Here is a 144179-nt window from a genome sequence, read left to right on the forward strand (position 1 = left end):
CCTTGGCCAATAAAGCGAGATGAGCGCCGCAACCCCAGAGTCGGCCCCGACTGGACCTAATGGTCAGGGGTCGCTTTACCTTTACTCTTTAAAGTATTGTTGTCTTGTCTTTTTGTAAACCGTTTTGAGGATTTAAAAATAATAATCAAGCGGTGTATAAATTTTGTGAAACAAATAATAAACAATAATTTATTTGTTTCTTAAAATTTATATACACAGCTTGACTGTAAAGCAAAGAAACCCTCCTCCAAGACTGGAGAATCAAGGCGCCTGTCTCGGAATAAAACCATTTATTCCCCCCCCCCACCCCACGCGGGGGGAGAGGCTCGCGGGGTCTTTTTTCGCGAAAGCCACGTCAGCCAAAGCCGAGCTCGCAGCCAAGGAGAAGCTCCGGCTTCTGCAGCGAACCGAAGGCCGCCGAAAGGCCCGCCCTCCTGGCTTGGCCTGCTTCCTGATTGGCGGCGTCGCGCAGGCGGCGCTGCCCTTCAAGGCCTGCGGAGAGGGCGCTTCCGTTCGCGAGGCCGGGGAAGAAGAAGGAGGAGGCCGCGCTGCTGTCTTGCCTCAGCTGCTGTTGGCGCGGCCGCTCCTCGTCCTCCTCCTCCTCCTCCAGCCCCTTTGAGGAGCCCCGGGCTGCCTGGGAAACACGCCGTTGAGATATACAGTATAGATAAATATATTTCCCCCACCACAAGCAGTGCCCCCCCGCCCGCCCCCCTCGGGAAATAGGGGAAACAAACGTGGAAAAGGGGCGGAAAGGAGGTAACGAGACTCTACTGGCTTGGAGAGAGCGGGGTCGGGGGGGGGGTGTCTCCGCCGCCATTGCCCCTCCCTCCGTGGATGGCGCCTCCCCGTCACGCAGTTTCGGGGGAGGAGGCGGCGGCGGGCAGCGTGGGCGTGTGGGACCCGCCATGGCGGGCTTGGGGGCGAAGGTGGCTGGGTCGGGACGCCTCCCTCCGTCCCCCGCCATTTCCCCTCCAATGGTGGCTGCGCGCGTCTGTGGGGAGGCCCGAGAGATCTGTGTGTGGCGCTTGTCCTGCGCGACCCCCGCAACAGCCCCCGCCTTGGCAGAGGCGGCCTTGAAGGTTCTGCCCGGGGGGGGGGGGCTCTTGGCCTGTGCCAAGTAATACTAGCGGGGGGGGGTGTTCCGCAATTATTCCGCTTGCCCGTGGGGAGGAAACTCCTGTCCCCCCCCCCCGAAACGCACAACAAACAGCAACCCCGCCACACACTCGTGCCGCCTTCTGCAGCTTCTCCAAGTACAGATGCTTCAAGTGCCAGGAAGGCATTGCGCCCCGCGTGGGAGGAAGCCGGCGCGTTTGCCTCCGCCTGTGGCAGCTTCGCAGGAGCCTTTCAGTCGACCCTTTCTTAAAATTCAGGACACGTGGCCTCACTGTAAAACAAGGCCAACCTCTGCGTGCATCTCTCTTAATCTGCGGGGCTTGCTCCTGAGTAAATACAAGACCCCCCCCCCAAAAAAATATATGATAAAATGTCCGTCCAACTCCTCTAGGATATACAGGAGAGAGGGGGGAGCTGGACGGACATTTTATCGTGCGTTTTTTGGTCTTGTATTTTACTCAGGCGCAACCCCCCCCCCCGCGCAGATTCCAAAAGCGCAACTCCTATCCAGGGAAGCGGGGCTTCAAGGGCAGCTGCTGAGGTGCCGGAGGAGTAAACGCACCACCTTTGGAAAAAAGCAGGCTTACTATTGGAATCTTTCCCTTGGAACTCGGGGGGCAGGCAGGAGGAGTTGCCGGGCATCCATGCCTAGTGCTGGCACGCGGAGAAGAAGCGCCGAGCCTCGTAAATCCACAGCAGCCCTTCCGAAGAGGAAAGGGGCGCGAGGCCGGCTGGGCGGGAGCCCCTGGCCCCAATCCGGAAGGGGAGCTTCCCCCCGGGGAGGCTGGGGAGGCGCCGGCCCTCCGCGGGGAAAGGGGAGGGCGAGAGGGTGGTGAGACACAGCTTTAGGCCCGCCTCTTTCATTGAGGAAATTTAAATTCTTTGTGGTTTTCCCCTCTTAACCAGCTCGCCCTATTCATTTATTTCCGAGGGCAGATGTAGAGAAGGATCGGGGAAATCGGGCACGACAGGAAACTTGCGTGAAAATTCTTTGAGCGGTTTGTTGCGGGGGAGTTTATTTTGGTTTTTAATATATATATATTTTTAACCTATTCTCGATGCTTTTAAACTGAGATATACACGAAGCAGGGCGGCAAGGACAAACAAACAACCACCACCTTCCTATTTTTCCGAGCGTTTCTTGTAATTTTTGTGGGGACAAGCGTGTCTTAAATATTTTCTATATTTATAAAACAAGAGTATCCCCCCATAAAGCTCTAAAATGTCGTCATTTGCAAAAGGTAGGAACTACTTAGTTTTCCTCTAAAGCTGCATGATGCCCGGGGTTGGGTCTGTTTTTAAATAAAACAGCTCTTTTTCACAAGCAGAGGCTGCCGAAATGCAGTGGTGATGGGTGGTAAACGGAGGGGGCTTGAAGGGGAGTATCATTGGGTTAATTAAGCCTATCTTCTCGTCTTTGCTCGGGTGACAGCGGAGCACGGCCGCTTTCTCTCAGCTGATTCTTTTCGCTTGGGCGAGAGAGTATGTAGGCTTTCTTTTTCTCTTCTTTCAATGCATAACATTGCAAAACCGGACTGAAGTGTCTTGTAGCCGCTGCCTCTGAATCTGGCAAATTGCAGGTGGGGTCCGTCCAGATTTGCTGCCTGGCCTTTCTGTCTTTAAACCTTTATCTACATGTCTTGCGGTTTGGTGTAATAGTTTCTGGCGAATTATAGCGTGAGATTTTTCTGGTAAGGTATGGCTGTCTCATTCCACGGGTTCTGTGTAAGTGGTTTGATTCTCGGAGATTTCTATTGCGAAATTTGGAAAAGTCCATAAGAAGACGTTTCAGGAAGCCTGATGACTGATACATTTCTTTTATTTGAAAAAAAAAAGGATTCTTGCAACAGTGTGAATTATTTTAAATTAAAAGTTTGTGCCCTTTTGTATGCCAGAAAAACTTTATAATTACAGTACCTACTTGGAGAAAACAGATCAGATTTTCAGTCCTTATGTGTAAATTGTGCAGAACACAGTACTTTGAACTGAGAGAATATATAAAAAGTCAAGTATTGATTTTTTTGGGGGGGGGATACTGTAGAATATATAGTATACGAGTGCAGTATGATTATGTCTTGCTTGTAGGCAGACTAATAAGAGAGCTAAGAGCAAGGTTGATTGAACCTGAAAGTCATCTACCTGCAGCCAGTCAACTCTGTGCAACAAGGGACGATGAAATGTTCTCCTTATGTGTGCTATTGCACTTTTAAAGCCCAATACTGGAGGAGGCCATTTTGTGTATAAAAGGGGGAGGTTGCTTATGTTTCTCAAAGTGTCAGTTTTATTAGGTTAAAGGTAAATTTAATTGCCTTATTGGAATCGAAACAGTTGTATTTTTAGCATACATTTAAACACTTCGAAATGCCCCCTTCTATGTTTACAACCTGACATGGTATTTCCCAGCCTGCTGGAGATTTCTATCACTATGAGTAGAAGCTGAGGAGTTTACGCATAACAGCTTCCTGTTTTCTTTTGCTCAAATGGTTTGTAACTGTATGCTTGGGTGAAATTGCTTCATGGTACGTCAGATTTTATTCCCTTAAATCCAGAATGGGTGTAGTAGAATACATAAAATGCTGTGAGCTAATTTTAAGAAGGCTAAAATATAGACTAAATAGACTAAGTGTTGGCAAAAGAAAATGAGCTTTATCTGTAGGGAACAGTGTACACTGTTCTCTCATTATATTTGATATTTTAAAAAGATAATTGCTATTTAACATTAAATTACTACAGCATATTGTTATAGATGAGGTTAACAGGCAATGGCCTACACATGACACTTGTGCCGTGTGCCTTAATTCTTTAGCCAGTAAAGTATTCTTAAAACCTGTGTGTTACTGGCTGCATAAATATATCTTGTATGACATGTATTAAAAATCCCTCCTTGGGGCTACTTTGCTCTATGGTAATACCTGTTAACATTTCTGTAAACTAGTTTTTAAAAAGAAACTGTAACCAAGACTCCTTTCTGTGCTGTGAGTTTGTATAGCGGATTCTATTCAGGCAAGCCAGGTTTGGTCCCTTTGCTGAAACTATACTTAAGGTATTAAATATCCATCTATGATAACATACTATTTTTCTTGTTTTTTGTTTTGTTTTTAGGACTACTGTTTTATTTCAAGTTTCATACTTAGGGATTATTTTAAGCATTTAGGCCAAGTAATTTGATGGACCATTAGCTATTAAAACTCAGCTGCACACTTGGATTTAATATTTATTCAGGCAGATAATTGGTAGATGGGTGGAAAAGAATTTAGGATTTTACCCTTATTCATATGATAAAATACCATCAATTCCAAGGGAGAAAGAATGACAAAAGAATAGCAAAAACTACATGATGCCAGAACTGTTGTCCTAAATCCTAAGAAGTGTGCAGGTATGGGTTTCATTGCAACATATAAAACATTTGGTATGGTGCTTTAAAAGATCAGTCTCCATAAAACACAGAGCGAATATCGAATGCATACCTAGTCCCAAAGAGGTCCCATTGAATTAAGTGGAAATTGTCTTGAAATAAAAATCAATAGGAATGGAATATCCTTTTGATTTCAGTGAAGTAGAGCTAAGTGCATGTTTAACCCTCCCACTGAAATGAATGAGACTTTGGCTGGATCTTGCCTAGTCTTCCTCTAAATTCAATATTCACAGCCAGATGATAACACTTAATTTTTACATGAGCAATTTATTTGGACAGAATATTGGGCCTTAGCTCACATAAGCATGATTTCCAACTGTTTAAGCAAACCCTTCTTACTGAATGTGACCCTAATATAAATTTGGGACATGTGTTAATAAGAGTATTGCTAGAAAAAGAGAGAGACCACCTTTCTTCTTGCACTTAACATTTAAATGGCACTTGCCTAACGATCACACTCATCACATTGTTAGTCAACAACTGTCTCTGAATTGTTTAAGAAGGCATGCAATTGGTGATGTGTTAGCCAGGGCATTTGGGTGTCCCCTAGTTTGTCTTTTATTTCTTGTGTTAATATGGGTTTGTTATTTTTGTAGAAGTCTGTTAGGTGGTATAAGCCTTTGATTTGCCAGGTTTCGAGTAGTAAAATCAGCTGCAACTGGGCCCTTGACAACCTTCGAAAACCTCCTAACAACAAAGGGACACAACAAAGGGACGGTATCTGCAGTATACAAAATACTACTCCAAAATCCCACAAACCCCCTATATGTAATAAAAAACAATGGGGGAACGACATAGGCTATGAGATTAACTCCACCTAATGGACCAGAATGTGGTCTAAACTTTCAAATCCATATCGGCGAAAAGGAAAGAACTCAATCTGAAACGCACAGGTGGTACCTAACACCACAGAAACTAATGCTAATACAGTGGTACCTCAGGTTACATACGCTTCAGGTTACAGACTCCGCTAACCCAGAAATAGTGCTTCAGGTTAAGAACTTTGCTTCAGGATGAGAACAGAAATCGTGTTCCGGCGGCGTAGCAGCAGCAGGAGGCCCCATTAGCTAAAGTGCTTCAGGTTAAGAACAGTTTCAGGTTAAGTATGGACCTCCAGAACGAATTAAGTGCTTAACCTGAGGTACTACTGTAAGCTCAGGAACCTCACCAAAATGCTCGAGAGGATGCACCTCCCCAGGCACGTACCTCCACATGCGGTGGGAATGTCGTAAAATCCAAATCTTCTGGACATCAATCATACAAGAAATATGCAAAATAACTAAGCAAATATTAGACGTCACTCCAGAACTGGCCCTACTAAACATCTTCCAAAACAATAATGCCCACTCAACACAAAAACTACTTTGGAAAATCCTGGTGAATGATTTTCACCAAGAGATGGATGGTGGAGTGCAACTCTGTTACTGCTTCTGGACTCTCAGCAGCTTTTGATACCATCAGCCATGGTATCCATGCTTTGACAAAATGGGACTTTGACTTCCGGTTTCTGCAAATGGCAAAAAGGAGTGCTAGTCTGATCATCTGACGGACTCGAGCCCCGTGGAGATACAGGGGGAAGCACCAAGGCGAGGTGCACCCCCTTAAAAGTCTTGAGAGGGTTCTCAGGGTGTTGAGGGGTCCAGCAATCTGCAAAAGGGCTCTCCTGCGACCCTCAAACCCCTGTTCTGAGAGGAACGGAGGGGGGGGGGTACACCGGTGATTGAGCCTGCGGACATGGCAGTATTGCAACTCTGTGGGAGCGAAGCCTCAAACTCCCCCCTGCAGCAGAGATCTTCCGAAAACTACATTTAAGCTGACAGAAACATAAAGAAGATTAATTGTTGGATCTAACTAGGCTGAATTCGGCACTAGATGGAGGAATAAAAAGAAAGTCAGATTTCCAGCCTGTCATCTACACTTTTTTACATTCCAGTGAAACTGGTAGGAAAGGTCATTTGGGGGCTAGAGCAGAGGACAGCTGCATATTCCTGCATTGTACGGGGTTGGACTAGATCTTCGGGGTCTCTTCCAACTCTGATTCTGTGAAATCACATTTTGTATACAGAAAACACAATATATTTTGTTTTATCTGCTTATCCCAGGGAGGCAGTAGATACCTTAACCAGGTATTTGGAGGCAGTTGTAGGATAAGGGCAAACGACTTGGACTTAGTGGGAAACCTCTGATGTGATGAAGGTTTGCAGTCAGTTTTGGACCAGGCTTCCTTCAACACTGCCCCCCGGTATGAAGTTTGGGGTATTCCTTGGTCTATTGTCACCTATGGAAGCACAGGTGACCTCTATATAGGAGGTCTGCCTTTGACAACAGTTTGGGAACTGGTGCAGAATTAACCCCCCACCCCAAATACTTGTGGGCCCTGGTGGTTTGATCAGATCGCACCAATTTTGCATTAGCTGCATTGTTTTCCCATTTATTTCCAAGTTCAATTTGGTATTGATTCTGACATGTAAACCTCAGAATGGTATATAATCTGATGATATGAAGGACTGTGTGTATGTATGCCCGAGAATGTGACCAAATGCTACGATTGGCCTTTAAAGCCCTGGTCAAGGTCTGTTAAGGTTGATCTGGTTGGTGGGCTTTTGCGATGATGATGCCATGCTTGTTGAATTTCTGCCCCGGGAACTAATGCCTAGTTCTCCCGCTTGCAGCCTTTAAATGAACACTTTCTATGTTCATTTAATTTTTCATGATAATTTTTCAAATATGATTAGTTACACTCCAGACTATGTGCACATAATTGCATTGTACCAAAAAGTTTTGGAATGTCAGTCTCTCTCCTTGTCTTCTGCTATAGTACATTACAGTGGTACCTCAGGTTAAGTACTTAATTCGTTCTGGAGGTCCGTTCTTAACCTGAAACTGTTCTTAACCTGAAGCGCCAGTTTAGCTAATGGGGCCTCCGTGCCGCCAGAGCACGATTTCTGTTCTTATCCTGAAGCAAAGTTCTTAACCTGAAGCACTATTTCTGGGTTAGCGGAGTCTGTAACCTGAAGCGTATGTAACCTGAGGTACCACTGTAATTGCAACACTTTCCTCCCTGAAAAACAAAAGTGGCTATTGCATGCTTAACAGAGGAATTAGAAAGTGCCACATACCTTCTGATATAATGAAAGCCATTAAGCATGTTAGAGCTATTTCTACATAAAACAAAAGTGCTCTGGGCAATTATTGCAACACCTAGAAATGCCTTTCTGTTGAATCAGGAGTGTTGTAAAATGAAAAGCAATGTTTGCATGTTGAAACAGACATTTTCATCCGGATGATTTTGAACTTTGTTCACAATTTCTATTACAAAAGAAGATGTGTATTTCAGAATCTCACTTATATTTGTCACTTCAATTTTTCCCCCTAGAGCTACATTTCCAAATTAATCTTGTGTTTTTTCCTGAGACTACCAATATGTTCAAGGCATTTATGCATTAAAAAGGGGAGTTTGTTTTAAAAATTACCAAAGCAATATAAGGCGAATCAGCACTCTAAGGCTTCATACTAGATGCTGATTTTGTTCTCTGCATGTGTGAAATAAGTGGCTTTAAGAAACAAAGTAAATACAGATGAGAGGGATAGAGCAATTCACTTTTTGTGTTGCTTAGTAATGGCTGAATACCTGGATAAGGAGATGTTTTTAAGGGAGGGAGATACGGTAATAACAGACACATTACGGGAGGCTAACTGTCATGGAGCATGACAGTTCATGAGCAGGTTTCTATTTTTATATGACATATTTTGGATTGCTAGGCAAATCTGCAATGCTTGGCTATTGAACAGCCTGATGCCCTTGCTTGCAAGATTGCTATTAGTTCTTAGATTTTTATTGATGGCCACATTGTCTGTTATTTCAGTACATACACAAATGGAAGTGCATCGTCTTCCTTTGGTCCATTGATTAATAAAATGGAAGCATGGTGTGACTTTTAATTCTGTAGAAAAGAAATCTGAAACAATACAAAACTGCTTTCTAATGCATTCTTAGTTACCTACACTTTACCACACAAGCGTTTTGTTCCCATCTCTCTACCTCTCTCTGTTTTTTATAAAGATTTTAGCAAAGCGATGTCTCAGGCCGGTACTTCCCAATTCCAGGAAGCGATTAGACAAGAACTGGAATATTCCATGAAAGTGGAACTGGACAAGATACTTGGTACTGCACCACAGAATGAACTAGAGGTAGGGACTTCAATTATTTAAATGTGCATGAGGGAAGTGCTTTTGGTATGACTTCTAAAAATTTAGAAGGATATTTGAAATATGGGCAGATGAACATTTTCATGTTAAATTGGTTTAAGTTGCTTTGGGTTGCCTTAGGCAAGATAAAATGACTAACAAATTGAATAAATAATAAATAAATGAAATAAGTTATAGACCGACATCTTTGGACCTGCTAATCATGTAAAACTCAGGCCTGTTGAGAAACTCTCTTGTTCTTTGGTATGTAGGTCCACAGGACTGTAGGAAAGTACAGTTTTATTTAGAATATAGTCTCTAGTATATTGCTTTTCATTTTGTTGAAACTAATGGTGTCTTAAGACCGGATCAGCTGATACATTTGCCCAAACTGTGTGATGACAGAGTGTGCTTTTTCTGCCCAGCCACTTGGGACATTTCCCTCACTCTGACATTGCAGACATCTGTGCTTGGATATTATGAGACATCAGTAGGACATTGTTGGATGTTACATAGTGGAAAATCCCAAGATGACTACAAGCTCTACATGTATAACTTGCATAACTGGGTGGATGGGCAACAAGTAGCAGATGAGAACCAGTGTAAGTGCCTTTGGGGACAAATTTCCCAGCTTCACATGCACAGGATCTAATTAGCTATAACTACCCTGTGAAGCTCACTGAAGTGAAAACAAAGCAAATTCCAGATTTGAAATTAGATAAGGGACTGGAAATTAAAACAGCAAGTATTAGAATATTAAACAAATCAGAGATGCAGTTAATTTAGTATATTATGTGTAGTTCAGGTAGTTGGTTGTATTTTCAAAAACGATGATGTGCAGCTAGTAAAGGCCATCTAAAATAAATATGGAATTAAAGAGCTTTTCTTGCCAGGAAAGGCTAAGGTGGCTGGGACTTCATAGTTTAGAGAAAATACTCCTAAGAGAAGTTACATCTTTGAACTTAGTAAAGAAACACTTTTTAAATTTTTTTTTTCTAAGAAATCTTTGCAACACCTTTGTAACATAACCTAGAAGTGCATTCAAATCATAATACAGTGAACCAATTTGACCTTGCTTTTATTTAAAAATTATAAACTGCTTGACTCTTAAGAAAAAAACACAAAGTGGTTTGATGTCTTGTGAGCTACCTCCCTCCTGCCATGAGGTGGTGAAATTGACTTTTTCTCCCTTGAAAACTACCCAGAGCTAAAGGGTAAAGTTGGAAGAGTGACACTCATTTCCTCTTTTAAATTACATGTGCTTTTCAGGGCTCAGAATTATTCTGCTGGATCCAACTTTTACCCAGTTATATTGGGAAAACAAACTATTTGTGTGCTTTCTGTCTCTCTTGAGGAGGGGAGAGAAGTAACCAGATGTGGTGATGCCCATGGCACTTGCTCAAAAATGCATGTCTGTTCATGGGTGTATAAAGATTGTTGACCACTATCATAACTAAGTAAAATTAAAAAAACATTAACAAAATGTGAAATGGAACAAAAACCCATTGTTGTTGTTGTTGTTGTTGTTGTTTAGTCGTTTAGTCGTGTCCGACTCTTCGTGACCACATGGACCAGAGAACGCCAGGCACCTCTGTCCTCCACTGCCTCCCGCAGTTTGGTCAAACTCATGCTGGTAACCTCGAAAACACTATCCAACCATCTCGTCCTCTGTCGCCCCCTTCTCCTTGTGCCCTCCATCTTTCCCAACATCAGGGTCTTCTCCAGGGAGTCTTCTGTTCTCATGAGGTGGCCAAAGTACTGGAGCCTCAGCTTCACAATCTGTCCTTCCAGTGAGCACTCAGGGTTGATTTCCTTCAGTATGGAGAGGTTTGATCTTCTTGCAGTCCATGGGACTCTCAAGAGTCTCCTCCAGCACCATAATTCAAAAGCATCAATTCTTCGGCGATCAGCCTTCTTTATGGTCCAGCTCTCCCTTCCATACATCACTACTGGGAAAACCATAGCTTGAACTAAACGAACCTTTGTTGGCAAGGTGATGTCTCTACTTCTCAAGATGCTGTCTAGGTTTGTCATCGCTTTTCTCCCAAGAAGCAGGCGTCTTTTAATTTCGTGGCTGCTGTCACCATCTGCAGTGATCATTGAGCCTAAGAAAGTAAAATCTCTCACTACCTCCATTTCTTCCCCTTCTATTTGCCAGGAGGTGATGGGACCAGTGGCCATGATCTTCGTTTTTTTGATGTTGAGCTTCAGACCATATTTTGCGATCTCCTCTTTCACCATCATTAAAAGGTTCTTTAATTCCTCCTCACTTTCTGCCATCAAGGTTGTGTCATCTGCATATCTGAGGTTGTTGATATTTCTTCCGGCAATCTTAATTCCGGCTAGGGATTCATCCAGCCCAGCCTTTCGCATGATGAATTCTGCATATAAGTTAAATAAGCAGGGAGACAAAATAAAGCCTTGTCATACTCCTTTCCCAATTTTGAACCAATCAGTTGTTCCATATCCAGTTCTAACTGTAGCTTCTTGTCCCACATAGAGATTTCTCAGGAGACAGATGAGGTGATCTGGCACTCCCATTTCTTTAAGAACTTGCCATAGTTTGCCGTGGTCGACACAGTCAAAGGCTTTTGCATAGTCAATGAAGCAGAAGTAGATGTCTTTCTGGAACTCTCTAGCTTTCTCCATAATCCAGCGCATGTTTCCAATTTGGTCTCTGGTTCCTCTTCTAAATCCAGCTTGCACTTCTGGTCTCTTCTAAATCCAGCTTGCACTTCTGGGAGTTCTCGGTCCACATACTGCTTGAGCCTTCCTTGTAGAATTTTAAGCATAACCTTGCTAGCGTGTGAAATAAGTGTGATTGTGCGGTAGTTGGAGCATTCTTTGGCACTGCCCTTCTTTGGGATTGGGATGTAGACTGATCTTCTCCAATCTTCTGGCCACTGCTGAGTTTTCCAAACTTGCTGGCATATTGAGTGTAGCACCTTAACAGCATCATCTTTTAAAAATTTAAATAGTTCAGCTGGAATACCATCACTTCCACTGGCCTTGTTATTTGCAGTGCTTTCTAAGGCCCATTTGACTTCACTTTCCAGGATGTCTGGCTCAAGGTCAGCAACCACAATACCTGGGGTATACGGGACATCCATTTCTTTCTGGTATAATTACTCTGTGTATTCTTGCCACCTCTTCTTGATGTCTTCTGCTTCTGTTAGGTCCTTTCCACTTTTGTCCTTTATTATGGAAATCTTTGTACGAAATGTTCCTTTCATATCTCCAATTTTCTTGAACAGATCTCTGGTTCTTCCCATTCTATTGCTTTCCTCTATTTCTTTGCATTGCTCATTTAAGAAGGTCTTCTTGTCTCTCCTTGCTATTCTTTGGAAATCTGCATTCAATTTCCTGTATCTTTCACCATCTCCCTCGCATTTTGCTTGCCTTCTCTCCCCCGCTATTTGTAAGGCCTCATTGGACAGCCACTTTGCTTTCTTGCATTTCCTTTTAACTGGGATGGTTTTCGTTGCTGCCTCCTGTATAATGTTACAAGCCTCCATCCATAGTTCTTTAGGCACTCTGTCCACCAAATCTAAATCCTTAAACCTGTTCCTCACTTCCACTGTGTATTCATAAGGGATTTGACTTAGATTGTATCTTACCGGCCCAGTGGTTTTTCCTACTTTCTTCAGTTTAAGCTTGAATTTTGCTATAAGAAGCTGATCATCTGAGCTACAGTCAGCTCCAGGTCTTGTTTTTGCTGACTGTATAGAGCTTCTCCATCTTTGGCTGCAGAGAATATAATCAATCTCATTTCGATGCTGCCCATCTCGTGATGTCCATGTGTAGAGTCGTCTCTTGTGTTGTTGGAAAAGCGTGTTTGTGATGACCAGCTTGTTCTCTTGACAGAACTCTATTAGCCTTTGCCCTGCTTCGTTTTGATCTCCAAGGCCAAACTTGCCAGTTGTTCCTTTTATCTCTTGACTCCCTACTTTAGCATTCCAATCCCCTATGATGAGAAGAACATCCTTCTTTGGGGTCACTTCTATAAGGTGTTGTAAGTCTTCATAGAATTGGTCAATTTCAGTTTCTACAGCACCAGTAGTTGGTGCATAAACTTGGATTACTGTGATGTTAAAAGGTCTGCCTTGGATTCGTATCAAGATCATTCTATCATTTTTGAGATTGCATCCCAGTACAGCCTTCGCCACTCTTTTGTTGACTATGAGGGCCACTCCATTTCTTTTTCGGGTTTCTTGCCCACAGTAGTAGATATGATGGTCATCCGAACTGAATTCACCCATTCCCGTCCATTTTAGTTCACTGATGCCCAGGATGTCAATATTTATTCTTGCCATCACATTTTTGACCACCTCCAACTTACCCAGGTTCATGGTTCTTACATTCCAGGTTCCTATGCAATATTTTTCTTTACAGCATTGGACTTTCCTTTCGCTTCCAGGCATATCCACAACTGAGCGTCCTTTCGGCTTTGGCCCAGCCGCTTCATCAGCTCTGGATCTACTTGTACTTGCCCTCTGCTCTTCCCCAGTAGCATGTTGGACACCTTCTGACCTGAGGGGCTCATCTTCCAGCGTCATAACTTTTATATGCCTGTTGTCTTTGTCCATGGAGTTTTCTTGGCAGGGATAGTGGAGTGGCTTGCCGGTTCCTCCTCCAGGTGGATCACGTTTGGTCAAAACTCTCCACTATGACCTGTTCATCTTGGGTGCCCTGCTCGGCATAGTTCATAGCTTCTCTGAGTTCTTCAAGCCCCTTCGCCACGGCAAGGCAGTGTTCCATGAAGGGGAAAACCCATTGACCACCAACCTAAAAGGAAAACTGAGTTGGGTCTGCTATAACTGTCATTGGGGGGGGGGAGGATCCCACAATTAAGGCACTCCCATCAAAAAGGAGTGGTGTGACATTTATGAAAGATTAGAAGTGAGAATGAAGCATTTGTTTCTTGACAAAACTAATAATTGACATAGAATTCCCTTAAAGATGTGGTGGGTACTAGGTGAGATAGCTTTAAAGAAGTAATAGACAAGTATATTAATGTTAGGTTTATCAACAACTTTTGGAATTTGGTTATACCTCTGAGTCTCAAAGTTTCTTGAAAGTTTGATGGAAGAGAACCCACCAGTCTATTTTCCATTATAGGGTCTGTTTAATTTAATGGGAATTGTAAAGAAACTCGGTTTCACTGGGGCTTGCATTGGAGTTAATAGACACTTGTGCTCTTGGCTAATACTACTTTAAAAAAACTTGCCCTCTCATGTCTTCTTTCAGCACACCAAGAAAGATCTAGAAGGGTTTAAAAAGCTCTTTCACAGATTCTTACAAGAAAAGGGACCTTCTGTGGACTGGGAAAAGATCCAGAGGCCTCCAGAAGATTCTGTAAGTTGCAACATTATGTGAATAACCCCACTGCAGTGGATTTTGTTTGTTTTGTGACTCCACACCCTTTGCTTGCTGAATGGGCTGTAAAACCTTCCAGTAACCAAGTTTCCAGTGTTCTTCCTCTGCATGCTACATTGAAGTCAATAAATCGCATGACACACCAGCAGCTCACTATCCTAAAGATGTGAGGTGGTCTCCATCACTTAAGAGATCTTAGCCAATATTGGCAACTGACCCCTGGGTGGTGGAGATTGTTTCCAAAGCTTTCCTCCTCCTCCGCTGACAGCGCCTCTCCCAACTGCGGCTCCTGTGCCTGCCGGTGGCGGCGGGACCAGCAGCGAGAAAGGGCTCCTATCGGGCCGCTCGTCCCGCCACCACTGCCCGCCTCACTCAAGTATAAGCCAAGGGGGGCTTTTTCAGCATTAAAAATGTGCTGAAAAAGTTGGCTTATGCTCGAGTATATATGGTAATTATCTTTGCATTGCTTCTTTATGTTCTTAGCATCATTGCAGTCTGTGTTTTTAGTTGCCTTGGTCTTCTTATGAGCATGATGAAAGTATTAATAGATTATTACAATGGTTATGTATGACCTTTCAAATCCATGAAAACACTTTTCACTGTGTAGCATTGCTTCCAAAGATTCCCTTTACTTTCTTCCTCTAATACAGTATAGCAAAAATGAAATTTTATGGGTGTCTCTTTGGGACACAAAATATTTTAAAGTCTTCAGTTTTTGCAGTCATCTGTTTGCAGTGAATTTTCTATCTTTAACTTGGTTGGTGGCGCTGTGGGTTAAACCACAGAGCCTAGGACTTGCTGATCAGAAGGTCGGCAATCCCCGCGATGGGGTGAGCTCCCATTGCTCGGTCCCAGCTCCTGCCAACCTAGCAGTTTGAAAGCACGTCAAAGTGCAAGTAGATAAATAGGTACCGCTTCAGCGGGAAGGTAAACGCCGTTTCTGTGTGCTGCTCTGGTTCGTTAGAAACGGCTTAGTCATGATGGTCACATGACCCGGAAGCTGCACGCCGGCTCCTCCAGAGTAGTCCACGACTGGACCTAACGGTCAGGGGTCTCTTTACCTTTACCTTTATGTTGTACGTCAAAGGTACTGTTATAATGAAATTTTGTGCCTTAGATGTGACTTTAAATAAAAACAAATATGTGCAATTGAATAATGTCTGCATATCTCTAATCTCAATGTTAACTTTTTAAAAAACAACAACTTTGTTTTGAATCTTTATTCTGGCAGTGGGAAAATAGATGGATCTCAACCTCATTTGAATAGTATGGACCATGAAGTCATATGCAACTATGGCTTATTTTCAGCCTGAAACTACTTTATCAGACATGTAATTTTAAAAGCTGTGATCTGCTTCACTGAGCTTTACCAGTTATAATTCATTTTGAGATAGTCACAATCATGTGCATTACAAGCCAAAATGGTCTGTCAGTTGAAACCTGCAGAGTATTTGAAACGTGGTTTGGTTCTTGTGTTGCTCTGAATGCTTCATAGTGACCTTATTTATCTGTTTGGATTCATAGCCTCCCCTTCACCATAATTCAGTAAAATGATTTTAATAAAAATTAAAAGAACAGTTAAAACCAGCAATGCTACTACAAACCCAAAATTTAAAAAAAGAAACATAGGTGTTAAAAGATTAGAAAAGGGAAGGTCACACAAATGGAAAAACATGAAAGTTTGCAGTGAAAAATCAAGCTATACTTAACAATAAATGGTTATTGGTTGCTTTTATTGAAGCCTGGGGCCAGGAAAGGTACCGTATTTTTCGCTCTATAGGGCGCACCTGACCATAGGGCGCACCTAGTTTTCAGAGGGGGAAATCAAGGGAAAAAATATGACACCCCCCCAGCTCTGGGAGCAGCCAAGTTACAGGGAACTCTTCTCAGTGGTGGCGGCTTCTTGGTGGTGATCCACAACTGCTTTAAGGGAGGTATTGGAATAAGTAGATTTGTTGCTGATCCAAAACACCCACCCACCCCACTCACACTTGAAAACAAAGACCACCACATCCAACTACAAATGAATAACCACACCCTAGGCCAACCCCAACCTCTCTCACCACCAAAAGAAAACAAGCGAACAGCAAAGAACCTGCACAAACAACCCTGACACCAAACCCTACATATAGGAAGTAAAATAGAAAAATCGCCACCCGACCCCACCACCGCCCATCTTTCCCTCCCTCCACCTCTTTCCCCTTTGCTTCCTAATGTCTCAACAAATGAAAATGATTTGTAAAAATGTTACATGGGGGGAGAAAACATGAGAGAGAGACATTGCACACTTTTGTAAATCACCAAAATCTTTAATAAATAAAAAAATAAATACTAGTCATAAAAAAGAGGCTTCCTCACCTGAAGGACATCAAAGCCCACCTGAAGTCCCAAAACAAAATTATAAGATTCTGATCCACACAGATCCATGCATGTATGGAGCAATCTGCGTGGATCTGAATCTGATAGTTTATGACTCCCTGTTTTAGGGAATCACATATATAATCGTATGTTTGGGGACATCAGGTGGGCTTTGATGTCATTCAGGTGACCTTTGGGGTGTATGGCTTTCCTCCATCTCAACCGCGCAGGATTCTTCTGGAATGACAAGATCACTTGCACAGCTTTCCTCCATCTCAACCGCGCAGGATTCCTCTGGAATGACAAAATCACTTGCCCAGCTTTCCTCCATCTCAACCACGCAGGATTCCTCTGGAATGACAAGATCACTTGCACAGCTTTCCTCCATCTCAACCACGCAGGATTCCTCCGGAATGACAAGATCACTTGCACAGCTTTCCTCCATCTTAACTGCGCAGGATTCCTCTGGAATGACAAGATCACTTGCCCAGCTTTCCTCCATCTCAACCACGCAGGATTCCTCTGGAATGACAAGATCACTTGCACAGCTTTCCTCCATCTCAACTGCGCAGGATTCCTCTGGAATGACAAGATTTTCCGCATGGGTTTCCTCCATCTCCACTGCGGAGGATTTCTCTTGAATTACCAGGTCTAGCAGAGAACCACACTTCGAACAAATAGTTAGACTCTCGCTTTTCACTGCACTTCCTGGGGTAATCACTACTACAGTTGCTATTTGAGATGTATCTGTTGCGGTGGTCCTGATGCAACATCTCTCCATCCCAACCAATGCTGCACTCAGCAGCTGGAAACCCGCAGCAATATAGCCTAGATAAATAGAAGGTCCAATATGCTGCTCACTGGGAATTTGAGGCAATTCAAAAGCTTCTGGGAAGACAATTTCCTCATTTTGTAAGACAGCAGACATGTTCCATGTCACGGAAATCAGGACGAGTATCCCTGCAACTAAGTTCAGGAGAGCTGCAAGCCTAAAAAAGGTTGACACAAAATCCTTATGTTTTCTGGGCTTGAACACATTGTACAAGGCAAACGAAATTAATCCTAGGGCCGCTGAATTCATAATGGAAGCTAGGGCCATTAAATCCTGTGCAATAAAAATTTCCATTGGGAGGGTTGGATGTTGCTCATTGAGATTTTCACAATGCCAAAAAGACTTGCCGTCGTTAGAATGGTCTTTCCAAAAACAGACCTGCCAGATTCCTATCCAGATGTTTCCAGACCCTATTCCTTTGATGTTGTCCACATGCCACACTCGCCAGTTGACAATGGCTGTTGAGGCAATGCACATCGGCAAGGCCAAAATATCCATTAGGAATGCGGATAATTGGAGGCCGGAAACTAATCTCAGCCACCTGACCACCAGGGAGCCTTCTTTCACCTGCAGGGGGGGTTTGGAGAGAAGGGGAGCAGGGGAGACCTTGGCAGACATCCTGGAAACAAAAGAGAAGACAACATGCAGTGAGAGAGGGACTAACAAGCATGTCTAGTCATTGAAGGACATCCTCCCTCCTGCATTCTTCCTTCCATGCACAGAAAGAAGCAGCAAAAGAAAGAGTTCCTGCTCTCTCCCACCCCCTGGTTAGGTATAGACATCTGATCCAGAGAAGCTGAAACTCATACTTTCTTCCAGCACACTGCTACTGATTTAATATACTCTTGCATTGTTCCTGTGAAAATGGCCAGAACCTCAGCAACCTGTTGTGGATGGGAAGCTGCTCATGATTCGCTGCTCTGCTATCTGCTACTGCAGCTATCCTTTTCCACTGAGCATAAACACACCTGATGGCATAGTGAGGAATGTTTAATCCATAAACTTACGTGAAATGCCTTCCTCAGCTAGAGTCTAGCGTGCCAGGAACAGAGCAGCTATTTGCTAGGTGTTCCTGAGCCTCAAGAAGACTGAGCTGTTGGCCACTGAGCTGACGTTCGCCTGAGCAGCCAGCCAGCCACAGCAGCAACTGCTCTGCAGAATTCTTAGGTCAGTTACAGGCCAGTTAGAATCCTGACAACAACACAAATCATAACTCCAGGGTACTGGTCGTTTGGAACATCAGGAAAGTGGAAAATGGGAGGGAATTCAGTTCCCTTCTTTCCCAATGCAGAGTGTCTATTCCAGGACACTGTGCAGTTAAAACGCGTTCTTCCTGAAGTCAGATTCAGAGCAGTTCCAGCAATAAAAATGGTGATACAGTGTGTGTATCTCAGTACAGATTTGTTTGATGGGCCTGAATGCATTTCATAAAGGATCTCCATGTACAAGAAAGGCTAATAGCATGAGGCCCTGAACAATAAGAATTGCCTTGGCAAAATTATTGAAGACTCTTTACAAACCTCTCATTCTTCTTCCCCATCCCATCTTGTTTGGACATTATAGTAAGGGAGAAGATCTTAGCTCTTTTCCTTTGCACTGGGACCACATGGAATTTGTGCCATGGGACCCCATCACTCACACCAATACAGGCAATACCATTTTCAGAACCTAGGTGTCCATGATTTAAAATCGCTTTCCTAAGACACTTCCATCAAAATATTTGTGTTGCTTTCTTCCTGTTCCTTTCTGTGTTGATGCTCCGAATGTGAGCTGCTCAGCTGCATGCCGTTTCCACTGAAGTGTGAGTGTGTGTGATTAACATTCGGCCAAGCAATGGGCCTAAATCCATCTATTTCACCTGAAATAACTTTGGGAGCCAGCCTCACTGCGCAGCGATCCCTCTTGCTGTTCTGGCTTCTGGGATAGCTGTGCAGCCTGCATTCGCTCCATAAGACGCACACACATTTCCCCTTACTTTTTAGGAGGGAAAAAGTGAGTCTTATAGAGCAAAAAATACGGTACTTTGTGATTGAATTGCTATGGGGTAGGGTGAAAATTTCATCTAGTATCTAACGTTATTGTTAACAAACTCTTTAAAGCTTGTCTTTAAAGTTTTACTATCAAGTTTTCAATAACAGAATTGGCTAATCTGAAGTAGCTACAGTGAGTAAAATTATGAAACCCTAAAAAATGAACATGCTTATGATACAGACAGGCAACACTCTTACACGTCTGTTAGTGTATCTGAATAATAATTAACACACATAGTAGCCAAGAAACTAGTAGAAATTGAAAATGACACACTTGAAAAACAACTTATCTTTGTGGAGTGGAAGTTCAAAATATATTCCTCCCAGCTTAAAATGCAATGAATTGTTAACTTTAACTAGGATGGCATACTGCTAGCAAAGCTAAAATGCGTTTAGAAGTATCTTTAGTTTAGAGCCTCCTCCTGATTTAATACTTCTAAAGAATTTCAGATCTGAACAGTACCTTAAAACTCTGTTGTATTATTTTTTAAACATACAAGACACTTCAACCATGTAAATAACATGAATAATTATTAAAATCCATTGTTTTCATTTCAGATACAACCGTATGAGAAGATAAAAGCAAGGGGGTTGCCTGATAGTGTTGCTTCAGTCTTAAACAAGCTGGTTGTAGTGAAACTGAATGGTGGTTTGGGCACCAGTATGGGGTGTAAAGGCCCCAAAAGTCTTATTGGTGTGCGAAATGAGAATACCTTCTTGGATCTCACAGTTCAGCAGATTGAGGTAACTTGTTTTTGTTTTCTCTTCGTTAATAAATCTTTATAGTAGGGGCCTTTAGATTGCTGCTGAATTATCTCTGACTCCCATCATTCCAGACAGTTGACCATGCTGTCTGGGGCTGATGGGAGCTGGAGCTACCTTTGTTTTATAGAAAATGTGAGTTGTGCAGGCACTATAATTTTGCATTGTTCAGAAATATTTAATTGTTACTACAATCTCATAAGTAACTAAGATTGTCACTCTAAATCTTTATAAGAAAAGCCCGTGGGGAGAGCATGTGGAAGCTTCCGTTAAAGTTTGAAGCAAAACTTACCCTCCTTTTTTAATATTGGTCTACGTATAGTACAGTAAGCATGCCAGTTATATAGGGTTACTTCCCTGGGACAAATGGTTTATGAAATATTGGTACTCTATCTTGAAAATTTCCCTCCAAATGTCCAATCAAAATTGATAAGCCTGCTTTGAAAGTGAAAGGCTAGTTTTTTCTTTGTTTTGATGATACGCCTTTTCCAAAGCAATGGTCATTGTATTTTGTTAACTTTCTCGTTAATTGTTGATCAGGGAAAGCAACAAGAATTTATACTAGTGCTTAAGTTTAATCATCCCCTCTGAAGGAGGGTGGTGAGGAGGGCAGCTGCTGAAAATGATTTTGAAGAATTTTGTGGAAATTTGAAGTTTCATATACTTTTTTTAAAAAATAGTTTTCAGGTTTATACATTTCACTGATTTTACAATCATGTTGACATTTCAAAACTTGACTTCCTTCCCCTTCATTCTGTGGTTCCTTAAATTTATTTTTAATATCTTCTGCATATCCTAATTTACTTAATTTACTCATTTATTCATCTTCTTTAAATATATACTCTTTTGAAACTGCAGATTATTACAATAATCCTGTCAATGTTCTTATCTGTTTACAATTTATCTGTAAATATTCAGTAAACCATTTCCATTCTTTTATAAAAAAAGTTTCTTATCTTGATTTCTTATTTTTCTGGTAAGTTTCGCCATTTCTGCAAATTCCGTAAGTTTTTGTATTCATTCTTCCTTTGCTGGGACTTCTGCTTTTTTCCATTTTAGGGCAAGTAACATTCTTGCCACTGTAGTCACACACATGAATAAGTTTCTATACAGTTTAGATAGTTCTGTCCCTATTATTCCCAAGAGAAAAGCTTCTGGTTTTTTTACAAACGTTATTTTAAACACCCTTTTCATTTCATTATATATAATTTCTCAGAAAGCCTTAACCTTACTACAAAACCACCACAAATGATAAAAAGAACCTTCTTTCTCTTTACATTTCCAACACTTATTTGATTTAGATTTGTACATTTAAATCGGTTTACTTGGTGTTAGATACCATAGATATATCATTTTCATATAGTTTTCTCTTAAACCATAACATGCTGTACATTTTATATCCATATTCTACAATCGTTCCCATGCTTCCATGTCTATATTATGACGAATATCTATTGCCCAATGTATCATTGAAGATTTTACTTTCTCGTCCTTTGTCTCCTATTCCAATAATATTTTATACATTTTAGACAGCACTTTTATATTACATTCCAACAGATCTCTCTCCAGTTGGGATATTTGTTCCCCAAACCCTCGTATCCTGTTTTTCTTAAATACTTCATTCAAATGATATTGTATCCATGTTGTTAATTCCTTAAATTATTTTAATTGATACTCTCTTGTTTTAATAAATTTCTATAAGTTGTCCAGGGACGCGGGTGGCGGTGTGGGTTAAACTACAAGCCTAGGACTTGCTGATCAGAAGGTCAGCGGTTCGAATCCCGACCACGGGGTGAGCTTCCGTTGCTCGATTCCTGCTCCTGCCAACCTAGCAGTTCGAAAGCACGTCCAAATGCAAGTAGATAAATAGGTACTGCTCCAACAGGAAGGTAAATGGCATTTCCGTGCGCTGCTCTGGTTCGCCAGAAGCGGCTTAGTCATGCTGGCCACATGACCCGGAAGCTGTACGCCGGCTCCCTTGGCCAATAAAGCGAGATGAGTGCCGCAACCCCAGAGTCGGCCACGACCGGAACTAATGTTCAGGGGTCCCTTTACCTTTATAAGTTGTCTACCCTTCTATCATATTCTTTTTCTTTACCTCTATAGCTTCAGTGAGAGTCAAAGTGGCGTTTTAACTCTAATAAATTATTATATTTATCCCATATTATATACACATTTTTCCTAATTATATGATTTGTAAATCCTTTATGAACTTTCACCTCTTCATACCATAAATAAGCATGCCAACCAAAAATATTGTCATGACCTAAGTCTAGAATATGTGAATTCTCTAATGTTATCCATTTCTTCAGTCAACAAACACAGGATGCCTCATAGTATAGTCTCATATCCAGCAGGGAAAACCTCTTTCTTTTGCATCTATCAATATTTTATATTTTATTATAGGTTTTTCCCCTTGCCAAATATATTTAGAAATATCTTTTGGCCATGTGTTTCAATCTGTCTTGCCAATCACCAGAATCAACTGAAACAGAAATAGCATTCTAGGTAATACATTCATCTTTATAGTCGACAGTCTACTTAATAGTGAAAGATTAATTCTATTCCAAATTATAAAAAAATTTTTTAATATCTTCCCAGGTTTTTAAATAATTATCTTTATACAAATTTGTATTACAGTGGTGCCCCGCAAGACGAATGCCTTGCAAGACGAAAAACCCGCAAGACGAAAGGGTTTTTCGGTTTTTGCGACGCTTCGCTAGACGATTTTCCCTATGGGCTTGCATCGCAAGACGAAAGCCCATAGGGAAATCTCGGGGACCTTTTTTTAAATGCTGGCGGTGGGGAGCAAAGCCTTTTCCCCCCCTCCGGACTTCAGAAGAGGTCCAGGAAGGCCGGCGGGGGCGAAAGGCTTTGCTCCCCACCGCCAGCATTTTAAAAGCGGTCCGGGATAGCAGGGAAGCGCTTCCCGCTATCCCGGACGGCTTTTGAAGGCAGGCGGGGGAAGCAAAGACTTTTGCCCCCCGCCCGCCTTGGGAAGAGGTCCTGGACCTCTCCCGAAGGCGGGCGGGGGGCAAAAGTCTTTGCTCCCCCCTGCCTGCCTTTCCGGGAGAGCGGAAAAGGCAGCGCTGCCTTCCCGCTCTCCCGGAAAGGCAGGCAGGGGGCAGCAAAGACTTTTGCCCCCCGCCCGCCTTCGGGAGAGGTCCAGGACCTCTTCCCAAGGCGGGCGGGGGGCAAAAGTCTTTGCCCCCCCTGCCTGCCTAACCGGGGGCTTTTAAATCGCCCCGGGACAGCTGAGAATTCCTCCGCTGTTCCGGGGCGATTTTAAAATGCTGGCGGGCGGCAGCGCTGCCGCCCGCCAGCATTTTAAGATCGCCCCGGGACAGCGAAGGACTTTTCCGCTGTCCCTGGGCGATCTTAAAATGCTGGCGGGCGGCAGCTATCCCTGCTATCCCGGACCGCTTTTAAAATGCTGGCGGTGGGGAGCAAAGCCTTTCGCCCCCGCCGGCCTTCCTGGACCTCTTCTGAAGTCCGGAGGGGGGAAAAAGGCTTTGCTCCCCACCGCCAGCATTTAAAAAAAGGTCCCCGAGATTTCCCTATGGGCTTTCGTCTTGCGATGCAAGCCCTTAGGGAAAATCGTCTAGCGAAGCGTCGCAAAAACCGAAAAACCCTTTCGTCTTGCGGGTTTTTCGTCTTGCGAGGCATTCGTCTTGCGGGGCACCACTATACTTTCAAAATAGAAGCAAGCTTGCAGAAACTCATCCTTCTCTACAAATCAGTTCAAAATAGGTTTTGCGTTGGGCTTTCATGTATTATGTTGTAGAATGAGAACTGCTAAGATTTTTTTTGGGGGGGGGACCGCCAGATTAATTGAGAAGGCATAGTAGAATGGCAGAAATGCAGGAGATAGTCTGGGTGCTATCATGTCCTTTTTGTAGTATGTGACCTTCTGGGTGTCTTTTACTTGCTTTGTTTTTAAGAAACCCAGTCATCATAAATTCTCGTGCCTAAAACTACTTACCCAAAAGGTGTAAAATTGAGCAGTTAAGTAAAAACAGCAACATGAATTAAAAGACAATGAAATTGAGATTCCATTCTTCATTGCAATCACAATATGTTTCTGAGTAGTAACAGTGAAACATTTGAAGAGGGTAGCAGGGAGGGTCAGTGAAGTGCCCAATGGGGATCTAATTCAGAGCAAAATAGATAGTAGCTGACTGAGAAGGTCCTCAGAAGAAGATTGAAGTTGTTGGGCTCATTCACATTAGAGGAGGTGATTCTAGGGCTTTTTTTAGTCTAAAGTCATTGAAGATTATAAAGAACCAGCATGATACGGTCTGGTGTGCTGGCCTAAGCAGAAACCTGATCTCATTACAGTCATACCTCAGGATAAATATGTTTCAGGTTGAGCGCTTTTGGGTTGCGCTCCGTGGCAACCTGGAAGTAATGGAGTGCATTACTTCTGGGTTTCGCCACTTGCGCATGTGCAGACAGTCAAAATGACGTCATGCGCATGCGTGGAAGTGGCGAACCGCACACATGCGCTGTCGCGTCTTACGTTCTGTTCAGGATGCAAACGGGCCTCCGGAACAGATCCCGTTCGCATCCCGAGGTACCACTGTATTTCAAATATTTATAACTTGCCCTTTAACAAAGCCCTTAGAGTTGACTAAAATACAAAATGCAAGTCTTAAAAAAAATGAAGCAATCTCAGTCTTTGGGGCAGCAATAAAAAACTAGAAGCATATAAAACTGCTTTTTACCACGTCAGACCATTGGTCCATCTAATTCAATATTGTCTACACTGACTGGGTTTCAGATAAGCGACTCTCCTAGTCCTACCTAGAGATATTGGAACTTGAACCTGGCACCTTTTGCATGCATAGAAGAGGTTCTGTCACTGAGTTGTGGCCCAAACTGAACATAACTTGGGGACTCAAGGCATATAAAAATAAGAACTGCTAAAAACATAGAAAAAGCTCCTTAAAAAAACTGTTAAACATGGATAGAAGTAAAACAATAAACACATATAAAATCTACTAAAACTATACCAATAATTACAATAAAAACATCATGTTTCAACAAAAACAGTTCCCCAAAGCAGTCTTCACCTGCCAGCAGAAGGCCAACCATGAGGGAGCCAATCTAGCTTCTCCAGGGAGGGAGTTCCAGAGTCTGGGAGCAGCCACTGAGAAGGACCTCTCCTGTGTGCCCACCAAGCATGCCTGGGCGGCTGCTGGGACCATCAGAAGGGCCTCCCTCCAAGATCTCAAAACCTGGACAGATTTGTATGAGGGAATACAGTATTTCAGATAGCCTGGCCCTAAGATAGATAATAACCAGCCCTTTGGATTGTGCTCAGAAACAGTCTAACCCCCCCCCCCACCCATAACAATACAATACTGAAATCACACTAAAATAGTTACTAGTTAGACAGATGCCTAGCAAAAATTAATAAGCAGCCCATCAAATACTACCAAATGTCTGGAAGAAGACTCTTAAATTGATGCTGAAAAGATAATACGGTCTGTGCCAGGTGGCCCTTATTAAATGAATTTCTAGTATTTATGGAGGAGGGGACTAGAATATACCCAGGGCTGGAACTCAAGGGAACTCAGTTCCGGGACCTCTCAGTTGGGCGCCATTGCCATTATAAGAGCAGAAGGGAGGCATTTATGGTGAGTTCCAGCATCTCTTTTTCTAGAAAAATAGCAATGGCTATACCTTCCCATGTGCTATAACTATTATATCTACTTTACTGCTTATGTAAATAATGAAACTATGTGACACACAACTGCTTTTTAGATTGATTTCAGCTGTATTGAAATTGTGTGTGGCGGTGGATTGATGTGAAAGCATTTAGCTGGTTAGAGTTACAACATTCTCAATGCTAGCTTAAGCATTTTATAAGCTTCTGCAGAAACTTTGTTTTTATTTCTACCATTTGCATGGAAAGCTGGGGAGACTTTACATTTATTGAAAATAAGATTTAAAAGGTGGATATTTCAATTTCCTTCGAAAGGTATTTATTTCTCTGTCTCAAGCTGGGCAACAAACTGTGGCTGTTATGTGTCACAGTTTTCCCTATAGTTATTCTCTTGGGTGATGATGGCGGCAGTGTGTGTGTGTGTGTGTTTTAAGCAGTTCAGTAGGAATCTATTCTGCTAATTTCTTCTGACTTCTGTCCATTGGACCTAAGAATGTATTCTTTGATCATTGTCCTTGAGTAAAGGATGATACAGAGAGTTATTTTAAGATGGCAAAATTAATATAATAATCCAGTAGTCCTTTCCAAATGTTTTTATTTCTTTACAGCATCTAAATAAAACCTACAATACAGATGTTCCTCTGGTTCTAATGAACTCATTCAACACTGATGAAGACACAAAAAAAATCTTGCAAAAGTACAGCCACAGCCGTGTGAAAATCTACACCTTCAATCAAAGCAGGTATTGACAGCACTTGCTTTTAGGTCATAAAAGCTACATGACTAGATGCAAGAAAGGCATATTCTGTATATCCATTATATCTTAACCCCTCCCAATTTACTTCCATTTGGGCAATTTGAAACAACTGCTTGAGGTCATTCTCTTCTCTTGCCTCTTGCCCTGTATTCTTGCAATGTTGTGGGAACTCGCATCACTTTTCACTATGCAGCTTGAAAAGTGTTAATCCCTCTACAGTGTTAGAGGCATTTTTAAGCAGCCCTTGCCCCCCCCCCCCCATATGTTGATTTTAAATTGTCCTTTGAGATTAAAGGGCATCAAATTCAGAAATACACACTTTTTCTGTGAGCAGAAAGTCATAGCCACATGTAGTATAACTAAGTTGTAGCTGATGTTTGGAGTTAATTTAATTAATTTATTTAAAGAATTTAAAAACCCACTTTTCAGCAAGAAAAAAGAAAGAAAGAAAAAGCTTTCAGAACAGCTTATAAGTCACTACAAACATATCTCAGCCCTTAGGCTTGCAATCTAAAAGTGCAAAAATAAAAGAAAAAAGAATTGGAAGAGAGGAGGAAATAAGCTAACTCAGATACAACTTCTTAACTTCTTGGTTAAAAGTTCTTCTATTGACCAGCTGGGGTGAAAGAATTAGATGAGAGGAGGAGCAAAAAGAGTATTTTGGGGTTTTGTTTTTTAGGGATTTTTGTATGTGGGGGACATTAATTTTGTATATTAATTTTATATGTTCATGTGGAAATTGTTTTAATTTGGTTGTGTGATTTTTGATTTATTGTTTATTCCTACTTTTGTTATGTTTGTAATTATTTTTTCCTGCATATTGTAAGCTGCATTGAGCATGGTTTAAAAAAGGCGGCATACAAATGAAATTATGTATGTATGTCTACAGCTGTGCTGACAGAATTAGGGTTTAGACCCCGTTTTGGCACAGAAACCGCTTTGGTCGCCCTGTATGATGACCTCTGTCGGGAGAGAGACAGAGGAAATGTGTCCCTGTTAATTCTCCTCAACCTCTCAGTGGCTTTTGATACCATCGACTATGGTACCCTTCTGGAGCAACTGTCTGAGTAAGAGGTGGGTGGTTTCTGGTGGTTCCAGTCCTACTTGGATTGTTGTTCCCAGAGGGTGTCACTTGGGGAGTGCTTTTCAGCCATGTGGAGTTCTGCAGGGCTCAATCCTATCCCCTGTGCTGTTCAACATCTACATGAAATCGCTGGGTGGGGCCATCCAGAAGTTGGGAGCATGTTGTCAGCAATATGCTGATGACACTCAGCTCTACTTCTCCTTTACATCTGCAGGTGAGGCAATGGAAGTGCTGGACTGGTGTCTTGCCTTGATAATGGACTGGATGAGAGCCAACAAAGTGAAGCTCAATCCAGATAAGACTGAGACCCTGTTAGTGTGTTGTTCCCTAGACAATCCTCTGAAGGAGCAGGTTCATAGCTTGGGGGTACTCCTGGATTCTTTGCTGTCACTTGGGGCTCAAGTGTTCTCAGTGGCGTGGAGTGCCTTCAATCAGTTTCCACTGGTGGCTCAGCTACGCCCCTGTCTGGACAGGGATAGCCTAACTACTGTTGTTTATGCTCTGGTAACCTCAGGGTAGATTACTGTGATGTGTTATACATAGGGCTACCTCTGAAGACAGTTTGCCAAATGTTTCAGAAGCTGAACGCCAAAAACCCAGAAGTGAATGCTTCTGTTTTTGAATGCGCCTTGGAAGTTGAACAACTCAATTTTCCACATTGGACTTGCTGACAGCCCTTTGATCCTCGGTTTTTGAATGTTTCAGAAGTCGAATGGACTTCTAGAATGCATTACGTTTGAAAACTGAGGTTCCACTGTGTGTGTGTGTGTGTGTGTGTGTGTGTGTGTAATTGCACTACATTCCTTCTTTCTTCTGCTGTAGCCTGATATAGTGGCTGCTGCAAAGTGGCTGAGCTGGCAGTGGCCCCTCTATCCTCTGCTACCCCAAGTTCCCTTGTAGGTCATAAATATTTTGTAAAACTGTCCATTATCTCCCTTCCATACTTCAACTGCTCTCCAGCCCATGTTGGTGTCTTAAAGGGTATTTTCTTTTACAGGTACCCACGGATTAATAAAGAGTCTTTACTACCAGTAGCAAAAGATGTGTCCTATTCAGGAGAGAATACGGAGGCATGGTACCCCCCAGGCCATGGGGACATCTATGCAAGTTTCTACAATTCTGGATTGCTAGATAATTTTATTGGTGAGGGAAAGGAGTATATTTTTGTGTCCAACATAGATAACCTTGGTGCCACTGTTGATCTCTACATCCTTAACCACCTCATGAATTCGCCAAATGGAAAACGGTGTGAATTTGTCATGGAGGTCACCAATAAAACGAGGGCAGATGTTAAGGTAAATACAAATACGTATTTCAGAACTGTGTCTCTGTCATTGTAAGTCACATACCAAGGGCTGAAATGATTGGAGAATGTAATAATTGATAAAACAAACTGGACCCATAGAAGTGTTACTTCCCCACTAGCCTATCCTGAATCTGATCCCAAGATTTGTTGTGATCCCAAGATTTGCTTGCAGAATGAAAGCAAGTAGTATTCTAACGGGGGATAGACCCTAACTTTTTTCTATTTATGACCTGCCTATTTTAATTTCTTTCTAGAATTTGTCTCCTTTGGCTGTGTCAAGACACTTAACAATTTCAAAACAATTAAAATGCAAGCAAAAACAAGATCCATTATTTATACTTTAAGTTATAGGTTACCTTAAACTATAACTTCATTGAACCATCTTTCTGTCAACAAAGTCACAATAGAAAAACCACTATTAAATGGCTATTTTAATAAACAAGTAGAAAACTCTTGGTATGTCCAACTGTGTAATAGGTGGCATGGAACTGGTGAAAACATTCTAGCTGAATGCTGCCACTTGTCTAATTTAAGCTAGAAACCAAAGGCAAGCAGGTCACAGTTAGTTTTAGCAAGGTAAATTAGTTTTTTTATGTTTCCTTGTGCCCACATAAAATTCCATTTCACTTAGATTTGCTCTGTTTTTCCAGGGTGGTACGCTCACACAATATGAGAACAAACTGAGACTAGTGGAAATAGCTCAGGTGCCAAAACCACATGTAGATGAATTCAAGTCTGTTTCAAAATTCAAAATATTCAACACAAACAACCTATGGATTTCACTCTCTGCAATTAAACGGCTACAGGAGCAAAATGCTATTGATATGGAAATTATTGTCAATCCAAAGGTAAGAATCTGAAAAGGTCAGAAACTGAAGGGACAAAATTGAAAAGAGAGGGTAAAAATGCCAATCTTGAAAACTTTGTGCCAAGTTTAGGAAATATTGGAAGCCTGATCCAAAATATATCCTTTTGGATTAAGTAGTGGGAGAAGTATTTCAGAAAGTATTTATACTTCTCTTTATCACTTCTTCAGAAGTTTTGGATATAAAAAGCTTTGGATATTAAATTGGAAAATATAATGTAATTATTATGTATTGATTTTGGTTTTAAGGATCAAGAACTGGCAATTAATGTAAATAAATAAATGGACTAACTTATATTGTTATTGTGACTTATTTGTATTGTATTGTTATAAGATGTGTAAACTTTGTTGTTCCTTCAGCTTGTAAACCGCCGTGTGCCCAGCAGTATAGAAAGGCAGTACACAAATTAAAAGGGATTATGCTTTTTATTACCAGCCAAGTCCTTCATGTCAGGCTATTTAGGGGACCAAATAACCCTTAACAAGAGGTATTAGAATGAAGTGCTAGGGATCTCTTCCTCCCCTTATTTATACTTCTTGTGGTTTGAAAATGTGGTGCACTCGGACAAAACGTACACCTTTGAGCTATAGTTTGGATGGAGCGACTATTAGTTATATATCTTTAGGAGCCAGGTGAAAGCTTCTCCCAGGACTTTGGCTAATTAAACAGCCTGGCCTTTTAAACTGGGGGGGGGGTATTGTTTTTGTTTGTTGCTGTGGTATGCTGTGGTATTGTAAACCACTCTGTGATATTTAAAGAAATAACAAAAACTTTAATCATCATCATCATTGTTACCAATTCAGTTAACGTTCTTGAACAGTTACTTAACTGATGAAGCTTTTTCTTCCAGACATTAGATGGTGGTTTAAATGTTATTCAACTGGAGACTGCTGTTGGTGCTGCCATTAAAAGTTTTGAGAATTCTCTGGGAATAAATGTACCCCGTAGCAGGTTTCTGCCTGTCAAGACCACGTCCGATCTTCTACTTGTGATGTCCAATCTATATAGCCTTAATGCTGGATCTTTAACAATGAGTGAGAAAAGGGAATTCCCTACTGTGCCACTGGTCAAACTGGGAAGCTCTTTCACCAAGGTAAGCACAGCTCTTAAATGAGAGGAACAAGAAAAATGTTAAATGCAGATGATGGGTAAACAGTTTTATCAAGCTCCTTCACATGGCTTCACATAGAAGCCAATCTAGTTGCGTTCCTGAATGCTGCCCTAAGAGTAAATTCAGTGAACTGGAAATTTGGAGTGAGGTGCCTTCACTATGCTAATGACAATCAATTCTACTCTATTTCACTGGAGTCAGGTTAACCAGTAGACTTACTGAATTACTGAATTCAGTAAGACTTGGTGAATTAGTGTTTGGGATCAGTAACTGATTGGATGAGACACAGAAACCTGGAGTTCAATCTAAATAAGACAGATTCCATTGGTAGGTGGGTCCGCAAGATAGGGCTTCAATCCCCAAAAGGGTCAGCAAGATAGGGCTTCAATCCCCAAAAGGACTAATTCTAGAGTCTGGGAGTCCTGATAGATCCATCATCATCACTAGAGGTCCAAGCGGCATCTGTGGCATGCAGTGCCTTTCACCAGCTAAGAATGAAGCACAGCTGAGATTCCTCCCAGAGAGAGCCCGGGACAATTATCCATGCTCTGATCGCTTCTAGAATGGGTTGCTAGTATTTGTTTTATAGAGAACTGCCTTTTGAATATTTCCCAGCGATTCCAATTTATTGCAAAACACAGCTGCTAAGTTAGTAATTGTGACCAGCTGTATAGAGTATATCTTATCAGTATTTAAATAGGCACAGTTTTGCATGTCTGTTTTCAGGTACAGTTGAAAGTGTTAGGTATTACTTATAAAGCACTAAATGGCTTGGTGGATGGCAACCCGAACAACTAGTATCTACCATTGCTTGCTTGAACCCTTCTATCTCCCCCGGTGAGCCCACTGCTACCAATAGGTCCTTTAATCTGATGAAGAGAGGACCTTCTTGATGGTGGTGACTTGCATTTCTGTGTAGCATATCCTCTTCACATACATGCTTATCTGATGCCTAACTGGATGGTTTTTTAGTGCCAGGAGACGACTTATTATTTGCCTAGGGCTAGGCACACTCTAGCTTGTAGAATAGCTCCTTTTAATTGTTTATAGCTTGGCAGTAAAACATTGACCCATCTTTGCATGTAGTGGTGGACCAAGCTATGTGGTTTTATTTTATTTTTAAATTATTTTCATTTTTCAATTTAACAATAATAATAATCAATTACATTTACATACCTACCTGTTTTGACTTCCTTCTTCCCCTCCCTTGGTTTCTTGTAAAAACATTTTCAAAACTGCATCTCCTCCTTAATTCCTTTTGTTTCTCTCTATATTTCTCCCAAAGTCACCTTTTAATTGCTTGATTTTAAATTAATCCTGCTGGTGTGCTTGTTTACAGTATTTTTTAAGATGACCCACATATCTCCCCCATTCTTTCTTCTTGATTTCTTACTCTTCCCATAAATTTTGCCATTCTTTATTTAACTTTGCTTGCCATTCTTCCTTTGTTGGGACAGTGTCCTCTTTTCGTCTCTGTGCAAAGAGCATCCTAGCGGCTGTGGTTGCATACATAAGCCATTTTACTTGGTCTTACAGTATATCCTGCCCTAGTATCCCTTAAAGAAAGGCTTCTGGTTTTTTAATAGAAGTTACCTTCAACATTTTTTTCAATTCATTATAAATAATTTCCCAGAAGTCTTATACTATCTTACAAGAACACCATCTATGATAGAATGTGCCCTTTTCCTATTTACATTTCCAGCATGTGTCTAATTTTGACTTATACATTCTTGCTGATTTACTGGGTGTTAAGTACTATCTGTACATCATTTTCATATAATTTTATTTGAATGTATAACATGCTGTAAATTTCAGATCCATATTTCATAACCTTTCCCATGCTTCCATTTCTGTATTATAACTAAAATCCCTTGCCTAGTGTATCATCACTGGTTTCACCTGTTCGTCTTTTGTTTCCCACCCCAAAAGCTTATATATCTTAGATAATAGGAAACAAAGAAAATGTGTTGAGTCTCTTTCTAATTGAGAGGTTTGATTTAAAAAGCCATTCTTTTTATCTAAGCTGTGTGGTTTGTTTTAGCCAGATCTGCCTTCTCTAGATGGCGTGCCGTAGAGTAGCTCTGTGTTATCTGATGTCTTTACCACTGTTGCTGGCAGAGTAGCTCAAATTGGGAATACTAGGCTCAGTTTACTTCAGCAGAACTAGATGTACTTAAATGAAAGTGGCACAGTTCAATTGGTTTGTGGATTTGTTTGAAAATCTTGAAACTGGAAAATCTCGACCCTTACTAGAAAATCCCTCGGGCAACAGCTGATATTCTTGACTTCCTTCCCATCAGCATTTGACCAGAAAACCTACTATGGTAGGTATTCAAGGGCAAATTGAAGCAGGTTGATGTGCCTTGTTTTCACATTATTTTTAAACTGCTTTTGTCGTCAGAACTCTTATAAATATTCTCCTATGACAATGGCATATTTGATAGTGGATGCTTACACAATCTCATTTGTTCAGTTCAGTTTTCCATTCTTAACCCAGATCCAAGTCAGGTGTGTTGATCCATCAAATTGGCATGAGCAAGCTCCCATTTGCTCTATCCTGGGTGTGAACATTGCAACTCCAGCTTTTTCAAGTAATCATCTCTTAAAGCCTATGAGTAGCCTACCTTTATTTCCAGAGGGATAACAATGATGCCTACCAGAAACCTTTAAACTTAGATGAATTTAGAAAAGGACTGCTGCCCCCATGACTGCAATTCCCTGTCCATTAATCACTTTCATTTTGCATGAAACTATAGGAAAATAATAACTGTCTTTAGTTAAAGGGGTGAGGAAAAAAAGAAAGTTATAAAATTCCATGATAAACAACTAAATGAGCATAGTTCTAGATAGGCCATGTAGTTGTTTATATTTCAAATAATTCCCAGACAAATCTTTCATGATGACACATATATGGGGACCTGGGGCATCACTCTTTAACGTCTGCTTTTTGAAAAGGTTCAAGATTACCTGAAGAGGTTTGAAAGTATACCAGATATGCTAGAACTGGATCATCTGACTGTTTCAGGCGATGTCACATTTGGCAAAAATGTTGCATTAAAGGTAGGTCATACAATTTTCTGTATACAAATTGCCTTTGTGTTTTGATAACATGTAGAAATTGTTGATCTGTCAACCTCCCTTAAGATTAAATATACAAATATTCATCTTTTCATTGGATGTAGAACATGTAATATGTGAAAGAAAGTATATATTTGCCTTCGAGAAATTTATTGAAAACCATTTGTTTCCCAGTGTGTGTACCCAAAATACTACATCACACTACATCTGAAAATATAGTGATAAATCTCTGTAAGAGAAATGACATGTGGCATCTCTAATGGCCAAACTCAACCAGGGACCACTCATTTAATTAGAAATAGTGTGGATGGCTTTTTAAAAGTTGTAAAAGTGGCCTGATCTGGATTGGGACTCTGGCATGGGGGGCTTTGACCATATGCTCCAGCTGTGGTCTCATTTCAGATTGTGTCTCTCATGCCTGCTATTGGCACTGGAAGAAAAGTTCCCATTGGTGGTAACAGAAGCTTTTCTTCCTATGTACAGTGGTACCACGGGTTAAGTACTTAATTTGTTCTGGAGGTCCGTACTTTACCTGAAACTGTTCTTAACCTGAAGCATCACTTTAGCTAATGGGATCTCCTGCTGCCGCCATACTGCCACCGCCGCATGATTTCTGTTCTTATCCTGAAGCAAAGTTCTTAACCTGAAGCACTATTTCTAGGTTAGCGGAGTGTGTAATCTGAAGCGTGTGTAACCCGAGGTACCACTGTAGATGGAGTGCCCTTTGCTTTCTATCTGGACTGGAACCACAGCTAGGGGCAAAAGTATCCCATGCCAGGAACCGAATATTTAGTTTTTAAAAAGTTTTTGATTGCTAATTGCAAGGTGCCACATATACTGCCTTGAAACATGGACATTTCATTAGGTTGCCATTGCTTAATAGTCTTGATACCTTCTCAGTTTGACCTCAGGTGAACTGACCTGAGTTAACACTGTGAGCTTTTAATCAGTTTTGATTTCAAAAATTAATTGTGCATTATTTGAAGCCTTTCCTTGTCAGTCCTGAACTTGCTGCCAACTTCTAAGTTCTAGCATATTTTACATCTCTGTTTATGTGTTTCTGTTTGTGATCTGTAGTCATTCATAATTTTTATCTCCCAAAGTCTTCTTCAAATAAAAAAGCACAAGTACTTTAGGCATTCCTCCAAGCCTTTGATTTTTGTTAACACTACCTATATCCACATAGTGGGAAGTAAAGTCCCATTGACTAATGAGACTTCTCAGTAAAAGGGATAGGTTTGAACTGGAAGTTGCCTTTCTGTACCTTTTTGAGGTGTGCCCAGAGCTGTACACAGGATTCTAAGGATTGATATATCTCAGATTAATATGGTGGAATTTATCCTTATTTGCTGCTTGGAGTGACAAAATAGAAATACCTTCGGTACCGCTTTGCTAGTCTTCAAAAGAAATGGGGCCTGAAATTATTTGTATGCAGAGGTATTAAATATGACTAAGTTGCATAATGTATGTAAACTAAGTTTTACAAATTTCTGTAGCTAAATATTTACGATGTATTTTTTTTATACCAGCCATACAAGTTTGGCATGAATCACTGTATGAAATGTATTAGAATTAATTCAAAACAGTTACCCAAAGCTGAGTTAAGAAAATCTAATTAAAGAGTTCAAGTCCAAGCAGAACACTCTTCCTTAGTAAAAAAAAAAGTATCTGAATTTTTCCCCTTTTTTCTTTTATTATGTAGGGAACCGTCATCATCATTGCAAACCATGGTGACAGGATAGATATCCCACCAGGAGCTGTATTGGAGAACAAGATAGTCTCTGGAAATCTTCGGATCCTTGATCACTGATCCAATAAGTGAACTAATAGAGATGTGGATAATATTTCCTAGTTTCACAAGTGGAAGAACCCATAGGCATTAGATTTGTACACAGAAGGTCTCTATACTTAGCTATCCACTCACTGTACCAACAGTATTATTTCTAAGTAATTTTTCTGTACTTTCTTAACTGAAAGAATATTTAAGATGCAGATCTTTAAATGAATCTATAATTCAGCTAATATAATCTAAAGTGCAATATTGTTTGTCTTAAGAAAAGGCAGACATCTCTTGTGTAAGATGTTTTAAGATGCTGATGTTCAATGAGTTTTGAATGGCTTGTAACTGAAAAAGCTGTGAAATATGCTGTTAACTATTAAGTGCAACCACCTTATAAAGCATAAATGGCACCCATGATAAAACACTTAGATGATTTATTAATATGGCACATAAGCTGTTTAAAATGTCTAGTACTTAACTGTTAACATTGTCTTCCTTCCTACAGTTAATACCTTCAAGCTATAGTACCATCACAGCAACGATAGCATTGCTCAGTTACCTCACTTTTATCCTTCTCTCAAGCTGGAGTTATTGCTCTCTGTTTACCCAAAGAAGAGACACCTTAGAATGTTACTCCTTTACTGTCACCCCTCATCTTCTAGCTTCTCCTACTTTTTAGCTATTACTTCTTAAGAAATCCTAAATGTACTTCTAAATATGGGAAAATATCACCACCTCAGTGTACTTTGTGTTCTTAGAATTAAATCATGTTTTGCTTGTTACAAATGTGGAAACAAATTCCACATCTGGAAGGTACGGAAATAAATAACATCAAGCCCCCTGTCTGAATTTCCTTTTTTTTTGTTGTTAACAAAATCTGGCATTGTGCTTATCCTATTCTTAAAGAAGTTGCTCTCTTAAACAGCTCATTTTTACAACTTTATTTGATTGACAACGACTTCTGCTAATGTTAACAGATAGGCATGCCTGTCTGAAGAAATCACAGGCACACAAACATGGTAGACTATCATTGTACATAATCATCACAAGAGTAGGCACTCACTGGGTTTAGGTAAAAATGCTGTGAGGTGAAATACACAGGCACTTCATTACTTAAGAGAGGCAGGTACCAGCCTGAAAGGTAGCATTAGAAAAAGTATTCATAAATTAGTCATGCCTCATCATCTGCTGCACTTAAGTGTGTAGTCAGAACTACACTTAACATTTTAAATAGAGTGGGCAGGTGGGAAAGGAAGTAAATAAACTACATGAAAGTTGGCAAATTAGAAGTCCATGGAAGGGGTTCTTAAAAGAAGTGTTCAAAAAATTAACACACTCCCCGCCCCCCCGCCCCCATAGTTTGACAAGCTTACTGGCTATGATAAGCTATCTTATTAACATGCCCTTATACTCAGAATAAGTTGCAGGGCTTTACTTTCAAGAGCTGGGAAACATTTAAAAGGTCATCTTCTGGTGGGAGTATGAAGATCATTTATAGAAATACTTTGGAACAGGATGCACCCTAACAAATCCAAATCTATGCAGATAAGACTTTATAGAAACATCTGTAAAAAAATAATTTAACAGTAAAGTTTTATACTGAAAACATTTTCTATAATTCAACAGCAAGAATTTTCAAACTACCATCATTAAATAAAGGTGAGACACCATGTGAATTTCATTGCACTAGAGGAAATGCAAAGCATCTTTTTAATATAAAGATTTACAGAGCACTCTCTAGAAAACTACAGCTGTGTTACAGCTATATATTCTTTTGGATTTGGTCCAAAGAAACCTGAGCCTCGTTCCAGAAAGAATGAAGAAATTGCACAGAGAACTGATCACTTTTCTTGCAAAAGAACTATCAAAGTCATTCCCATAGCTGGTTTTCACCACATCACAAGGGAGCTTCCTCTTTTATGTTCCAATAATTCATCTTCTACAAAGAAGAAACCATCCCATGCCAAGATGCAATTCTGCTCTGCTGGACTATCACCTCTTCTGTTCCCAGATTTCAGCCATGTTCAAGTCTAGGGTTTGAAGCCCTTTCAAAGCTTGGAGATTTCCAGTGTAAAAAGCTACATCTGCTGTAACCAATCTGAAACAGAAATAAACACATTGAGGAGACGGGCTGGATCTATAGGCAAGAATTTTAGATCTTGTTTCAAGCTAAGTGTGCACTTGGTCTTGTGTGCTAAGCCTGATGTATTTTGCTTTGTACTGTATTTGTGTTGCATTTCAACACAAATACACGGTGGCCCAAAAGTAGGTATACTGCTTTAGAATCCATTTTCTTTGTACTTGACTCAAGTTTGCCATCGGCATTCACAATAATCCTTTTATCTGACTCCACTATTATTTCTAACTGCCAGCCTGAAATTTAACTGCAACTTTGTTGTGTGTCATCTATGTGTACCCAAATAATCTGTTGTGATGAATTTCATTGATTCAACTGTATACCTACTTTTGGGCCACCCTGTATAGTTAATACAGTTAGAAAATATCACCATCTACTATTAGTGTAAGGTAGTAGTAAAACTGTTTTTAATTCCTGAAGAGCTGTGATGTTCAAAATCACAAAATACTATGTTTTGTGTTTAATAATATAACTTCTATAAGATAACTACATCAAATATGCATCCATTAAATTCCATATTCTCTTGCTAGAATTCTCTTTCTCAAAACGTTTATTGTATTCTGGATCTCAACACATGTGTTCTTTCCCATAGTGTTAGGCCCTTTTCTGTGCACAGCCATCCAGCAGTATCAAATAAATGCTTAAAGGAGATAAACTGTATTTAGCAGCCTTACCCTTGAACTCCTATATAAAAAACCTTGTGTAACATACCCATTTTGAGGTCCTCCGTCATTGACTACATTTAAGTGGGCCAATTGCCTCTTCAAGTGAAGTTTGTAGCTTGCATTAATTCTTAAAAACAACATCTAGAGAACAATATAGAAGATGTTCCTTTTTAGAATATATAGTAAGAAGGTGAAAGGTTTTGTTCTCTTGAGGAGTGACTATGAAGAATACAGAAGACTCAACTTATGTCGAGGTTATGTTCTGGGGCTAGCGCGTAAAGCCAAAATTGTGTATAGTCAAAACACACTGGGTTCAGTGGTGGGTAGGATTGCCAAACTCTTCTTTTCCCATATGTCTGACCCCTTTCTGCCCCCTTATTTTTATTTTATTGCCAAGCATATGTGTGCAAGTTAAATGCACTTAAGTTGCGAGTTGTACTCAGTTTCACCCAACTTCGCATTTATGAGCCACTGTGCACTTCCGCCAGCACAGAAAATAATGAGCACTTCATATATAACGGTTCCAGCATCTTTGTTTGTTTTTATAAAAAACACAATCCCCTAGTTCTCCATACTTTCCCCTGGAACCATGCTTAAGTATGGCATATTTTTTCATGATGTCATCTCACATAACAACTCTGCATGAATGGACTGCGCCAAAGGTTAATAATATATAGTGGTGGTGTGAAGCTACTTATAGATGCTACAGTCCCACTTGGGGTGTGGCCATGGAGATGTGGTTGTCAGTAGCTTTCACGTAGGGGCCATAATATTTAAACAAGTACCAAGAAATGGTTTACTTATTTTCTGATTCATGGGAATCTCCTTGCCCAAGCACACACAAACTTACAAGTAAAATTGATGAGAATATCTACAATTAAATAGTATATGTTACTTGTTTTAAATAAAAAGAGTCCATTACTTCTCCCATCCTGCCATACTAGACCCGATAGGTTTGGCTCCCTCTAGCACTCGAGAGCAGGAATATACTTGCCTCTCAGGAACTTCTAACTAGCCCATTTCCAGAAGCAACCTCAGTCACTATTCCCACAGATGGCAGCAGACTACCCTGGGTCGCTGGCAAGCCAATACCACTGGGCACTGCTTGCAACTGGAACTCTCTTCCATCTTTGTGTGGATCCTGTAAATTTCTGATGGGTATTGGTAAGAGGACCCATGTGTGGGGGTTACAAACAATAGGGAAATGACTGGTGCCTGTTTTTAAAAACATGGGACTAGCGCATAAAGAGCCCCAGCAGCGGAGTTTAAATCTGGCATCAAGCAGATTAAAGAAGCATAAAGGTAAAGGTACCCCTGCCCATACGGGCCAGTCTTGACAGACTCTGGGGTTGTGCGCCCATCTCACTTAAGAGGCCAGGGGCCAGCGCTGTCCGGAGACACTTCCGGGTCACGTGGCCAGCGTGACATCGCTGCTCTGGCGAGCCAGAGCCGCACACGGAAACACCGTTTACCTTCCCGCCGGAGCATAGTATTGGGCTATTAAACCTTTTAATTCCATTCCTGCTGCTTGAGTCAACTGGTCCCCTTCTACCCCACCCTATTCAATGAAATAGACCACCCTCTGAAGTTAGTTTAAAAATGCTTTACTTAATCAAGTCACAGTCATGTAGCAACATTAAGAAATGAAGATAATTGTTTTTGGGATGATAAATACAGCAAAGGCAGCCTCAGACACACGAGGGAGAGAGCTATGTGGAGGCATGTCTGCCTCCATGGTGTGCAACATGAGAAAGAGGGAGAGAAGAACATCTCTCCCATCACTGATGCTACTCTATACCCACTAGCACTGTTAGGGTTGACTGCAGATCTCCCACAATTTCTTCCTTCTCTAACCTGGCAAAAAGACAAGAATGAGGTCGCTTCTGGGAACGAGTTAGTTACAAGTTCCTAACAGCTGAGTACATTCCTGCCTTTGAATGCTAGGGGGAACTAACCCAGCATGACAACACAGAAATACCTAGTGGACCATTTCCCCAAGGCTATTAAAAGACTCCATAATTAAAGGCTTTACTTGCAGCCATATTTCAAATGAGGTAAAGCTATTCCAATACTGATCTCTATTTTGGATATTTACTATTTATGTGTTACATAAAATAAGGAATAATTTACTTATGCATAGCATTTTAAGACAAGATCTTAAATAACATGAGATGTGATCCTCCTTGTATGAGCAATCAGCAAGTGTAGACTTCATTTGCAGATGCCTCTTCAACTATTGGGAGCATACGTGACACTCCTACAGCAGAAATAAACACACCACTCAACACGGTTCACCTGTGTTTGCTCCTCAGGAAGAAGGTCATATATTGCTTCATGCATCTTTGCCATCTGTTTACAAATATTCCTGAAGCAGGTGGAAGGAACAGGTGCTTTCACCTCATACTGTTAACAAAGACAGGGAATGTGTCACTAAAGTTGTTTTCTGGCTGCTACTTTTAAAAACACTGGAAATTCATGGGTTGCCAGTTCATTTCTGGGCCCAATCTAAGGTGCTTATGTTAGCATTTTAAGCCCAAATGATTCAGGCCCCAAATATCTGAAGGACCACCCCCTTCCCTGCAGACCCTCTCAGGTGTTCAGATCAGCAGGGGATGCCTGCTTGGTAGTTCTGCTGTCCACAGAAACTTGGGGTGGTGGCCCAGGAGAAGGCATTCTCTGTGGCAGGCCCTAGTTTGTAGAACTCTCTCCTCAAAGCTGTGTCTGGCAACTTCAACATATAGTTTTCAGTGAATGCTGAAGGCAGGCGTCTTTACCTTGGCCTTTGACACCTGATAAATATCTTCTTAAGAGTTTCACCCTATTTTTGTGTTTCTGGAGCCAGGTTCACCACAAGTACATTGCTTTAAACTATTTTTAACATTGTATTTTAAATTAATGTATCCAACCCTGAGACCCTAGTCTCATCAGGGGTAATAATCTTTCTGCTGACTGGTTCAGTTTCTCATCCTCAACTATGATTTGCTATACAGATGATTTGTAATGTGCTAAAATTCTGATCAGACAACTACCATAAAATATCTTATTTCCCAGCTGTTAAGAAAGACTGCCCCAAAGAACAGTATGTACGTTTTCTGCAAATGCAAATACGATGCACAATAAAGATATGCACAATATAGTTACTTTATGTACATACAATATAGCTCAGCATGCAATGGGAGGGGCTGGGGAACCTCCCATGTACACCTCTGCACACACAGAGTCTGGGTTTGGGGTGGAGCTGGTTTCTTTTTTTAAGAATGTGATACTTCATGTATAAGGGAAGCACACCTGACCTTGCCTTATGAGTTTGGGGTCCATATCTGGACATTTATTCTTTTATTTGCCATTGAACTACTAATGTAACAAGTTAGCAAAATACTGCGCAAGGGACATCTTGGAGAAATTATCTGATAAAACTTAGAGGTATCCTCTATAATTCTCTGCTACGAATAACAATACTAAAAATAAGACATTTCAAACCGGAAAATTATTAGAAAAATACCTTGCTAACGTAGTCAAAATACCTAAGCATACTGAACTGCTAAGAAACAATAAGCACCTGAACAAGGAAAGTATTGTCCATGTACCCACTGAGTATTCTATATGAGCTGAAGAACTTAAACCTTTGTTAAGAAGCATGATTCTATCCACAAATATTTACCTTAGAGAGCAGCTTGTCAAATAAGCTATCCATTATGGCTACGAGCTTTGCTGAAATTTCAGCTATGTGGTCATGATAATCCTGAAAAGAATATAATATTTATTATTTATATTTATGCAAGAGTCTGTCCTAAAGAGCCTATCCAGAAGGCATGAAGAAAAACAAAGATGACTACAATGTATTTGCCGCTGCTGCTACATTTTTAATCAGTAATACTTATACTTGTAAGGCGCCCACAAATGCCGGCTGACCAATTAGTCTAGTCTACATTTGTCCTCACTACCAACACCTGTGGCAGTTGGGAGTTTTGGGAAAAGTCAAGAGATTTCCCTGACTTGTGCAACAGTATGAAAGTGAGGAAAAGCAATTTTTTCCCTTCTGCATGGAAGAAATTACATCTCTCTCTAGCCCATTACAGTTTCTTATCTTATCCAAATCTCCATGCAAATGAAACAAGACTTTGCCTTCCCCAATCCTTCTAGATCAGTGCTTCACAATTAGCTAATTACTGAGGACCCCCTATTTTTCTAAAGCCAAGCCACAGACTCCTACTTAGGAAAATTTTGATAACTCTGTAGTAGTTACCTGTGCAAAGCAATTATTTGAGGGAAATGTGAGGTAACCTAGGGGATTTTAGCTTTACTAAAGGATTTTAGGTAAAATTTGTGATATCACCAAAAACTGCCTATCACTAGACAGCAGGAAAAACGTGTCCCCACTACAACTGAATTTTAAAAAAGGAATTGTGTCCCTAACTTGTAAGTGTTCTTTATGCAGAAGGCTTTTTGTATGAGAGAGTATTCAAACATGCTATTCCTTACTTCTAATCTGAAATGGTACATCTTAGCAAAATTTTGCAGCATATGGTTCTGCTAACTAAGGGATCTTGCACCTTAAAGACATAGGTGAAGGCTTGGCCAGGACTTGATAAGGTATTGGGGAAAACTGAGTGGAAAACAGCTGGAATGTTGGTAGTAGTAGTAGTAGTAGTAGTAGTATTTATTACTGTCATTTATTACTGTTATTTAGTCCTCCTGTGCTCAACTTTCATCCCTGGCTCAAAGAGTTAAGTACAGTACTTACTTGGAGTAAGGTTTGTATTCTTGCTGATTACCCAATAGGAACAATCAACTTTTTAATTTATTAGGATTCTGCCATACATCTGTTTCCTCCCCCCACCCACATAGCTTCCCAGAGAAAACAAGAAAACAACATCCACACAGGCTGCCTTTTGCACTAAATGGGCCTGGGTGATGTACTGCCATTGCCCAGGACTGGCATGAGGCACAGACTGTGATGGCCGCTTCACTCAGTGGTATATCACAAGGGAAACCACCACTGCTCTTGGCTCCCTCCAGCTGGCGCTGGTAGCAGAGGGACTCAGGAGCTGCAGCAGTTTCACCAGCGATCTACCACTGAGTGAAGCCATCATCCCACTCTGCCCTCACACCGACAGAGGGAGAAACAAGTTGCATTGGCGAGGCACAAGACAGCCTGTTCCTCCCTCCACTTCTTTAAACTGCTCGGCGGAGGAGCACGCAGCTGCCTTGCCTCAGCCAAGGAGTTTTACGGAGCCTCTGATTTGCCCCGGGCTCACATGAGCTGGAGGCAGGCTGGGGGCTCAATGAAACTGCTCCACTGAAGGGTGCACGGTTGCCGCTCCCCTTAGCCGTACAGTTAACGGAGCTTCCAGCCCCCCTCTGGCTCATTCAGTTGGGGGATGAGAGGCCTCTTCCAACCCCAGCTGAGCATTTCAGCAAAGCCCCAATGCTCCTCGGATCAAACATAAGCCCGAGAGGCATCGGAACTTGCTCACTGTGTAGGGGTGGGCCATGTTTCTCAGCTGCTTCTTACTTCCCTAAGGTGGGAAGAAGCAGCCAAGATAAATTCCAGTCATAGTAATATATCAGCATCTACCGGTATTTAAGGTAAAGGTAAAGGGACCCTGACCATTAGGTCCAGTCGTGGCCGACTCTGGGGTTGCGGCGCTCATCTCGCTTTATTGGCCAAGGGAGCCGGTGTACAGCTTCCGGGTCATGTGGCCAGCATAACTAAGCAGCTTCTGGTGAACCAGAACAGCGCACAGAGTATTTATCTACTTGCACTTTGACGTGCTTTCAAACTGTTAGGTTGGCAGGAACAGGGACCAAGCAACGGGAGCTCACCCCGTCGCGGGGATTCGAACCGCCAACCTTCTGATCGGCAAGTCCTAGGCTCTGTTAGCTACTGATATATCACAATGTTGAAAAGAAAGGATTGCCCAGCCCTAGCACTAAACTAAATCATCAGAGGTTGAGCTGCTGTGATAATCACAGTGGCAATTAGCTTTTCCCCCTGTTGGACTTCCAAGATGAGACATGAATCCCAAACTCATAAGGCAAGATTAACTGAAAACCGTACTACAAGCAGTGGGAGAGTCCTCTAAACTTGATAGCTGTTGAAAGCAATTAGAAGTTCTTTTCAGTGAAAAAGTAGAGAGCAAGGGGGGAGGGATCCCTTACATTTTAAAAAAAACGATAAGCATGTGAGTTGTTTGCACTCTCTTCTCCCCTCCCCTCCAGTCACAAGAGCCCTATGAAACTGTGTCAGAGGTTTTTGCCCAATCCCAGTTTACTTGCCACCCCCAACTCTTTCACAAGTTTTTCCCCTGCCAGCAAGGAGGATGACCCCTGGAAGGCCTTCACTGAGCAGTTAACAAGATAAGCAAGTCCCTGGCAGGGGTCGGTGCCATGGACCCCTGAGTGTGTTCTGCAGACCCCCAGGGGTCCCCAGGTCCCTAATTGGGAACCACTGTTCTAGATGCTTAAAAGACAGTTTTTTCTCTCATGTACAATGGAGTATGGAAGATGGGAGTTTAGAGAAAGGAAGCAAGAGCAGGTGGGACTGCAGCACAAAGGGAATCTGTTGGCAGCTGCCGGAATTGGTATTATGGATGTGAACTTATTCAGAAGAAAAGGAAAAGGTTTATGAGATCCTATAGCATCTATTCCCAGCACTGTCAACGAACAAAGGCAGATGAGCAAATGGACATTCACACTGCACTGAGGTTATTACTATGCAACCATAGTAATGCACACCTCTAGGTTGGAACCACCAAAACGACTGCCCATGCAGGGAATGTAAAATGCATGCAGGTTTTTCTTACCTAATAACAACAACAATAGTAACAAGGTATTTCAATCCAGAAAATTATTAGAAAAATACCTTGGTAATGTGGTCAAAATGCCTAAGCATGCTGAACTGTTTGGGTTGCAGGCGAGCTTCAAAGTGAGCTCTGATAACAGGAATGTAGTGCACTATGAGCTGTAGGCAGCGTGATGAGAGGGCTGTGAAGACAGAGAAGAAAACAGAACAAAACAACACAGAAGAGCTATTACTATACTATGAGATCTTTTCCTATGCAAACTGCAATAAAGAAAATATGCACAGCATTCTGCATGAGGAAATACTACTTTTATTTTAGAAATTCACCAACAGCATGTTCCTAAGGATTACTGTGCCACTACACAAAAGTTAATCAGAAGGCAGCTCTTTTTCATGAACTGAATTTTAAAATATCTATTACATGCTAGCTCCTTCACATACTGCCCATAAAAGAATTTGCAATACAACCACAAAAATATGTTCTGGAAAAGCTGCTTACTCGAAGTTTCTTTAGAAAATTGAAAAGGGAATTTACATGACTATAGAAAGTTTAAGCCAAATCCATACCTAAATTTTTTGTAGTTATTGTTTTCAAGCCCACCACTTGCAGGGCGCCTGCTCCAAGCACTAGCTGACAACTTCTTGAGTTGAAATACTGAGAAAGAGAGGAAGGTAAACAGAGAAAGAGAGAAAGGCTGATGGGAACTGGGAGTCATGTTGTAGTTATCTCATGATCTTATAGACAAATTCATGGAAGATAAGGCTACAAGTTATGATAGCTGTACACCATCTCAGCATCTGAGGTAGCATGTCTCCAAACACCAGTTGCTGGGGGGGGGGAAGAGTGGGAGAGGAGAGGGCACGGTGAAAAACAGGTTGCTGCTTGACTGGAAAGTGCTTTAGTCTGACCCAGCTGGACTACGTCCCCCAGAGCCTCTGGAGAGGGTTCTATGAGTGTGGAGGAGAGACGTGAGCTTGAAAAGCCTCTTTGCATGAACTGCCTCCTGCTGTTCTAACATTCTTAGTGCAGATTCTGTATCGTACAGGGTGGGGGGTGGGGTGGGGACTAGATGAACTCTGGGATCCCTTCCAACATTTATGATTCTCGCTTTCTTTAAGACAACAATTACCAAGCTCTTAGTTTTTCTGAGACATGCAATGCCACAGTACTTATTTTATTCCAACTAGATACTTGCAGAAATCAGCACCTTAGTGCTAAAAAAGAAACAAACAACTCTTCCAAGAAACTGAAAATACTGGTCTTTAATCAGCAGCATTAAGTCAAATGGTCTTTCAAAGGACAAGGCAAGGCCTTTGAATTTGTTCAGTTATAGATTAAGTTATTCTTTGCTTTACTAATTTGTGATTTAATCTTAGTGTCTGAAGCTGATCCAGCTGGCTGTGAGCTAGGAGCAGCACAAAAATTAATAATGACATTCAACAGGACGGAGGGAAGGGATATGGCTTAAATATCAAAGTCAACACTGGGAGTTGCTTGGCATCCCACAAGGTGAAAAAATGAACAGAAAGCTCTCTTACAAACTTCTGTGTGCATCAAAAAGAGTTCAAAGTCCCACACAAGTTTTCTGATGTTAACAGTTAAGCTATTTCCCCCCACATTTTCATTGACCATACCTATTTATTTTCATAAAGCCATTTCATAAAAATATATTTTAAAAAGCAAGGTACATTCCCTGCATTTTAGGAAAGATCTGAGGGAGCTGTACCTTTAGTAAATCAGACAGACGAGTAAGCATGTCAGTAGCTATTGAGGGGATGCTATCCACACACTGGCAGTATTCAAGGATGATTCTAATTAACAACAACACTGTCCTGCAAGACAAAGAATCAAACAGACACACTCAGACCATATGACAGACTGCAAGTCATCAAAACATCTTTAAAAACACACTTCAACCTTTTCCTTCTCATCTTTTGCTATTAGCCAACACCATTGCCTGCCAATTTCTATTGTGGCTCCTGAATTTTACTTTCCAGGTGAGTTCAGCTCATATGCCATTGAATTAAATGGGGAAATCCTCACTGGCTTCAGTAGAGCTAGCTTATGGTCAGTGAAAGAGATGGTGCATTTTAGGGAAAGTCACAAATGCCAACTACCAATGACAGAGTAGGAGGGTGCAATTTTCTGCAGCAAAATGGTAAAAGATCCGAAGTTATTTCAGCGAAGTATACTGCTGTGACCACACACACACACACACACACACACACACACACACACACGAAGGGAGTGCTCAGCAGTTCTAAGAAGCCAACAGCAACCTATCCAAAATAGACCAAAGCACCCCTCTATGACCTCTAGAACCATCCTGCCAAATTTGGTTAAGATATCTTAAGTGATGACTGAATGCATAAGTGTTTAGATAGACAAACAAAATTTCAAAATATACAGTAGACTGGTGGAGTGGTTAGAGTGTTGGACTAGGAACTGGGAGAGCAGGGTTCAAGTCCTCACTCAGACATTAATTCCATTGATTGACCATATACACTGGGGTCAGAGCAGCAACATCAATTAGATGAAAAACTTTTTTTAAAAAATCTTATTTTTGAATCTTTCTTTTTACTAGCATTTCCTAAACATTAAGTTCAGAGCACACAGCAGAGACTTAAAACAGAAATACTGGTGTGGTATGTACCATATAATATCTCTGGCTAGTGATTTTAGAGAAACCCAAATTATCACATGATGACATCAAAAGAAAGAAAACAAACATTTGACTGAAATTTGCCGAGGATCTTAAAAAGGGAATTATATGCACGAGGCTTACTCAGGAGTTTTCCTCAACTTTCACAAAAACTAATAAATATTTTAATATTCAAAAGTGAACACACATGTCTTACCCAACTACAGCATATTTTTGTCCATCAACAACAAGGAAGTCAGTTGGCTTTCTTTCTTCAGGTGCTAAAACAATTGAATAAAAAAGGAGGGGGGATCTAAAATTAAAAACAACACAAATAACATTGCAACTGTCTCTTTAAAAAAAGGTCCAGGGATGAAAATTACCCTGTACTTTACTCCTCCATTTCCACTTTGTAACACTGGCATGCACTCCGTGAACCGGAGGGACTAGCTTACTCCCCTGGCGCATGCTCAGGTGCAGAGGGAAGAAGGTTCTTCAACAGAGTCCCTCTATGCACTTTACAATGCACAGGCGCAAGGAATGCTCTTAGTCAGAAAGTGTGGACAGGGGCTCGGCTGAAGAACCTGCTTCCCTCCATGTCTGAGCATGCACCACCCATGCAACTTGTAGCACACAGGATTCTCTCACAAACATTGGGGGGTCCATGTTCTCTTCAGGCGCCTGCTGCTCTCAACTATCCACACCAGCAAAAACTGGGAATTTGGGGGGGGGGGGTCCTTAACTTCCAGCCACTTCTGTTGGGCTGAATTCCCAGCGACCCCTTTCTTCCTACACAGGAGGGTGAAACAGCCAAGTTTGAGGGGATATGTAGCTAAGAAGAGTCAGGGAGGGAGGACACAGCAGCCTTGGATGGCGAAGAAGGTTGCAGGGAAGCCAAAAAAGTGGGTGGGAGAGTGTGCACAGGGAAAACCAAATCCTGCTTCAGATAGCTTATTTTGGTACAGAACTTTGGACTGGCACTTTGCTTCCATTTGGATCGAAGTGGAACCTTGCTTTGGTTTATTTTCTGAAGCTTTCAATGTCTTCTCCACTGACAAAGCACGGAAAAAGAAAGAAATAGAAGGAAGTGGTAGTGTTGGTAAAGGGAATTCCTGTCCCGTGGACGGGCAGGCAGTGCTTTTCTGACCAATGAGCATGCTGCAAGTGGGCTGACATGTGAGCTCTTTGCTGTATGAAGGTTTATTTTGTTTTGGGCCGCTCCAGCTGCTGCCATTAAGTGAGCCAGGATAGATTCTAGGGTGGAAGAATTCCCTTCCTTGTCCTGAACCTTGCCCTGAGATGGGAGGGAAGGAGCAAGAGGCTGCAGTCAGCGGTCCAGTGCAGGAGTGGGTGGCTGGGACATGGGTGGCAGCCCTGCAAGGTATGAAAAACCTTCCCAACTCCCACCCTCTGGCCTTTGCCTTTTCTCTTCTTTTAATTTGGTTGAACATCCTCAGTTTCCTACTGTGCTTCAAAGTAAATTAACCCTTTAAAAATGGTCTACTGCTCCAGAAACATAAAATATGCCTGTCAACATTTTGCAGCATCATGTCCACATGGAAATTACTAAAGTAACAAGGAGCCAAGAAACTCACCTCCTGTTTTCTTTTCTGGTAAAGCAATTCTGCCATCTGATATAGAATCCACAAGATCCTGAAACTCTGCCGGAACATCAGCTTGCTTCCAGCGCTCGTTATCTAGCAGGAGGCTATTTATACACATAAAGGAAGGGGAAGTCCAAAAATTAGAACACATTGCCTTGAAGAGCTATGTGTCCGTACTGATTTCAAATTTCTTACCAGGATGAAATCATGAAATAGTCAATTGATTCAAATACTAATCAGTGGCAGGCAGACTAAAGAAATCTGTGCTGGCAAAAGCCTTATGGAAATAACTGAGAATGAAAATTTATGAGGCAGTCTGACCATCAAGAGATTTCATTCCAACTCATACATCCAGTGAGCCACATGTGTGGCCATCAGTAAGATGTGGAAAGGCATTTGTGTGAAGTGAGTTCCCATACAACTTCAACTAAACCACCTCTGTTAACCCTAAGACCAAAACTGGGTAACCTTATGGGAAGCAGCTCCTCACTTTTCACATGATGCAATGTGCAGAAAGTTGTTACTGCTTATGCGTACATTGGGCCTCAGATTACACTACTGGGTTGTTTTTTTTCTTTGACTGTTTCTTATTGCATTTATATCCCACCTCTAAGGAGCTCAAGGTGGTGCCCATGACTCTTTCCCCCATCCTCAGTTATCCTCACAATAACCCTGTGGGGCAGGTTAGGCTGAGTGTTGGCGACTGGTCCAAGGTCACCCTGTGAGCTTCATGAAAGGGGATTTGAACCCTAGTTCCTCAAATCAGACGACACACTTTAACCAAACCATTTAGCCACCTGACTTTGCTCTGAGCTAAGTGAACAATGCCATATAACTCAGGGAAAAACCTGATACCAAATATAGGCTGGAATGGAAAGGAGTTATAAGCAACAGAAATGGCACTGTCTCAGAAACTGAGGTCAGGGTGGGCAGATAGTTCTTATGGAGCACCTTTCTCCCACCTTTTGCCCTTTCATTACGAAAGGTGGTGGTAGTGGGAAGCTTCAGGAGCTGTTGCATTAAGGAGCCTTGAAGCAGACATGCACATAATCACGGAAAGATACCTGAGTTTGGTCTTTCTTTCCTCATGGAATCTGTTTACAAATCTGTTAGCTTGACTCTGAAGTGCACCACGCAATGACATACTCTTCCTACCACAGATTTGTTCTGTATCCAAGATGAAAGTTTCCATCAGTCGCGAAAGAGCAACAAACTCTGTAGAGTTCAATTTCTCCAGGAACCCATCCTAAATGAAAAAGGTGATGTAACAGCATCATAACTATTTTCACTGTTATCCTACCCCATTATAAAGGCTGAAAAAGCTATGCAGTAAGGAAAGCGCCATCAGCATGGACTATCTGATATCATTATGTCATCAGGTGATTGACAGGTGAGTGACCTGAACCGCCAACAGTTCCTCACCCTGGGCTATTGTATGAATATCATCTCAAATATAAAGCAAAGCCCTTTCCAACTTTCAGGCTATTTTTAGACATCAGTCCTGTTGACTGTGTTGGGTCCAGGTGTAAGGACGTGATTACATTAATGACCCTAGCTGGATCTCTTCTGGGACACAGGTCTATGCATGGAACTTACTTTTGCTCTAGCCATTAGGAACTTGACAGAACGATCATGACAAATATCAGAGGCACTGTAAAGTAGGTCCTGGATGTTGTTTGCTAATCTACCTAGTTCCAGTTCTGAGAGCTTTATGTCCTCACCAATCCTGAAAGAAATAGAAGGAAGACTTTGTTGACACATAATTTTCAGCTGAAACAATCCAGTGCCCCACCAGTCTGCTCAAAAAGGGAAACGATTCGCATGCAACTATATAGACAATGAGAACTTTGCATTTTGATGTCAATAACAATCTCTGAACTGGAGCAGAATTGACTTTTCAACTATCCAATAGATAGCAGCAGCAAGTGAAGTGACAAATAACATATACCAAAAGACCAAAACTAAAAAACAAAAAACCAAGTAATTGATGGCCAATTACTGATCATTTAAGTCTTTTACACCGTGTTTACATTATTTACACACCATTCCACTAGAACACATTTTTGTTTAACGTAGTATACATTAACCTGAGTCTTTCCAACATGCTATTTCCAGAGAGGGAAGTATATTGGCAGCTTCTAGCTGTCACCCGCCATGAACCACCATTGGCAGGACTGGCAGCAATAGCTGCAGCTATGTTCTATGCTTATGATAATATTTTATTCTCTTGTTATTTATGCCATTTTAAATGTGCATTTTATATTTTATTTCCTTTAGCAATGTTTTCTTTTTAAATGTGTAAGATGTCTGTTTTGCTTTATTTGCTGTGTTAAATGGGCATCCCGTAGTTTATCTCCTTTGTAATGTTTTCTTCTGACATCTTTAAGATAATATTTTAGTTTCCTGTTAATCATGTTGCTTTGTATACTTTATATTTGACTTTCTTCAGTAATGTTTTATTCTGGATTGTTTTCTTTAATACTTTAATGTGCTGTAAACTGCGTTGAGGTTTTTCCCTAAAAATATGAGGCTGTATAGAAATGAAATGGGGAAAAATATTTGCCTTTTGACTTGTCGAGTGGCCACAAGTGTTCTCCAACTAAGGCTGGTCCAAGATTTTACCAAATATCATGACAGGGAAAGGCTGTGGGTGGCTGGTAACCTCACTGTTGTGGCGTCTATGCCTTGCTCTCTGTATAATAGCTACTCTCAGACACAGGAAATTCTATGTCCATATGGTGCATCAGTGAAGCCAAAAAGGAGGACTGAAACCCATTCCTAACTCATATGGGTGTAGGGTCAGGGAACACAGCTAGGGCTCTTAAACAGGGCAAACAGAGACTAGAGAAAAGTAAAGATAAGAAAAGAAGAAAGAATCTACAAAGCTCTTCAGGTGTAATTAACTGCAACTAAAAACAAAGGGCTTCAAAATTTGGAATGCTTATATCATATTAGATCTGAAATGAAAATGGGAGGGACAATTTATTATCATATCATAGAGTGCAGTCATAAATTTATATCATCAAATTCAAAAGAGAAACCAAGTTAATGGCTGAGGCTGAAAGAGCAGACTTCCATTCACACACCATGACTTCCCCTTCTTCTCTTCTCCCCTACAGCCTTCCTGCTTCTAAAATCTTCTCTGCAGTGTCCCCATAACACCCTGTTGGGTACAACCTACAGAATGCTATGAAACTGTAGGTGTTAGACTCAAGGGTTGAGAAGCCAACATGGGCAGAATATGCATTAAACGTGAAACTGAGTTTTAGGCTCACATTTTTTAGAGCTTCTGGGAAAGTTTACTTTCAATATCAAATTTAAAAGCAGTGAATTTGTGCTAATTTCGTTAATTTGTTTAGCTGCAGCGGGGACTGAATCCTGCTTTTTCTTTTTTTACTACCTACATGATGTCAATTCCACCTGGTGTAATACTGGACGAAGTCTGTTCCTTGCTAGATGAGGAGTCAGTGGTACATTCTGGCTCAGATACAGAGTCACTGCTGCTGGGTTCACTGTCTGGGGAAAGGTTTCTCTGAGAGGCAGAATAAGCTGCTGCAGACGGGAGGTCTCCTTCACCGAAGGCATCACTTATGAACATGCCCTCATGCGCCAGATACACCAGTTCTGCGTCTATGGTACTGTCCTTTGCAGAGTTCTTCTGAGCAGAAGTATCACCCAGTTCCTTGCTCCTCTGGTTCTTGTCTAGAACCAAGAGAACCACTCTTCTGATAACATTTAGTGTTGCCTAAGATAAAATAAGTGCTGGTTAAAAAAATTGAGACAGTGGTGAATTCCTCGAAGAGTACATCTTTTAGCAAGAATGTTTCTATTTTAAATACTGCAAAATCTGAACACAACAGAAAGATTCATATCCACTATGTTTACATCATTTATGCTGCCCCATAACATCTTCTGTCACTTGCTAAATGCAATAATCATGATGGTTCATATGAATTCTGCAAAAAGTGACTGGCAGAATTTTAAAACTAAGGCCAATAAATTTATGCCATTTGGCTATTTCCCCAAATATTTTTTTAAAAAGGATAAAACATGAAACATTAATAATGATAGTGTTATCTTTCAGGGCTTGATCTAAGGTACGGTATCAATTTCAGAGGCAGAAGTTCTAGAATTATCAGCACATACAGAGATTTAATTGATGAAGAAATTCACAATATTTTCCCACACCACAATGTTGAATCTAGTTTTGTTACACTGTAGAGCTAGGGATAGAAGGAAACAGTGATTTCCGCACCACCCTGTGTTCCTCACAGTCAGCACCGTTTCTTGTTCCACTGCATTTTAGCTTCTCCTAAAATCTACATTATTCATCCCGCTATCTGCTATGTCTGAAACTAGTGTAGTTAACTGCGTAATTAACACCAATAAATTTCAATGGAAGGGAGACATTAAAAAAATGTAGAAAATAATGCAATCATGTAATATTCGCACAGTAAAAAGATTGTGAATACTGCTTATACATTCATACCTCGGGTTACAGCCGCTTCAGGTTGAGTTTTTTCGGGTTGCGGACTGCCGAAACCCGGAAGTACCGGAACTGGTTACTTCTGGGTTTCGGCGGTAGCGCATATGCAGAAGCGCTAAATCGTGCTTTGCGCATGCGAGGAAGCGCCAAATTGCAACCTGCGTGTGTGCAGATGTGGGTTGTGAACGTGCATCCCGCACGGATCATGTTCGCAACCCGAGCATCCACTGTATTTGCTTGTATGATTTCCATTCCTGACCTCAGAGGAACATGTGAATTGTGGTAATTTCCACTTCCACTTCCAGCTGTACAAATAGATTATAATGCCATACAAGGCTAAAATTCATTCAGAAGTGTATTGTGAATCTAAGAAAGGAGGGTAAAAATTAACATTCAGCTGAAGCAATACCTCTGGGTAACTTATAGGCAGGAGCCTTAAGGCTTGATCTCTCAATTTAAAATGTGATTCTCATAAGAGGCCCCAGGATGTCAGCAGTTCAGCTTTGAAGAACAATTAACCTGCCAAAGGGATTATGATCTGAGCAAGGGGCAGTGAAGTATTGCCTGAGGTGCAGCCTGCCTGCTTTTGGATAATGGCAGAGGACTCTCCAATGCCTTTCATGAAAACTCACTCAGCCGATGCAAGAGACCCAAGTCCAAATGTTATCAAAATTCAATTGGCTTAATAACAATATAAAGTCTATAAAGTACACTTCTTACCTTAATTCTCTTGAGAAATAAAATAAAATTAGAAAATATATCTTTCAGTAGATCAAACCACTGCGGAAAATTCATCATCCTCATTTGATCTGCAAGTCTATGAAGAATACCATAAAACAATAATTACAATTTCATTTAAACTCAGTTTAACTCTCATCCTGTAAGGTGGCCTTGGGTACATCCTTGCCAGTTCTGTCTTCAGCTTCTCAGGCTCAGCTTCCTATCTCTAAAAAGGTATATTAAGGTCTACCTCACAGTGCTATTATTATGGTGAATGATACAAAGACTAACAGTACACCTTGGGGGGGGGGAATGCATAATAAAAATGATGAAGAAGATCAACATTAAATTATGTTTACATAATTTCTGTAGCAAAATTTGTATTGTGAGGTTTCAGAAACTGAAGACTTTCAGGAACTTTGCAGATAATTCTGTAGTACATGTAAAGGTAAAGGGACCCCTGACCATTAGGTCCAGTCGTGGCCGACTCTGGGGTTGCGGTGCTCATCTCGCTTTATTGGCCGAGGGAGCCAGCGTACAGCTTCCGGGTCATGTGGCCGGCATGACTAAGCCATTTCTGGCAAACCAGAGCAGCACACGGAAATGCCGTTTACCTTCCCGCCAGAATGGTACCTATTTATCTACTTGCACTTGGACGTGCTTTCGAACTGCTAGGTTGGCAGGAGCTGGGACCCCGCAACGGGAGCTCACCCTGTTGCGGGGATTAAATCATGGTTTATCCTGATGAGAATAAGCAGCAGGTGGTCTCAGCTCCCACATTTCATCCTCCCCTCTCCTCCAGGAGGAGATTTAAAGCTTTCACTTCTCTTTTTGATTAACTGGAGTTTATCATTACATCTGAACCCTAAACAGCAGCTAATCTTAACTATGGTTTGTTGAAGCAAGCCAGTTTCATAGCTTGTTGCTTGAGTTCACTTCTTTCAACAAACCATTCTTAAGATTGACCAGTTAGTTGGACTTTGAAGAAATGGCATACTGTGGTTAATCAAACACAAAAATGAAAGTTGCCAATTTTTCCTAGGGCCTCACAGCTGTGCCAGAAGAGGAGCAGGTAGGAGGCAGCATGTAATCCAAGCCTTATTGCAAATCATTTCCACCATGATAAAATTTGATTTATCATTATGTCCAGCACAGCTAATAGAGTCAGAACAGAGAATGGGTTGTTTAAGATTTAAAACTTGTTCCTTTAAAAATGGAACATGTCAATTTGTTTTAATTCCTATGAAAGCAATAATTATAGCTCTCAAGGAGAAAAAGTAACTAAGGTTAGGCTGCAACACAACACACAAACCTGGCAGTAAGACCATTAACTCAAAGGATCTTACTTCTGAGCTGACATTCACAGGATTGTGCATTTATTGTTTTTTTTTCCTGCCAAGGGAAAATGCTAAAATTTAATCAGTTTTTCTAGTATTGCCAAAACACTCTTCTAGAATGATAAACAATTACATGACACAATGTTTTTAAATCTGTAATTGAAAAAAGAAGGAAATCCTGAGAAGTAAATGGACAGTTAAACAATTAGTCTTTCAACAGAATTATAGCCGAAATCCTCTGAGTTTTTGAGATTAACCAAGTGGAATACATTTTCAAAACTGAATTGCCCTCTAGCTACAAATTAGAAACTGGAGCAGCTTATTCTTTTCCCAGCAAAAAAGGATCAATGAGAGTGGATTGCAAATATGTGTTTAAAATATTAGCACTGGCCTTTTCAGTGTCATACAACATTCTTTGCTTTGGAAGAATTTGCCTGCCTGATCTCCTAGTTATGCCTGAGGTTTTGATGCTTAAACTGCAATTCTATACCCACTTATTTTGAAGTATGGAGGGGGGAAGCTAGGCAAAAGCTCACAGAGAGGTGAGCCCAAGCACCTCTCTCAGCCAGGCTGGTAGCGAAACAATCATGCCGCTTCCGTCGCCCAGTTTGCGCAGAGGCATCAAACGTAAGGAGGGGAGGAAGATTTGGAGGGGTGTCTATGTCAGGGAAGAGTTAGAAGTTTTCAGTTTCTCAGAGGGAGAAAGCATTCCTCAAGGGGGGAAGGGGAGCAGTGAATCTAACAGAAGAGAGCAAGAGGAACAACAGGGAGGGACCGGCTGTTCCCAGGAAAGGCAAGGGTTCAGTTCTAGCTCAGATTGGGAGGAGGGGAGATACAGGCCAGCTCTAGCCAGGAGGTTAGGAAAAAGAGTGGGAAAGCGAAGGGAAGGGCGCGCTCGCCATTTTGAGGGTGGCTGGTCATGGAGAAGCAGAGCTCAGAAGGTATCTGAAAGAAGTGACTCTGAGGAATAATAGTTAAGAACCGTTTATAAGATTGTTTTGTTAATAATCAATAAAAAGTTATAAAAGAACAAGAAGTGTTCGTGTGGTGATCTGAAGAGGACAACGACCAGGCCTGACATCTAAGTTCTTATGCTGGGGACCAGAAAAAGCTACTCTCGGAACCTGCAAGACATGAACTTTGGACTTCTGAACTGTACATAGTTTGAACTCAATAAAACCTGTAAAAGACAAGTTGGAGTCCTGGCTGTTTACTTGCGAGCAACCACCTACAGACCTGACAGTGTGTTTTTAACATTTTGTTGGGAACTGCCCAGAGTGGCTGGGGCAACCTAGTCAAATGGGTTGCAAGTAAGTAAGTAAGTTCATTATTATTATTTATGTTTAGTAGCTGCTAGACATGTCATAATTTATTCACTTGTACTATATGTTTATAAAATTAAATTGGTCTTCCCTCCAACTAAATCTTTGTCATTTTTGAAAGGTAATATCACAAATTTTATAGACTCTTATTTCGTATACCTAAAATCCTTTCCTTATTAGGCGCTACCCCACATTTTCTTTTTAAAAAATCATCTGTACAGGAAACTACCATGGAGTTATCAACATTTTCAAAAGTAGGGGGTCCATGGCTTGGCTTTTGAAAAATAGGGGTCCTCAGTAACTAGCTAATTGGGAACCACTGATTGTATAGGATTGCAGCCTTAACGTAAGTTTTTCAAAATTCATTCTCTCTCTCTCTATGATGACCAGAGGAAAAGGAGATAAAGCTTTGCACCTTTAATGCCATGTAGGAAAAAGAATTTCAGAAAGTGTATCTTGCATGACCTGCCATTTTCACCTCTGCTTTTGCGCATGATCAACACATGCACTCTTTCAAAGTTATAGGAATTATGATAAAAGCACAGATGCCAAAAAGAAGTAAAAAGCATGTGGACAAAATTGCTAGGCAATTCACAGATAGAGAAGCAAATGGTAAATCTAGTTCATAGCAACTCAAAGCTTTATCCTTTATACTTACTTAACAACCACGTCTGTGTCTATTTCTTCTATTTGTGACACTGTATTAACCACACACTGCAAAGATATAAGAAAAACATGTCTTAGAATTAAATTTGGAGAGAAAGCTTTCTACCCCTGAATCAGACATTTCCTGATTATCCTAATATTCAGAGCTGAAATAATAAAAACTTCACAATGGAAAATGAAATTGGACCACACATGCATTAGGCAAGTCTGCTCACAGATCACCTTATTCAGCTTTATTTTCCTCCTGCTGATTATTGTGATGTGTGAAGAATGATGCAGGAAACTGCAATCCAGGTTTAAGGACTGAAGCCCAGGCCACTGAAAATGTTCACTCAGTCCTGCCTATGGTTTCCAAATACCTTTTTAAAACATTTGATAAGTTGTCCTGAATGCCATTTTTGTACCCTTCAAACATTATTCTGAGTGCCTATTCATACATTACTATGAGACAACTGTATGTTACACATTCACATTTTAAGTGTAATTCATGTGGGTCACATTCATTTTAAGTGTATGTGTAAAAATCTTATGTGTGCAGTAAAAAAGGAAAGATAATGACACCCTGAAATGCACCAAGTATTGCCTACAGCAGGGGTAGGCAGCCTAAGGCCCGTGGGCCGGATGCAGCCCAATCGCCTTCTCAATCTGGCCCGCAGATGGTCCGGAAACCAGCGTGTTTTTACATGAGTAGAATGTGTGCTTTTATTTAAAATGCATCTCTGGGTTATTTGTGGGGCATAGGAATTCGTTCATTCCCCGCTCCCCCCAAACAGTCCAGCCCACCACATGGTCTGAGGGACGGTGGACCAGTCCCCTGCTGAAAAAGGTTGCTGACCCCTTGCCTATGGCCTTTCAAAGCTTCTCCTTCTTTGCTTCATTTCTAGTTTATGCTAAGCCTGAAAAGACTGTCCAAAATAAGCCAGTGTGTTTAGAACCCAAAGAATATAAAATCTTTTCAATACTAGGATTAAGATGATGTCTCTTTTCCCAAAACAGCACAGAAAATTCAAGGAGGATTGGGCAGAGCTAAACTAAAGAGGAGAGCAATAAATGGCAGGTGTGGGAAGCCCAATCCAGATTGGTATAGTTGCAACGGTGGTATTTTAGAGCAGCCTTCCTCACCTTGGGTCCCCCAAAGCTGTTGGACGACAGCTCCCATCATCCCCAGTCAGAAGGCCAATGGTCAGCGATTATGGTACTCCATTATTTACAGCTTATAAAAAATACATCTATTTTTAAAATCTAGATTATTGTTTCAAACAACAATCAATAAGCAAAACATATGATAAATCTACAACGTATATCCATTCTTTGGGCTTTGTATAACTAATGATAGAGAAAGAAAACCGGTTTAGATACCTGGAAATATCAGAAGACCTGAAAAGTACATACATAAAACCAGTGCTTTTTTCCTGGGGGGACGAATACCCCTAAACATTTTGTGAAACTATGTACTTTTTTCCATTTCCTGTATTTACTTTTCCCAATTTGAACTATAAAATGGTGATTTTCATGAGTCAAAATGAGAGTATCCCTAAATATCTTTTTAGAAAAAAAGCACTGCACAAAACATTTAACTAAAATATATGTGAAAGGTAAAAATCCCTCAAAAATAAATTACCTGTTTAATTATATTTTTTGCCGTTGCAATAATTTCATCTCCATATATTTCAAAAAAATTCAATTTCCTTTGTTTTAGAAGTCCAAACACTAAAGATACAAGCCTTTCCTATTTAGAAAAAAAAAACAAGAATAAAGATAACATGTAAAAGAAAGATAATCAAAACTCAAATGGCAAATTAGAACCTAACTAGTGCAGATAAATTAACATGCTAAATAGCAAATCTGAAAAGTACAATAGGAGTTAGTCTCTGTACTATTAAGGTCAAGGTTTAATTCTGGCCCACCAGAAATTATTGGCTGCTGTAGAAGCCATGTGCTACAGACGTATACTTTGCGTTCATCCCCACATACTATACATAGAAGCTAGTTCTGCTAAGGACAATACAGGGTGCGTATTTGTGGAGGAGTGGACAAGTGGTATGCATTATGACACAGCTGAGAAATAAAAAAGAATTGAATGGAAAATGCCAGAATTAATGCTTTCAAATTACTGAGAGGATTCAAGATGTGTTGGTGAAAACTCATTTTGTAGAAGAAAAGTGAATGGAATAGGCATTGACAGCAGTGTATTCTGTTCTATGTCCTGAGAGGCAATTAGACCGCAAAAAGCCTTCTAAATGGGGAGTACTGTACCTCTTCCAGAATCTGACATTCTTCTTCCAGAGGTCTATTTAAGTCACTGTGAGCATAGGTAGAAAACTCTGCAATCATCATTTTATCTATGAGTTTTTCTAATTCACATAGCTGTGATCCAAGATGCCTGTTCAAGAAAAAAATGGGTGAAAAAGTTAAAATAATCATGACAGGGAGCATGAAAGTGCCATTATCTCAATATCAGGGAAATATGGGGATGTATAACTATCATCTGGGTAATTTCTACACAATAAATAACACTATAAAGGACACTGAATACAGTTTATTTACGTTATGTCTTCCTTTGCAGCAAAAGAAAAAAACACTTTTAAATTCCACTGTGACATTAATGTCAGACATCTCCATGAAAGGAGAACAATTTGCTATAAAATATGCATTCTAATTACACACTTCATGAGTAGCCAAAGACTCTTGAGAACTCGGCAGTCATGGGAGATGTTGACAGGTCCTCGTAGGGATCAGTAACTGGCTAAAAAACAGGAAATAGAGGGCAAGAGTAAACTGACTTCTAACAGTGGAGGTATGCATGCAGTAATGCTTCCCCAAAGATATTTATTGAGGTGAGAGCTATCTATTTTTTTCAATAAAGAGATGGAGTCAGAAGGGGCAGTGAGAAGACCAAGTTTGTAGAATGCAAGGAGATCTAAAAGGATTTCTAAAATCTGGGCAAACAGAAAACAAAAAGGTAAATAAGAACCAATGCATGGAGAACAAATCTAAAGGAGCACAATGGTTAGTCCAGCAAGAGAGCATCACTGGAATAAAAAAGCTGGGCTCCATTCAATGACTATTAGAAAAGCATTTCACACCCTGACACAAATCTAAGGGAAAGAAACATCTGGAGCACTAGATTGATTTCTGTTCGACGTAACTCAAAAAGGATGACTATCTTCACCCTAAGAAAGGCTTAGAAACAGGGTTTCTCCACACCTGAACCCTGGATGAGCTTATGAAGTTGTCATTGACCCAATGTAAATGAATAAAGTGAGGAAAAGCACCTATAGACAATTTTTTTAGCAGCAAAGCAGTACGGTCTGAGAATATGGTTGTATTGTGGAATCATCTTGTTAAATACAGAGGTTCCTTACTGGCAAGGGACGTTCACTCTGCGCATGACATGCCCTTTTCTGCAAGCTTCTTTTCCACCCCTAATTCATTTTGAGCCACAGGTCTTTATTCACTCCTTGCACAGCCCCATCAAGCCCAGGAGTCATTATCGACCACTTTGGGAAACCCTGGACTAAAATATAAAGGGCCTTTTAGTCTAGAAAACAAGATTTTTTGGGGGGAGGAGTGTGACAGTGCTTTATTAAATTATGGATGGTGTGGAGGAAAATAGACAAAGACAACTTTCCACCTACTCTCATAATACTAGGTGACCTGTATTCACCCATTGATCTTGACTGGCCTATATTTAGGACAGAGAGGAAGGGCAGTCTGAAGACCCTTTACCTTTGCATTTATGTGGTGTACAACTATTAATGTAAATAAGAATTCACACTATATCAAGGATGCTTTTAGGGCCTTTTTTAAAAAACCTGACTAATTACATTCTCACTGGACACTAATATACTGTAATAAAATTAACAATATAGTAAATTAGTACAACTCAATAACATATATAAAGATACGCGTTATAGGTGGTATGCAGCCAAGTTTTACTCACTTAGTCATATCCATTAATTTCAACAGCTCTACTCTGAGTTAAATTAAGTTGAATACCAACTTAGATCTGCATGAACTAGATATCCCTTGAAACTGATCATAATAATTTTATATGTGATTATGAATTTCTATTGGAATGTCAAATGTCACCTACCGGAAACTGTGAATGCCCTGGAGCTCCTGCTGTAGCACCTCTTGTGTTGTTGCTATCAAGTCTAACGCTCCAACAAATTCAGAAGTAGACAGTAATAGCTGTACAGTAGGTTGTGTTTGGTGCACTGTTGCCATTAACTTCAGTTTATTATATGCTTTTATACAGTTATTTCTAGTCAATGATAATCTTAAAACTTTAAGAGATCCTTCACACATTACTTTATCAATTTGGCCTATTTTATCTCGAAGCATTTTTACAGCCTGGGAGGTTTTCCTGAGGTAGTCTTGCAGCTCATGCTGGGAGGTCATGGCATGAAAAAATGCTTCTGAGCGGAGAGAGATTTGATGAGCGATATTTACTTCCACAATATCCAGATAGTGGCTCAGCTTAAGGGAAGAAAGAGAAATCAATATTGTAACATTTGTGCTCTTAATCTACCACAATCAGTGTCACAATACCAGACATTTAACTCAAGTAAAATGGGCACGCTGCCTTTACAAATCACACATGCACATACCCAGGAACACAGCCCATATTTAATGAACACTGGATTTAAAACTAAACAAAGAAAAACAAGAAAAAAAGTATACAGCATGACACTGGAGGTGTATTTCAATCTCCCTGAACATTTAAGAACAGGCTTGAAAGCTGCATTCTTCAAGGAGGAAAGTTTCAAAATGAGACTTCAGCATGAACTGGCTAAGTTGGAATTAATTTGCAGATTTGATACTTTCAGATCAATAACGACTGGAAGTGTCTTGTGCACCACAATATTATCTTCCATTAAAAGTTCACATACCCTATTTAACTTGCTTTTGCTGAATCATTACAAGTTTGAGTAATGAATACCCACTTTCCTGTTAATATATTGCAGAATCATAGAATTGTAGAGTTGGAAGGGACCCCAAGGATCATCTAGTCTAACGCCCTGCAATGCAGGAATCCTAACTAAAGCACCCAGGACAGACTTAAAAACCTTGAAGGAAGGAGAATCTACCACCTTCCCAGGGAGTCCATTCCACAGTTGAACAGCTCAGTTCACTTACATATCATGCTCACTCACACTCTAAATTGTAATGTGGCATTCTTAATTTTTTGCACTGCCTTCTGGTCTCACTATGTAATAAGAACTTCTCACTGTCACCCACCATTCTTTGGGCTGCACTCAATTATATCTCTGATGTGCATCAGACTATTTCCCACGGCAAAACTGGTGTGGGTTTTCTACTGCTGAACAAAGACTGCTTCCCCATTTTTGCTCCTTTATTGACACAAAGTTGTTCCCATTCAGTTGTTCATTTTTGCCTCCTACCTATGCTTCATGTAGGCTTTCAAATTTAAATGTATTTTTAGGTGTCTGACATGTTAATCCACCTCAATGTGTGTTCAGTGCCTTTTTAGAAAGCAACAATCTTTTTTTCGAACACCTCCTTTTTTTACTGGAGGCAGGAAGAGTCTTCGGAATCTACGACTATCCAATCAGCATTCTGCCCAGCTGGCTTCTCTTTGAAACAGAATGAATCTGGGCTCAATTAGCGCTGATAGTCAACTGATATAGTGGTTAGGGTGTCAGACAAGGATTATGGAGACTTTGTTCAAATTTTCACTGACATCAGACTCGCTGACTAACCTACTTCATAAGGTTGTTGTGAAGATAAATGGGAGGAAGGCAGAATCACAAACCCCACCTTGAGCCATTTTGAGGAAAGACAGGATAGAGATGGAATAAACATAAATAAGTAATAAATTGTGCATCCATCCTAAATGGGGTAACAGCAGATTAAGAGCCTTTGATATCAGAAATGATATCAGTATCAAGCAAGGATAACCCACACTTCAAATGTTGATAAAGTGGCTTGCCTTAAATGCTTATGCCACAATCCATTTTTAGGGTTTAATGTTCTTAACCTTCCAACAGAAGCAATCAACAGTCCTTTATAATATCTATATATTATAGAGTGGCTGGGGCAACCCAGTCAGATGGGCAGGCTACAAACAAACAAACATTTTATTCTGAAAGAGCTCAACCAGAATTACACAAGCCAAGAAAATATGCACAGTTAGCATCTTAATAAAGAAACTTCCATTGCACTGATCAAATACCTGCTATGGAAACAGTTTATTCAGTGCTTTTTTCCCTAGAAAAATAGGTGCTGGTACTCACCATGAAGTTGCTACAGTAAATGTCAGTGTTTTTTAACAAGAACAAAAAGAGGTGCTGGTTCTATGTCCCCTTGAGTACCCCCTGGGGGAGAAAAGCACGGAGTTTATTTACCTTTTCTTGAAGCAACTTTGAGGAAGCTGCATCACGATTTCCTTTGCCTCCAGTAGTATTAAAATGAGACCAAGGTAATACTGCATTAAATGTTAGGGGATCTTCCAAGGCAAAATCTGGTTTTAAAAAAATCTGAAAAAAGAAGTCAATCACATCTCATTACCACACATCACTAATGTTCCCACCTTTACCTGTATAGTGCAGACTTGATGAATCCATTTATATGCAGGCCTGGTGGAGAATATCACTTAGACTTCATATCAATTTCTATATTTGGGGTGTACATCAACTTGTAAATGTGATTCAGAGCAGTACTTTTACAGTATATGCATATAGGTAATCTAAAATACTGCTTAACAGTGGAACTCTACATCCATCTCTCAGAAATAAGTCCCACTGAGTTCAGTTGGCCTTATTCTCAAATAAGTAAGCCTAAGTTTTTATACCACCATTTAATGCTTTAGACTTGAGGTTATATTTGTCCAGCTGACTGGTCAAATAATAGTTTAGGTTTTTTTAATAGATTAATTTTACCAGAACAAGCATATTGTAATCATCAACATGCTTCATCCTTATACTAATTATGAAAACAAATATAACTGTCACCATGAAATAATGCTTTTAAAAATGTTTCATCATAATGTTTAATGATGTTAGGTAAGGTTTCTATAAATCTGAGCAATTCACTGAACTTTTCTGGGGTTTTTCACAGAATACTAGGGCCGGACAAAACTGGCAAAATGAAGAAAATAGAAATAGAAATAAAATAGAGTAACAGAGCATGGAGGAGGCACTCTGTGACGCCTACAGTCTAGCAATATGAAACCTTTGCCACTGATGACGACTACTTGTGTTCCTGGCTTCAGTAATTGCAGATGGTCAATAGTAAATCTACTATGTTGCTAGGTTTAACTTCTGGTTGCCCTTTTCTACACTGAACAATTTTGAGCTGAAAAAATTATAACTGCATAAGCATGTGTCAAGCATGGCACAGTGTGAACCACAGATTTGTATGAGGGCATAACATTACAATTTTATTTTCAATCCCTTCCCTAATAATCTCTAGCAGGCCATTACAAAAGGCCAACTCACTGGAAGAGGCATAGGAGGCATCAAACTCAATACCTCTTTCACATTTCTTCTGTGCAGCAGTAACAGACAGAAAACACCTGGAGAACTGTGTTAATAAGCATGCAAAGTTAACTCTGGCCAACCTGGTCAGATTCAATCACAAGGGTTACATTACCCAAAGGCCCTTGAGTAACTGTGCTATGTCCAACAATAATGCAATGGTTGCAGTGCAAAGAAAGGGCCAACAGCTATTCCTTCCCATCTTCTGTTCTCCTTTAGCTAGCAGCTAGCAACACAACTTGAAATTCCTATACAGTGGTACCTCAGGTTACATACGCTTCAGGCTACATACACTTCAGGTTACTGACTCTGCTAACCCAAAATAGTACCTTGGGTTATCTATTGGTTTATTGGTTTATTTATAGTCTGTATAAGATATTCTGGATTTTAATGTTTGTTGTTTTATTATATTTTTATATAACATAATATTTCCATCTTTGGAAACTCAGCCAGATGGGTGGGAGATAAATAAAAATTGTTGTTGTTGTTGTTGTTGTTGTTGTTGTTGTTGTTATAACTATATTTTGTTCTAAACCACAAATAAAAGCTTTAAAGAACGCTATTCCTCAACCTTGTGGACTAAGGAGGAAAGAAGGAGAGATCACACAAATCTGAAGCTTGCTGTAGTACATTGGGCCTACGAATGTGTGAAATATGTACGGATTATTGCAGCAAAGGACAAAAATAAAATAAAATGTGACTATAGTGTTAGTGTGAATAGTTAATCTTCAGAATCTAGCAAAAGAAACAACTTCAAAAAGAGGAAGATTGGTGAAAACAACTGGAAATGATGCATTTTGATAAGTTGCCTAAATTCTGCATACATTGTCACATATAAGAGTAGGATAAGCTATGCTAAAATTTGTATCTCTATTCTGTACACCGCCCTGAGACCTGCGAGTATAGAGCGGTATATAAATTCAATAAATAATACATACAGCCCAAATAAATTAATAAGCAAAAGACACGAGCAAAGCATTTCTTCTTACAGCTATGAAAATCTCCATCATACCTTAGGTACTTGCTCCAGATCTGTCCTGGATTTATCTAAAAATAAAATGCCGCAACAAATAGAAGATTCAAATTACATATTTTCACAGTAAACTCCAGTTGCTCATTCATTTTCAATTTTATGAAACATACAGGCCCTTATTAAACTTTGGAATGTTTCCGGATTTGGTTTCAGATTGAATATACACAAGTAAGAAAAATCTGAACTCAGTCATTTTAGATAAATAGAAGAAAATATTATTAAAGCAAATATTCTCCTTTGTAGATTGAAGAACCATTTCAGCAGGCAGTGGGGAGGCAGTTATTCACCTCTTTCACTCTCGAGCCATTGGAGAGATGAAAAGACAGGGAATATGAGAGAGGTGTATAAAATTATGCATGGCATAAAGTGAATACAGAAATGTTTCTCTCTCTCTCATAAATACTAGAATTTGGGGACATTAAATGAAGCTGAATTTTCAAAGATTCAGGGCAGACAATTTGAAATATTTCAGTCAGCTAGATGTCGTATTTTCTTTACCCAGGTATTGGGTGAAATTAGAAATTCTAATTGCTGTCTTCACTGTAATTTATCTTTGCTTGCTTTATGGTGAAGCTGTTGTTTTGTTCATTTATTGGCCCTACATACTCTGTCATTTCTGTATATTGTTATCTTTTTCCTGCATATTTTATGACTACCTTACTTCATTGTTCCCCACTCAGGGACTCAATTTATCCAATGAAGAGTGACATTCCAGACGTATGGCAGCCCTAGTAAATTAAAGAGAATGACGAAGCAGCTACAAGAAAACCTGTAACCTACCATGAGTATGTAAGAGTGTCCTATCAAAAGTATCTTTAGGAGGACAAATGGTCTTGCATCTCTCATGAATCTTTTCTCTCTACAAAAGGTGAAGAAAATTCCGGGTTTGAAACATTTTTTTCCCACAGCACATTATTTAGGTTTCCTATGCAAAATGAAAATTAACTGACAAATTAAATCTATTATAATGCAATGGTGTAATTGAGGACTGCATTCCTATTAATAAAATATATTAAAGATTAAATATATATATATATCAAGGCCAATTATTCTTATACCTTTAACTAAAGCTGACATCCTATGCGCACATACCTGGGAATAACGCCTACAATAGCTCTTATTTCTGAGTAGGCATGCATAGGACTGGGCTATCCTCTGAAGTAGACTTCCCCAACCTTAGGTCCACATATGCTGTTGGACTACAACCCCCATTATCTCCATGGTTGGTGGGACATATCGTCCCAAAGCACCTGAGGGCCTAAGGCTTCTTTGTAAGGTTTAGCACTCAAGTACTCTTCAGGCCTTCATCCTGAACATGCAAGGGAAGGGGGGGGGGAGTGCAGGGGACTAAGTGTCCGTGTGTCCCACAACTTTTGTGTGTACAGCAGCACCAACCCTCCACTCTCCATCTTAGGGTGCTTAGCATGAAGGGGTCTTCTATGCAAATTCAACTGGACAGACTTAGAAGCCTCCCCATGACCAGCAACTCTGGATTACTGGTTTCCTACTGCAAGGAAGCTTCCAAGTTCATTTAGTCAAATGCATCTTGAAGTCCTCTTCAAACCTTGCTGCTCAAACTGAGAAGGGCTAGGTAGAGTGTGTGCAGACACATTCAGAGTAGAGTAGAGTAACTGTTCCAAACTTCCAGCCTTTGTGCACAGAGAGCTTGTACTTCTTTCATCACGCTGCTTAAAAATAGGAAAAACTGTTTAAATGAGCAAGTCGTGTTTCTTCTCCCAGCATATGAAATCTTTTAAAAAATGTTCATATACAACTGTGTGTGTGCAACAAATGTAAAAATTTCCATTAAGTGTGGGCCACTTCAGATGTAACAGGAAACCACAGTTTTGTGTAGCTAAACTATGGTTTGCTTGTACATCCTCATGGTTTTCTATGAGGCTAACAAAACAGGACCTGAAACACTAGCTCAAAGCTGGCTTTGGTTGACAAGTTAGCATTAACTTTAAAAAATAAATTGTTTAGCATGAACTGTGCTCATCCTCTGCCTGCCTGGTCTGGCAGCAGATTCCTTTTCCCGCTCACCTCCTCACTATCAGTCCCTCACCAAGCAGGCAATTTAGGTCCTAAGCCAGCTTGCAAGAAGAAAAATAAACAGTGAAAGAACTTAAAGAGACAAATACATTTTTATCATCTTCTGTGAGGTAGCAAATTAAACTGCACAGAATACGCAAAAAAAGTCAGTCAGCATTCCATGGCCACTGAGCAGACTCAATCCTCATTAGGCTGTTTTGAGGAACTATGGGGTTTCTTTCTTTCTTTCTAGCTTTGGGTTCCCCCAACTCTCCTTTTTCTGCCCTTATTTGCTACAAAAGCAACAGCACTCACAGCCTGAACATCAGAAAGAGACAGGTCTATCATAGGATTTCTCTTTTACCTGAACAATTTCCTGTTGGTATGTTACAAAAATTTCCTTGCTGATCTGTGGGAGGTAGAGCGAAGGCACAACTTCAATGTCCACAAAATCCTGTCCCCATGTTTTTGTAAAGAAATCAGATTCCCTTTTTGTTAACCGAGGATCATTTAGTGCTGCTGGGAGATTTACTTTGGAATGATAAATAGTCCATCTATGTTGATCAGCAACTAACGCTGGACTGTCACATAAACTATTAGGATCACCTGAAAGGCAAAACAGTAGCTTGAAAGAGGCATGCATTTTTTCCAGCAATGACAAGATAAAATCTGTAGCATAATTTAAGAATTAACCATACAAATAAATATCTTAAGGAGGTATTGCACTCTAATTATGTACTGCAGGACTGCTCTGCACCTTTGTGTTTAGACTGAAATATATCCATCTTATCTTAATATTCATTTTAGCATTCAGGGTAGAACAGAAAACTCTGAACTCTCCAATGTTGGCAGTGAGGTAGCAGATACAAATCTCCACGCAGCAGGTAATTTCAGATATCAGAGAAATGAAGCGTATTAACAATTGTTATCTTTGTACATTTTGCAAAGCCTCACAATGACAGACATACAAATATTCCACACATTGAAACAGTCATCATGTAATTTACTATTGTTTGCTCCTTTCAAAGGTACAAAAAAATAAAAAAGCAGAACCTAAAAGTATAATTAAGAGAAGAATTAGAAGACAATGCAGCATTTCAAGAGTTACATAACCCTGAAATTGATTTTAATTGTTTTTGCTATAAAAACAATCTTATTGAAATTGATTTTTTACTCATCCAGCATGTTCTTTTCATTCAAGCTCACATAGGCTATCAAGTTTAATGCAGTTACAGATAGGTAGCCGTGTTGGTCTGCCATAGTCAAAACAATTTTTTTTTTCCTTCCAGTAGCACCTTAAAGACCAACTAAGTTAGTTCTTGGTATGAGCTTTCGTGTGCATGCACACTTCTTCAGATACACTGAAACGGAAGTTTCCAGACCCTTCTATATAGTGAGAAGGTGGGGAGGGGTATTAATTTTAATGCAAATATCCAAAATTTAAACATTTACTTTTTTATGTCTGTAGTAATATGCAACTGTGCAATAAACAAACTAATATCAATTCACTATTTAAGGATTGTATCTGTCTAAGTCACACTCAGAAGAGATCCCCTGAAATCACTAGAATGTAGTTTGTCACGTCCACAGACTTCAACAGGTACACAATGTGTATGTTTAACAGCATAAACTTTACCATGCCTACCCTGCTAATGACACGCGTCTCTCCACTTACGCGTGTTCAACTCATGTATACACGCAGAGCTGGGAAATAATTAAATAAATCTATTTAAACTGCAAAAAATGTGTGAAAGGGGAGGCATGTGGAGAGTTGGAGTTTGAGAAAAGAGGTTTGGAGGGAGCAATTGTACTGGTGTTTGGCTTTTTAGCTGGTGTTCCCCACTATACATGATTTCATGTGTTCTTGTGGTACCTGGGAACATAACCCTCATTTAAGTGGGGACACGCGTGTATCAAACATAGATCTGAGTTTCCATGAGATATGGTGTATGTATGGGGAGAGGGGGAGAGGGAGAGAGGGAGAGAGAGGGAGAGAGGGAGAGAGTTAAGGGTAAGGGTCTAGACCTAGTGCCTTTGAGATCCCACCTGGCTCTTCATTATGCATCTTTAGGTGCCAGGAAAAAATGTTCCTCTTCAACCACCCCTGTGGTTGATTAACATTCTATGTCCTTTTAAATGTGTTTGTGAAAGAGGGTTTATTGGTGTGTTTTGATTTTGTTCTTGTTTCTTTATTTTGTTTTTATGCTGTATGTATGAATGTCTGTATTAAATTTGCATACAAATTTAATACATACATACATACTGTAATGTGGCACTCAACAGCTTTTCAATGGGGTAACGTGGCACTTAGTCTGGAAAAAAGTTAAGCCAATTTTGTTAAAGACACTCACCTGTTGGTTCCTTGGGACATACATCTGGCAGCGACTGCACTGGTCGAAAGCGTTTGGCAGAATCCACTTCCCTTTTAATGAAAGTATCACTGCTCTTTGATGGAGGCACTGGTGAAGACCGGTGGCTTGAGGCCATTGCATATAGTCACCACTGGTTAAGTACTGAATTAAAAAGAGATAACATGTATTCATAAACATCTTTTTAGATATTATGGCAGGCTGATGGCAATTATATTATGACAACCCAGTTATAGAAACTGAAAGTTAAGGTAAGAAAGGAGATAAAATGGTTTAGAAAAATGTAATGAGACAACACCATACAGTCTTCTTTATGTTTAAGGAATACAATGGTACCTCGGTTTTTGAACATAATCCATTCCAGAAGACCGTTCAAGTTCTGAAACATTCAAAAAAAAGTTCTGAAAACTCAATAGCCAACAGCTAGGCCTCAGGATCTTGCACTCAGCAGAAGCCGCGTTTCTGTTCGACTTCTAAGGCATGTTCAAAAACCGAAGCATTTACTTCCAGGTTTATGGCATTCGAAAACTGAAATGTTCATCAACAAAGACATTCAAAAACCGACATACCACTGTATTTGGAAGAATAGTGTGGTATTTTCAAGTGATTTAATTGCAGTATTTATCCACTGGGTGTCACTGGTGACCTTAAGTAGACTCTCTTTTAGAAATATACATAATTGTTATGCATTATGTGTGGTATATTAATAACTATTATCAAATATGGGACTATCGGTCCATTAAGATACATACAAATAAGGCTAGAGCAGTTTTTAGATAAGTTATGGAAAACAAATGGCCAAGATCAAATCAAATATACCAGATACCTATTACTTCCATTTAACAATTGTCATAACAGCCCACTGGCTAACAAATGATACCCATGGGGCTTTTTTCTTTCTAGGAAAAGTTTTGAGTATATGCTAACAATAAACTCCTGGCTTAATGCCACTGAAGTCAATGGACTATTTGTTTTCTTATACTGATGATTTCACATTCTTGTGCAACTATATCTACCAGTACAGTAAGAAAAGAGAGCAAGGATATAAACCTTCATAAACCCTTTTTCTTTAGCTAGTCTTCATCTAGTTCCCTGAATGCAACCAGGTTCTACCTTCCTGTAGAATTTTCTCAGATGCAAATGCTGATTAATTGAACATAAATCATCAATTTGTGATTACTGTACACAGATACCAACTTGTAAGATATTCTGGGAAAAGTATAATGCTTTTGTTTTCAACTTCCTCGTCGTCATCTTCCTCCTCTCCCTTCTACCATGCACAATCACCTTATTCGCAGCCAAAGGTGAAAAGCTTAATTTCAGTAACAAAACAGAAACATAACAGGAAGAGTAAATGTTTCTAGTTGAAGTCATCTCACTAGACCAATAAACCAGTCCTAAATCAGCAGCAACATGATGCCACACTAAATTATTCACAGCTAACAGCTATTTGAGTATAGTCATAAATTTAGCATCAGTTGGTTAGAGCCTGGTGCTGAGAACACCAAGGTTGCAGGTCTGATCCCTATAAAGGACAGCTGAATATTCCTGCATTGCAGGGAACTCAACTAGATGATCCTCTGGGTCCCTTCCAACTCTACAATTCTAGGATTCTATGATTTTATAAATAACTAACCTCGGCAAGCCACTGTACACACCAGTCTATTCACACAACAACAAAAAGAACAAAATGTCACAATTCCTAATTGTTCTAGTAAAATATTATCAAAAGGGAAAATATCAAAGTGTGCTCCATAATTAGCAATTACGTGGTGAAAATAATTTCCGTGCAATGCACAAGTCTTCCAATTCAAATCTCATCACAAAGTAAAAGTGAAATGAACACAAAACAAAACCTCACAAGAAAATCTGAAGTATCACCAACAGAAAATACTTTAATTGCACTCCTACATTAGACTGCAATTGTATCCTGCAGTCATACCTCATGTTGCGTCCGCTTCAGGTTACGTGTTTTCATGTTGTGCCCCGCAGCAACCCGGAAGTACCGAAACGGGTTACTTCTGGGTTTCGCCACTTGCGCCTGCACAGAAGCGCTAAATCACGCCATGCGCCTGCACAGAGACAGCACTTCAACTTGCGTCAGTTCCGTGTTACGGACAGGCCTCCGGAATGGATCCAGTCCATAAGACGAGGTTCCACTGTACTTCTACTTAGATGCAGAAACTATAGCTTACATTCATTGGCATAGCCTGGGGTGGCAGGCTTTGTTGAGGGGAAAGGCTTTTGTTAGGGGGCAGATTTGTATTGGTTTTTATTGATTTGGAGAGGGAACTGCCCCCCTGCCCCCCTTTGGCTATGTCCATGCTTAAGGTAGAAATGTAAAGTATTGCACTTGGGCAAAAAAAATGAGAGGCACAAATACAAGATGGGTGACACCTGGCTTGAGAGCAGTACATGTGAAAAGGATCTAGGAGTCTTGGTTGACCACAAACTTGACATGAGCCAACAGTGTGACGCGGCAGCTAAAAAAGCCAATGCAATTCTGGGCTGCATCAATAGGAGTATAGCATCTAGATCAAGGGAAGTAATAGTGCCACTGTATTCTGCTCTGGTCAGACCTCACCTGGAGTACTGTGTCCAGTTCTGGGCACCACAGTTCAAGAAGGACACTGACAAACTGGAACGTGTCCAGAGGAGGGCAACCAAAATGGTCAAAGGCCTGGAAACGATGCCTTATGAGGAACGGCTAAGGGAGCTGGGCATGTTTAGCCTGGAGAAGAGGAGGTTAAGGGGTGATATGATAGCCATGTTCAAATATATAAAAGGATGTCACATAGAGGAGGGAGAAAGGTTGTTTTCTGCTGCTCCAGAGAAGCAGACACGGAGCAATGGATCCAAACTACAAGAAAGAAGATTCCACCTAAACATTAGGAAGAACTTCCTGACAGTAAGAGCTGTTCCGACAGTGGAATTTGCTGCCAAGGAGTGTGGTGGAGTCTCCTTCTTTGGAGGTCTTTAAGCAGAGGCTTGACAACCATATGTCAGGAGTGCTCTGATGGTGTTTCCTGCTTGGCAGGGGGTTGGACTCGATGGCCCTTGTGGTCTCTTCCAACTCTATGATTCTATGATTCTATGGTAGGCATTGATATGGCTCCAGAAACTAAAATATGAACCTGGATTAATCACAGCTCATATAATAAACTTTGTTGAACATTTATTTTTATTATATCTCCACCTGTCATTACATTTTCATTGGCAAGGTTAACATACAAATGTTCCAGTTTTAACATTTGGAAGATCTTTTTAAAAACTCACATTTCAGTGCCTGAAAATGATTCATGTTGATATTACTTCTCTCACTGATGTAATAAAAGTAGTCTGTCAAATTTTAGATCAATTAAATTAACCTAATACTGATCTAAGCTATGTCTTAATGAAACACATTGCAGTTATTGCAAGCAAAGCATCTGGAATCCATAGGCAAATATACATAAATAATCCCAAATAAATTCCCTGAAATTCAGGAACTCCTTGCTTATTCCAAAGCACACAGTTTCAGTAAATGCAATGATTGCCCTTGTCCAAGTCAAGAAAGCAAGTAAGAGCTGTCTGCACATCCAAACTTCCAAAGAGCTCTGAGCTGAAGCCAAAGTGTTTTACCCTGATAGTTCTCCATACTGCTTAATTTAAACTCTTTATAAAGTATATATGAACAGTATACAAGTTAAGACAGAAGTTCCTAAATTTAACCTGCAGGATTACTCATTTGTTTGTTTGTTTGTTTGTTTGTTTGTTTGAATTCATTGCAGGGTCTGGTATGCTTACATGTCAAATAGGTAGAACAGAAGCTAAATCAAACTAAATAATAATAATTGCTTTTGGCTGGTCAGAAGGTCTTCTTGACTCAGATCTCTCAATCCATCAATGATCATAGTCAATGAATGTTGATAAATTGGAAAGTTGTGGAAGGCTGGAATATGTATTTCACTGAGATGGGGGGGGGTAGCAAATGTGAAATAGTAACCTCTGGATAAATAAGCCCTTCATTGGTCTGCAACATTCAACTTTTCCAACTTGGCAAAATGGAATGATTAAAGCTGCAATCCTATATACGCTTAGCTGGCAGCAGTGAGCTCACTGGGATTGTGCTGAGAGGAAACCTAACCCCCAAAGTTAAGGTGCAGGGAGCCCCACACCCAAATAGGGAAATAGTAGGCTGAAACTCGGCATAGTATATTAGTTTTGCAAAAACATGTCCCTTATTCACTTCCAAATAAGCTAGGAACCTTTTCTGACCTTCAGTACTTAGCAGTTAAGACCCTAGCTACACGTATTATTTAGGATTACAGCTCATAACAGGTCAATAAAAGTATTACTAGCACAATCATACGCACGCTTACTTGGAAGTAAGTGCAGAAACTGAGAAAAGTCAGGGAGAGGGACAATCCTGTCTCATCAAAATGCCATCCAGCATGGCACACTGAAGGTTTTGATTGCTTTCTCAATAAATTGTATTTTGTGCAGGTGAAAGCCCCCACAAGGGAAAGAAAGTACACAAGTCTTTGCTACATTTCTGACCCAGATACTGTAATAGCAAACTCAGGAGGTGAGTTCCAAGAGGACTGTAACCAAAGAGGGTGACTAGGAAACAAGACAAAGGTGTCCTCATGCTGGATAGAACCCCAAATATTGGAGAAATATATATATATTGCCCTCTCCAAAACTGGCAGGGTGTTGGGAAACAGAAAAAAAAATGCTTGAGAGACTAGATCAGGCCCCTGAACTGGTGGTTAGCCACCCCTGTTAAAACTTTAAACATATAGGCTTGGACTCTAGTTGATTTCCAAAATGGATTATTTATTTCATTCAGATTTTTAATTTAATTTCATTTTATTTTCTGGGAGGAGATATCTGGGTTTGGCAGATAGAACAGAGCAGGGGTCAGCAAACTTTTTCAGCAGGGCTCCGGTCCACTGTCCCTCAGAAGACCTTGTGGGGGGCCAGGCTATATTTTTTTAAGGGGAAATGGACGAATTCCTATGCCTCACAAATAACCCAGAGATGCATTTTAAATAAAAGCACACATTCTACTCATGTAAAAACACGCAGATTCCTGGACCGTCTACGGGCCGGATTGAGAAGGCGATTGGGCCACATCCGGCCCCTGGGTCTTAGTTTGCCTATCCATGGAATAGACAGAGGGTTCTAGTAACCCCCATTTCACTCCAGTGAAAATAATGGATCACAGAAAATAATGTAAACTCAATCCAAGGTTAAATTTATATGTAACCACTTATATAACTTTGATCGTCCAAACACAAGAGGTGCTCATCTTGGTGCATATATATATATATATATATATATATATATATATATATATATCCTCCCCAAGCTTCCAGGACAGGCGCCCCTTGAAGCGAAGCTGGAGAAGGAACAGAAGGAGACCCTTCTGTTCCTCCTCCAGCTTCGCAGGACAAGCGCGTTGCTGAAGGGGTGCTGCTGGAGAAGGGTCTCCTTCTGTTCCTCCTCCCGCTTCGCTGAACAGGCGTTGCACAGCTCTCCCTCTCTGCGCAGCACCATTCGCTCCATAAGACGCACCAACATTTCCCCTTACCTTTTAGGAGGAACAAAGTGCGTCTTATGGAGCGAAAAATACGGTAATTCACATGCCTGTCTGAGCAGGCTGTGGGAACGGAAAACAGCCTTATCTCTCTTTCACTATATGTATTTTGTAATGTATTTCTGCTTTTACTTCGTTATAAATAGTAGATTAGACTATGATGTTTCACGCTTCTTGCTGTATTATACTAGATGATTAGTGTGCATCAATCAAGCTGGTTTATGTTGCTAAGCACACTGGATGAGCAGGGAGATGCCTCTTCCAGCGTTGCGCATACTGGAGGATGCTCGGAGTTCTGGGGGTTAGCAGGCACCCCTGGGCATTTTCCAACACACTGCACTCTGCAACTATTCTACAAATGATTTAGTATAACAATATTAAGTTTGCATGCCTTAATGAGGAAAATCCAAGAAAGCCCCAGTAAGGAGATTGCCTATCTCTTCCAGTTCCATCAGTTTAAAAACAACCTTTGAGATTGTAACACACACGGCTATTTTCAAGTCCTAAACAAAAGATTAAATACATTTAAGAAAAACAGAATAAACATTATAAATGTGTGATAAACCCACTGATTTCAAATGTTGATAAAAAGAGGTGAATGGACAGAAGACACCATGTACAATAACACCAGGTGACTTTTTTTGGTACAGAGTAAGGGAACTCATTTATAAACATGAATGTGTCCCAACTCAGAACTTTTTAGTTTGAGGATAGGATGGTTACTCCGGTGTATGTATATGCATGAAATGCACTATACACACATATGTCTGACATTAAGACATGATGCTTCCTCGGGTATCATTTGAAGTTATGTTGTAAACCCATGAATACATGACACATTCTTATTCTAATTATATATGCCAGAATGGAAGCATATAATGTTGGGAAAACAATGTAGGAAGGCATTTCAATATAGACTGTCAAAGGAAAAGCTCAATGGTGGCACTTTCCAAGTACCAGCTATCAGGTGCATTTAATATGCTTAGCACATATTAGTATGGAAGGACAAATGGAGGCAGCTGTGAAGGCAAAGTGTATATATAACCCTTCAAAATAAATCACATATACACCCTTCATCCGAGGATCACAGGGCAGTTTTCAATATAAAAAACACAAAAAGTAGTAGTAGTACATAGTAGTAATGCCTTGCCAATCTGGCTGGGTAACATAGTACAAAACAAAACCCTTCCACTAGTCTGTCCCCGCTGGATCTTCTTATATGTTTCTTTTCCTATTTGTCTTTTTCAGAGTTTAGAAGCAATGGACCAAAATAATTTAATATTGAAACAACGCTAGCGGTGAATCACTTTTACTTCCGAATAGTATTCTCCCTGATTTTGCCATCAGCATTTTGTCTCATTTCTCATTCTGCAGCTGAAATATACCTTAAGATCAAAAGAATCATAATACATGAATAGTACTTTATCTCGGATCTAACCTAGGACACGGGTAGGCAAACTAAGTCCTGGGGGTCAGATCTGGCCCAATCGCCTTCTAAATGCGGCCCGTAGACGGTCCAGGAATCAGCATGTTTTTACATGAGTAGAATTTGTCCTTTTATTTAAATGCATTTCTGGGTTATCTGTGAGGCATAGGAATTCGTTCATATACAGTGGTACCTCGGGTTAAGTACTTAATTCGTTCCGGAGGTCCGTCCTTAACCTGAAACCATTCTTAACCTGAAGCACCACTTTAGCTAATGGGGCCTCCCGCTGCCGCCATGCCACCGGAGCGCGATTTCTGTTCTCATCCTGAAGCAAAGTTCTTAACCCAAGGTACTATTTCTGGGTTAGCAGAGTCTGTAACCTGAAGCATATGTAACCTGAGGTACCACTGTATTTTTTTTCAAAATATAGTTTGACCCCCCACAAGGTCTGAGGGACAGCGGACCGGCCTCCTGCTGAAAAAGTTTGCTGACCCCTGAGGTAGAGAATGCAGCAACTTTGGAAGGATCTCTCCAAGCCTTGTCTTTTTATCAGATATTTTCCTGTTCAAAATACAAGATGCCACTCTCTAAATGGATTCATGTCACAAATTTGAAACCACTTGGTGTGTTTTTTAAAAAAGCTTTGATGGGGTGAATTGGTGCCTAAGGTTGGGTAGGACTTCACTGGCCATTCCTTGCCTATTAATTTTACTGGTGGAAAGCTAAAAGGTAAAGGTAAAGGTACCCCTGCCCGTATGGGCCAGTCTTGACAGACTCTGGGGTTGTGCGCCCATCTCACTTAAGAGGCCAGGGGCCAGCGCTGTCCGGAGACACTTCCGGGTCACGTGGCCAGCGTGACATCGCTGCTCTGGCGAGCCAGAGCTGCACACGGAAACGCCGTTTACCTTCCCGCTAGTAAGCGGTCCCTATTTATCTACTTGCACCCGGAGGTGCTTTCGAACTGCTAGGTTGGCAGGCGCTGGGACCGAGCAACGGGAGCGCACCCCGCCGCGGGGATTCGAACCGCCGACCTTTCGATCGGCAAGCCCTAGGCGCTGAGGCTTTTACCCACAGCGCCACCCGCGTCCCTTTTGGTGGAAAGCTAGCCTTTTAATATTATTTTAATAGCTTACAAGTCCTCAAGAGGGTCAGTAACTTGTACACTGAATTGGGACAAAAGTTGGTTTTTTAAAACCACACTAAATAAGTCTATGGTATTAACGACTTTTTCATATGAATGGCTGCTGTTAACATATCAGTGTGTCTGTCTGTTCTCAATTTCATTCCTTCCGACCTCAATGTTTATAACTCCACTCCACCCTGCCACCTTCCATATATCTGTCTATAAAATTATTCATGATAACACTTTGTGCATCTGATAAAATGGACTGATGATGCTGGTCAGTCTAGAGAAGAACCAGCAGTTCGTGGAACCTACTTGCCCTCTGTGGGGTTCGCAGGATACAACCTTCCATGGAAAGAAAGGGCAAGGGAGATAAATTGTGGGCGGAAAGGATTGCCTGCAAACAGCGCCCTAAGGCTCAAAAGGGGTGGAAGGTATTTGTGTAAGAAGAATTAAAGCAGTGGGTGATATCCTCTGGAAAGGGAACTATGGGGTCACAGCTCATGCCAATTTGGGGAGGGTGAGGAAAAGGGAGAGGAAAGGGGTTATGACAAAGGATGGCAGACCCTCCAAGTGTCCCTATTTTCCAGGGATGTCCCTGATTTAGAGAAGCCGTCCCAGTTTCTGATTTGATCCTGGAAAGTCCCACTTTTCCTTCGGACGTCCCTATTTTCATTGGAGAAATGTTGGAGGCTATGGAGTTATTGACCTCCAAGCCGTCTGAAGGCAATTCTGTATAGGGAAGTTTTTTTAATGTTTAATTTTTTAATGATGTTTTTATATATGTTGGAAGCTGCCCAGAGTGGCTGGGGCAGCCCAGTAAGATGTGTGGAGTATAAAGAGTAAAATTATCATTATGGAATGGGATGTCCCTATTTTCATCGGAGAACTGTTGGAGGGTCTGGCACAGGCACCGGCTCCCTGGGCGCCCGAGCACCCACCCAATGCCCCCCCAAGGGCCGGGAATCCAAGCCGGCGCTCCTGAGAGGAAGGCAGCCCGAGCCCACAGATAAGGTGCAGGAGGAGGAGGAAGGAAGAGGAGAGTATCTCCTGCAAAGCGCGCTAGGGAAGAAATGTGCGGGGCTACTGAGGGCCAGAGGGTGGCCCCCGCTTTCTCTCTCTCACCCCCGCCTTTCCTGAGGGGTCGCATCCGGCGGCGGCTGCAGGAGCGCCCTTCCGGGATCCAGCCCGCTCGGGGCCTGGAATTCATGGCGGGGCCGACGAGGAGGCCTCCTCCGCCCGCCGCCCCGGCCCCTCCGTACCTGCGGGAAGAAGCTGGCAAGGCGGCGCCGCGGCCTAGCGCCTCCCAAGCGACACGTCGCCACCATGGAGCGGCTCTCCGGGCTGCCGGCTGGGCCCAGGGCGGGCGGCGATGCGGCAGCGAGCAGAGCGGCCCCGGCAAGCGCCGCCTCTCCCGCAGCCCCGGCCAGGAGGAGGAGGAGGAGCCGCCGCCTCTTCCGCCCCTGCTCGGCCCAGCTGCAGCCCGCGGAGCGGCGGGCAAAGGGCCTGCTGCGCCGGGCGGCCCCGGAGAGAGAGATTTCGCGGCCAGCGCATCGCCCCCCACTTCCCTCCCTGTCAGCAAAATGCAGCCGCCGTCTATGAAAGAATAAGCAACGTTTTACCTCAGAAATCAGCTGCCTTCGGGGTCAGCGCCGCTTCCTTTCCAAATGTTGACCCGTCTCGCCCGTGGCGTATAAAAGGGCGCCCAGGCTGCTCATAGCAAAACATTCAAATCGGAAGCAAAGAGAGAAAACGGCGAAGAGGGGGAAAACCGCCTCAGCAAAACAGACCGGCGGCTGCAGGAGCGCCGCAAAACCGCAGCCTATAAGTTCCTCTCGCGAATACTACTCCGGGTAGAGCCACGTTTCTGCAGCCAAGGAGCCGAGAGAGAGCCTTGCGGGGACCCAGGCGGAGAAGGCGCAGACCTGAAGACGCCCGGATCCCAGCTTGCAAGAGACTGAAATGTCCAAATAAGAATAAGACCTTAACTGGGATCAATGGGCCTTGCTCTCCATAAACACGCTCTGGATGGGACTCCCCAGCTCCCTTCCTCTCCGCATTTCATCCTCCCTTCTCCGCCTCCCTGTCACACCTGCAAACATTTTCATAAAGTGTAGCATCTCCCTTTCCCATTTTCTGTCTTGGAGAAAGGCAAAGCTTTCGTGCATTTACTTTAAGGAATTTTTAAAGTATTTTGAAATAAAATGGTAAATTATAGGTAACTGCTCTCTTGTCATAAATATTACATGGTTTTATTCCAGTTTGCGTACCTTTAAAAAACTACTCCATGTTTCAAGATGCAATGTCATTTTATTGTCTTATTTACTTATGCAATAAACAGAAATTATCAGGGTAGTTTACAATAAAAGGACCCCAAAAGTTGTCTGTGGACAAACACCGGCTCTCCCGGCCTGAAGCGAGATGAGCACCCCAGAGTCACCTTGGACTGGAATTAACAGTCATGGGGTCCTCTACAGTGGGAGGCAGTGGGGCTTCTGAAAAGTTACTGGAAAACACAGGAAGGGAGAGCATTCTTGTATTTGGGTCCATAGGTATCTGGTTGGCCACTGGTAGAACAGAATGCTTGATCCAGCAGGTTCATCTTAAATGATTAAAAGCCTGGTTCTTGCCGCACCAAGCACTAAAAGTAGAATGAAGTAGGTGCCAGGCCAGTCTCTCAGGGAATAAAGTTCCACAGATGCAACACTACTACAGAGAAGACCCCTGTGGAATAAATAAGGAAGAAATAGTAAAAATGACCGTGCCTGCCTTAAGACACTAAGGTTCTGCGAACAAAGGTTCTCAAGCAGCCCAAAGGAGGGGCCCCTTCGGAGAACTTTATCTACAACCTGAGTTGTTTATGTCTTACAACTTGAGTTGCTGGAGAAACTGCAAACGAGATAAAGTAGATGTTGGACTCGACAAGCTAGAATACTCCCTAAGAGGCTCCTTTCCTTGCTAGTGTTACAATTAAGTATAGAATGTGTTAAAAGTAGATTGTTAGCCTTGAAAGAGGGATAGATTAATAGTTTAGAGGTGATTCGAGAGAACAAGGAGAAATAGCAGGTGATAGTTTAAGAACTATTACACGTGCTTCATGAATATTATAGAACACACCCCTGTTGGAGAAACGGCTAATTTGAATGGACATGGGATGTATGTTATTGGTGGGGGTACTTATTAGAGGGACATATGATGTAGGCAGATCAGGAAGCCTGTAAACTGCAATTTCTTAACCAATAGGAATTGTAGGAGGGATATTTGAATGGTTTTAGGTTATAAATTATGTGTGATGTAAGCTGAAAGATGCACTGCTCCTTTATAGCATGAGCCGATGGGTTGCCCATGCAGTGCTATTACAACAATAAATCTGGCTATGCCTGATTGTGGTGTAGACTCCTTTTTTACACAGAGTAAATTGACACCGTCTGGGTAAAGATCCCTTGGGACAGAATTTGTCCAACAACCCTCTTCTATGTTGCCCTACTGGCTCCCGGGAATGGCCAGGGCCCAGAATGGGCAAAGACTCATCCTGCTACACCATCCTTAGTTTTCATAGAGAACATTAAAAGAGCAGGAGAGGTAGATTAGAGTTTCTTCCAGATTAAGGGAACTATTGTTGAGAGATCCTTGCTTGAAGGTCCCCCAAATTGTGGACCACCAATGTAGAACAGGCAGCCCTTTTTAACTTGGAAGAGGGTTGGTAAATCTCATTACTGTGGTACCTCGGGTTACATACGCTTCAGGTTACAGACTGCTAACCCAGAAATAGTACCTCAGGTTAAGAACTTTGCTTCAGGATGAGAACAGAAATCGTGCTCTGGCAGCGCAGCGGCAGCAGGAGGCCCCATTAGCTAAAGTGGTGCTTCAGGTTAAGAACAGTTTCAGGTTAAGAATAGACCTCCAGAACAAATTAAGTTCTTAACCCGAGGTACCACTGTACAGGGTAGCACACTGTACAAGTGACCTTAAGTATAAGCAGGTCATAGCTTATAGCCATTTCAATCTGGCTCAAGACCCTGTTCTGGCAGTGTTGAAAAGACTGGTTGTTTAGGTTGATGACTGGTATTGGGAGATGGATAGGAAGAGCGTGACCCTGTTTTGCTATTATCAACCTCCTGAAGAAGCTATTTAAATAAAACTCAGTTGCACATTATATTTTACTAAAATTGGCAGTTTCTCCATTAATTGGGGACATGGTCTGTCAGCTCTTGAAAATGAAAGGATGTGTTTTGGCCTGTATGAAGTGAACTAAAACCAGCTCAGTAACAATGGAAAGGGTGGGGGTCATACAGGACTATAGTCACTCATTGTCACAGATCACTCTGTTCAAATCACACCATCTTTGTGAATTTTCTCAAAGATTTTGTGCATTGGCAACGGAACAATTATCAGCTAAAATAATACTAAACTGTGATCTGGCATCTTCCACACCATTAATCATTTGGTTGGTCTGGAGTTGCTCCCAACCCTCACTAGTAGAGCAGTATTTTTAAAGACTTTGGAAGGTGGAGAAATTATACCTTTTTACCAATACGTAACCATTAATAAAATCAGTTCAGTAACAGCACTGTCATAATGATGTCTACAGTGGTACCTTAGTTTGTTCCCTTATTAAGGACTCTTTAAGGAAAAGCTATAAATAGAGTGTTTTTTTGTTAACAATAAATAAACAAACAAATAAATAAATGGCTGCATATTAAAGAGTATATTTAGATATGCAAATAAACACTCTTCTAAATTCAGGTCCAGGCCATTGTATATGCTGAGTAGTCTTGTAAACTTGGCTCCACCTCCCACTAATTGTGAAATAGTGGCTAATGTTATGAATTGCTTCTGAATGTGCTTAGGCTGCCTACATTGCTGTTCTGTTCTCACTTACCATCTGGCATGCCACAAACAATTTTCTTGATGAAACAGATGGCAGCAAATAAATCCATCAAAGGCCAATCAGTAAGAACGTGACTCAAGTGTGAAACAGTTGTCAGATTATTACCTTGCAAAACTGGGCTCTTGGTATCTACATATCTCTCACCCAGGTGAACTCTGAGTCAAAATTCCTTATTTCAAAGATATGTCAGTGACATAAATAACATGCACTGAATTATCAGTTAAGAAAGGCTACTGCCCTATGTGCACATATGTGAGGAAGTAACCTGCAGTGAAATATAATAAAATAAGCTTTTTTCCAAATAAGTAAATAGATGACTACAGAAGTCAGGATGAATGGCCCTAGTGTAACAGTGGCCTTTTAAAGTAGTTTTTATTGTCAATCATTTCCCCAAGTGATACTGTAGTTCTCTTTATAATTTGAATCCAAGGTCCTGTATTCAGTTCTACATGTTATTCAAAAAGTTCTAGGAAGAGTAGTTTACTGTCCGTAGACCTTGCTTTAATTTTCAGGTTTAATTTTTTAGAATTTAAATCTTTAGCTTTTATACTTACAGAAAGATAAAATATACAGGCTGTATTTTACTGATTTTTGTAAGAATGAAAGTGCTAGCACTTTCCAGTCTTGGAGTCAATTTCTGCAGTGAAAATACATTGGGAAAGGATGTTATCCGGCAAAATCTCCCTCTGATTTCATGCATTAATCAAGAAAGGAAAGCAGGAGCATGATATTAGTATGTCCCTCACCTCTGAGTTATAGCAGTCATTTTGTTCTAAATGACAATGCATGTATTATTTACCTAATTAGTGGCATAGATACTGATATTTTGTCTTGAGGACAAATTGGTGGACCCATAGCATTCATTGTAGTGGAACCTTGACATACGTACGATTCCAGTTACGACCTTCAGCAGGTGCTTCGACTTATGAACTTTCCTCCAGATATGAACAGAGGCCTTGCCAGCAGCCCAGAGCTCGCCCGGCCGGCTGCGGAGCAGCGCTGAGGCCTCTGCTGCCGGGGAGAAGGACCCCATCCCACCCCCAAAGCTGTGGAAGAGGCACTGCCTGCAAGAGGCACTGCAGGGCGCACTGCAGCCCCAAACCCCACCGGGGAACTAACCTGAGGAAGTCCAGAGAAGAACCTGGCCTGGCAAGAAAAAAAAGTGACCCTGGCCAAAGTGAATCAGCTCTTTACTGACCCTTGCCCCACCCCCAGCTTGTAGCCAGGTAAGCCCACCCACCCTCGGTGCACGTAAGGGGGGGGGAAATGTTGATTTTTTTGAAATATCTTAAACACAATACAGCTTAACAATATTATTCTCCTTAAAATCTATATCTTATCCGAGTTCACTTTCCTCCACCCCTCCTCTGGCTTCTCTGCATTGCTCTTACTTGAGCGTGTTTACTATATATACATTCTATAAATGTCTATAATTCCTTAATAAGTTTTTGTGTTATACTTTAAACATACAATCCTTATTATATTACAGCATTAAATCTTATGGTCTAACCAAATGTTTACAATAAACGCTATGAGTTTTATTTAAGTGTCTTTATTTATGTACAGTTTTCTCTAAGTATACTATAAATTTGGACCATTCTTTTTGGAATTTCTCATCGTCCTGCTGTCAGATTCTTCCAGTTAGGTTTGCTATTTCCACATACTGTACTCCAATACTTTCTGTCACCATTCTTCAATTGTCAGAATATCCTGTTGTTTCTATCTCTGTGCGAGGAGCAGTCTTCCTGCTGTTGTGGCATGCAAATGTTTTATTGTGTTTTTACTATTCTGTTGGGAGCTGCACAGAATGGCTGGGGAAGCCCAGCCAGATGGGCAGATGACCAAACCCAAAGAGTGCTAAAAAATGGTTTCTTGAAAATGAGTGATAGGTGGGGTGCCTCAAGATTCTGTCCTGGACCCATTGTTGCTCAATGTCTTTATAAATGACTTGCATTAAGAAATTGAGGGGGTGCTAATCAAATATGCAGGTGACACCAAACTAGGAGTTGTAGCTAATGTCACAGAGAACAGATTCAGAATTCAAAATGACTTTAACAGATTGGAGAACTAGGTCTAAGCTAACAAAATTAATTTCAATAAGGACAAATGTAAGGTTCTGTACTTAGGCAGGAAGAGCCAGATTGGCAGTTGAATGGGGGACAATGGCTTACTAACAGAACATGTGAAAAGGATCTTGGGGTCTTGGTGGACCAGAAGCTTAACATGAGTCAACAGTGTGATGCAGCAGCAAAAGAAGCTAATGTGATTCTAGGCTGCATCAACAGTAGTGTAATTGTACACTATAGTATACTATCAAGGGAAGTCATAGTACCACTGTGTTATGCCTTGGTCAGACCACACCTGGTATACTCTGTCCAGTTCTGGGCACTACAATTTAAGAAGGGTGTTGACAAGCTGGAATGTGTGCAGGGGAGGGCAAGCAAGATGATGATGATGATGATAATAATAATAATAATAATAATAATAATAATAATAATACCTTTATTGTCAATGTACAACATGTGTACAATGAAATTAACCAAGCCTAACCAAGCCTCCCGCCCCAAACACTCAATTTCATTGTACTCTGTGTGTTTAGCGCACAACACACCACCTCGCAAGTCAGTTGTGCTATGTTATTTTCCATTCAACAGCCTAATAACCCACAGACAGAAGCTGTTTTTTAGCCTGTTGGTACAACTGATTATACTTCTATATCTCCTGCCTGAGGGTAAAAGATTAAAGAGGTGCTGGCTGGGGGGGGGGGTGAGTCATCCCTGATAATTTTTCTCGCTCTCCTAAGGCAATGATCCCTTGAGATGTCATCTAGCAGACTCAAGGACAGCCCATGATATCCTGTGCTGTGTTCATCACTCTGTGTAGAGACTTTCTGTCTGTGGTTGTCAAGCCAGCATACCACACTGTGATACAATATGAAAGGACACTTCCTGTTGTGGACCGGTAAAAGGAGTTCATCAGTTGTTGTTTAACATTATTCTTTCGCAAGACCCTGAGGAAATGGAGTCTCTGTTGGGCCTTTCTGACCACCTGAGTTGTGTTGATTTTCCAAGTGAGGTCCTCACTAAAGTAAATTCTCAGGAATTTAAAGGAGGAGACTCTCTCCATACAGCCCCCCCCCTCCCGATATACAATGGGGCAGGTTCCCCTCTCTTCCTCCAGAAGTCCAACACCATCTCCTTTGTCTGGAAATCAGACCTTATGAGGAACAGTTGAAGGAGCTAGGTATGTTTAGCCTGGAAAAGAGACTGAGAAGAGATATGATAGTCATCTTCAAATATCTCAAGGACTGTCACATGGAGGAGGGAGCAGGCTTGTTTTCTTTGCTCTGGATGGTAGGACTCAAACCAATGGATCCAAGTTACAAGAAAGGAGATTCTGACTAAACATCAGGAAAAATAACTGTTTGGCAGTGGAACAGTCTGCCTTGGGTGGTTGTGGACTCTCCTTCCTTGTAGGTTTTTAAGCAGAGGTTGAATGGCTATCTGTCATGGATGTTTTAGTTGAGATTTTTGCATTGCAAGGGGTTGGACTAGATGACCCTTGGTGTCCCTTCCAACTCTAAAATTCTATGATTCGATTACTTAGCACTTTTTTCCTTGCTTGAAAACAAATTGGTAGGCAATATTTTTTAAAAAGAAGGAAAGAAAAAAACTTCAGTTGAAACATATCAGATTACTATTATTTAAATTTCTGCAGTTTCACGCTGATTTTTTTATATCTCCCTCAGAATATCCTCAGGTCACACAATATTGGACTATGGACCATTGATTATCAGGTTTCTCTTGGGAGATCACAATGGAACAAAATACATTTTTGTTGTCTTAGGGACCTGATATGAAGCACTCTAAAGCATGGATTTTAGATTCTGCTAGCATCTAGAGTTGCAGCAGCAGCAGCAATTGACTAGTACACAAGGGTCCAAAAAGAGCTTTTCTCTATAAGAAGAGCCTTTGTCTATAATCCTTGATAATTCTTGGAGAACTGGTGAGGTCCCTGCAGACTGGAGGTGGACATACGTTGTCCCCATCTTCAAAAGGGGGGGGAGGGAAAAAAATAAAACCCAAGTAACTACCAACCGGTGAGCTTGAAATCGATTCCAGGAAAGGTCCTAGAAAGGACAATTCAACAGTCGTCTGTGAGCACTTAGTAAAGGATGCGATTACCAAGACACAGCCTGGGTTTCTCAAAAACAAGTCATGCCAGAGGACGGACGGACTCTCTCTCTCTCTCTCTCTCTCTCTCTCTCTCTCTCTCTCTCTCTCTCTCATCATTCTGGGAAAAAGTCTGTCCTGGGCCCCAGGGGCATAGCCAGAATTTTTGTTACAGGGGGCAGGCCAATTGTTGGGGAGGGGAGCGCAACCTCAGTTTATGTATTTTATTGATTTTTATCGATGGGGTGCAGCTGCCCCTCTCTGCTCCCCCTTGGCTATGCCCATGCTGGGCCTGTTGTTGTTCAACATCTTTATAAATTATTTAAATGAAGGAATTGAGGGGATGCTCATCAAATTTGCAGATGACACCAAACTGGGAGGGCTGGCTAATGCTGCAGAAGGCAGAATCATGACTCAAAATGACCTTAGCAGATTGAAGACCTGGGTGCAAGCTTAACAAAATGAATTTCAGTAGACACAAATGTAAGGTTCTGCACTTAAGCAGGAAAAACCAGATTGGCAGCTGAATCATGCTCCAAGAATGTTGACTGGACCTTTCCTTGTGCAAACACAAGGGCACAGCGGCATAGCGTGGGTAGTCAGCACCCGGGGCAAGGCAAGTAATTTGCGCCCCCTAACCTGGGGCAAGGCAAGAAATTTGCGCCCCCTAACCCCTAACCATGGTCATTAATACTGACGGCTCTACTCTGGGGCAAACTTCGTGGTGACTACTGCCCTCCGTGGTGTTGTTTTTGCAATTAAAGGACCCCTGCCTCAAATAAAGCATCTTGGGGATTGGGGACTGGGATTTGCCAAGGGAGCTGGGAATTGCAGTTCAGTGGCGGGTCAGGGGGAGAGGGTCCCTTCCGTTTCTGGGTGCCGCGGGCCCCTTTGCGCCAAGACGCGCGTCTTTGGGCGTCACGGCGCAGCCTTCTCGGTCTCCCTCCCCGGCCCGGCTAGCCCCGACGCGGCTTCTTTCTGGCGCGGGGAGGGGGCGCCTCTGGGGCCAGTGCACCGGCCGGCCTCCGGCGCGGGTGGGCGGGCCCCGTCGGGGCGGGTGGGCGGCGTGGCGCTTGGTGCCGGAGCCTCCGCCCGCAGCGCCCCATCGGGAGACCCGGCCGGAAGGAGCCTCGAGCCGGCTGTCGGACGCGGCTGAAGCAGCCAGGGCGGCATGGCAGGCGGCGGCGGCTCCCCGGCGACTCCACGCGGCCAGCCCTGCGCGCTGGCCGAGCCCCGCAGGCGAACGCTGCCCGTCGGTGAGGAGGGGCTGCCTGGCGCGCCCTCCGCGGCGAGCGCTGAGAGCCGCTGCCATGGGGCTCTGGGCGACTCCGGAGGCAGTGAGCGCGCCCCCCCAGAAGTTGCGCCCGGTGCGGCCGGCCCCCCTTGCACCCCCCACGCTACGCCACTGCAAGGGCATCAGGCTGGCTTAGGGAGTTGCAGAGCAAGCCATAAGATACACACAAGTCTTTTCTCCAGAACAGGGGCACCAAGTGCCCCCACATTAAGGGGGGTGCAACACGTGATGTGTCATGCCCAGTGGGACATGCTGCGGGGAGGAAGTTGAGCAAAGCAGCGCTATTCTCCTCCTCCTCCTCCTCCTCCTCTCCACCCGATGCCATGTGGGGAGGAGGAGGCAGAGCGTGGTGCTGCTTTGCGCTCCCCCCTCATCCTCCCCACAGCATGCGCCGGGGGGGGGGGACACGGGATGTGCAGAGGGTGATCTTTGCCCTCGCTGGTCCCAGCCCCCTCCTGGCTCCTGGGTGGGAGCTGGAGCACAAGGAGGGCACCTTGCGGTGGCAGGGAATGCCAGCCCCGTCAATATTGATTCAAATATTGAGGGGGTGGAGCCCCAAGCACCCCCAATAGCCAGCAACAGTGCTTCAAAACCTTATCACTTCCCAGCACCTGCCACCTGAGCAGGTAGGTATGGGCCGCCCCGAGTGTCTCCACTGAGGGGGGGGGTGACAAAATGTCAGATGGCACTCACCGTGGGGCCTGAGATGCATGACTTGAGCGTGTGCAGGCTCCGCTCTGCCCAAACAGTCCCCCCACTGCCTCCGCCCACCTGTGGGGTGGCTGAGTGGGAGGAGGAAGGCAGACCCCCAAGGCCCCACGCTGCACCCCCCCATGGGCCCCCCAGTGGCTTCCTCTGCCATTGCAAGGCCAGCCCTGCTAATAAATTAAAACTAATGTTGTTTCCTTTACAACATTTTAACTGTGAATTATTTTATATCTACAAAAAGAAGAAAAGCTTCTGGCCATTGAAACATGTGATTAATTACTGTAACACACCCACATACCCATTTATTACAGGTGACCACAAGGTAAGGTGCAGGGCTTTTTTATGCCACCAGTTTTATGGAAGGCCCCATCCATGAATCATTCTCACTTCAGGGCATTTTAATCAGTTTGCCGGATGAGATTTCCTTCTCCTGAGTTTCTTCAGCAAACAGCCTTTTCTAATACTGTACAGTATTTGGTTTTATTTATTTATTCCTTTCTATTTTAACTCTGTGCTTTTTTGACTTTTTGCGTTATTTTAATAGTACCTTATCCACTGTTAGCTGCTTTCTTGTTGTTGTTGTGTAACAATAAAAGTATGATTTATTTAATTTTTAATCACGGTATGTTGTCTGAAATCTGACAGCTGAATTTAGACTCAGCATAGGTGCAGATAACTCTACTGATTTATTTGCATGTCTAGCTGATCCACAGGTGGATTTCTCCTAGTGCAAGAGGTGGAGGGTGGAATCTGGACTGTTCTCAATGGGGCAGTGCTCTGAAAACAATGGACACTGGACATGCTCAGAGATTATTCCCTCTTCAAGTTCTCTAATACCAGGACTGAAACCTGAAACTGAGAACAGATTTGAGCACTGGTTTAACTGCATTTTCACTATCTGCCTCTTTACAGTGCTGTAAAACATGTCTGTGTGGGGATTGTATATATTCCTTCAGGTCCCCCCCCCCCCATTTCCCTAGCTAATAAAGCATATTCATCCCTTAAGTGTTCCTTGTTTATAGTGCACTATTAAGAAACCGTCGTAGGACAAAAGCAGTTGTCTGCAGTAACTTTCCATTATTGCAGCAGATGGCAGCCCAGCACCATATTTGAAAATGAAGGTAGAAGGCCTCTTTTCTGCAACATTGCTGCTTGTTTTCTACAGCTCAGCAACATTCAGTGATGAGTGAGAAGTGAGATGGGTGGGTAGAGCAATACTTGATTAACGGTTCAGCAACAGAAGAGTCTAAAAAGCCTGTGATTCAGCGTACAAGCATAATAATATTTTCTTGTACCAACCAATTATCTAAACAAGCAAATAATCATGAAAAATTACCCCTAGATGGGACCTCTCTGTATACTCCCTCACCCACAAATCCCTGGTGGTATTCTACCTATTTTTGTGTTTGTTGGTTTCTTCAGCTGCAAAGTTGGGATTTGTAAAAAGCCCCTGCCTCCTTATTCTTAGCTTAACTCATTACATGTGCCTAATTTTTATTCTCTGGCTAGTTTTCCCCTCAACGTCTGTTGCAAACAGCTAAGCAGACTGTTAATAATAATAATAATGATAATGATAATAAAAAAAAATTATTTATATCCCGCCCTCCCCAGCCGAAGCTGGGCTCAGGGCGGCTAACAACAATAAAACAGTACAAAAGTACAGCACAAACAACACTCTAAAATCATTCATTAAATAATTAATAAAATTAATTAAATTCAAGCCACTGGGCACCATTGGGCCAGAGCTCCGCGAAGATTGCCAAGGGAGGGGGTCAGGCTGTGCCCTGGCCAAAGGCCTGGTGGAACAGCTCTGTCTTGCAGACCCTGCGGAAAGATGTCAAGTCCCTCAGGGCCCTAGTCTCTTGTGACAGAGTGTTCCACCAGGTCGGTGCACCAGGCTCCTTTGAGTGGAAAATTAAATTTGAAACATTGTTAGAATATTCCACACTTTTTTGTGCATAGGTAGCCTTCAAATTAGGTTCGACTGTAGCCCATGCTGGTGTAGAACTATTGATTACGGTACTTGTCACCCCAGTCTAGGTTTCTGTGACTGAGGTTTAATATAATCGTTCAGTTAGGGTGGCCAGATACAAGAGGACAGAGATTTTGTCTGTGATAGACAGTTAGTTCTTTGCTTGTCCTAAATCAAGCTGCCAATCAATTTCATTGATGAACAAGAGTTCCAGTACTGTGAGAACACCGCCCCCCACAGATGTTAAAAGTGTGGGTTAACTAGTCTAGGATAACCCACAAACTTAAGTTGAAGGGGTTAACACCATAGAGTAAGCTGTCCTGCCATACTTAGCCTAGGTCTCTCCCCCTCACCTTGGGATGAAGGTAATCAAGCCTATTGGTACACCTCAGTCTGTGTACCGAGAGGTTTTGAGCTGGTTGCTGCAGCTCAGACCGCATGGCTCTTACAAGCCATTCTCGTGTTCCCATACCAAGAATTTAGGAAATTTCATCACTGTAACCTAGCCAAGTTTATTGCCTATGCAGCATTTTCTGAATGCTATATGGAAAAGCATGTGAACCTGACCTTTGGAGAGTTTGTAAGTAAACCATAGTAAACTTACCAAATGTGTGGTCTTTTTCTATGCTAGGGGAAGTAGGAAAATTTGGAAGGGCACATTTTAAAGATCTAACAGTCATGATCACTGCAGATGGTAACAGCAGTCACAAAATTAAAAGACACCTGCTTCTTGGGAGAAAAGCAATGACAAACGTAAAAAGCATCTGAAAAAGCAGAGACATCACCTTGCCAACAAAGGTCTGTAAGTTAAAGCTATGGTTTCCCAGTAGTGATATATGGAAGTGAGAGCTGGACCATAAAGAAGGCTGATCACCGAAGAAGTGATGCTTTTGAATTATGGTGCTGGAGGAGACTCTTGAGAATCCCATGGACTGCAAGAAGAGCAAACCTCTCCATTCTGAAGGAAATCAGCCCTGAGTTCTCACTGGAAGGACAGATCCTGAAGCTGAGGTTCCAATACTTTGGCCACCTCATGAGAAGAGAATACTCCCTGGAAAAGATGGAGGGCACAAGGAGAAGGGGACGACAGAGGACGAGATGGTTGGACAGGGTTCTCGAAGCTACTAACATGAGTTTGACCAAACTGCGAGAGGCAGTGGAAGACAAGAGTGGCTGGCGTGCTCTCTGGTCCATGAGTTCACGAAGAGTTGGACACGACTAAACAACAACAAAGAGCCTATATTTTCATGCTTTATTTTGCTGCATATTTTGTGAATTTAAATCTCTGCTGGGTTTCTCTCACCAAATCTGCCCCAAACTTGGATCTTGGCAAAAAGGGAATTCTCCTATATTTATACATATTTGTCCTTCATTGTAATTTGCATTGCTAATATCCTGTTTAAGAGAAACTCCAGCCATGGGTATTTGCATAGTAACATCTTGGTGATGCAGTATTTGACAACATTCTTAGTATGAATGGCAATATTACACCTTTAAGATATGTCGCAGGTGCAACCCATTAACTTTGTGTGCCACCATAACTGATACACAGTAGGATTTGGCATTAAAATCAGGGCACCAGGAACTATTTTTTTCAGTGAGGTTTGTATGATCATAAGACTGATAAGAATTATTTATGTGTTTTATTATTTCAAGTGATTAAATTATGGCTATAGTAGCTTTTGGAGTATTTTGATATAAATAATTCCATGAGTACAATAAAAGTTATATCAGCATATTCTTATGGTTTAAAAATATTTATAGATGGTATATTGAACTGATATTATTGTTTTGTGCGTTTGTGTGTTTTGTGTATACAGCAAATGGTATATACACTGATGAAGGGTGCATTTGGAAACCTACTCAGTCTGGTTTTTGCTCACTGAATTTTGCTACTAATTGAATTTTCAAACTGGCCTTTTCAGGTATGTTTTTGCTTAGCTTTAATAGCATAAATGGGACGCGGGTGGCGCTGTGGGTGCCGATCAGAAGGTCGGCGGTTCGAATTGCTTGGTGCCAGTTCCTGCCAACCTAGCAGTTGGAAAGCACGTAAAAGTGTAAGTAGATAAATAGGTACCACTATGGCGGGAAGATAAACCACTTTTCCGTGCGCTGCTCTGGTTCGCCATAAGCGGCTTAGTCATGCTGGCCACATGACCCGGAAGCTGTACGCCGGCTCCCTCGGCCAATAAAGCAAGATGAGCGCTGTAACCCCAGAGTCGGCCCCGACTGGACCTAATGGTCAGGGGTAGCTTTACCTTTTAATAGCATAAATGGATCATCTGCCTTCTGCTCATTTTTTATTAGGCCTTTCCATATGAGCCCTTTACAAATGCTTAGACTTTCAACTGACCCCCATCTCTAAATCAGTGTTTTCTAAACTTGGGTTTCCAGCTGTTTTTGGACTACAATCCCCATAATCTCTGACCACTGGTCCTACTAACTAGGGATAATTGGAGTTGTGGTCCAAAAACAGCTGGAGATCCAAGTTTAGGAAACACTAATTTGGATAATATTTAATCACAAATGAAGATGTACCAGTGTGGAACATGACTCTGCTTGGTTGTGTAGACTTCTCTGAAGAGGATTCTGCCTGCTTTTCACAAAGTAAGTTAACACCTCTTTTTAAAGGCTGTTTTTCTTCTAAAAACATTTCAATATGCATGTTTCATTGTTTTGATGGCAAATTGCATTTTTTTTTTTTGGAGAAACAGGGTGTATGATTTCACACTTTGTGGTGCAAGATATATTCATTTCATTAATAGCTCAACCGCTGAATTGCTATATCATCTGTAACCCAGGTACCACTGTATTTATTGATACTGTAATTGTGTATGATGTATACTACCTTGCTATATTTTTGTGAATGCATGTTTTATAAATATTTAAATACATGCATGCATACATACATACAAATGCACAGATGAATTTGTATTACAACATGGGAATAATCATCCTGGGTTATATTTTTCTTCCCATAAAATGCTGTAATACAGGCACCTCAAGTAATTTCCATTTTAGGGAGGGAAAATGAATTGACTATGGCCTTTTGCAATGGTACAGTATGTATGAACATGTACAAAAATACGTCTCCATGGTATCCTAATGTGCTTCAGTATCAGTTCCTAATCTAATCACTTAACTCACTGCCTAACTCACTTCCTGGCTCTCTTTTGTTTCTCCCAGTAGAGGAAGAAAACTGAACACCTTGTATACCTTGGTGTTTTCTTTTTTATTTAAATAAGCATAAACCCTTCAGTGCTGCAAATGCAAAAACAAGGCAACAAAAAACAAACCAATACATAATATATAACATGGAGGGAGAAAAGAACTTCATTGAGGGCAAATTGCATATTCCAAGTATCAGGTAAATGTTATGTGACCAGTTCATTTTGTTACAGTTCTACCAGACAGAGAAAGAGAAAGAAAAAACAAGGATTTTATCAAGTAATCCAACATGTAGTTAAGCACTTCAAAAAGCACATCAATTTAATTTGCTTTAGTTATGTTTTAAAACCTGCTGCTTTTCTACCAACTCAATATTGATTTAGTCTTTTACAAAATAAAGAAAGCTCATCTATCATATTCCCATCTCCTACCCTTTCCTGATCCAGAACTAATCTACACATCCAGTCAATGGATGCAACACACAACTACCATGCTACTCTATCCAAGTCACCTAGGATAATTTTTCATAGCAAAGATAAATAGAAAAAGGAGTTACTATACATGTTGCTCTATCTTACATGTTTGTATCCAAGCTGTAAACTCATATCCTTTTGAACTGATCACTTTCACCCCTCAATTATATACTTTTTAAAAAGACAAATTTTAGATATTAAAGGCGTTATTCAAATCATTTACATTGAAGGCAAAGAATGTTATCTTTTCCATCTCAAAAATGATGGGCTAGGAACTACCTTCAGTCTGCTCCAGCTATCCACCACCAATCTTTCCTACATAACCAGCTTCATCCATTATCTACAGAGGAATTCACCACTTAAATAATAAGTATTCTTCATCTCAAAGTAAACTGTCAAAGCCCAGAGAATGAAATATAGTTGAATTTAAGACGGCAGTTCATTTGAAATTAGAATCTTTTAGCTTATGTATTTAAATGCAGTTCTCAGATAACACGAGTTAGTCAAGCGGTCCTTGGAAAATAAGTCTGATGTAGCCTTGTTCACCAGAAAGCTGATGTGCGCAGAACGGACAGGCTGCATGAAAAGTGTGGGTACCATGAGGAAGAGGTATTTGGGACCAATAGGCAGTTGTCTTTTCTGAGCACACATGTCCACATGGGCTGAATGCGTGAGTTGGAGGGCCAGCATCCACATAAAATCCAGCTTCACATCCAAGCCAGAGCGGCACATAAGGGCCAACAGATCGGCACATGGGGCATTCCCGGTCCTTCCCATCTCTCTCTTCTTTGTTCCCCCAGTTGTGGTAGCCATGGACGTGGCCACAGTTCAGGTAAACCCAGGGTTGCTTTTCATCTACAACGTCTTTCCTCTTCATACTAGGAAAGGCTAGTGTGTTAAAGCCCACAGGGCACTGAGGTCTAGCGGCATTTATTTCCTGTCTTAGAGCTTCCAAGTGCTTCACGGTGGGAGTGCGCGAAAGGCCTTCTGCAGTGCGCCACAGTAATGTTGCTCCACAGAGGTCAATCAACGAACCATCCTGAAGTTGGTTTGTTTCATTTTCAACCTGGAAGAGAACACAAATACAAATTTCACAAACGATGACTTAATACTTAATGACTTACTTAATATTTAAGGCTGAGGCATTTAATTTAAAACAGGCACAGGCAAACTCGGCCCTCCAGATGTTTTGGACTACCAGTGGTACCTCAGGTTACAGACGCTTCAGGTTACAGACACTTCAGGTTACAGACTCTGCTAATCCAGAAATAGTACCTCAGGTTAAGAACTTTAGGATGAGAACAGAAATCGTGCGGTGATGGTGCAGCAGCAGCAGAGGGAAGCCCCATTAGCTAAAGTGGTACTTCGGTTTAAGAACAGTTTCAGGTTAAGAACGGACCTCCAGAAGGAATTAAGTTCTTAACCCAAGGTACCAGGTGCTCATACTAACATAGATCCTCATCCTGCAAATATCTAGTAGCGGATTAGATGCTCGTGGAAATAGGGCAATGTACTCCAAATGTAGCATGACATCTTCACGGACGCTGTTTACAGCTGTCTGGCAAACTTGCTATTTTCTCAGACTTACCATTTTCCCCCTCTGCTGAGCAGATCTTGTTTCACGAAGACTGAACACATTCCCACATACAGATATCTCCCTCCATACTCCGGGCTTGGAGTCTTCAGTGAATCCATTGCGCGGATGCATAACAAGAACCCCATTTGTGGTTAACCCATCCATTTGCCCATCCAAAGTCTTCCACTTGGCAGCTTTCTCCTATGGGGAAAACATCAACAAGACAGCTTTCATTCATTGGTTCTTTGCAGATCAGTTGTAAAGGTAAAGGTAAAGGTACCCCTGCCCGTACGGGCCAGTCTTGCCAGACTCTGGGGTTGTGCGCCCATCTCACTTAAGAGGCCAGGGGCCAGCGCTGTCCGGAGACACTTCCGGGTCACATGGCCAGTGTGACATCGCTGCTCTGGCGAGCCAGAGCTGCACACGGAAAACGCCGTTTACCTTCCCGCTGGTAAGTGGTCCCTATTTATCTACTTGCACCCGGAGGTGCTTTCGAACTGCTAGGTTGGCAGGCGCTTGGGACCGAGCAGCGGGAGCGCACCCCGCCACAGGGATTCGAACCGCCGACCTTTCGATCGGCAAGTCCTAGGCGCTGAGGCTTTAACCCACAGCGCCACCTGTGTCCCGCAGATCAGTTGAAAAGCATGCTAATATGTTAAAACCTGCATTGAGAAGCAGAAGGAAGCAACCCCTTACCCCTAGAAAGATGTTTTTGGAGGAGTCAAAGCCAGCGGCATATATTCTTGCTGTGAAAGGAGGATTTCGTTCACATATGATTCTGCAAGCAAACCTTGAGATAGTGCTCTGAACAGACTGAGTCTCTGAATTGCTCTGGCTTCCGGGAACAGTATCTGTCACTACGAAGTCTATAGGACTCTCTGTTGATCGTCCAATCTGACAAAAACAAAATGGATAATAGATTTAGATACAAAGCACTCTAGCGAAATTCAACAATTAATATTTCATCCCTGCCCTAACTAAGTCTCAAGCATGCTACCCTATCTCAATCATTTAACTTTTAGTGCTTTAGTACTGTAATGCAGACTCAAAGAACAGCCCCTTGGGATCTTTGGAGCAATGGGAAATAATACTATCCATCTATTCATTGAAGAAAGCATGCAGAAATTCCCAATGCAGGCATTCTAATATGGCTGAGAACTACTGCCAAAAACTGTAGGGGAGGGGAGGGGATGTGCCCCCCGAAAAGAGTTCCACTTCAGCAGAAGAACTGACCTAAGACTGATATCTTGCATCAAAGTTATAGAACAGTAGTATGTATTCTCAAGTTCAAGATTTATTTATTTATTTTGTACTGGGTTGTGAATCCAAAGCTACATTCCAGCAGCAGTTCAATTAATGCCCTTGCTGTGGTGAATCAGAGAGCACATGTATTGTTCAGTCTGAGACCCTGGACATATCCCCGCCACGTGGTTGGGGAAATGGTAGCCTGAAATTAGGAATGTTCTTTCAACACGCATATGGTCAGAACACAGATAAGCTACTCAGTTCAACATGAACACAGATACCTCACACCTTTTTTAATGGCTGAAAACAATGGGTTGCCAGCTGCTCTTGGCTGCAATCCAAGAATCCCCTATTAGGTAAAGCAAGCAACACTTTTCAGGTTTTATCAAAAGCTTCTCCAAAACCAAAACATTATTTTCCCTTAATGGGGGGGTATTGCAAGGAAGTAGCACAGAAGATTCTCCCCCAGCATAGCTGTTGAGTAGTTACTGAAATGGGTCCAAATGGGTTTTAATGTGGGCTTTATTGTTTTGTTTTGTTGGTTGGTTTGCTTGTTTGTAAGTCACTTTGGGTTGCCTTGGGCAATGAATAGGTTTAATAAATAAATAAAAATAAATTGTTTGAGCAGCTATTGGAACCAGCACATCTTAAATGTTGTGTTTTTTAACCACCCTCGGTCAAAGTGATAGCCTCATTTCTGTCAAACCCACCCCCATTTCGAAAGCACCAAAGATGGCACTTTTATTTGCCCTGTTTTGAAGTGATCAAGAACCAACAGGTTCTGCATGTTGGTCCACACCCAAAGGATCACAGGCAAAGTGTTTTGACACCCTCAGCCCATCATGTCAAACAGCAACTGCAGACCTCTCCTGCTACTGTGATAACCTTTGGCCACTCACCTGGGCTGTGTTCCTGGGCCAATTTATGCTATCAAAAGTATCAACATAGGGACAAAAGGAGCTCCTTTAGACTGAGTAAAAGCATTGGTCCACTTAGCTCAGTACTGTCTACACTGGGTGGCAGCGACTCTCCAGTTTCAGACAAATTTGAGACCTTCTGCAAGCCACTGAGATGAAGCGCTTCAAGCAGCAATGCTTTTTACAAGGCTGCTGCTTTGTTTCAGGCTATGATATGTTGGAAGGCTTTCCAAAAGATTAAAGTTCCTACAGATAAAAATGGATTATGATGGGGTGAAGGCTGGACTAGAATTCCTTGGTGTGCTCATTTTCTATCTGATTTTCTTGTAGGGGGTGATTTGAGGCATGCAACTGCCACTTGCAGGCTGAACTGGTAAATTTCATGGGGGAAGCTTTACCACTTTGATTCTTCAGACTGTTTATAGTGTGTTTCTTTTGTGTTCCCTGCTTGACAAAAAAATTCTCAGCAGGATCAGGTATGTGGCTTGCCAGTGTATTTCATGAGAATGCATTGACAGCAGCTACTTAATTTTGTGGCAGGCCAGGTGAGTGGCCAAAGCTTATTATGTGACAGGCCAGGGCCTTCTCCGGACACCTCACAGCTCAGCTTTCCTCAACATGGTGTCTTTCAGATGTTTTGGACTATGGCGTCCATCATCCCAGATTATTGGCTGGGGCCAGTGGGGCAACACAACATCTGGAGGGCACCAGCTTGGGGAAATCTGGCACATTGGATAGAGGCTGTTACCTATGAAGATTCATGCCACAATAGGACAGTTTGAACCGACACAGTACTTTTTGCCCTCTCCCTGCCGCAGCTATTTTTCCTGGATCTGAATTTAAAAGTGCCTGTAGTCCACATTATAACTTACAAAATCTGCAATGTCCTAGGAAGGTAAGACAGAAGAGTAGTATATTTTGGGTGCCATTAGAGTAATAGAATATTAATAGAACTTTGAGCAAAAATCATTAAGTTTAATCCAGATGAGAAATCAGAAAAAAAAATCAAATCTGAAGAGCATTCTCTCTTTAGAAATAGTTCACTGTACCCAGCAAGACAGCTTTTCATTAACGTGTAGTGACTGTTTTCAGCTGAGACAAACTTCAAAATTTGTTTGTGAAGGAAGTTCCTTTATAGAAGGGGATGGAGGGTGATACACAAGAAAGGAAGAGAAAGATCAAATTACATGGCCCTAAAAAATGTTTACTCTGGCTGTCTGCGGAAAAGAAGAGAACAAAGCCCTGATCCCCAGGCTCCTTACAGGGACTTCCTTCCCATCTCCATTAGCCAATAAACCCCCAAAGGTCTTTTCTAGTTTTACTTTTCTCAGGGTTGTTGAGTTGCTGATGTTATTAGCGTTAATGGCCTGAGCAAGCAAAATAAAAAAACCTTATTTTTTCATGTTACTGCAACTGTAGCTGCTTCTTTCAACACAAGAACAAGTTCTGATGGCAACAGCAGTGTTAATCCCAGGGTGATCTGTAACTCAAGCATACTTTATATACCTGAAACATGTCTGTGTTGCTGTCATGTGTATATTCAACCACCACTGTTTGAACTCGAGATAAGGTGTAGGATATACTGTGCTGGTCCTTGTTGCTTATTGCCTGTGGAAAAGAAAAAGTGTATTTTTGATTATGATAAACCAGACAGATAAAATAGATTAGCAAGAGCAATTCTTCATCCTAACAAAGCACACTCCTGCTAGAATAAGGCTGGTTTTAAGGCAGAATTTTGAATGGTTAATAGTTAACATTTTAAATGTCTATTGTTTTAATACTGTGTGAACTACATAGAGGACTTTGTTGATAGAGCAATCAAAAAAACACACACAGTTATGATTTTCCAAGTCTCACTATTTCAGATAACTGTTTTACAGGTCATGTAATGAAACTGCAGTACTCCACCTCAACTTCCTAATGACCTAGGTTAGGAGAGAAGTACTTCAGTATATGATTTCAGCCTAACCAATACGACCATTTAACTTCCACTATTACTGCTAAAAGGTACACAGGTGGCGCTGTGGTCTAAACCACTGAGCCTCTTGGGCTTGCTGATCAGAAAGTCGCGGTTCGAATCCCCATGACGGGGTGAGCTCCCATTGCTCTGTCCCAGCTCCTGCCAACCTAGCAGTTCGAAAGCACGTCAAAGTGCAAATAGATAATAGATACTGCTCCGGCGGGAAGGTAAACGTCATTTCCGTGTGCTGCTCTGGCTCTCCAGAAGCGGCTTAGTCATGCTGGCCACATGACCCGGAAGCTGTCTGCGGACAAACGCCGGCTCCCTCGGCCTACAGAGCGAGATGAGCGCACAACCCCAGAGTAGTCTGCGACTGGACCTAATGGTCAGAGGTACCTTTACCTTTTTATTACTGCTAAAACCTTCTGATATCTCAAGTTCTCAAGATTTGGCCAAGAGCTCTGACATTAAATAAATAGTAATGTCACGACTTTCTTAATACATGCTAACTGCATACTTCTCTTTTAATTTCATGCTTATTACCAGCATTTTATCTCACTTACTCACACACATGCAGCCTGCCATGGCAGTGATTCTGCAATATTACCCGACCAATGATATGTCTCAGCATGACCATGACTCTTCTTCCTTTTGTCTGTAATGGAGGCAGCTGATATTTTGGAGCAACCATGGGAAGATGGCCCATACTGTATTCATTTGAACCAGGGCTGGAGAAGCAGAGGCCCCACAGATGTTGTGGGATTCCAATTCCTATCAGCTCCAGCCAGCACAGCCAAAGGTCAGGGTCTACAGGAGTTGTAGTCCATCAAGAGCAGGAGCCAAAATTTCCCACCTCTAAGGCAAGCCTTACTTTCATCGCTACCCACACCTTTTGTCATTGCTGCTGCCATCCACGAAGACTAGGACACAGCCCTCTCCTGTATTTTTTAAAATACTTTGATGCAATTTACCTGTTAATATCGCATGTGTTTTTGTGAGCTGCTTTGCATTTTCTCTTTTTAGTGAAAAAGCCAACATGTTAATAAATATTTTAAATAAATGAATGAAGGCAAGGGCTATTGGTGGAGAAAGTCCGCATGTACACTCCTCTGCACTATGCTTAACCTTTACTTTGGTTTTCTTGTAATCTTTGAAAACCAACCATTCAAAGAAAGGGTGCAAACAGACAGTTGAAACAATGCAGTGCTTTAAAGTCACCTTAGCTCCACCATTCTGAGCATGTTAAGCACATTTCTTGGTTACTTTCTTAAAACAGAAATGAGCACAACCCTAAGTTAACTGAAGATGACACACAGATGAGAGTTCAGACGTACTCAACATCACATACTATACCTCAACGCAGGTTTCAAGGAAGGAAACTAAGGCGCAAAATGAACACTCGAGCCCTTCAAGATCACATTAAGCAGGATTGCTTCCTGTCAGGGGTTCAGGAGCAGAGGCACAGGGGAAAGAGGAAGCGGAGAGCGAAGGGGAACAATCCGAGGGCAGCGTAGGTGAGGATGACAGTGGGGCAAGAGATTCCATGAGCCTGTCCAGTGATTCGGAAGATTCCCAGAAGGGACCATCGATAGCCAGAGCAAGGGGGGTCCTGGGAGGGACGCACCAGAAGCAAGGGACCAGCGGTGACTCCCAAAGCAGCAGCTGGAGATCGGGACCAGTTTCCCCACCAAAGCGTAGCGGGGGGGAAGAGTCCCATGTGTCAGGACCGGCTTCCCCTCCAGGGGAAAGAGGAGATGAGTCAGGGCTGACCACGCCCCCATCGCTGAGTGAGGGAACAGAGGGGAAGTCAGATCCAGTTAGCCCCCCCCGAAGGGGGAAGCAGTGGTAGGAGCAGTGTAACGGTCAGGAGGAAGGTTGCCGGCTGGGCGCGCGCGCCAAGTTCAAATGCACAGGAGCGCGGGACAGCCGGGAGTGCGGATTGGGAGCCAGGTCCTAAAGCACGCCGGAGGCAGGGGGAAGAATCCAGGGACTCTTCAGCATCAGAAGAGTCCAGAAAGGGCAACACCCCGGCGGGCAGGCGGACCCAGAGGAGAAAGGAGCAAAGGAGGAGGTGGAGCAAGGCTAGGGTCTTGAACTGGTGTCTGGGGGGAGGAGATTCAGACGGAACTTCAGCGGTCTAGGGTTGAGACGTAGAGCTGCGCGCCGCGGCTTTGGAATCGAAACTGAACCTTAATAAAGACTTTTGTATATAACAAGAACTGGCGTTGGTCCTCTGTGAGCTGGGACCTTGGGCAGCTCTGACACTTCCCAACAATTCTTAAGGACCATCTGCTTTCAGAGTTCCCTATAACATTGAGGAACACTGGACCAAGCTAAAAACATCCTTTACTTCAGCCTGTGAACAAACCACTGGATACCAAACCAAGAAACACCAGGACTGGTTTGATGAGAAGGCCAGTGAGATTGAACACAGTATTCACAAGAAAAGGAAGAGCTTTCAGATCTGGCAAAGAGATAGAAACTGTGCCACTAAGAAAAAAACCCTATGCCAATGCTGAGGCTGAGGTTCAAAGAAGAACCAGAGAACTAAAGAACACCTGGTGAATAAAAAAAGCTCAAGAAATCCAGCACTTAGCCAACACTCATGGTGCACAGAGTTTCTTTAAAGCCACAAAGACCATCTATGGGCCGATAAATCATGGCACATGTCCCCTATGCTCAGCAGTTGATACCACACTTCTAAAAGATAAAAAAGCTATTGCACTGCTCTGGAAAGAACATTACCAGCATCTCCTTAACCACAACTCCCCCGTAGCTGCTGAGGTCTTCCCATAAATTCCGCAAAAACATATTAGAGATGAGCTTGCAGTATCTCCAAATCTGGGAGAGTTGTGTACAGCTATTAAGCAAATGAGAAACAATGACGCCAGCGGACCTGATGGGATACCTGCCAAAGTCTTCAAATTTTACATATTACTTGGGAAGAAAGGCAAACTAATGCCAGTGTACTGAAAAAAGCAAAGATCACCAGTGCTGAAGCAATGATTCTTCAACATCAACTTCATTGAACTGGTCATATTGTTCGGATGCCTGATTATTGTCTCCCAAAGCAACTACTCTACTCCAAACCTAAAAATGGAAAGCGAAATACAGTACCGGTGGACAACAAAAGTGGCTTAAAGACTCTCTCAAGACAAATCTAAAAAAAATGTAGTATAAACACAGACAACTGGGAAACACTGGCCTGCGAGTGCTCCAGTTGGAGAACAGCCTTTACCAAAGGTGTCATGGACTTTGAAGACGCTCAAACTCAGGACAAAAGGAAGAAACATGCTAAGAGGAAGGCAAATCCTCACTGTGATCAACTCCCACCCAGAAACCTACATCTCCACTGTGGAAAGGCGTGTGGATCCAGAATTGGCCTCTACAGTGACTTACGGAGTCACTGTTAAGACCATGTTCATGACAGACAATCTCACTCAGTTACCAGTGATAGAAGAAGAAAAAGAAGAAGAAGAAGAAGAAGAAGAAGAAGAAGAAGAAGAAGAAGAAGAAGAAGAAGAAAGAGAGAATCTAAGACCGTGAAATCTAACCATCCTGAAGGCCTTGTTCTTGATAGTTTCATAACCTGCTACCCCCTGATGTTGGAGAAAAAAAAGGAGAGCGGCAGGTTCTGCATTCCCTGTTTTAATGAGTGCTGGTGAAGTACTGCAAGGTAAGTCCATTTTGAGCAACTATGGAATGAAATGCTGCTATACTCCTGCACAAAACCCACCCACCTCCCCTAGCATAGTTTTGGAACACAAAGAACAGAGAAAACAGATTCATAAGAGTGCTCTACACATATTGCCTTTATTTTATTTCTAGACATTCCAGCTCTTTCTGGAGATGCTGTGGAGATACTTCCATCACTACCAGCACAGAGATATAAAGCATACATTCAGAAGCCAGCATTAGCAGCCTCCTGTTGAGTTCACTGAAAGCCTGAACTCGAGATGCTAATTAGGTGCAGGTGTGTCACTTCACAACTATGAATTACAAACCTTTTTTTTAACTGCATGACTGATCTATCCAACAAAACAGACCCAACTGGTCCCACTTACTGCTTCACAACAGATCACATGTTGCTATGGAACAAGCATATTAGTCATGCCTACTGTTAGCCATATGCTGGCCTAGACACCCTGAGTGATTAAGATCCTAAGGATGATTAAGTGTCACAAAGGATGAGACACAAATGGTGATGGCTGACTGAGCTTCCTCCCCCATCCTTCCAGCTATTACCACTGGGGACATGGGGAAGAAAAGTGGGGTTTATCAAAACAGGCCTTTTTACTTAAATACCCTGTGGTGATTAGTAAGTCACTTGGACAAAAATGGGAGACGCTAGAAAACAAAAGGAAATAGAAATTTATTCAGGGCAGGTTGGAATAAATTAGCAAAGCACATTAAGCATGCTATTTGACAGCCTGGAATTGGTGAATATGATGGTAACTTGTTTTGCAAGATAATGCCTGGTTGTCTATAACTGATCAGACACAGACCACTGTGAGATCTTCAAACTAGGGAGCATGAAAGACCCTTCCTCCTTCAAGGACTACATGTACAAAGCAATTCTGGCTCTTCCCAGTTCATCTTTCACTCTGTATCTTAGTGAGCTCCTGCCATTTCAGCAGTCAGATCACAGTCAGCTTTCTAAGGAGAATAGCAGCATTGTCTGTATCAGGGGTGGGTGGCCCTTTAGGTATTGCAGAACTCTGACTCCCATCAGACTTAACCAAGATTGGGGAGGATGGGAGTGGGAAGTCCCACAGTTCCCTCACTCCTGGTCTATATGTAAAGGAGCCGCACTTGCTAAAAGGACCATCAAAGCTCCCTCATTCATGGAGGTTAGTAGGAGTGTCTGAGCAGTAGGGCTGGGTGATATATCATCCCTAACCAGTTTGAAGTTCACATTGTGATAATTGTTTCATAATATTTGAGCTGGCAATATATCGCAAATCACAATGTGTGTAAGGGCTAGGTGATATCTGGTTTTCAACATTGCGATAACTAACCAGCTAAACACCGCAACGTTATCAGCAGCTAAACCTCACAATATCACCTACTAAATATTGCAATCCAACACAATGTCTGAATTAAGGATGGAACCATACAGGGGCGAATAGGACAATGTCCTGGCAACTGCTACTACTTAAGCGTCCAAAATGGATAAGCAACAATATTATCAATCATCACTCAGTTTCATCAGCAGGCAAGCAAAAATGCATCCCAATAGGACTTTTGGTTTTGGGCTTGGCTACCAAATGGTGGTATTAAGGATGTACGGCAATGAATCATAGTGAATACAAATAATCTGGGACTGCCAGACTGCCAGCAGGCCTGCTAGGAGGCAGAAGCAGTAGTGGTAGAAACCTGCAAGGCCTCGCGGTGGTGGCACAATCAGTGGTGGCCTGCGAGTCCTCGTGGAGGCGACGGGAGGGGGCAGCAGTAGCAGCGGCATCCTGGAAGGCCTTGCAGCGGAGGAACAAACAGTGAAGACTTGCGAGGCCTCACAGCGGCGCCGAGAGCTGGCGGCAATAGCGGTGGCAGCCTGCTAGGTCTTGCGGCGGTGATAGAGACGGCAATGGTAATGGCAGCCTGCAAGGCCTCGTGCAACACAAGCAGTGGGGCTTGCAAGGCCTCACCATGATGGCAAGAAGTGGCAGCGGTCTGCAAGTCCTCCTGGGGCAGTGGGAGGTGGTGGCAGAAGCTGTGGCAGCCTCCCTTAGCAAGGCCTTGCAGGCCACCCCTGCTTCTGCTACTGTCTCCTGCCGTCTTTGGAGGCCTTGCAGGCCGCTACTACTACCACCGCCATGGCAAGGCCTTGCAGGCCATTGCCCCTTTTGCCACAAGGCCTTGCAGGCCACCACTACTGCCGACACCACGGCGAGGCCTCCCAGGCCGCAGCTTCTGCTGCCGACACCCACTGCCACAGCAAAGCTTCGCAGGCTGCTGATTATTGTACCACTGCTGCCAGGCTGCCACTGCTTCTCCCCCTCCCCCGTCATTGTGGATTCTGCCACCACCAGGCTGCGGCCGCAAAGCAGACCTGCTGGCAGTCGGACAGTCGCAGATGATTTGTATTCACTATGAGCACCGTACTTTGGATTGTCCTGAATGCCCCATTTGGTAGCCAAGCCCCAAACCAAAAGTCTCATTTAGATGCGTTTGTTGGCTTGCCCTCTGATGAAAGTGACTATGAGGTGATTGATAATATCATCATTTATCAATTTTAGACTCTTTAGTAGCAGCAGTTGCCAGGACATTTGTCCTGTTTGCCTCTGCGTAGTTCCTTCTTATTTCAGATATTGTGATATATCGATATATTTCTATGTTTAGCTAGTGATACATTGCAATATTGAAAACCAGTTATCATCCAGCCCTACTGAGAAGGGTATTTTCTTTAGTGGTCCTCCTCTGGGTGCTCCCCTCCATTTAACTGTACCGCTTGTTTCAGCACCCCATTTCTGGAATGCTCTCCTGGCACCATTAGAGTGGTAGTCTGCTAGACAAAGATGACGGTGGCAACTACTGCTACTACTTATTATTAGTACCCCTCCTATCTGACTGGGTTGCCCCAGCCACTCTGGGCGGCTTCCAGCATACTGTATATTAAAACATAGTAAAACATTAAACCTAAAAAGCTTCCCTATACAGGGCTGCCTTCAGATGTCTCCTAAAAGATATATAATTACTCATCTCCTTGACATCTAATGGGAGGGCATTCCACAGGGAGGGCGCCACTACCAAGAAGGTCCTCCATCTCGTTCCCTGTAGCTTTACTTCTCGCAGTGTGGGAACTGCCAGAAGGCCCTACATGCTGGGTCTCAGTGTCCAGGCTGAACGATGGGGGTGGAGATGCTCCTTCAGGTCTACTGGGCCGAGGCGATTTAGGGCTTTAAACGTCAGCACCAACAATCTGAATTGTACTCGGAAACGTACTGGGAGCCAGTGAAGATCCTTTAGGGCTGCTCCCAGTCACCAGTCTAGCTGTTGCATTCTGGATTAGTTTAAGTTTCCAAGTCACCTTCAAAGCCCCACATAGAGTGCATTGTCACTCTGGTGAGGCAGTGCACAGGCAGGTAGGATCTCAGCCGATGTACCAGATGGAGCTGGTAAACAGCTGCCCTGGATACAGAATTAACCTGTGACTCCACGGACAGCTATGAGTCCAAAATGACTCCCAGAAACAATATTTCTGTCTTGTCGGTATTCAACCTCAATCTGTTGGTGGCCATCACTACCCTTTGTGGAAGTGAATTCCAGAGGTTAATTAATGGGCTGTGTGAAGGGCATTCCTTTCTCTGACTCTTCCAGCTTCACTGGATGGCCCCAAGTTGCAGCATCTAAAGAGGGAAAGAGTCTCCCTATCCATTCTCTCCAAACCATGCATAATTTTATACACCTCTATCATATTTTCCCATCTTATTCACCTTTTTTTCTAAACTAAAAAGCTTTCTTCACATGTGAATTGCTCCACTTGTGAGATCTTTTTTCAGGTTTGCTGACCAGAAATGAACACAGTAGTCCGAGTGCAGTCACAACAAATATTGATATAATGACATTTTGGTACTGGTATTTTTATTTCCTAGCCCTTTTCTTATTATCCCTAACACAGAATTTGCTTTTTCCACAGGTGCTGCTGTATAAGCTATAGTCTGATTAAATAAATAAATCATATTTTCCACTGGCTGATTATAAAAAGTCATATGCATTACAACATTTATTTTGTGGTGGTTAGCTGAGCTGCTTTCGCACCACAAACCAACGGGGGGTGGGGGCTGCCCAGATAGAAGGACTTAGGAAAACATGAGCAGCCAGGGAAGGGGAACTACAAGTGGCCCAGAAGAGGGAGGGGAAGAGTTCCAGGGGTGGTTACAAGAATTCAAAATTCAGAAATTAAAAACGGTTAAAACAACCACAGGCACAGAAACAGAATGGGTCCTGAAAAAAACACATCTCAAGTGCCAAAGGCTGACCAAGCAAATAAACTACCTGCTAATATTGCCTTGGGACACAGGTGGCGCTGTGGGTTAAAGCCTCAGCGCCTAGGACTTGCTGATCGAAAGGTCGGCAGTTCGAATCCCTGCGGCGGGGTGCGCTCCCGCTGCTCGGTCCCAGCGCCTGCCAACCTAGCAGTTCGAAAGCACCTCCAGGTGCAAGTAGATAAATAGGGACCGCTTACCAGCGGGAAGGTAAACGGCGTTTCCGTGTGCGGCTCTGGCTCGCCAGATGCAGCTTTGTCACGCTGGCCACGTGACCCGGAAGTATCTCCGGACAGCGCTGGCCCCTGGCCTCTTAAGTGAGATGGCCGCACAACCCCAGAGTCTGTCAAGACCTTTTAATATTGCCTTATCCTAACCTCAGTACCAGTTTAAACACTGACAGAACCCCTTCAAAATAGGAGGTGCATTGTTGCTTTTCCCATACAGTGCCCACCACAAGTGTTACATGAATGTGGGAAATAGTGAGCAGTGCTGCTTGAGAAAATGTTTACTCTTTAGAGTGAACGTTTTCAAGAGGCAGAGGTTAAAGCTTTGGATTTTGGCCAGCTTCAGATTCAAATCTCTCCAGGAGTTTCAGACAGGAGCATTTTCCCAGCACTGCCTGGCGATGCCAAGCATTGAGCCCGGGACCTCTACATGCAAAGCGGATGCTCAACCTCTGAAGCTCACGAGGTGGATCTTAGGACACTCCTGCTCTCAGCCCAACCAGCTTTGGCAGGGTGGTTGCAAGGACCAAGTCCAGGATTCACATACATGGACACTTCCATGACTTCAGTGGAGAAGGACAGGATGCAAGTGTAAATAATATTATTGAAAATGTCTTCATTTCCATGAGCAAGATTAGCTTTTTCAGAAGAACTGGCTTTGCATTGGAATACTTCAGTGAACTTAATTATCAGAATTTGCTGCAAGTGCCGCTGCTATATAACGAAACAAATGCTGGCCTTTGGAGACGAAAGCTCATTAGTCAAGCTTACCTTTGCTGCCTGAGGCGTACAGGCAATGTGCACAGTGCTAGGTTTCACCCCATTTGCTTTGGCTCTTTTAAATAAAGCAAATCTGCTTTTTCTTCTTCCTCGATCTCCATTTGGCAGAGAGCCATTGTACCTGTGGGAAAAGGGTGAATGAAGACATTACAGAGGGTATTTGTGGATGGGTTGCCTCTGAATTAATTTGGGCACATTACCACAAACCTGTGGAATTAAAGATCTTTTTAAAAAAAAGTGTAGTTTTTTTATTATAAAATAGTTGTGCATCACTCAAGTAGATACACTGAGTGTGGTGGTGATCTATGCCTTAATGGCTGAAATGAACTGATGTGGGCAAACAAACTGAAGCTTAATCCTGACACGGTGGTCACAGTCAGTAGAACTGACTCAGTTCTTGGGGTTTAACCTGTGTTGGATGTAGCTACACTCCCCTTGAAAATGCAGGTGTGTAGTATGGAGATTTTTCTGTATGTGGCCTTGACCCTGGTTGCCCAGGTGTCTGCCGAGACTTGGGCACCAACCGTGCGCATTCCTGGAGACGCACAGCTGGCCATGGCACTAGCTGCATTACATCTGGATTACTGCAACGTTCTATACATGGAGCTGCCTTTGAAGAGTCCATGGCCAAGTTGTTAAAATTGAGCATGTGCTTTTCAAACCTAAACAGCTGCAGTAGCTTCCAATTTGGTTCCAGGAACAATTCAAAGTGCCGGTGATTCCCTTTAAAATCCTTAATGGTTTAAGACTGGGATATCTGAAGGACCTCCTTCTGTCCTGTATAACATGATCACCATCAAAGGCCCTTCTGTGAGACCCAGAATCCCTTGCAGTATACTTGGTTAGGACTAAAAAGAGGGGCTCTCCCCTCTCTGTGGCTGAAAGTCCCTCCCAAGAAAGGAACACCTTATCGTCTCTTTAATGGCATTCTGAAAGCTGGTAAAAACCTTCCTTTTTAAGAAGGCATTCGGTTTGTAACTGATTGTTTGCCAAATGAATGGCCAGTGGAAGCAGGGCAGGTGGAGATATCCTGGCTACTTAGAATCTTGTAGAGTTGGAAGGAACCCCGAGGGTCATCTAGTCCAGCCCCCTGCAATGCAGGAATCCTTTGCCCAACATGGGGCTGGAACTCACCAGCCTGAGATGAAGAGTCTCATGCTCAACCCAAAATAAAAGTCTTTGTATATTTGGAATAATTTTTACTGCTGATATTGGGCTGTTTAGTGCTATTTACCTACTGTTGCTTTAGTGTTTTAATTATTTTGTAACTGATTTTTAAATTGTTAATTTATAGTATGATTTTTTTTGTTACGTCTACTTGTGCATTTGAATAAGGGGTGCAAATGATTTAAATATATACATATAACACACCCCTAGAGATAGTATTACAAGTCCACTGAAGTCCTTCTAAAAATCATTGCAGAAATGTAAAATTTATGTGAAACTGTCAACTCAGATACACTGAAGGGCAGCCTATAAGAAGAGATGCTCTCTCTTGCTAACAGGTCTGTTACTTATAGCCTAATGTACCATAAACCAAATACCTTCAAAATAAATGACACAATACAGCCAACATTAAGCCCTATTGATTTCAGTGAGAAGCTTACATATATATTAAATCTCTCCTGCTGGAACTGATGGAGCTTAGAAATGTTTAGTGGTGGCTGGATCATGTCCAAAGTCATGAACAACAGTAAGATCATGAGGGCATATCCTAACTAACCATGTCGTCCAACATTAGTATGATGGCTTTAGCTTGAAGTCAGGGTACAAGAAGAAAATGGCAGTGGAAATAATCTTCACAGGTCCAGATTGCATTGCATATAGTGACAAGCAAAACTGCTTTTCTTCACAGAGTTAAATGCATTTTCACTGGGTCGCATTTTAATAAGAAATACTTACCCCAACACAATCAGTTCACCATATTTCACTGGTGCTTTTGACGGATGGTTTTCTTGATCAGGCGAAAACATGAGCCTAGTTAGTTCCTTTATCTCAAAGTCCACTTCTCTGATCAAGAACCTTGGCAAACTTTTTTCATTATTTCCTGAGGAGAGTGGAGAAGTTAAGACATAAATTGGAGTGGCTTAGGAGAAATTAGTTTCACCTATCAGTTTTGCCAAGCACTGCAGACTGACCAACAGTATATTGTTCACCTTCCTGGCCTACTTCATTCATTACAGGAGCTATAGGGTGCCCTTTTTTCTTTGCTCAGCTTTTCTCTGGGGGTTGAAAACTAACTAGAGTCATGTACGGTGGTACCTCTGGTTGCCAACAGAATCTGTTCCTGAGGCCCGTTTGCAATGTGAAAAGCCCGCAACCTGAAGCACTGTATTTGCGCAGGTATGCAGCGCAATTTGGTGCTTGTGCACATGTACAAAGCGCGATTTAGCACTACTGCGCATGTGTGAGCATCAAAACCCGGAAGTAACTTTCTGGTACTTCTGGGTCGCTGCGGGACGCAACCTGAAGAAACGTAACATGAAGCAAATGTAACATGAGGTACGACTGTATTACAAAAAGAAATGACAACAACTAGCTTTCTTCCATCTGCTGTTGAGCCACTTGTGCAAAAAGGATCCTGTATATTGCCCAAGCCTCCCCTTTCACAGGTTGCCTTGGATATCATTAATAATGATGACATTTGTCACACTTAAAGAGAGACAATGTGCTGTAGTGGTTACTGTGCTTTGCTAAGAAATGAGAGACTGGAGTTCAAATTCCGATTCAGATATTAAACTTATTGGGTGACCTTAGTCCTGCCACCATCTCTTAGCCTATCATACCCTAACCACATGGGGTTGTTGTGAGAATCAAATGGGGAGGTGGAAAACCATGAATGACACTTTGAGCTCACGGCAGGAAAAGTGGGACAGAAATGTAATTAATAATAAATGATGTTAAGATACATGCTGGAGTAATCTTAACAACCATGTCAGTAACATGATAGATAGGTAGGTAGATGAAGGGGCATTCCCCCTCAGTCTTTTACGGCTACAGATCTCATCAGCCCCAGCCAGTATGGCTAGGTAGTCCACAAAGTAAAACCTACACCCACAATGTTTTAATCATAAGCATATTTATTCAGAAGTGGGTACCAGATTTATAACCAAATATGGATATTGTATACACAATCACACTCTGCTATTCTATATTCAGCCTGGAATCATGGGCCTATGAGCCACATTACTCTTTCAGTTCCTCCCTATTCAAACCTGGGTGGAATCTGAATTGCCTTGGAGAGTTGGGGGCTCTAGAACTTTCCAGTCCAAAAGGAAGAAATGCCAAAAAGGAGAAAAGACAGTGTGCCAAAATGAGAGAATGGATCTTGAAACAGCAGCTGCAGTCAGAGGAAGGGGAGTGAAGAGTTCCTTGAGACTCATTTTAAGCCTATTGTACTGGCAGCTGCTGAGGCTTTCCCCTCCCTGTGACCATTGATTCCTGATTCTTTTTCTTCACCCCACCCCAAGTCAGGACAAGCAGCAATGGCCGAGAATACACTTGCCAAAACGCTCTGGCAGCTTTGGTGAATGGGTGTGTGGAATGTGGGCAAGGCAGTATGTGGACGTCTGCGCCCCCTTAGCCCCTTGTGGCAATGCCTACAGACTGCAAATATCAGGGTGAAAACAAGTTTTAAGTGGAAACCACAATATTCTGCTGACAATATTAGGCAGCCACATCTGAAACACAAGTTGGGTATGATAAAGGAAACTAGCTTGGAAGTTGAAATGATATTTATATTATTATGTAGTCTAAGGGGCTTAAAGAAAATAACTACTTGAGGACCACTTTCACAATCAATGTTTAGAGATGCATTTTTAGCTATAGTACCCTGCTTCTGAATGGTGCTAAAGGAACAGAAAGTAGAAGATTCAGTTTTGAATTGAGTGTACATGTTACATTTGAAGTACAAAGGTGAAAAATACAGAAACCTATTTAAGAGCCACTTGTCAGAATAATCTCCAGCTTACATAAAGTGATACAGGAACTGCACTTAACATATAGAACTGGTACAGATCTAATGCTCCCTGATCACTAATAATCAATCAGTAAATGGGAACAAGGCATTCCTGTGGAATGATAATGTTGAGTTTCATGTCTGCACTGCATAACACTTGGGGAGTGTTATTTCTGTGCTGGAGAGAGAACAAGGCTTCTTTCAAAGGCTGCATTCAGATGTGGGATTTATTGCATTAGTATTACGGGATATAATGCTAGTGCTTCTGTTCTGATTTCTAATGCTCCTTTTACACTGTGGTGCATGTTGTGTTATGGGATGGCGGCTTTTTGGTCCATATACCACCATCTCACACCAAATTCTGAACAGAAGGAAAGAACTGCATGCTGGGATACTACCCCAAATTTTATCATGTGAAATTACAATGATTTGAAATCCAGTGATTTGACAGGGTTGGACTGGATTTTTTTCTGGAAGCAATTGACACAGAAATAAGTGCTAAACTTCTGCTAGATTCTACAAGTGGCTTGTAGGTTATTTGATAGGTCACATAAAGCATGAAAAAATAACAAGTATTAATCAATCAATCTCCTTTACTGGCATAGAAAGAGTGTGTCATATATATGGATCAGAACACAACACGGGTAATAAAACATAGTAAGAGGTACGTTGGGATAAAACCGTCCGGACGTCGTGAGATACAAAAGTGGCTCTTAGGACCTATGGTGACATAATTTCATGGCATCACTCAAAAATCTTGCCACATTCCCCACAGCATCAATTCTACAATTATTCAGCAGACAGGACACCCTAGAAGAGTCATTGTGATAGATCCCCTCCTTCAATAAGGGGACCAAATATTTATTTATTTATTTGCATAAAATGGGCAATGAAATAAAACATGTGTGATGGGTTCGACCTGTTTTGTGCCACAAGGGGAGTGCTTTTCAAGATATGGGATTTTAGAGAATCTACCTTGCAAAACTGTAGATGGCAAAACATTAAATCTTGGGAGGAAAAGAGCTCTGTGTAGTGGGGATTGTAAAGATGATGTAAATATGGAGTGCCCTGACCATACGAGGAGGGAATTCCTAACCCCAATGGAGAACAGGTTTTATTAGCAGTGCGGCTAAGAGTTAGGAATTCAATCTCTAGAATTCTACGCCTGATTGTCTAGAAGGCTTCCAATTGTGGGAGCATAAGCAGTGACTTGAGTGACAGGCTACAGGTTTTGATTTTGTTCTCAATGCAAGCTAACCATTGAGTGGTGGAATTCTACTAGCACATGGAAAGTTAAGGAAACGTCAGACTTGAAATGTGGGCGGGGCCAGAATTTTATAGTGGTGAGCCACGCTTTGGTTTCCAGAAGCCCGTTTCCAGACACATGGCTGCATACAGCACACTTTGGCAGCCCCAGGATTTTGCACAGAAATTTTGATTGGATGTGTTTGAACAACTGGTTAACTGCACCAATCCATAATGGGATGCCATGCATAAGTTTTGGGCCTACTTTTGCATTAAAGACCTTTAGTGCAGCTGGGATGTATTGATTCCCTCTGTTGAAGAAGAAACAGGTACCGTAATAGTCAGAGCAAAAGTATCCACCCCATTCAGTGCGAGATTACAATGGTATTTTCAGGAGGCGTTATATTGGAAGTGGGGTGCCTAGGTATTTCAAATTTTTAACCTGTTCCAACAGGTTACCACTGATCTCCCACCTGTGAGGCTTCCAGATTTTGAAAAAACAAGCACTTTGAACAGTGTGAAGTTCAGTTCCAGGGTGTTAGCTGTACAGTATTCCTGGCAGCAGCACAGAAGCTGCTTCAAGTCAACCCTTGTGCAAGACAGAATGACTGCATTGTTGACTTACAGTAAGATGGGAACGTGGATGGAGCTCAGCTTTGGGCAGTAAATAGGTCTTTTAGGAAAAGAATGAATTAATATGGGGCTAAGATGCAACCCTGTTTTATCCCTTTGTAGACGATGATTTTTGGGGTTAGCCTGCCTAATTGAGAGCATTTCACCTGGCAGCTCATGGAAGTGTGTAGTTTTCTAATGAGAAAAAGTAACCTTTAAGTGGATGTTCATTTTGGACAGTTTATTCCAGAGCAACTCCCTCGGGATTGAGCCAAAGGCTTTTTAAGATTCAAAAAGACGGTATAAAGTTTTTGATTAGGAACCCTAGAGTATTGGTCCACTAGGTGAGAAAGTGTGACGCAATGATCCAAGGTAGTTTTTCCTTGACATAAACTCAACTGCTCAGAGCCTGGTAAGGCACATTGAGACATCCACTGGGTAAGCTTTCCCAAGAGATGTTTAGCGTATAGCTTCCCCACTATAGAGAGGAGGCTTAATGGTCTATAGGTAGGTGGTAATGTGCACTCTCCCTTATTGTACATTGAAATGATAATTGTGCTTGTCCATGCCTCTGGCATAAGTCCAGTCATATCTACCCATGTGAACAGGTTGGCCAGCAAGGGGCCCCACCAGTCAGGGTGTAGTTTAAGAACATTGGGGCCTATCCCATCTGGGCCAGTGGCCTTCCCTTGCTTTAACTGGCCTATTAACATTTTTATTTCATCTGATGAAACTTGGGGCCACTCAGGGGCATCCATTTGCATAGAATGATAACAAGTCACTCCACAGGAATGTTCCTCGTGCAGGACACCTGGAAAGTAGTGGTATGAACCACTAGGCAAAATGGGTGGAGAGGAGAGGTAAGTAGTATTGAATGCCCCCTTTACTTGTTTGAGGTTATGGTATAAAGGAGCTGTTCCTATTGTTTGTTGGCATGTTCAAATCTCTTTTTTAAATAAGATGCTGCAACAAATTTTAAGACCTGAAATATTAAGGGGATAGGGCAGTTGCCTCTTCCTTATGAAGGTGTCAATAGATATTCCGGATGTGTGCTCTGAGTGCTCTGCATTCTTTATCAAACCAGACAGCAGCAAAGGGCTCCCTGGATTGTTTCTGCGTCTTGAATTGTTGTTTTGAAAACTCATTTAGAGATCTTAATAGGATTTCAAATGTTTCAATAGCTTCTTGGGGGTTTACTGAGTTAATTATAGAAGCTCTGTATTCCAACATGGTCTCACTTTGGAACTGTTGGAGAAGTTTGTAAGGTGAGTCTGTGGTCTAAGGGATCCTAAGCAGAAAATCTTTGCTTGCATCAGGGATCAGAGGCAGAGGCGCAAGCGTGGGACTGTCAAATTTGGTGGCCAAGGTCAAAGATGAAAAACGCTAGTGGTGTGGTCGCTCATGGCAAAGTTCATGGCTCAAGCTGAGTCACTTCCATTGACAGGGGGTTCCTGAAGGGAGCGCATGGGAAAGGGGGAGTTGATAGTTAAGATCACAGAGAGGCAACCACTCTTGATGTGGTCTACCACCTGAACTGTTTCAAACTGACTTATCAGTGCTGAGGACCCTAAGATGTAGTCGAACACACTATTTCCTCGCCAGGAAACAAACGTGAACTCCCCTGGCAGGTCACCTGGTAATGAACCATTAAGGATCACCCTGTCAAAACACACACACAACTTGGCAAGGCAAACTTCAGCATCATTTATAGTGGTGTCTTTGGAATGTTGCAGGCCAGAGAGAAGCTCGGGCAGGGGATCCAGGGTGTCAAAGCCCAGCTCTCTCGCAAGCTCGAAATTGTCTTTAACCACCTTTGCATGGTAATTAGCAGATCAATGGTGGGGAATTTGGTTTCCAGTTTTTCCAAAATTAACACGTAAGGAAGTATCAGGAAGATGGAATAAAGAACTGTCTGAATACAGCCAAATACATTTCAAGCCACTGGCCAAGCAACTTCTTTTCTGAGGAAAAAGCTATACCTTGCCAACACACAGTCTCCCCACCACACCCTTCAACAGGGTGCCTCCCATGCCCCAAAACTTGTGGATAAGTCTTTCCATATTGAGTTATCCTGATAGTGGTTATTCTTGAAGCATGATTTACAGAAGCACTTCAATGGCCACCTTAGTTCTAACAACTATAGTTGTCCTGGGAGAGTTCAAAGTCACATTTTCAATTTTACAACTTTCCTAACAGGTTGTTTGGGCTAAGTGACTTGCCCAAGGTAAGCCCAGGGAGCTTCACAAGTAAGCAAGGATTTGAATCTCGGCTTCCCAAATCCAAAACTCTAACACTCTTAACCATTGCTTTATGTTGTTTTAAAACTAGTAAAGTCAGCCATTTTTACTAGATGCAACAAAAGGAGGGAGGTAGGAGGAAGATACAGCGTGGAAAAACCCAGTTTCTAGGAAGCTGCATTCCGTCCCCCTTTGCTGATACAAAGCTATAGCTCTTCAAAACGGAATGTAAGGAGGTAAACATTTGTAAAATAGTTAAAAGTATATGCATGCAGTTTTCTTGCACTAATCCTGAACTACACAACATGGAACTACACAACACTGGACACTTGTACCAAGCATTTCTACTTCTTTGATTATCTGGTTCACATAACACTGCCCTGGAAAGTCCTTCTCTTTTAAACTCTCTCTCCTCTTGTCCCTTCTCTCCTCCCTCTCCCTCCCTCCCTCCCTCCCTCCCTCCCTCTCTCTCTCTCTCCCTCCCTCTCTCTCTCTCTCTCTCTCTCTCTCTCTCTCTCTCTCTCACACACACACACACACACTTTTGTTTAGAAGCACCCTGCATGTTCTCACCTCAGAAGCCTTTGTATGGCATAGCTTTAAAGTTACATTCATCTTGTACAGTTCAGGTTGAAACATCCTCAATTCACCCAGTGTAGGCAAGGTTTAAAAAGACAGCAGCAGTAGGTGGAAGTATAACTTTGACACCAGTAGCACAAATTCACCCTCTCTTCCCTTTGGAAGCATACTAATTTGAAATCCTTAGAACCTAAAAAGTCTCCCATGGCCCACTTTTGTCAGCCAAAAACAATATGCCAAGGGGATATTCAATCACATATCTATTTAAAGGAATTACTAATTCCTAACGGACAACACTGAGTTTCCACGCTGTTGTTTTTTAAAAGTTGATAATTCAGTACAATTCTGCTGCTTAATTCAGAATCTGGCAGACTCTGAGCACACACATATGAGGGGGCAAGAAAAGAATGCAAAGCCCTAGCATAGCAACAAGACAGCCTGTAAGACTTGGCAGCTCCTTTGCAAGTGTGTTTGTTCTTCATTACAATTGTCAGCCTACACCACTTGGCCAAGCTCCCAAAGCAACAAGCAATGCACTGGGACTGAGGTGCTCCTTTTGCTGGGGAACAAAACCTATGCAAAGGTTACATTAAGGGTTGTTCCTGCTAAATCTGTTCAACCTGTTTTGGGAAATTCATGGACCTGAGAGAAATCTGTAACATCCAGGCTAACTGATCCAAGTGGTTACTCTATCACACAATGGCCTACTTGATCTGTTTATTAGCACATGGCCACCACTGCAGAGCATACAGGAATGCTGAGGTAGCTGGAGCAAGAGGTTAACTCAAACAGAACTGCTGCACTTGTATTTAAAAATCACAGTAATGACTCTGGTGAAGCAGGTTTCCTTTCTCTCTCATAGTGTCTGCAAAGTGCCATCTCATAAAACAGTTTCAAAAGTAGGGAATGGCCTGACAAATTGAGGGAATCTCTCTCTCAATGGAGCCTACATTAGGTCCATGCACTGAATCTCCCGACATTAAAAGATGCCCCATGACTGACAGGTGGGCAGTCCCCCTCTCCTGTCAAAGTGACCTATGGAGGGTTGGCCAGATCCTATTATTCACCCCTGCTTTAGAGGTTGAGGCCAAACACAAAACCTATATAAAGTCTATTAACCCGGGAACATTTTGCTGTTATGCAAAAGCAACAGATGATCCTACTCTGAGGAAATCACAACACCATCCTACGTATTATCTGTGATGTTCTCAGCTTCCCACACACAATGTCACAGAATTACATGTATCTTTTTGCACAAGGTGGCTATTTTAAAGTCAGCAGTGTGCTATTACCATATACCTTTAACTGAGAGTGTGCCTCTTGCCGGGGGGAGGGGCAGGTGCAGTTGGGCACAAGTTTGCAGTTGGGTGGGAAGGGAGTGCAGATGGATCAACTGGGGGGGGGGGGAGAATGAGACACATTAGGTGTATGTGTTAAATGACAGGCAATGTCAGGGACAGTATGGACACAAATTACACAAAGGCTGAATGTGCTCCGTTTACATACTTAAACTGCCCAAACTATATTAACACACCTTATTTGGGGCTAGGGCCACCTCTACTTCACCTTCAGGCAGGTAATGCTTTGTCACCCATGCTAACACATTGCAATGGATGCAAAATTTCTGTTCCCACGGGCAATTGGGCCCTGCTTTTACTCTTGAGCACAACCCTTGCAGATTGTGCTGCAGCTGCTATAAATTGAGAGAAGGGAAGACCTTGCAGGCAATGAAGATTGGGCCTGTCTTGTGGTATTTTCCTAAATAGAGAGAACAAACACTGAATCTCTGTGTAAGAATTTAGCAACACCAGGGATGCAGATAGAGCAAGAGGCCACTTAAGGACAGAGAACTGTAGCTTTTGGAGATTCCTTGCTGGCTAGGACAAGCACAAACCAGAGTCTGCGTTTGGCACAGCAGAGGGACGTTTTCAATCAGGAGGGGGGGGGGGTAGTTATCCTGCTTTCTATTCCTTTTTTTAAAGCCATGTGTATGCCCTGAAACCACAAACAACCAAACAATAATAATACCACATGGCACCAGGAGATGTTCTCCTTCCTCTGTGAGCTAACAGTAGTCAGTACTAAAAGTCTGTACTACAAGCGCTACTGACTGCAGTGTAAACGAAGCATCTTAAGCAACCAGCCAAGTTGAGATCAACAGGTAAACTTGGTGAAAACTGGAGAAGTCCAGTGCTTGAGAGGTACCAATTTTGGCCACACAATTTTCATCAGGCAGCAGGAATAGATATCAGGATGGGATGATCCAATGGACCTTCCACCATTGTGTCGTTGAGTTAAGATTTACACCATTGCAAAGCCGTTGGATTGTCCTGTTAGTTACAGTATTGTAGATAAGAACTACTGGTTCCTATGGAGAAACCACCACTGACACAGACTGTAAGCAGGGAGCAAAACATGCCTTGTGTTCATTTGACTTTGGGGGAGGGCGTGTCTCACAGGGAATTTTGCAGCTGGAAAACCTGATTTCAAAACACCCTGGCTCCTTGGCGGCCAGCCTGCCATCAGGGCATGAAGGCAGCAACCGTCCTCTGCTTCATGGCCCCAGAGTCTGAACATCTGATTTAGCAAATCCCTGGCAAACTGGCATGGAAAAACATTCCTTTCGATCCCTTCCCTCAAAATTTTGACATTACTTTCCAACTTACTCACTGAAGATACATACAGAATTGTCTGTAATCTAGAGACCAAAAGTGCAACTGAGATAGTCATAAGTTATTAGAAGTATGTTTTGTTCCAATTAGTTTTATACATGAAATGTCTACTTTTCAGAACTGTTGTACTTTCATTTTAATTCTTCTTCTAACCTCTCTTATTTCCACTATTATTGTTATTAAAATCCCAATAAAGTACTTTTCAAGCGGCAGTTTGCTTTTAGCTCCATAAAGGTAAAGGAGCCCTGGCAGTTGAGTCCAGTCGCAAACGACTCTGGGGTTGCAGCGCTCATCTTGCTTTACTGGCCGAGGGAGCCGACATTTGTCCGCAGACAGTTTTTCCGGGTCATGTGGCCAGCATGACTAAGCCGCTTCTGGAGAAACCAGAGCAGCACACGGAAACGCTGTTTACCTTCCCGCCAGAGCGGTACCTATTTATCTACTTGCACTTTGACGTGCTTTCGAACTGCTAGGTTGGCAGGAGCAGGGACTGAGCAACGGGAGCTCAACCTGTCATGGCGGGGATTCGAACCGCCGACCTTCTGATCGGTAAGCCCAAGGGGCTCAGTGGGTTAGACCACAGCGCCACCCGCGTCCCTGGCTTACAAACAGTAAATAACAATAACAGAACAGACCATCACAAATACAGCACAGATCATATAGAACAATTAACAAATCGTCAGTAAAGCAATTACAATCCATAAAGCACCATCAGCAAAACAACTAAAAAAAAAGCTAAACAGCACAATTACAAATGATAAATTATAGGATTCACAAAGGTACTGTAACATTTATAATCTACAGAAACCAACAACATGAACAAAATAGCAACCAAAAAATAAACCGAGCACTGCTGAGTTCATGCACACACTCTCCCCACCCCCAAGACTCATAACCTTTCACTCTGTTCAGTGATTTGAGCGCAAAGCTTCACTCCAGTCGGAGGAAGTCTGCTTCTGAATACCAGCTGCTGGGTATCAAAAGTGAGAAGAATGCTGTTGCCCTCAGGTCCTGCTCGTGTGGCCCTCCTGTTTTGACCTGATCCAACAGAGGCTCTCCTTATATTCTTAATTCCCCCTTGTGTGCTCTGTGCGAATATTTGCCAAGTTAGTGTAAGGGGCATGTGTGCTACTTTGGTTCTTCATGTAGATGTAGGGATACTGTTGTGTGGTGATGCCACTTTACTTTGCAAATAGGCCAAATATGGTCTTGAAGCAAATTCCTGTTGTTCAAGATCTGTGGAAAGCATTATTCTGAAACTCTTTATGCACGGACATTATACCCACCAACTTGGGGAGCTCTTTAGCATGCTTCCCCTGCGTGTGTCATGGGATGTCATGGGTGTTCAAACATGGGTAGGATTCAGTAGCAAAAACACTGCTTCTTCTATCCCTCCGCCCCCACGGCTGCCAAGTTTTGCGTGGTCGAGTGTCTTGTTTTTAAGATAGTATCTTTTGGTAAAATATAAGGGGGGGGGGATGAAAGTAGAAGTGACAAGGACAACACCAATATGACTGCAACAACAAAAAACTGTGCTGAAGTTAAGAAAATTGAGGAGGGAGGATTGAGTCAGGGATCTCCATTCCGTTTCAGTACTCAAAATAAATTCCTGGGTTCAGACTTCTTATAATTTTACACATGTGCTTTTTGCAACTGGCTCCAATTAGTGGATCTGTGGATTCTCATAACCAAAGTATTGTGATAATGGATGCCTTTTTAAAAGTGTTTATTATCACACTCATTGATCAGGTCACAGTGGGGAGACATTTCTCATGTAATAAATGACTACTTGGTCTTAGAGCCAGCAAAAGGAAAGGTAGTACTGTACTTAATACTGAGTGGTATCCAGGCCCATGTTATAGTGATGTAATTGTTGTTTACCCACTTTGAAATAACAAAAACAAATGAATGTAAAGAGTGGGAAGCTGTCTGGAAAACACATCAACACATTTAGTTTTGGGAGGGAATATATGAGAGTTTTAATTTAAAGCAAGTTGAAGGACAAAGTTAGGAAGATAATATATTCTTAAGATGTTCAGAAATTATTGTTACGAAACCCTGGTGCCTGCCCCTCTCTTTGCCAAGTGGTGGCAAGAGCGCATGGAGTCACAGGCGCACACACAGGATCTGTGGAAGACACGGCGGAGACTGTCGTGCCTTAATAAATATGGTTTATTCACCTATTTACACCTTCAGTCTGCATGGAGGTAGTCCAGAGCTCACAGCATGACCCATGGCATTGCAGGCAACCTCTCATCTCCTCCTCCAAGATGGATCTCAGCCTTACTTCCTCCTCCTTCTGCCCAGAAGCCCCTGTTTCAACACTCCCCTTTTCCTGTCCCTCTCAAACACACAGTTACCCTGGGCAACCTTTGTGACATCTCACTCCCCAGGCCAAATGACCCTTCTGTGGCCCATCAGCACCGTTTTGTAGTGCTAGCAGGTCTGCTCCTCCCTCAGCCAGCCAAGCTGGATTGCATAACTCAGCCCAGGAATTCATTTGCAGCTTGAATTCTCCCTTCAAACCACAAATAACAAAAATCATAGCATTTATTAATTTCTATGTTTGTCCTGTCTATAACACTATTTAAAACCACTACAACAGAGGCTCAGATTAGGAAAGTTTCACACAAGTCCAAATGGATGCCAGTGTGGCTAAATAGCCGTGTGAATGAAGCAATAAAAGAAGTCGTCCTGTGAAACAGGGGGAAATAGAAAAAGGAAGTTGGATAATAATATGACCAAGTCAGGAATTTTAGGAGCATATCATTGAAGGTGCAGAATCAGTGAATATTCCTTTAAATATATGAAAAGCAGGAAATCAGTCAAGGAGGCAGGATTTTTAGAATGTAAAAGTCTGAATGAAGTATTGAAGGAGAACAGGGAGATGGCAGAGAAGCTAAATGAATCCTTTCCCTCAGCCTTCACTGTGGAAGTGTTTGGAATAGTTTGTGAACTATTTTTGGAAGCCGAATGTCTGACGGGGCTTCCACGGCTTCGAATTGGCTGCAGAAACTTCCTGCCGCCAATCAGAAGCTGTGCTTCAGTTTCTGAACATTTTGGAAGTCGAACGGACTTCCAGAACGGTTTCTGTTCGACTTCCAAGGTACAACTGTACATGCATAGGTTATACTAAACATCAATAGGGATGACACTTGTTACACTGAAACTCCTGCGTCCCCAGTTTGAAGTTGGCACATGCTGGTCACTAGCCACATGCACTGCTACCATACTTCAATGAACTTCCACTTAGAAAATGTCAGAAAAAGCTCTGCGTGTCCGGATATAGGCATGGAAAGCAAAAGGAACCCTTGCTGGCATGTATATCTCTATATGTACAATGAGTTTTTAATAGTGTTGTGTAGCGGTTAGAGTGCTGGACTAGGACCAGAGATACCACAGTTCAAATCCCCCTTCAGCCATTAAACTCATTGGGTGACCAACCACAATCTCTCAGCTTAACCTACCTCACAGGGCTGTTGTGAGGATAAATTGAGGAGTGCAAGAACCACGTCTGCTACCTTGAGCTCGTTGGAGAAAAAAGTAGGATATAAATGCAAAACATTTTATTTCTGGGATCGTGGTGCTAGTGTGTATATATGGGGATGTATGCATACCCTTTTAAAGAAGGGTTAAAATATTCATGGAGGATGGGTTTATCAGTAGCTATGGACACGGGTGGCGCTATGGTCTAAACCACTGAGCCTAGGGCTTGACAATCGGAAGGTCGGCAGTTCGAATCCCCGCAATGGGGTGAGCTCCCGTTGCTCGGTCCCTGCTCCTGCCCACCTAGCAGTTTGAAAGCACATCAAAGTGCAAGTACATAAATAGGTACCACTCTGGCGGGAAGGTAAACAGTGTTTAGGTGCACTGCTTAGGTTTCTCCAGAAGCGGCTTAGTCATGCTGGCCACATGACCCGGAAAAACTGTCTGCGGACAAATGTCAGCTCCCTCGGCCAGTAAAGCAAGATGAGCGCTGCAATGCCAGAGTCATTTGTGACTGGACTCAACTGTCAGAGCTCCTTTACCTTTATGGAGCTAAATGGCATTTCCGTGTGCTGCTCTGGTTTGCCAGAAGCGGCCACATGACCGGGAAGCTGTACGCCAGCTCCCTCGGCCAATAAAGCAAGATGAGCGCCGCAACCCCAGAGTCATCCACAAGTGGACCTAACGGTCAGGGGTCCCTTGACCTTTACCTTTTGAATGAAATTCATTTGAAATTCATTTGAATGAAAAGTGCCATAGAAATATAATAAACCCAATCAATCAGATCACTTCCCTAACTGTACCACAGGAATAAGTCATATTTCAACAGAATATGATATGACTACATAGTGCTAAAACAACTTTTAAAAACCAACAGTTTACATCCTGCCTAATTTTCAAAAGAAAGTCATGGCAGCTAACAAACCCAAACATTGTGCACTATTAACATATATTACAACCCCCACAGCCAAAAGCTAGATTTTTAAATCTGCCAGATTTTTATTCTGCCTTCTCTCTATACATGTGCAAATATGATTGTGGTTCTTGTGCTCCTGTCACCTAATTACCTGAAATGGGTGCCTTACAAATGAGGTATAACATTTATGGCAGTGACACAAGGGTTTCTGAGATGATTGTTAGCAGGGTTGATGACTGAAAATGACTCAATTGTTATTGCAACCCCCTCTAAGTAACATCACTCAAAGCTCCAGCTCCAAAGAGTGTAACCATCCTTGGTTAACATCTTAGACACACACACACACACACACACACACACACACACACACTGCTATCCTGCCTCTGCTGTTAAAACAAAGCAAGCAATTTTATACTCCTCTTCCATTCTTCCTCACTTTTTCCTATCCACTTATCTTGGCACCTCCCCTTCTCTCAAACTCCACCCCCACAAAATACTGCCTATTTCAAAGGTAGGAATTCACTATCCTAGATTTTTGAAATGCTATAAGGATTCAGTGGCAAAGTCATCAATTCTGTCGAGAAAGGGAAGTTACCAGAAACTGGGATAGAATATGAGACTCTCGATCTCGGGTTTGTGAGTCTGAGCCCCACGTTGGGCAAAAGATTCCTGCATTGCATTGCAAGGGGTTGGACTAGATGATCCTTGTGGTTCCCCCCCCCCCCCACTCTACAATTCTATGATTCTATTTAGACAGACATTCATTCTGGGGTAAAAAAGAGACAGATGCTTCAAATGCTGAGTACAAGGCTTGATCTGGAATGTAAACTTCAAAGAGAGAAAAGAACCTGGTGTAATATCTGAATTACATCTCACGGGTTCTGTAACATGATGGTTCTCAATTTGCTTTGTTTCCCTGTGATCAATGTTTATTCATTTTTAAATTCCTTTGAAATAACCAGCCTAGACAAAGAACGGCTATATACTTCCCAATTCACCAGTAACAGCAGATTCTCTTACAAACATATTAAGAGCACCCTTTTCTAAAGTAATCAATTTTTAAAACAGGCTTTCCCCCCAAAAGCTACTGAATACTAACAAGCTTACAGTATGCAATCATTTCATTAGAAAATTGCTTCCCCCTGCTAGAAATCTCACTCATACATGAGAAATGAGATAGAAATCACGAAACCTAAATCCACTTAGAATCCATGGCCCAATTTTATTGATTTTGATGGGATTTACTTTTCAGAACATGCCAGGATTGTGTAGCCAACCACATACAAAACATTTTATTCTGGTAAAGACAAGAAGGGGGGGGAGACGCACACATTAAACAGGTATCTGTTGTCAGGTCACCTTTGAGCTAATCTTACAATATATGTTTAAGCTATCCTTTGTGCATTCAAAAAATATATATCTTCCAGAGACAGAAACAAGATATGACAACCAAGAGACTTACCAGCGAGCCTGGCTGTTCTTTGTGCTGTTTGCCCAGCCTCCTCCACACAGAGAGACATTCACAATATGCCAGCAGAAACAAGAGAGAGAAAGCCAACCTCTTCAAATTAAGAAGGGGAAAGGAAGAGAAGTGTGAATTCCACACAATCCACAGGTACCTGGCCGCTGGCTCCCAAGCTAGAGTGCGCCTGCCTCCCTGTTCTTTTACTTTGGTCACTGGAGTTATACACGCCACTTGCAAAGGAGGCTGGGCCCCAGCTACGCAAAAGAGGCAAGCTCTTGGCAGAAGCCCAATCCTATTGGCTGGAGTCAGAGCTAGCATCTTGCTTACCTTCCCAAAATGAATCTAGAAACTCCAAAAGGAAGAAAAGGAAGTGGAGGGAGGGTGTGGAATACATACTGAATTCCCAAGAAGCTTGTCAGGTTTGGAGGGAGGGAGACAGAGAGACTGTTCTATTTCCTTGTCAGCCTGTGTTACATAACTGTACCAATATATGGTACACTATGGGGCTTTTTTAAAATTAGAATTTACTAGACCAACTAGCTTTCTTCACCTCCCACATCATCGGTGACTTTCTCATGCAGGCGGTATTAGAACAGCAGCAGTTAGAAACGCCTCGAGCACAGGCAGTTTTGAAACGGAGCTACAACACGACTTCCAGCAAACAGGCACACACTGTGGCCACCCACTTTTAGAGAGAAACACCTGACTTGAGGGTGCCACCCCTAAAGGTAGTGTTTCTGAATACCCGTTGCAAGTGCTATGCAGGTTTTCCCATGGGCATCTGGGTGGCCAATGTGAGAAGAAGACACTGAACTAGATGGGCCATTGGCGGATCCAGCTGCCTCTCCTTATGCTTTATGTTCTTAGGGCAGGGATGGTCAGGACTGTATATGCAGACAGACCACTCTCCAGTCTGAAGGTGAGTCCAGATTGGGGGGGGGAGGAAGTGTGCCTTTTCCCAGGGCCCTTCTGTGTTTCTCAGTTGTGCCCCATGGTATCAAACCAGGAACACATTGAGCCAATCACTTTCAGAAGCAGTCTCCAAGGATACTTGAAGTTGAAACTGCTTTCAGAGATTGGTAGTATGACATTTGGGCTACATCTTGCCCTATATCCAGATGTCCAGTTCTCAAAAATATGCAAGGCCTACATTTTAAGTCTTGAGAATTTAAGACAAAATCATCACAAGTTAGGAATCAGTGCTGACCTTGAAGCAAGTGCTCTATTTTGACCTAAGCAGCTTCTGTTTCACACAAGATTCACAAGACACTAGAGAAAAAGCACTGGTGAGTTAGGCACACTGTAACCAAGGTAACAGCAAAATGTGGACTTGCTATAATCTGATTTGTCAAGGTCTGCCCCCCCCCCACAAAAAGTGGAGAAAAAAGCTACTAGAATCACAGAATTGTGGAGTTGGAAGGGATCCCAAGGGTCATCTAGTCCAATCCTTGCAATGCAGGAATCTCAACATATGATAAACCAATACTGACCAGGAACCTTTCAGAGACTTCTGATGAAAACTCTGATGAAAACCAGGTACGAAGAAGACAAAAAAAAACAACCTGATAAAAACTTCCATAGATCTGCTCTCAACTGCTGTCACCACCACAAACCCCTATATTTATAAAACAAATTCCATTTTACAACCATGTTCACAAAAGGAAAGTTACCTGCAACTTCAAATAGGCATACAACCCTACTCTCCATAGGACCTCACCACATCATTCTTGGCTTGTTCCATCTTATCCGCATTTAATTTTCATGTGTTTGATAGAACAAAGAAATGCAGCCAAATCTGACACCACCTTGAATGGTCTTGCACCAAGGCACTAGACATGCTTGGAGCAGAGTAAACTTTCAAAGGTGTTCCTGTAAGTAAAATTACTCTAACACTCACACCAGTTATTTTTGCTTGAACTTCCAAATCAAATACATTCCAAAAGACTACAGGCAATGACTGATTAATGCACATCTGAATGACATACGATTGTACATGCATGCAGCGCTGAACCCAAGTCACCCGAAAGAATCACTAAAAGGGGAGCCCTAACTGGGGTGGGGCTCCACTGATGTGTGCAGGGGCCAGGAACAGAACCCCCGCACGAAACGGACATTGACTGTAGTAAGTTTCTAGTTCTCTTGCAAGCACCACATTTATTATATCCTGAGTGCTAGACTTGGGTGTCCGTGAGTGACTGTCTCCATATGAGACTTGTTTTTTGGGGGAGGGGGCAGCTTGCAGAATTAAGTCTTAAAAGTTGAGGGCAGCAAGTTTTAGGTAAGCCTAAAACGTATTTTACTAGTCTTCATATATCCTTGCTGCTAATCCATAAAGTCCCATTCCTCTATTTGCTCTAATATTGCACCATTTGCAAGTAAGATAGCAAGCAGCCGCCAAAATGAAGTTTTGCTTCATTTGCTGATGCCGACTACCACCTGTGCCTGATAAATAAAATTTGTCTGATTAGAATACAAATTTCCATGATTTATGAAGTTTATTGTAAACAGCAATTTGATGTGACAAAATTTGGGCTTTTGGCTCCAGTTTCTGGGTTCTGGCTCACTAGTATATAAAACGTTTTTGCAGCCACTCACTATTCCATATTGTACTTTCATGTTTAATATACCTGTGCATTATGAATACACTGCTCCAACCAGGATGTGTAGCTTGCAGCCCTCTGGACTACAACTTCCATCATCCCACATGACTGACCATGGGTGCTGGGAGCCCAACAGCATCTGGAGAGCCACAGAGGAAGGTTTCATGTGGCACTATCCTACTGCAGAGGTTAATGTCATGCAGTGAATGGCGTATTATGCAATGTGTGTGTTTTCTGTGATAGTCTTCTGAAACTTGCATTCAAAAGCAATTTAGTTCTTTGTCAGGCTAAATCAGTGAGGTTTTTCAAAGGGACAATCTTGGTCCTGGCACCAGAAAATTGCCAGAGACCACCACACGTGACTGAGGCTTGCCAAATAAATGAATAAAGGAAGGTTTGGAACCAAACATTTCACCTAGAGTCCTAGAACTGCAAAATGGCTGGAATAAATCAAAACAACTTGATCAGCACCAATGACTGCCTTGTAAAACAGTGAGGAGCCACAAGAGCACATCTGGTAGGTATGTTTTTGTACAGCAACACTATTCTAATATGCTAAGAAGTGTGGTGGCTGCTGGTTTGGTCCTCCTCAGTAGCGAGTAGGCCTGGGTGGGCAACATATCCATATATCACCCAGGACCAGCATTAGGGGCAGACTGTGATGGCTGCTTCAATCAGTGGTACATTGCTGGTGAAACCACCGCCTCCTGAGTCCCTATGCTCCCAGGGCCCAGTGCGCTGAGGGAAAAACAAGCTGCAGCCAGCCCTGGAGGCAGAGGGACTCAGAAGCAGTGGAAGTTTCACCAGCAACATACTGCTGAGTGAAACTGCCATCACAGTCTGCCCTCATACTGCTGCAGAGGCAGAAACAAGCTGGATTGGCAAGGCACAATACAGCTTGTTCCTCTCTCTGCTTCAACAAGGACCTCCCTGCCCCCAGTCCCTCCAGCTCACCAGTGAGACATGGGGCTCGCTCAGCCAGGGGACAAGAAGGCTCAAAGAAGCCCTCCTACCCCCAGCTGAATGGGCTGCTTCTTCCATCTCGGGGAGGGAAAGGCAGCCTGCTCGCTCCCCCACCTCGCCGGTGCCAAGGCAGCAGATGAGGCAAGCTTATGAACAGAGTGTTCGCATACCTGCCTCATCTGCTGCTGCTTTGACTTGGGCTCCTTTCCGACACTGTGATACACCACCATATTGTGGTGTTTAGTTGGTGGTACATTACAATGTTGGAAAGCAGTTATCGCCCAGCCCTGAGAAGAGCAACACTGAGACTAAGGAGCCCAGAGTGGCTGAAGCAACCTAGTTAGATGAGTTGCAATGGAGGAATCTCAGCTAAAGCATTCATGACAGACGGCTATCCAACCTCTTCTTAAAAGGAAGGAAGGAGAGTCCACAACCTCCTGAGGATGTCCTTACTGTCAGAAAGCTTTTCCTGATGCACAAATAATAAAATTATTCATCATCATCATCATCTACAGCAGAAAGGTAAAGGTACCCCTGCCCGTACGGGCCAGTCATGTCCGACTCTAGGGTTGTGCGCCCATCTCACTTAAGAGGCCGGGGGCCAGCGCTGTCTGAGGACACTTCCGGGTCACGTGGCCAGCGTGACGAAGCTGCTCTGGCGAGCCAGCACCAGCGCAGCGCACAGAAACGCTGTTTACCTTCCTGCTATAAAGTGGTACCTATTTATCTACTTGCACTTAGGGGTGCTTTCAAACTGCTAGGTGGGCAGGAGCTGGGACCGAAAGACAGGAGCTCACCCCGCCGCGGGAATTCGAACCGCCGACCATACGATCGGCAAGTCCTAGGCACTGAGGTTTTACCCACAGCGCCACCTGAGTCCCTTACAGCAGAAAGGTAAGCAGTCTTTAATACATTATGTCCTTACCCTGGAATTGTTAACTGAAAGACAGCCTTCCAAAAGAAAAATGAAACCCATTTGAATATACAAATCTTTCAAAACAAACCAATACTATTTTAACTCTCCTCCAAAGCTTTTCTATAGTGGTACCTTGGTTCTTGAATGGCTTTGGAACCCAAACACCACAAACCCGGAAGTAAGTGTTCTGGTTTGCAAACTTTTTTCAGAAGCTAAACATGCTCCAGTTTGAGTGCCACACTTCTCTTGCCAGCAGTTGTAAACGTCCAGGCAAGGGAAGAACAGCCCCTCCCCCCTGCTTGCGCCAACCGAGAATTAAAAGCTTCCCCTCGTCACCCTTTCTGCCACCCTCTGCCCTGCTTGCCACGTTCAGTCAGGGCGAGGGAAAGGCTGCCCAGCGGTGCTGTGTCCCAGGCCAGCCCCGGCACTGAGGGAAGGCCGGGCTGGGCAGCAAGCATGCGGGCAAGGGATGTCGCCGTCTCCCTACAACGCTGCGTCCCTCCACAACCACCACTGTAGCAGCAACCAACTCCAGCAACTCCTGCTGCCTCAGCCCCCCTCCAGTTCCAGATGTCACCTGCGGCTGCCACTCCAGGTCCCGGATCAATGGCAAGTGGATCGGCCTCAGCAGTGACTGCTGCGACTTCCCCTCACAGGGCATGGGATGGCACAGGCAGGATGCAGGCGCCGCCGCTGCAGTACAAGTTCTTCACCGAGGAGAACGTGCCCAAGTGGCAGGGGCTGCTCATGCCAGCCCTGAAGAAGGTGATTAAGGGTGCTGGGTGGGTGGGGGATCCAGAAGGGCTGGCTTGAGGGGGGGGGGAGAGAACTTTTGCTTCCCTTTCCTCCCCACTTTAAACTCTCCCCTCCCACGTCCAGTTAGCCACCTCCTTCCACACACGCACCCCGCATGCACTCCTCATCCCTCCAATGACAATGGGTAGATCATTGCCAGTTTTTGATACTGGGTAGATTGCAGTTTATTGCTTTCATTTTATGGATCAATGCTCTCGATAGATAGTAATATTCATGTTAAATTGCTGTTTTAGGGGTTGTTTTTAAAAGTCTTGAATGGATTAACCCATTTTGCATTACTTTCTATGGGAAAGCGCACCTTGGTTTTGGAACGCTTTGGTTTTGAAACAGACTTCCGGAACGGATTAATTTTGAGAACCAAGGTACCACTGTATTCCTCAAGCATTTTTTGTAACGAGAGGTGGAAATTTAGATATCCATTAAGAATGCCAAAGTATCCAGGAATCTGACAAGAGGATCTTTCATGCACTGGCTATCCTCTTTCTTATTCTCTTCTAAAACCCTCAGTGCAAATCTGTTTCATTTGGTAGGAAGGTATGTTACAGGGTGTCCAGCAGCATTCACCTTCTCAGCACAGCAGCTTAAAAACCTCCTTAAACCTATAATCTATGACCTAGCTAACTACAAAAACAGGCTGCTATGTTGCCTTCTCTGCTAACATTCTCTGCAATGCTGACCCACTGCTCAACAAGCCTAACCAGCATTACTTGAAAACAAATTATATGATTTGCAATACATAGTCAGGTACCAGTTCCGCAAGCTTCACTGTGCAATAAAATGTAGTGCTATTCTGCCTCTTGAGCTCCTATTAGTCCCTGATATGGCACTAGTTTGGCTCCCTAGGATTTTACCTGCTGGGAATTTGATCCAGTAGGACCACCATTTTAAAACATCAGGGTTGAACTAAGCATGTACTCCAGGTTATGAATGTAAATTAATTAACAATTTCATTTCATTACTAATAATTCTGTTTACAGTGGTACCTTGGTTTACGAACTTAACCCATTCCGGAAGTCAGTTCTTAAACCAAAGGCATGCTTTCCCATAGCAGCGGGGGACTCAATTTGCAAATGGAACACACTCAACAAGAAGCGAAACATGTTCTTATTCCAAGGCAAAGTTCACAAACCAAAACACCTACTTCCGGGTTTGCAGCATTCTTAACCCAAGTTGTTCATAAACTAAGCTGTTCTTAAACCAAGGTACCACTGTATATCCCACCCTTTCTGCTAAAGGATTCCAGGGCTACAAATGTATCAATATAATTTTCTAGAAAGTACTCTAGAAACGGTTAAAAACACTCTAAGCTAGTGATCTCATGGTTTATATGCAAAGACAGGGCAAATCTACTTGTTTCTTTTATAGTTGTAACCAAACAAATATAAGATGTTAACACTATTTGGCTGTAAAAGGGTCAGTACAAAAGCAGCAAATTTATTCTTAAATGACAGTACACTAATTTTGCACCTCCAAGTGACCAAACCACAAGTTCATATTTTTAAGAGCACTTGAGTTGGGACTAAAAGCAAAGAGAATAAGGATGCTAAAGATGTCCTGAGACCTCCAGGTATAGGGTGGTATATAAAATCAATCAAATAATCATAATCATAAGTATGCCTAGTTCTGTCTAAGTTTCCTACAATGGCCAGCACTAGACTATTTTCACATTTGACCTTATGAGAGACCATTTGACCTTATGAGAGATTCCAACAACCTGCAATCACTTGTAGTAAAAATGATCCAATGCAGTGTGTGGACCATCAGCCCCCCAATTCTTACTCCACCAGGCTTTCACCACCTACTCCTTCTTCAGCAACTGCCCAGGAGGCAAGGCCTACACACCACCTGCTTCAAGACTGTGCAGAAGAACCCAACTCTCACTCATTCCTGATGCCTGGTGAAAGGTCTGGGCTTCAGCTTCCCATCTCTGCTAGCTACTTGCACAACATATTAAAAAAACCTAAACGTTCTCTCTAGAACTCTTATGCCAACACGTAATCTAGGGACTGGCCATAGAAATGACAAGCTGAAAATGGAGACTCTTCCAATCTCCTCCTACCTGACCACATCACTGGAAAAAAGGGAAGGGGGGAATGTAGGAGCCAGAGGCTCGTTCACACACAACTAAACTATGGCTTAGTGTTACATCCAAACACAGCCATTGGGCAAGATTATACCAAGGCACAAGGAGGAGTCTTAAATATTTAAGTAGAACTGTTACAAGTGAGTTGATATTGTCTCATTTCTACAATAGTAATTCAGTCTGACAGAAGCTTTACTAAGTGCTTCTCAGTTTTAATTGTACTTGAGATTTTCTCCTCTTTTGCAAATTTAGAATCTTTGGAACAGAGTGGTAAGAGAGGGTTAGATTACTGCCTCTGAAGACGGTTCAGAAACTTCAGCTAGTGCAGAATTCAGCGGCCAGGTTGCACAGTGGCGCTAGATGGTTTGAGCATATAATGTCAAACCTGGTCTGACTGCACTGGCTACCAATTAGTTTCCAGGCCCCATTCAAAGTGTTGGTTTTGACCTATATAGCCTTAAACCGCTCAGGACTGCAATACCTCAAGGACCACCTCTTTCCATTTAAACCTACCGGGACCCTGAGATCATCTTCAGAGGCCCTTCTTTGTGTGCCTCCTCCTTGAGAGGTCCAGAGGGTGGCAACATAAGAACGAGCCTTTTCTGCAGTGGCCCCCCATCGGAGGAATGCTCTGCCAGGGAAATTCACCTTTAGGCGCCAGACAAAAACATTCCTTTTTAATCAGGCCTTTGGTTGATTTGATTGACATCCTAGGCCCTTTTAAAATGTGTTGGGGGTTATTGGGTTGCTGTTTTTATTTTGACTATTTTATGGTTTTATATTCTGATGTTATTCTGTGAACCACCCTGAGACCTGCAGGTATAGGACAGTATATAAATTCAATAAATAATAATAATAATAATAATAATAACAACAACAACAACAACAACCAGCATATATCAATGGCTAGGAATATGCAGAGGGCATTCATGCTGAAATGCATGCTAAGTAGCGAAGTCATAGATACCAATTCACTGTACTGTCAACATTTTACAAGGTCCACCAGCATGTTCTTGAGAGTTCTCCCAGCAACCATGAACATTAGAAATTTACTTTCAATGAAGTAGTTTAGATTCTCTTGATATTGAACTACAGAGGCAATATATTGAGCTCCTTGGTACAAACCCAGTATCATTAAATTTCTAGGTTTCTTAAATATGTTACAATACTATACCCTATTCTGATGTTCATGTATTCAGATGTATGCAAACATACGAGGGAGAGCAGAGGCAAGTACTAGCCAGGCTCCCCACTCAGGCACTCATCTTTCCACAGATCTCTTGTACTTCATGAGTTAACATGCGACACAGGGATCCTCCTCTACTCCATGGAGGTTCTCCACACTATTTAGGACAATCTGTGACTAAAATGGTCTGAACAGGGTAAAAATGTCTGTACATTTTTGAGGTACATTTGCCTGTAATTCTTATTGGAGGCATAAGGTTAAGGTATTTGAACCTCTGTATAACTGAAGACTATTTCTGGAAGAGAGGCGAAATTGAGAGCAAGATATGACTTCCATGCCTCATTACAGTTACAAAATAGAGTGAGCTTGCTGCATGCAGGTACTGGTAGCCTAACAACAGCCATAATAATGGATTTCTAGTCTGCATTCTGAAGTGACACAAACATCACGATATATCACCAGCTAAATATCACAATATGTGTATCTACGACGGCGGACAGTCTTACCAGGCCTTCCTGCGGCAGCAGAGGTCCCTCTGTACCTCCCCGTGGCAGGCGAGGGTGCACCACGCTTCCCCACAGCAGCCAAGGGCCTTGAGGCTCCCTGTAGCGGTGGAGGGCCTTAAGGAGTAGTAGATTTTAAAAATATATTAAATAAACCTGAAGCGTATGTAACCCGAAGTACCACTGTAGGTGTGCATTTGCTTGAGCTGCTTACAAAAAAACACACATTTCCCATCATTCTCACATGGTACTCAACCTCCCATTTCAGCATAAGGCAGCCAGCTAAATCTTCTCCCCTTCACCCCCCGAAGGGCCCCCCCCCCAAAGCCCCCCATGCCACCAATCTCTCTGTTTTTATCAAAGGGAGGGCAAGCAAGAAGATAATCTCCTTTAAATGTTTTTAAAAACCTTCCTCTTTGATAAGGAGGAAAACTATTTAGGGGGAACCAACAACATAAACCCCACCATAAAATGAAAATAAAAGCATAGGTCCAATATACCTAATTGCAAACCATATTGTGCAATTAAGGATTTCCATGTTCTAGTAGCCAAAGAACCAGCAGCCAATAACCAGTACACAGCAGATTTCATTGAATTAGGCTGGGATATGCAGCATGTTTGCCCAAATGCTTTCTACATCTCAAGCCCAGATTTTGAAAAATAAAAATATTAGCTTTCATTAATACAAACCCCTTTTCTAGCTTTTATTGAAATTATACTGAAAGATGAACAAAGTACAGTACACACAGTGTTCTGAAATGGGCACAGAAAGTTATTCCAATATGTGTTCCATGTTAGCACTACTGTCTATGCCAAGATTTGTTAAACACACATTTCAGGGGGGAAAGTCGTCATAGAATGCCATACATTTTAGCTACCAAGGGCTGAAATACTGAGAACCATTTATTGGAAATCTTGCTTAAAACAAACAAGAGACAAAATACTTCCAAAACAGTTTATTCTCTAAAACCACATCCAGCGTTCTTTAAGTCAGAGCTCACACTTCCATGAAAGCCATGAAAATCCTGAAAGTTCTGGATTCTGGAAGTAGATTAATTAGAATATTACAAGGCAGTCCTGACATGACATATGTAATTAACACAGTGGCATAAGACTGACTTTATTCACACAGAATGAGATGGGAATGATGTGGCAAAATAGACAGTACCTCCCAATTTTGAATGCCACAAAAAACCACGCAGGCAGAAAACTGGCATATCAAGAGGTAAGTCTGCTCTTCCCCTGCCCTGCTTATGTGCAAGGAAATTTTATTTTATTTATTAAATTTCTATACTACCCTTCACCAAAAGATCTCAGGGTGGTTCCTTGACATGCACACCCAGCTTAGTCACCCCATTCCCCTCAGCTGGGAGAATGAGTCATCTTCTATGGTTCCCAGTTTTGTTCACTTTCCATTTGAATGCATGGTAGCATTAAAAGACTAATCTTCCACCTGCATTCTGAAGCGACACAAACCCATTTTACCACCTCAGCCTGCAACAAGCTTAGTCCTACTACATCCATCAGCCAACATGTTTCAAGTGATTTCTTTGCTGATTGTTGGAAGAGGCAGGAGCATAGCCAATGTCTCCCAATCACTTACGCAGATAAAACAAAAACCTAAAGAAAAATAATTGGCATGCAGTCGCAGTTGAGGGAGAGCAGGCAAGCCAGATTGGAAGTCACTGAGAACTGTGGCTGGACAAACCAGGAAGTGTTCTATTAAGCCAAGTGCACAAGGAGAACAGAGGTGGCTGCACAACTCATTTCAGATCTTCCAGACCATGGTTTAGTTGCATTTTTTGGACATCTTAACCACCACCTTGAAGGGGAAATTTTGTCCTAAAAGGTAATAAAAAGCAAACAAACCGAAGGAGCATGTTCCTGATTCTCCAAACCATGGATCAGGAGAGTAAGCATGTTGAATGTTTACATCTGAACTGACTCCTTGTGCTTCCAGGAGGCAAATAACCATATAATAAACAGGTTACAGTTGTAACCAACATTATATTTTTTTTCTATATTTACAGATGTACCCCTCCAGGAGCTGAAAAAGCTCTCAGATGTTTAATGGGCAAAGAAACCCAGTGTATAAATACCTGAAAGAAACAGACACAAAATATACTCAGGCTTGAAACAAAAACTGCCCTCCAAAGTTGTGGCAGGGATAGTCATTGATCTCCAGACTTTTGAAGGTTTCAATAGTCTCCAATAAAACAATGCAATAAGCAAAACTACCTGCTTAATTTTGTCATGTTGCTATGACTCAGGACAACTAGATACTCTGAATGATGTTTCACCACAGAGAAGGCAAGGCAAGGCAGGTGCAGCCTTACTCATTTTCAGCCTACTTACCGTAGTCCCGAAAGCTTTTAGCAGCAATGTTATACTACCAATTAGTCTGGAACACTTGATTGGGAGCAGCCCAGAGTGGCTGGAGAAACTCAGCCAGATGGGCGGGGTATAAATAATAAATTATTATTATAAAAAAAAAAATTAAGGCTAAAATCTAAAACAGCCTGGTGCTCTTCAGGAATTTTGGACTGCAATCCACATTATTCCCAGCCAGCATAGCCAATGGTCAGGGCTGAGGGGAGTTAAAGTCCAAAACATCTTGAATGCACCAGGATGGGGAAAAGGCAAGACCACTCGGACCCAATGCCTAGAAAGCACAGGGCAAGTAGAAAACCACGCAGACCTCTGCTTTCTAGGCATGGGACACCAGTCACTCCAGCGGCCAACATTGCTTTCAGCCAGTGGAGGTGACGCCGAGCTAAAGGAACTCTCAACAATGGCGGGGGTGGAACTGCTGCTGAATGTGGGCCTCTGAGCAGCCAAGGCAAATGAATACGTGCCTGCAGGTATGGCAGATGCATCAACAAGCAAGATGATATCTGTCCAGGGGCCAAAGTGCTTGGGATCTTAGTTGAGGGTCAGAACATATCCCAGAACAGTGGGACAGGGAAGAGAAGGGGGGAAATTCCATCTGGCAAAGTTAGGTGCTTGCACAGATGGAACATTCATCATAGCACAATGTTCAATTCCACCCTATGAAAACTAAATCAGCTTTTATTGCACGTTACTACTGAATATACTCAATAGCAGACTTTTGAGCAGTGTTAGAAACTCAGATATATAAGCTAGGCGTCAAATGGCTCCTTAAGCCAATGTTACAGTCGCTAAAACAGAATGTCTAGTAGCCATATTTGGAATAGACGGCTCTAAAAGCTTATTTTTCAAATGATGGACTGACTGTAACTGATTATCAGTTAATCATCTGGCATTTGACAACCTTGAGCTACATTAAGAACTTTAGAGAACTGAAAGAAAAAAAGTCACTTGATCCAGCGACAGTCCATATATATATTGGCCTATTCCTCTTTTTCTTAATGGTGACATGGATCATTCATACAATGTTCTTCACAACTGTGAGCAGGGCACTGGGGCTGGGTAAGTGAAGACGAGCTACAATAATGAACTATAACATTGTTCACTGCTCCTGCTCAGGTGCCATCCTGGCGCCCAATAGCGAGGTGCAACATGCGCCTGGCTACTTTCAAACACTGCCTTTGAGCCTTGCTGTGAAACTTGCCTCCAAGCTCTCCATCTCAAAATGGTATTTCAGACAACCTGCAATTATTCTGAAGAATAAAATGTGACATGAGGTAATTCTTTGCAACTACCTTATAGACCTCCAAAACAAAGATTGTGCCTCAATGCTTCCCAGCCATAAAATGTGGTGGGTAGGGGCGTACCACAGATTTAATGGCTAACTACTCCTCTTTCAGCTTCAGAGCTCATCTACAAAATGGTACTATTCTCTGTGACAAGGTCTTTGCCCAGCTCCCAGATGCAAGTTTAGGGTTTGAAGTCAGAATCCCTAACTTGCAGGTACTGAAATGAGGATTTGTTCCTCATAGGACATCCCAGTGGCTTATAGGGTACAGGCTGGCTCTGCCATCATCACTTGAAGATGTCAGTTGGTGACCGGCTTGGGCAGCTAGACTATGGAGCATGAGAGATCACGGAAGCCTGAAGTCCACCCACATCCAAGTTCAACAATACATATTTTCCAGTCACTTATCTCCTCCACCTCTTTACAATCTAGTAATATGGCTAGGTTCCTGCTTCAGATGCATTTAAAAACGTGTATTAGTAGTTTTATACAGTGGTGCCCCGCAAGACGAATGCCTCGCAAGACGAAAAACCCGCAAGACGAAAGGGTTTTTCGGTTTTTGCAACGCTTCGCTAGACGATTTTCCCTATGGGCTTGCTTCGCAAGACGAAAGCCCGTAGGGAAATCTCCGGGGACCTCTTTTAAATGCTGGCGGTGGGGAGCAAAGCCTTTCCCCCCCCCCTCCGGACTTCAGAAGAGGTCCAGGAAGGCCGGCGGGGGCGAAAGGCTTTGCTCCCCACCGCCAGCATTTTAAAAGCGGTCCGGGATAGCAGGGAAGCGCTTCCCGCTATCCCGGACGGCTTTTGAAGGCAGGCGGGGGGGGGGAGCAAAGACTTTTGCCCCCCGCCAGCCTTCAGAAGAGGTCCAGGACCTCTTCTGAAGGCGGGCGGGGGGCAAAAGTCTTTGTCCCCCCTGCCTGCCTTCCCGGGGGCTTTTAAATCGCCCCGGGACAGCGGAGAAGTCCTCCGCTGTCCTGGGGGCTTTTAAAATGCTGGGGGACGGAAGCCGAACCCTGAGTAAGCAGCTGCTGGCCCCGTGAAGCGCTGTTTCTCCAGCTGCGACACGAGTCAGAGAAAGCCTTGCATGGAAAGCAAGCACAACCCCTCTGCTCCCATGCCTTGGCAAGGCCAGCTGCGCACTTTGCACGTGCTCTGTCCCGGTGGAAGCACGAGCACCACCTTCGAGGAAGCAGCCAGCTGCAGCCCAGCCCAGGAACCAAGAAGCGGGCACCATGCCAGTCTGACACACTGGTGGGGCAGCTAACGGATCCTGCAGGAAGTGCTGCTACCGCTGCAAAGCCTGGGACGTTTCTGGAGGAGGTTAAGCCATTGCTGCTGCTGCTGCTGCTGCTGCTGCATCCTCTCAAACAGACAAAAGGGGAAGTGACAGGTCCCACCAGCTAGTTAAGCCTGCACCAAGTTAACCCTGCACGCCTGGTCTAAGTCTTGGCACCTCTTGGCAAGTTTTATTTCTGATGACTCTTGTAGAAAATTTGATTTGGTCATATTGGTCCATTCTCAATGCCATCCAGCATAGAAATTATTTCATTCTGCAGAACTGAATGGAGAATGTTGAATAACCATAATTAGAAATAATGCAGCTACTGTTAATTTCACAGTTAAAACATGTAATTAGTTATCTATATGCTATTTTTTGCCAGCACTGTGTACACTGCACAAGTATAGAAATATATATATATGCTTTCGTAGATTTTCACGGGTACAGGAATGCAGGTTTTGGTGTCCTCGGGTGTCTTCCCGTGTAAAAGTTGGGGTGTCTAGGCGACGTTTCGACGAGGTCTCACTCGTCATCTTCAGGCTGGTGCTTTCGGCTTCTTGTTACTGGAACAGAGCAGGATCTCAGTGTTTGAGTTCCTATAAATACTGTTGAGGGGGTGTGGTGTATAGCCTCCAATGTTCTGGGCAGAGAGGAAGTTCCCAGGCTAGTGTGCCTTTTCTTCTTTTGTTCCTTAATTACTTGAGGGATATCTTGAGTGATTTCTTGAGTGATATCCTGAGTACCACTTAGGTGGGTCATTAGGTGTGGATTAGTTGCTAAAGTCTTTGTGTCTTGACCTCTTGAACTTTGTGAAGAGTTTTTCTGAGAAGATGGCTGTACTGCACTTAGTTGTGCTCTGGCTTGGCTTCGTGTATAGGGGCGAGCTGTGGTTTTGTGGCCTGTGTCAGCCAGATCTGTGTAGGGATTGCAGGGGGGTGCAGCATCCGGAGGTGCCACCATGGTTTGGCTACTGGATGGTGTCTGTAATTTATCTGTGGAGAGGGTCTGGGTTTGGGTCTGGTGTGGTTGATTGGTGATGGCGTTCTGTGTGCCTCTGGATCTGGTGTCAGTTTTTGTGGGGAGGGCTAATTTCCAGATGTCTGGCAAGCGGGATGTGTCGTCACGCTTGTTCATGTTGTGAGGGTGTTTCTCTATCTCGATGGCTTCCATGATTATTCTCTTGTGGTGATGTTCCATGTTAAAGAGCAATTTGGAATCTGCAAAATTAATTTCGTGTCCTGTTTCTTTCATGTGTTGGAAAAGAGAGGAAGATTTTTCTTCTTTTTTGACGGCATTCTTGTGTTCTGCGATACGTGCATTTATTCGTCTGTTTGTTTGTCCAATGTACGTGGCTGGGCAGACTTTGCAGGGTATTTCATAGACCCCTTGGTTTTCCAACTGGATTTTATCCTTGGGGTTTCTGAGGATATTGGCTATTTTTTGGTTGGTGCAAAAGGCTGTTTTGATATTGTGTTTATGGAGGATTTTGCTAATTTTATCTGTAGTGCCCTTGATATAAGGAAGGAGGGCCATGCCATTGTTTTCTTCTGTGTCTTGGTTTTTGGGGGGTGTTTCTTTTTGGATTACGAAGCTAATCCAAAAAGAAACACCCCCCAAAAACCAAGACACAGAAGAAAACAATGGCATGGCCCTCCTTCCTTATATCAAGGGCACTACAGATAAAATTAGCAAAATCCTCCATAAACACAATATCAAAACAGCCTTTTGCACCAACCAAAAAATAGCCAATATCCTCAGAAACCCCAAGGATAAAATCCAGTTGGAAAACCAAGGGGTCTATGAAATACCCTGCAAAGTCTGCCCAGCCACGTACATTGGACAAACAAACAGACGAATAAATGCACGTATCGCAGAACACAAGAATGCCGTCAAAAAAGAAGAAAAATCTTCCTCTCTTTTCCAACACATGAAAGAAACAGGACACGAAATTAATTTTGCAGATTCCAAATTGCTCTTTAACATGGAACATCACCACAAGAGAATAATCATGGAAGCCATCGAGATAGAGAAACACCCTCACAACATGAACAAGCGTGACGACACATCCCGCTTGCCAGACATCTGGAAATTAGCCCTCCCCACAAAAACTGACACCAGATCCAGAGGCACACAGAACGCCATCACCAATCAACCACACCAGACCCAAACCCAGACCCTCTCCACAGATAAATTACAGACACCATCCAGTAGCCAAACCATGGTGGCACCTCCGGATGCTGCACCCCCCTGCAATCCCTACACAGATCTGGCTGACACAGGCCACAAAACCACAGCTCGCCCCTATACACGAAGCCAAGCCAGAGCACAACTAAGTGCAGTACAGCCATCTTCTCAGAAAAACTCTTCACAAAGTTCAAGAGGTCAAGACACAAAGACTTTAGCAACTAATCCACACCTAATGACCCACCTAAGTGGTA

The 144179-nt window shown here is 42.3% G+C and overlaps 4 protein-coding genes and 3 long non-coding RNA genes across 11 annotated transcripts in view; 2 read left to right on the forward strand and 5 right to left on the reverse strand.

Annotated features, from left to right (window-relative positions):
- The first annotated feature begins 646 nt into the window (after positions 1–646).
- Positions 647–36573, forward strand: UGP2 (UDP-glucose pyrophosphorylase 2). Of its 2 annotated transcripts, none has more exons than XM_081906335.1 (10): positions 647–759; positions 8598–8725; positions 13970–14077; positions 19877–20062; positions 26357–26490; positions 28587–28884; positions 29546–29743; positions 30612–30854; positions 33828–33932; positions 35653–36573. In XM_081906335.1, the coding sequence occupies exons 2-10, from the start codon at positions 8612–8614 to the stop codon at positions 35758–35760; spliced, it is 1494 nt and encodes a 497-aa protein (XP_081762461.1). In that variant the 5' UTR covers positions 647–759; positions 8598–8611; the 3' UTR covers positions 35761–36573. The 2 variants fall into 2 exon arrangements, with proteins under 2 accessions (XP_081762461.1, XP_081762460.1); XM_081906334.1 differs by lacking the exon at positions 647–759 and adding an exon at positions 2235–2360.
- On the reverse strand, positions 2039–8711 carry LOC309367285. Its single transcript, XR_014166982.1, has 2 exons — positions 8577–8711; positions 2039–2336 (listed from the first exon to the last, which is right to left on the reverse strand). It is a non-coding gene; the product is annotated as an uncharacterized lncRNA (long non-coding RNA).
- Positions 16306–19108, reverse strand: LOC309366590 (uncharacterized protein). The gene is made up of 2 exons (XM_081905272.1): positions 18296–19108; positions 16306–17907 (listed from the first exon to the last, which is right to left on the reverse strand). Exon 2 carries the CDS (start codon positions 17904–17906, stop codon positions 16635–16637), a length of 1272 nt encoding a protein of 423 aa, XP_081761398.1. The 5' UTR covers position 17907; positions 18296–19108; the 3' UTR covers positions 16306–16634.
- On the reverse strand, positions 20069–21797 carry LOC309367323. Its single transcript, XR_014167039.1, has 3 exons — positions 21308–21797; positions 20406–21266; positions 20069–20231 (listed from the first exon to the last, which is right to left on the reverse strand). It is a non-coding gene; the product is annotated as an uncharacterized lncRNA (long non-coding RNA).
- Positions 30861–33562, forward strand: LOC309367410. Its single transcript, XR_014167146.1, has 2 exons — positions 30861–31239; positions 31271–33562. It is a non-coding gene; the product is annotated as an uncharacterized lncRNA (long non-coding RNA).
- Positions 36574–36656: 83 nt separating the features above from the next.
- Positions 36657–81033, reverse strand: VPS54 (VPS54 subunit of GARP complex). 3 transcript variants are annotated; one of them, XM_081906104.1, is made up of 23 exons: positions 80802–81033; positions 71032–71193; positions 69045–69286; positions 67430–67508; positions 66629–66663; positions 64486–64617; positions 62211–62596; positions 60371–60497; positions 59736–59843; positions 58107–58162; positions 54790–54886; positions 52988–53328; positions 51180–51309; positions 50648–50829; positions 49575–49687; positions 48197–48260; positions 47065–47170; positions 45905–45992; positions 45398–45519; positions 42194–42274; positions 40828–40935; positions 38579–38673; positions 36657–37828 (listed from the first exon to the last, which is right to left on the reverse strand). In XM_081906104.1, the coding sequence occupies exons 2-23, from the start codon at positions 71165–71167 to the stop codon at positions 37723–37725; spliced, it is 2934 nt and encodes a 977-aa protein (XP_081762230.1). In that variant the 5' UTR covers positions 71168–71193; positions 80802–81033; the 3' UTR covers positions 36657–37722. The 3 variants fall into 3 exon arrangements, with proteins under 3 accessions (XP_081762230.1, XP_081762231.1, XP_081762232.1); XM_081906105.1 differs by lacking the exon at positions 80802–81033 and adding an exon at positions 80442–80594; XM_081906106.1 differs by lacking the exon at positions 80802–81033 and adding an exon at positions 72100–72224.
- Positions 81034–95526: 14493 nt separating this feature from the next.
- PELI1 (pellino E3 ubiquitin protein ligase 1) overlaps positions 95527–144179 on the reverse strand; it is a 66262-nt gene continuing 17609 nt past the window's right edge. Inside the window, exons 1-7 of one of the 2 annotated variants that reach the window (XM_081906389.1) lie at positions 127718–127901; positions 112453–112597; positions 110542–110671; positions 101102–101203; positions 98130–98327; positions 97446–97634; positions 95527–96923 (exon numbers count right to left, since the gene is read on the reverse strand). In XM_081906389.1, coding sequence (XP_081762515.1) covers positions 96357–96923; positions 97446–97634; positions 98130–98327; positions 101102–101203; positions 110542–110671; positions 112453–112597; positions 127718–127775 — 1389 coding nt within the window. In that variant the 5' untranslated portion in view covers positions 127776–127901 and the 3' untranslated portion in view covers positions 95527–96356. Of the gene's footprint in view, positions 96924–97445; positions 97635–98129; positions 98328–101101; positions 101204–110541; positions 110672–112452; positions 112598–127717; positions 127902–144179 lie in introns of those variants that run through there. The other variant, XM_081906390.1, reaches the window with a different exon arrangement.

The sequence above is a fragment of the Podarcis melisellensis genome (genome assembly GCF_964234715.1).
Source record: "Podarcis melisellensis genome assembly, chromosome: 3".
Lineage (NCBI taxonomy): Eukaryota > Metazoa > Chordata > Lepidosauria > Squamata > Lacertidae > Podarcis > Podarcis melisellensis.

Bases quoted from the DNA above. Each gene is read 5' to 3' on its own strand.
- UGP2 (XM_081906334.1), top strand. The intron at 30,855-33,827 runs GTAAGCACAGCT...CTTTTTGAAAAG, and splicing joins TGGGAAGCTCTTTCACCAAG to GTTCAAGATTACCTGAAGAG. The intron at 33,933-35,652 runs GTAGGTCATACA...TTTATTATGTAG, and splicing joins GCAAAAATGTTGCATTAAAG to GGAACCGTCATCATCATTGC.
- LOC309366590 (XM_081905272.1), bottom strand. From the start codon at position 17,906: ATGTCTGCCAAGGTCTCCCCTGCTCCCCTTCTCTCCAAACCCCCCCTG.
- VPS54 (XM_081906104.1), bottom strand. From the start codon at position 71,167: ATGGCCTCAAGCCACCGGTCTTCACCAGTGCCTCCATCAAAGAGCAGT. The intron at 67,509-69,044 runs GTAAAAGAGAAA...CACCTTTTGTAG, and splicing joins ACCAACAGGAAATTGTTCAG to AGAGAAAAGATTCATGAGAG. The intron at 51,310-52,987 runs GTAGGTAGTAAA...TATTTCTTTCAG, and splicing joins CCAGGTGGAATTGACATCAT to GATTGGTGAGGACATAAAGC.